Source organism: Aphelocoma coerulescens, chromosome 1 (genome assembly GCF_041296385.1).
Source record: "Aphelocoma coerulescens isolate FSJ_1873_10779 chromosome 1, UR_Acoe_1.0, whole genome shotgun sequence".
NCBI lineage: Eukaryota > Metazoa > Chordata > Aves > Passeriformes > Corvidae > Aphelocoma > Aphelocoma coerulescens.
In genome coordinates this window covers 30157816-30271705 of record NC_091013.1, presented here as the reverse complement: position 1 = coordinate 30271705, position 113890 = coordinate 30157816, and the positions used below count along the sequence as shown (strand labels likewise).

At 39.4% G+C, this 113890-nt stretch overlaps 4 protein-coding genes across 15 annotated transcripts; all 4 read left to right on the top strand.

Annotated features, from left to right (window-relative positions):
- Positions 1–2104: 2104 nt before the first annotated feature.
- IL1RL1 (interleukin 1 receptor like 1) lies at positions 2105–28105 on the top strand. 7 transcript variants are annotated; one of them, XM_069005517.1, is made up of 12 exons: positions 2144–2231; positions 5008–5097; positions 6001–6076; positions 8284–8485; positions 8756–8924; positions 9007–9169; positions 11322–11390; positions 13251–13383; positions 13476–13633; positions 17732–17875; positions 19852–20010; positions 22058–23768. In XM_069005517.1, exons 2-12 carry the CDS (start codon positions 5068–5070, stop codon positions 22402–22404), a joined length of 1650 nt encoding a protein of 549 aa, XP_068861618.1. In that variant the 5' UTR covers positions 2144–2231; positions 5008–5067; the 3' UTR covers positions 22405–23768. The 7 variants fall into 7 exon arrangements, 5 of the variants coding, with proteins under 5 accessions (XP_068861601.1, XP_068861618.1, XP_068861642.1 ...); XM_069005525.1 differs by lacking the exon at positions 2144–2231 and adding an exon at positions 4237–4302; XR_011148494.1 differs by lacking the exons at positions 5008–5097; positions 6001–6076 and adding an exon at positions 26443–28105 and having other exon boundaries at positions 2105–2231; positions 22058–22474.
- Positions 28106–30172: 2067 nt separating this feature from the next.
- On the top strand, positions 30173–50713 carry IL18R1 (interleukin 18 receptor 1). 5 transcript variants are annotated; one of them, XR_011148490.1, is made up of 13 exons: positions 30173–30763; positions 32900–33051; positions 33344–33466; positions 34495–34735; positions 40317–40494; positions 41409–41562; positions 42061–42123; positions 44228–44384; positions 44567–44700; positions 45581–45742; positions 47293–47451; positions 48570–48702; positions 49090–49176. XR_011148490.1 is itself a non-coding variant. In XM_069005478.1 (13 exons), the coding sequence occupies exons 3-13, from the start codon at positions 33418–33420 to the stop codon at positions 49418–49420; spliced, it is 1530 nt and encodes a 509-aa protein (XP_068861579.1). In that variant the 5' UTR covers positions 30175–30763; positions 32900–33051; positions 33344–33417; the 3' UTR covers positions 49421–49506. The 5 variants fall into 5 exon arrangements, 4 of the variants coding, with proteins under 4 accessions (XP_068861584.1, XP_068861579.1, XP_068861570.1 ...); XM_069005478.1 differs by lacking the exon at positions 48570–48702 and adding an exon at positions 49352–49506 and having other exon boundaries at positions 30175–30763; positions 49090–49253; XM_069005483.1 differs by having other exon boundaries at positions 30174–30763; positions 48570–49179.
- A 10353-nt stretch (positions 50714–61066) lies between these two features.
- On the top strand, positions 61067–75853 carry IL18RAP (interleukin 18 receptor accessory protein). The gene is made up of 10 exons (XM_069029065.1): positions 61067–61190; positions 62250–62517; positions 62656–62830; positions 64130–64304; positions 66870–66938; positions 67105–67225; positions 69650–69804; positions 71030–71167; positions 74678–74848; positions 75483–75853. Exons 1-10 carry the CDS (start codon positions 61067–61069, stop codon positions 75851–75853), a joined length of 1767 nt encoding a protein of 588 aa, XP_068885166.1.
- A 2316-nt stretch (positions 75854–78169) lies between these two features.
- SLC9A4 (solute carrier family 9 member A4) lies at positions 78170–113036 on the top strand. Of its 2 annotated transcripts, XM_069005442.1 has the most exons (12): positions 78170–78639; positions 80818–81281; positions 86513–86772; positions 89845–90062; positions 93600–93802; positions 94956–95042; positions 96236–96306; positions 98594–98755; positions 104512–104608; positions 106408–106539; positions 107253–107340; positions 110690–113036. In XM_069005442.1, exons 1-12 carry the CDS (start codon positions 78378–78380, stop codon positions 110986–110988), a joined length of 2343 nt encoding a protein of 780 aa, XP_068861543.1. In that variant the 5' UTR covers positions 78170–78377; the 3' UTR covers positions 110989–113036. The 2 variants fall into 2 exon arrangements, with proteins under 2 accessions (XP_068861543.1, XP_068861549.1); XM_069005448.1 differs by lacking the exon at positions 94956–95042.
- Positions 113037–113890: the final 854 nt, after the last annotated feature.

The window sequence follows — 113890 nt, the reverse complement described above, 5'->3', positions numbered from 1 at the left end:
CAATTCCACCAGAGTTCCCTGGGTTGGCCTCAATAAATGTAGATGGTGAAACCTTTCCTGTCAGGGTCACTTGTGTCCGAATGTTTCTGTACTGTGTCCACTGACAGTCTGTAAGGAGGATGCAAAAATTGTACCCAGCAAATATTTCCTGGCTAATAAAATTAGGTATTAGGCAAGCAGGGCTAATGTGCTACTAGGCTAAGCACTGCTTATTGGAGTAAAGTGAACTCTGATGTTGCTGAGTTTCTGTTTCCCTCTCTCTGCTTTTTATCTTTGGACTTTATCTTTTTTCATGTCATCATTTTTTCTCTTGCATGCTTGAACTCTTAAGATGTCAGTAACTTCATTCAATCTGGGTTTTCACTTTTTGTATCTTGTGTGGCTTTAGCTTGCATATTTTTCACAGCCTAGGAGTAATTTTGCCAACACAATTGAGTTAATTTCATACACTCATGCTGTGCCAAAACTAGTCTTTGAATCACCAATGGTTGAATCTCTGGATCATTGACTTCTAGTGCTGGCAAGGACCTGTGGGGCCATCAACATTCATTCATGATAACCAGTACTAAATTTTTTCTTAAACACTGAGTGGCAGCTGCACTAAGTTACCAGCAAATTTCCAGTGCTTCACTACCTTACCTTTTAAAAGATTTTTCTGCAGTCTTGCTTAACTATCCCCTGCTTCAGTTCAAACCCATTACCTCTTGATCTCTTTGCTTTGAGAAGACTCCCTTGCTTGCTGTAGTGCTATGCATACAGGCTGCCAAGGGAGCAATTAACTCCTCAAAAAAATCTCTTGATGTTTTTCTGTAAGCTCATTTTTCTCTATACTTATCAGTAGGACTTTGTTTTGGAAGATGGGCCCAAAGTTAGAAGGCATTCAGCATTGATTTTAGTTTCTTATGAAAGCTGCAGAATAGCTTTTGCTCAGCTGGCACTATCTTCTTTAGCCAGGAGCTCAGTTTTCCACCTGCACCATGATCTGGGAACAACCTGGGCATGGGGAACAGACTCCAGGATTAAGGGCTCTTCTGAGGTATGAGCACCTCCGATCTAAGTTTCAGTGGAGTTTATGATAGAATAACCTTTTATGTGTCCAGGCAATTGAAGTTAGCTTTATCTCAATATATTTAACCTTTCCCTAGATGACCCTGACATATTGTGGTTAGAGGATATTGAACACACCACTGAATGCAGATGGTTACACCAGAATTTTCGCCGCAGTCTCTCACATCAGGGAACGAGGAAGACCTTGATTCTGATGAAACCTCACAATCTTGAGCAGGGAGTAATTTGTGAGCTTTTGAAGGGGTCTGAACTGTTTCACCAAAACATTGTGGGATTTCATTGTTGCAGGTTGTTTGGCTTATTTTTTTAGCTCTTTTGCATTTTCTTTGTCATATGGGAAGTGCAACCCCCAGACCACTTTGAAGGAAGTGCTGCACCAAGAACTGGGGAGACCATGGGTGTGACATAGGTAAGATTTTGCATACTGGCATATAATTGCTACATCTTTTTAAACTGGAGTTGTTGCATGGTGACAGTAGAGTCCCAGGAATACTGGAAGGGACAAATGGTATTCACAACTCTGCCAGGGAAGGAAAATAAAAGTTTGAATGACCATAGAATAAAATCTTTCCCTCAGAGACTTAATTTAGCTGTTGGTGCAGATAACTGTTTTTTCAGCACCTTCTTTGATCAGCTTAGCTTCAGTGAAGCAGTTTCCTTCACTGAAAACTGTTCCTGATTCTCCAGAGACTTTTCAAGCTGTTCTCAGGGAGCTGCTGCTTGATTAGGCCAGGCAAAGCTGTTACTTGTTTTCAAGCAAAATATGTTTCAAAGTACCTTCTGCCATATGAGTATCTCTGTCTGCCCCAGGCAGAATATTTATTGCACTATAATTGTGCTAAAAAGGAACAATTTGCAATGAAAGGAAAACCTATGCGAGTGGTAAAAGATTGTTTTGGAACTATGAGATTAATTGGAACTATGAGATACTATCTCTGATAGGTACTTAAAGTAAATTGCTACAGTAATTTGCGTGTTCAGCTCTATTCAGTGGGAGGCGTCTCAGAATGAAGCTGTGTATCTTACTGCTACGGATATGAACTGTCCAAGCCAGATAAAAAGAGCTCACAGTAATATCTGGTACAAACTAAGCAGAGAAATCACTGCAAAAGACCCATCCACAGAGAACGGGCCACTCCTCTGCTTTTTGAATTTTCCGGATGGTAGGTCAAATTTTTATATTGTCATTTAACCAGAAATAATTGAAGTATTTGGTAAGAAAGTTTATTTCAGTTCACTTATGTGCTTCTTTATCTCAAGAAATAATATTAGATTGAAATAGTGGTTATGCTTCTATGATAGACAAATAGTGTTGGGACTAACACAAAAATTTAGCTTCTAGTGAAGTGTATTTAGAAATGGATTTTGCCATCAGTTTCCTGGCATATGGTTTTACTAATTAGTCAAAAACACAGAAAACCTTTACTGTGCAATTTATTTTTCAGAGTTTAGCATATTTATGTAGTTTTTTGCTTCAAAATATTTTTTAAGAATAATGTGTATATCACTTCTAGAATTTCAATGATTTAATACTGAACTTGCTAAATTTTACACCTACATCTGTAACTAGTGTAATTGTTAACTCTTGTGAATGTTAGTTCACAAGGGATAAGTTCAGTTTTACTGTTGCAATTTTAATAGGATGTTTTCAGTCAGAATGGATTTTTTTGTTTGCTAGAAGAATGAAAATCACTTTCAAAATGTGCATAGGTTGTATATATTAGTAAAAAAATCTCACAACACTGCTCTTTCATGGTATGTTTACATTGTAAAGTCTTAAGATTTTTAAGTAGAAAAATCTTAAGGTTTTTCTTTAGGTATTTCCAAGTTTTGTTAGTATGCAAGATAATGTTTGTCACTTATATAAGCAATATTATAAACATTTTGTTGGCAAATACATTTTTGGAAAGAAAATCAGAAATATGTTACTAACACAGTTGCCTTCAGAGAAGCAATGAGTTAACCCCCACAGACTGCTGCTTCTGAAACATACGTAGTGGGTTTCCCCTTCTCTCACCTTCCTTTGACACTGGACAATTAGGAACTGCATTTTGATATACTAGGGTAGTTATCCCAAATTTTTGATCTAGTGCTTTTTCAGCACCACACTAAAGTTTTCATTTACAGAGCTTAGGTTTACACTCATACCATGTAGTCATTCTAAGCTATAGGAAGAAGCTGTAAGGCACTATAGAACCAGTCCTTCTCTTGCTATTTTCTGTCTAGAACTGCAACTTCTGCTTCAGTTCATATTGAGGTAATTCAGTGTCTACTGCTGGAAAATGAAAACAGAATCACTTTGCTTTTTAAATTGCATGAGCTCTTTTGATTTTCAGGGAATATTCTGCTTTAATTAGAGCCCTGTATATTGTACATATTCATGCACACAGCCTCCAAACTCTACTTGAACTGCTGCCAGTACACAGCAACTTAAAAATTGAGAGAAAATCAATAGAGTGATCATCAAATTTGTTGGGGAGCATCTCAGCTCAAATATTTTACATTCTTCTGGTGCGGGCTGGCAGCCCAGTAGGTGTAAGGTCTCTCAAAGACATATTTTTTCAGTAAACAGAAGGCTAGCTGCAACAACTGGCAAGTGTGGGGATAGGAAATGATGAGTTTCTTACTCCTGAATCCTTCTGGTGCTTGTTAGAAAAGTTGGTGAAACCAAGTAACTGGCTGTCTCCCTTCCTGGACAAAGTTCTATCTCAAAAATAGTGAAAGCACATCTTCTTGCAACTTTCTGGTAAACACCAGCCTTCCATTTCTAGGGCTGCAATAGCACTGGCAATAAGGGATTTGCCAGTGTCTCCAACAGTGGTATTACTTGTGGCTAAATTAATAATAAACACACACAAATAAAATATCAAATGAGGAAATAACTCATTTCAGAAAGACTCCAAACTTAGTCTACGAAATGATTTTTCTTTAAAAATCAATCAGTTTATTTTTTGTCATCTTGCTGAGGTATCACTCACTTAAACAAAATAGCTCTAAAAATAGAAGGACAGTTAACATAACTGCTGGCATACCTTGTTGGTGGAAAATAAGTTCCTGGAACAAACCCAAACAGTTGGTGGGAAAAGGCTTCTAGTAGAGAAGGAATACTCTGGATATTTTTGCTCCCTGATAGTGTTAAAAATAACTTCTAGGAATAAGCCTCATACTCTAAATGGTGAACAAAGATGAATGCTTTGCTGTGCTGATGCTGTGAATTTCATTGCGTGCTGTTTTGTGAGTATCTTTCTCTCCTAAAGGGTCTGTCCAGCCCCAGGTCACTCATTAACCTTTTATGGGCCACCTTCTTCATTCCTTCCAGGGCAAAACTCCTGATGTTAGTGTTGAAAAGTACCCTTTCAAAATCTGTTCACTTGGCCTAAGGTTTCTGTAAAATTAAAGAATAGATTTGTGCTTGTATGTGGTGCTTTTCTCCAGCAATAATGAAAGCAAGTAGCTCCTCACACATAATATTTCTTGGAGCTCCTGACTCGGCTTTGCTGTGACATTAATGCTGAGATGCTGCTTTTTTTGGTCTAAACCTCATCTTTCCTGTGATTCATGAATATCCCTGCACAATACCTACAATTAAATTCTCACACTTTTCCAACACTAAGTTTTGTTATTGTTTTTTCAGAGTTTAAGTATAATCCCCTGAATATTATTAAACCTTCTAAAAGAAGAAACTTCCCATATCAGTATAAAGCCGATGATATTTCTGAAAGCTCAAAACTGAGTTTGCTCTGAATTTCAGACTTGGCAAAAGCATAGGACTTGATAAGGCTTTTCAACGTTTATTTAGTCTGAAAGCTTTTGGCACTGAAATAAAAATTCCTTGCAGTAAGTGTGACGACAGTACTTACACTGCTTGCCTGTTTTTCACTACTCCCCTTGTGCTCACTATCTGCAAGATAAAATGTAGTTCCCTTCTACTGCCTGTAGTACCCTGTGACGGCTGCTTACTCACACATGACAATTGAACCCACTGCTCTGTGATCTGCAATGAAGAACGTCATTCAAGGCTTTTTGTTGGTAAGTAGAATGCTTACAGCTATGTAGTATAGCTGGATTGCATGCCTGCTGTCTCCTGAGATATGCCTGGGTTAGGTCAACTTAATGCCCATGATCAAATGGTCAGCTTTTTTAATAAAGGGGTTTGCTGGAGAGGTTTTGGGCCACACCATGAGGTGTAAATTACAGCTGGTGCATATCAGTTACACACAAATGAAAACATCAGTGAGATACCGGATCTGCCCTACTGCTGTTATATGAGTACAAGATATGCTCCTTTACCTACCTTTCCAGTCCATCTCTTCAGTTCCCCTTCAGTTTAGCATTGTTTACAACACTTGCCTGGTTTTGCTCTTATTGCTAAATTCTTACCTAGAAAAGCTGTCACTAAAGATAACTCCCTGTTCACAAAAAGACAAAAAAAGTATAGTGCACCTAAGCAATTAATTGAATGTAACCTTAATTCAAAAATATTATATTATTTTCATGTATTTTATATGTATTTTTATATTTTTAATATTCAAAAATATTTTTAAACCCAGGATCTCTTCTTTTCTAAGTTGTGGTATAGTTTCTCTGTGCTTGACTGTGAAGAGAATGCCAATGTACATTTTTCTTCCTTAATAAAAAGCAAGCAAGCTAAAAGAGTCTTCTGCCTGAGGAGCACCACAGCAGAGTAATTCCCCGACTCCCACTAAACTGTCATAACTGTAGTTTCAGTGATGGTAGAACAAATAACATCACCTCAAACTGTAAAACCACTGCTATACACACACACACACACACACACTGTACAGAGCAGCTCACATGATGCACTTTATCACTGTATGATATAATTTTCTGTTCAATTTTCTGATGTACATTGATACAGCATTACTGATGCAGTCAGAGTATATTCTATGATATCAATATTTTTCTTCTTAGTTTAGAAATATGATAGGGCATATGGATTTGATCGTCCTATCTACCTTCCTCTCGGTTTCCATGACATCTGAGACATGTAAGTCACGTTTTAAAAATATTTTCTGGTAAGGTTTGTTCTGTAGAAATGCGTAGGCTGTTTCCAAATTGGTGGTTTTATTTTAAGCCTAAAATTAGTGAGTTCACCTCAAGCCAGAAATCACACCTTAAAAACTAGCTTTTAATGTGTTTTCTCTGCATATTAAAATGAATCAAGCACTATCCATTTCTATGACAGCAGGTCTAGGTTCTACTTCTGCCACTTGGCACCTCTGCAAGTAGAAAGAAAAGGGTCTTCTTGAAAGAATTTGAGAGTAGGTGGTGCTCCAGGTCCCAGCTGGGCACAAACTCCAAGAGCATGCTTCAATTACACTGAACAGTGCACATGCATATGTACCCTGCTGAATCAGGGGTGTAAATGGCTGCTGTGCTCCATAGAAATGCTCTTTAATGTCCCAAATTTGGGGCTGTTAATTGAAAAATGCAGTGCAACAATAATGTTTCCCCTGCACACAGGGGATGTTCAGAACAGTAAACTCTTTCTGGTGGGACAGCTCTACTGTCTCAGCTATATAATGCTGACCAGTGACACAGTGTTTCACAGCACTCATGTACTTCTCTAGCTGAGATGCTGTTTTGTCTGAAAAATTCTGTAAGATACGATCTCTAAATATTTCTCCATATTGTCAATTTTACCATATGAATGCTAAGATTCAAGCAAATTAGATTTATTAAGATGCCATATTCTGCTGAAGAATTTGAAGATGATTTTCACTGATATCATTGAGTTTAGATGAGGCCTTTCTTTTTCTATGTCTTCCCTCTCCACACTATTTTTCCCCAAAGAAAGCTGTATTTCCAATATGTTCCACCTTTGGTGAGGCAATGCTGCTTTTTCTGACCCCCCTGATATGTCCCACTGTCTTTGCAAGGCTTGTGGGTGGGAAAACTGTTAAAATGATGGGGTTGGGGTTACTCAAACCTCATGTGGCTAATTTAGGTGCCCAAATTAGTAAGTGAGATGATGCTTAATATCAATGGAGATGGATCACTTTAGGAAGAACCAGAGCAGAAGTGTTCATGTAGAGAGACTCACCTGATTTGTGCACCTACATGTCTAAAGCCAGCTGGTGGCAACTCTACCATAGAGTGTCATTTTTGACAGATACTGTCTATTTTGGTTCACTGTTTGGTTATTTAATCTCATTTTGATGCTCCTTTATCTACTGCAGTTCCTCTGCCAATCTCCATCTTTGTCCCGTCACCATCCTTGCTCATACTCTCATCTTTCTTTTCTCAGAATGCAATTTAACTTTCAGATTAGTGTTCATTTTCTGAAGCCAGTACAATATTCAGGTACCTGAGCACTTAAATATTTGTCAAAATTGCTTGATTCTAGTTTTTCTGGACCAATTTCAGTATTCAAAAGTAGAAGTATACTCAGTTAAAAAAATAATTAAAAAATTTATTGTCTCACTCCCAAATTTTCTTATGTGTGAGAATATCTAGTTTATTTTTCTAAGCTTCTTATTTGTCTCTTAATTATTTCTGGCATCTTTTCACCTTCCCATCTTCTTATCAGATTCTTCCTTTCAGGCTGTTACATTGTTTTCATTTTTTCCCACCCCATTTCCATGAACTTCAGAGAGAAGATGTTCCTTTGTGGTTTTATTTTATTCTTTTTTTTTCCCCTCAGGATCTAATCTACAGACTTCCTCCTATGTTTTTTTTTTCCCAAGAAAAGAAAAATCAATTTTCTTTTTCTGTATTAAAAAGGCAGAACAAAAGCACTTATCTATTGTATAAATAAGTATTCATTATACTGAAGTAAGGAAAGATAACTACATTAAAGCCAGTATTTTTCTTTGTGTTTTAATTCGTGTTTTGAATAAAAACAGCATTTTAGACAAATATTTACATAATAAGCTCATTGTAAGAAATCATTATTTTTTCAATTATATCCTCTTGCTTTTTTGTGTGTGTCTGCTTAGAATCTAGGGATTTGTTTGCTTGTTTGTTTGTGCCCCCCACATTGATTACTGTTTTTGGAAAAAAAATGGCTCCATAACTCAAGGTAAACAAAATTTTTATTGAAAAACAATCTAGTGAAAATAAGCTTGCTATGTATCGTCTCTGAAAGCCCAAGGAAGGTGGAGGCACATGACCGGCTTACTGATCCAGGAGTGCCAAGTTCTCTGTCTCAGCGGACAGATTTATCTGAGATGTTAATCTTTTGTTCATTTGCAGTTGATCCTATGGAAGGTGAGGCTTTAGTTATAAAATGTCCCAAATGGAGTTCATCTGTGAAAGTCACCTGGTATCGCATGGATACTAACAAAATAATTCCTGCAGAAGAGGAGGGATCACGAGTGTTTTCCATAGAACGATTTCTTTGGTTTCTGCCAACTTCTAGAGAGGATTCTGGAAACTACACTTGTGTAACACATTTGTAAGTGCTGCATGGAAAGTGGAAGGTGTAAGACTGGCAAGAATATATATTTTAATAATATATTTTAAATATTATTTGTGGAAAAGATGCCTTTTTTTCATAAGTTTTCACCCTGCGACTGCTATTTCTTATGGCAGATCATTAAAATTAATCTGTGACTGAAATACTATAATCATTCATATGTTTATAAAATTACTCATATTTATTATAAATATTAATATTTTCAATATAAAAATATAATCACTGACATACCTTATTCCATTTTTAAAGTTCAAGTAATCGCACAAAATCATACAACATGAGTGTGCAAGTGCATTCATACAAGCCAGGAGAATGTTTCCCAAGTCAGATTCGTTACCCAAATGACACTGGAAGAGGAAAAATTGTTTGTCCTACCATTGATAACTATAAGAATGCTACTATCATCCAGTGGTATAAGGTAAATAAAACCCTGATAGTACCAGTGTAGGCCAGAATACTGTGAAAAGCTCTTTGAAACCAAATAAATTTTTCTTTTCCAGGACTGCAAACCTCTTCAAGAACAGAGATACTTCGAGAAAGAAAAATATATTTATATTGAGAACCCAAGAAAGGAGGATGATGGTTACTATACTTGTCAATTTATTTATACCCATAAAGGAAATGTATTTAATGTATCAGCAACAAGAATTTTCATAAGTGAGGGTAAGACAGTAATTCTGCATCTTGCTAAGATAAAAAGACTAATGCCAGAGCAGAGGAAACTTCTTTTGTACATTAAGGAAAAAAGGAGTTTGGTTTGGTTTGTTTTATCATCTTACTTAAGGTTTAGATCAGCTTTATTAGATGAATTTTGTGGATGGCCATCCAAATAGAGCAAGATGGGGTAAAGTCAGACCTGGTCACATTCAGTTTTTTGTTTAAAAGATCCTAATGACTCTTGTTCTGGTTCTGTGGTTGGCAGAGTTCTCTGGTAGCACATTTCTGAAATGAAGGATCTCCTCAGTGAGATGCTACAATCCTCTGCTTTCTGTTTTGTTGAGGGCAGCACAATTTGTAGCTAGGGAGGATTGTCTGGTGGTCACTAGGTAAGTCGTGTTGATGGCCTACAACTTAATGCCTCTTGGTCCATCTCAACTATCTAACATTTATTTGATAGTAGGACTGAAAACACTTTTAGATTTGTCTTGAATGAGACAAAATGAACAAGATATATATAAGCCCAGTGATTACTATGTCTCTGTAATTTTGAACATGGCCAATATGACCGAGGTGTGTGGACTTTGGGTTGCCTCTGGGATGCAGTCTCCTCAGGGAGACTTTGTATTTGGATGGTGGGCTGGGGAAGGGCACCCAGTGATTGGCAGTATCAGATTGCATCAACTTGCAAAACTTCAAAATGCATCTTCAGGTCTGCAATCAGATCAGTAAAAAAAACATCAGAAAGACCTTTTCTTGGGCGGTGGTGGAGGGCTTGAGTTTGGCTTGAGTGGTTGTTTTGTTGTTGTTTAGTTAGTTAGTTAGTTAGTTTGGTTTTAAGAAGTAATGCTAGTTTACAGACTGAATATCAGGCTTTTTTACTCTGGGGAGGCACACAGCCTGTGGGCAGAATGCAGATTTGGAGTGTGGGAGCCTTGACTGCTGTTTTTGCTGCTGTGTCCAGATGTCAGTAGCAGAGTTTGTTCTGATTATTCTGAGCTGGACAGAAGAGAGATTTGAGCAGAGGCCTAGTTCAGTAGCTGGGAAATGTGCCTTTCCTCCTTTTCTACCTATTGCTCTACATGATCATGTTCTATGTGATACTATTCTGCCTAACAATTTTTGTTTGAATGTACTTCCATCAAAACTTCTCTAGCTGGTCTGGAATATTGTTCATCCTGGGTTGCAACAAAAATTTCTGGTTATTATTTGGCCCAAAGGCATTCAAATTTACAAAAGCCTTTGTTACATCCGGGCAGATCTTGAGCTTGAAGTTTATCTGACTTTCTTTGGAAGTCCTTGCAGAAAGAAGAGATTGCAACATAACATGTGAAATCTGGTCTGGGTCTGGCATGTCTGCTCCAGGTTTTGCTATATTCAAAGCACTTAATGACAACTTTGAGTTTTTATCTGACCTTAAAATTAGTATACTGATGAGTGGAGCTGTTATGTTTTGTTAATACTGGAGAACTATGATATACGTTCCTGTTGCCTTGCAGATCCACACTGATTCAGAGGACTTTCTGCCTCTGAATGCTGGCAGCTAAGAACTTGGCATAGTCAGATAGCCAGGAGGTTACTGGCTCTCTCCTGACTTCTATTTTATCATATCCAGTCAGTCTGGGAAGAAGGAACTGAAATGTGTTCCTGCAGATTTTTTAGGGAAATATGGGTTTCACAGAGATGCCTTGAGATGGAAAAGCTTAATGAGGAAAAGGTTAGTAAGCAATGTGTTTGGAGTTAGGATACTGCATAAAAGTACATATTAGCTATTTCATATAATGAATGTGAAAAATTTCTCAAATGTCTCTTAAAAAAACCGCCAAAACAGCTGAGAAAACACACAAGCCTATAGCAGCATTTGCTTCCCCCCCCCCACTCAGCAGCTAAAACAGTACTTCAAAAACTGATTTTTTTCCTTACTTTCGATGTACATAGGCAAAAATTAAATAAATGGGGAGAAAATACTGAAAATATTAACATGTACATACTCCCCAGAAATATTTGGTTGTAGGAATAAAGCCAGATGATCCCAATAGGTATGTGAAACACTGTTAGTTTGCAATTCTGTCTTGTGTACAGATTATAAACCTTATCTTACAAAATGCATTTTCACAACTTTCTAATATGTGTTTTTTTTCCTCTTAAATTTCTAAAGCAAAATACTCACCTCTACCACCTCAAATCATATTTCCAAAGAATGAAGATGTAATAGAAGCAGAGCTTGGTGAGTACAAATTTTAATTTGTTTTTAAATTAACATTTTGTAATGGTTTAGCCAACATGGGTATCTTCAAGAAGATGTAATGATGGAACTTTCCACACAGTTTTGCATCATAATATTTACCAGATTTAATTCACTCCAGGCCCAGGGGTGTGAATTTAGATATAACTGATGGGTTGTTTAGGTATTAAGTGAAGTTTAAGGAGATTTAAATAACCTGTTCTACTCTCACTGGGATAGACTAGGATTATTCACAGAGTGAATCATTACATCTCAGCTGAAAGGTGACAGCTTCCATCCACTTCAAAGAAGGCTGTAGCTAAATCCCTTGAAAGTGCTTGATGGTACTCCTAAGAGGGAAGGATGGATGGTTCTTGTGACTAGAGCTACTCCTTGTTACTTTCAGTCCCCATGTGGAACAGTGGCTGTGTCTCTTGAGGAATGAAGGAGAGCAAGGAACTGGTTGCTGGCCTTGAGGCTGAGGAGCACTGCCTGTCCCATATCTGTGTTGGCAAGCAGTGATCAGACCAGACTGCTTGGAAGATACTGGGAGGGCTGAAGGACAGGACCAAGCAGTGAACTTAGACGTAGACAGTTGGACAGCCCATGATGTAGAACTTGCTCCTGGCTTCCTTCTGTTTAGGGCTGTAGATGTTCTCAGGGATTCAGATTCATTCTGGGTGACTTACATCATCAGGACAAGGTGTTTCTGGGAGGAGTGAGAGTTGTCTGGGGTTTTTCTGTAGTCAGTGGAGAAAGGTGGAACTCTCCAGCAAGAAACTGAACCCATGTGAAATCTAAAGAGATAATCCAGGATGCCTGTCTCCCAGGGCAAGTGGGATGAAGCTGGGCCAGTGGTATAAAGGATTTTAACTACCACTCCGCTGTTTCTGTCCTACACCAAGACTGCTCTGGTAGCAGATACTGCAGGAATCCACAGCCCTCTCTGTGCCATGTGCTGGGCTCAGAGGCTTGCCGTGTTGACTCACATTCCCATTCATTTTTTCCTCTTTCCCCCAGTTGTTCTGTCACTCAGAAATGAGATGGTCTCTGCTCCAAGACAAGCTTTCTCTAGTAAGATGGTCAGTGCCTAGTGCTCTGTGGGCTCTGCCTATCACTCTGGCACTGCCTACATGGAGAAAATTCACTTTATTTAAAACCCACTTGCTGTACTGGTTCTATTGTCTCCTGTTTGCAAAATTGAAGAAATTTCTCCATGGTCCCTAATACCAATTCATAATCTAACCATAAGATTTGATATTATCTAAGACTTGCTTAGATGCAGACTTACATGGAAACAATTTAACATGTTTTAATTATACCTTCTTTCAGTGCGATGGTGACCCTTACTTTAGAATAAATATTTCCTAATGGGAAATATTTAATAAGTAATTTCCTGCTTTAGTTTTGCTTGGACTGGTTTCCTCTACTTTTGTCCAGCTTGAATAAAATCCAAGATAAGGCAGCACTAAAAGTCTTATGCAAGATAATATATATTGAAATTTAATTAGGTTATTTCTCTGTACATTTGTCAACCAGCATATTTTTTCTATGTTCCTCAATAGCTGATTACATGTGTCAAGCATCACAAGTAGAGGGTACGTTGCCTTCATAATAATAAATATAAATAATTACTTTTGTAATCCTTGGTGTGTTATTAGATCATTTGTTGAAAAATTCATTTTACTATTTCTTTTTGTCTCTTCTATGTACCATTTTGTCAGCAGTAGTTCAGAAAAAATATGTCAAAATTGTTATGACAAAACTCACAAGTTGTATGAAGATTTGTAGAAAGAGATGTTATGAGGAAAATAAAATCATGTTTTTAATCAAGGAATGTTTCTATCTCTGTATCTTGATTAGGTGCTGGTTTGTCTCTGAAATGTCAGGCCCGCCTGGGGATTAAGAAACAGCCACTGGCTGCTGTCAGATGGGATGTGGATAACATCCCAGTGAAAAGCCTTGTTTTTTATAGATTTCATGAAGAAACTCATTTGTAAGTGCATATAACACAGAATAATTTTTCTTCTAAGCAAACTGTACCTAGCCATTAAAACCAATGGTACCAGCTCTTTCTCTTTCTATTAGTTTTGAAGGGCGTGAGCAAGAATACTATGAAGAGACTACTTTGAATATAACTGAAGTAAAAAAAGAGGATCTGCAGTCAAATTTCACATGTATAGCATTGAACACAATGTACAACACAAGAGTCACGGTGACATTACGACTCAAAGTGCAACCTGCGGGTAGGACTTTTTCATTTTGATCCTTTACACTTTGCACTCAGTTTGAAATATGTTGGTGAGTTTATTTTATTATTTGTTTCAGACAGTAAAAAAGTTTCAGTTAATAAGAAGCAAAACCAGCCTGCTTCTTCCCTACGTGTTCAAGCCAGTTGCAAAATTCTTGTGGCTGAGTCCTTGGGGTAAATTCTGTTGGGGAGAAAGGGGGACGTTATTCAAAGAGTATCAGTGAGAGATTAAATACTCATGACTGTACAGCCCTGTGATAAGAATATCTTGTTTCTAGGATATTTCTCCATTGTGACAAATCAAACTATTTTTTTCTGGTGTAAAACCACGACAGAAAATAGGCAAACTTTAAAAACAAGTGTTTCAGCTGCTGGTTTGCCAGTTTGTTTGCCTTTCTTACTATACTGGATCCACTGCCGTGCCCTTTTTTTGACTGAATGTTGTGTGACTTACATCTTCAAAATCTCTCTTTATCTTCTATGAGTGCTGCTGTGTTCACTCTGTGCCATGCAGAGGTGTGAGTAGCACTTCAAAGGCATTTCCTTGGTTTTGTTTTTAAATTCCTGGTTCTAATAGTACTTGAAAGAGAAGGAAAATCCAGGGCAGTAAATGATAGGGACAGGGATAATCCTTTGCTCATATGGGAATTTTCTTTTCTAATAGGGATAGCCAGATCCCTAAGCATTGTTGCCAACACTCCTGAATCAGATTGCTATGGCAGAAAATGCTATTTTGCCTGTGAAGGCACAAGAAGAAGCTGTGATCAATGGTTTCCTTTTTCATCCCTTCAGATATGGTGAACCACCAGGAATTGTGGAATCATAGAATGGTTTGGGTTGGAAGGGACCTTAAAGATCATTTAGTCACAAACCCCCTGCCAAGGACAGGGGCACTTTTCACTACACCAGGTTGCTCAGAGCTCCATCCAACCTAGCTTCAAACACTGCCAGGGATGGGGCATCCACAGCTTCTGGACAACCTGTTCCAGCGCCTCACCACCCACACAGTAAAGAATCTCTTCCTAATATCTAACCTAAAACTACTCTCTTTTCTAGAGGACTTTGAAAAGAAATGTCAAGGCCTTTAATAGGGATTGGTTTTCTATAAGAGAGTGATGGGAAGAGTAAAATGAAGTGTACTGTGACCACAGGATGTGCACACATCCATGTCCTGCCATATTCTCGACTGCTCATGATGTTCTACAGGATCACGACTTCAAAGTCTAGACATATTTCCTTCCTGTAGCCTGGAGTAGAAGGGACATAGGTGAATTGTAACAGCAGAACAGCACCCAGCAGGAAGGTGGCAGGAAGTGTTTTGGTTGGATAGGCAAGTTTGAGTGTGGCTTCACTCAGGAAGCTGGAAGCACACCACCTCTGCACTGAAGTACCCGAGTGCGGGAGTGTACTTGCAACGAGAGGGAAGGAAACTGAGTAACAGCGTCTGCTCACTAGTTCAACAATACAAGTCCCTGACTGGCCCCATATTACAGACTAGATGAAGGAGACCATATAGCATATTCTGTATTCATCCCATGAATCATTGAATCTGATTTCTGTTATAGTCAAATCTTATTTTGTTTTTTATTCATAGGTCTTCAGTAAATGTTCATGAAAGCTCTTGACTGTGACCCTGCTTTCATTGCTGCCCTTTTTGTATGGATATCTGTGCCCTTGTCCTTGTTGCTGCTGTTGACAAGATGTCTGCATCTGCTCCTCAGCACTGTTGGTGTCAGCAATGCTATGTCCAGAAGTGGTGTGCTCTACTTTAGTTTTCTTCACTCACTCCTCACACAGCTGAGCAATATTTATGCTAAAGCAATGCCGCTTGTCTCTGAGAATAATAAAAATGCTATTAGGATTTTCTTGTGCCTCTCATCTTGTAAATGTGTAATGAAGATGTGCACACTCCTTCTTTTTTTGTGTTTTGTGTGTTTGTTTTTATAGGAAAAAATATTTTTTCCATTTTTTTTCCAAATATGGATTGCTCCTTAATGTTTCCCTCAGCACAACTTGTGTCTGCTAGTTACTATCTCGTTAATGTTTTTTTTACAGTCAAAGCAGAGATAAAATACAGCCCAAAGCATCAGCTCTAATTTTTGTCAAAGATGTTTAATGCTAAAGCTAAGCTTTTGGCTCATATTTGGTAGACTGATGTGGACAGGAACCCTAGACCCAGATCTCTGCCTTCACTCTGGAAGTGCATCCACCTTAGAAGCCAGAGAATATAGAAAAAACTGCTGCTCTTCTGGAATTTGTCAGGAAGTTGTTTTCTGACATGTTTTCCCTGGCCTTTCCAATATTATTCTTTGCGAGCTGTTAGTTCTGTATTCCCATTGCTCTTGAATATAAATAGAAGATGGCTTACTCATGAACTCAGCTGCTAAATGATGCAGTAAAGTCAAATGAAACAACAGGATCTATTCAACCTTGTTCAGGGGCTTGTGGCACTTGCCCCCATTAGCCGAATGTTCATGAGCGAACTAAATTAGCGAATGTTTAGCTAATTTATTCCAGAGAAATGAGAGGTTAAGCCAGCATTACTGGGAATCAAACCTGCTTGTCCAGGAAGCACCTCTGCGGGGCTCTTGTCTGACATGTTACAAACTGCATAGGCATGTCACTTCTTTTCCAGCCTTGGTCTAATCAGTGTAACCCCAAATAGAAACAGTGTTTTTTAGGTTTGTAATTGCAGAAGTTGGTGTTGGAACAGGTTTCTTTTCTAGATGTTTATAGACACTTCATGCAAGACACCAGTAATTGTAATGTTATGATGAGCACACTGTCGACAAATGCATCAGTAAGAAACAACCTCAAACTCTGATGCTTGGGTCATGCCCACTGGGTAGTGGAAGGGGTTTCCTTATTTTGTGTGTGTGTGTATTGACCAGGAAAATGGATCAAATAATAAAATTTGAAGGGGTCCCCAAGGATGAAGTTCCTTTGTAGGCATCATGTGACAGTGGTAAAAATATGGCCAAACTTTGCTTCAGAAGAAACTGGTTGTTTTCTTGCCCAACCTTATTGGAAGGTGTTTCCCCCGGTCTAGCTCTGGTGACGTAAGCTTCATCACAAAGTTTTTTTATTTCTTTCTCCCTTTAAATGCCAAAGAAATAAATGTAAAGAATGTGAAAATCATGTTAAATTTACCTTGCATCCTACCAGAGGAAAGGGAAAATGTACTTGTAAACTCCTCATTTATATACCTTTTCTGCAGAATTTCTCAGGCACACCTTCCACTAGACCAAATTTCTCAGCACCCCATCCAAGCTATTCTGGAACATTTACAGGGATGGGGCATCCACAATTTCTCTGGGCAGTCTGTTCCAGTGTTTTACCACTCTCAGTGTAAAAAATGTCATCCATATATCTAGACTTAATCTATCCTTGATAGGTCTTCATCTCTGAGGTAAAGGTGGTCAGATTCTAAAGCTCTTCCATGAGCTGGAACTAAGCTCATAAAACTAGTGGAACTAGTTCCATGAAACTGGAACTAAGGTGGGCAGCTCCTTTCTTTCCCAATTTTTCTTACTCATCGTTGCTATTATATGCTCCTTGGCCCTCTTGAAAGGAAAAAGCAGGAGAGAACACCATCTGACTTCAGCATAGTTTATTTTATTTTTGTGACCGGGACATGTTCTGTTCTCCTGTTTGTCTAGTGTCATCTTAGTTCTTATCTTACAGATTTTATTACTTGCACATGCTTTTTGTACCCTGTTTGTGCAATCATGCCAGAAGCCTCCACTTGTCCTTTTGTAGACAGATGATTTCCATGCGTAGGCTTAGATGTCTTACAAAATGGTTGTGTTATTACCAGTTTTAAAAAGTTACAAAATACTTAAACATCATTGTCAGCTGTAGTTTTTAGTGTAAGCAGCTCGGGATTCAATGAAGTGAATACTAATTATATACTGTATAATATGCTTCTAGTTTAGGGGTCTATGTGTTGGCTGTGCCAGATGGGGAAGGGAAAAGCTTTGTCATCTCTGTTTTGAGCTCCTGAAAGCTGAAATAGAAATAAAAGTATGAGGCTAAAGCTTCAGCACACAGGTTAACTTCTCTGTTGCTAACAATATATTCCTCTACTTTGCAGAGGTTCTTCCTACTGTCCTGCTGATTGCAGGATCTCTAGTTCTGCTAGGTGCAATAGCAATCTCAGTTATACTTTCCCAGTCTCTCCGAGCTGATATTGTCCTGTTGTATCGGGAGATATTCCAGTCCGACTCAGTCAAGGATGGTAAGTAATATTTGAGAAAGAAAGTTTAAAAAAAGGAAAATGACAAATCATAGAGAAAGCAATTTATTTGATACCTGCTTACTAACTTATGGCTCCTGTACCTGATTCCTCTCTTTCTTATGCCTTTAGTAAGGAGAAGTCATGCATAGCTCTGCAATTGCTTTACATTCCCTTGTTTCCTGGTTTCTGTAGTGCTGAATTGCATAAAAGAGGGATTCAGTCCTGGTTTTGTAGTTTTTTAAATGAAAAGATTTGCCAAAAAATTTGCCATAAAAAAAGCATTGAAAATCTGATTTACAGTGCTATTAACTGTACTTGCTATGTGTTTTCTAAAGCAAAGGAACAAACCTGCTGGCTGACATGTTAAAGGCACATGTTAGAGCAATACAGTTTTTATAGGCCAAAAAGAAAAATACCAATAGTGTGGAAGACATTTCTGGAGGAATACATCCCTCCTAACTTTATTGATGGAATTCAGACATCTAAATTTAATTGCAGTCAAGGTGCACGCATGCAATTTTTCATCATAGTCATGAAACCTGGAGATCTGTGGCTGGGTTCAGCTGTCTAACTGTAAGCAGTTGGTGCTGCCTTAGGGCTTAAGTGAGACCTGAACCCCTCTTCGGGGGCAGCTGAAGGGCAGGCAGTGCCTAATGACATGTTGAGGTACATATTTTTAAGGGACCAAATCCAGCTAAATGGACAATATTTAAATCTGAAGCTGACTCTTACCACACACATCTGCGTGGTAGATATCTACAGCTGATCTAGCTACTTCTCTTTAAAGGGGAAAGAAGTATGCTTTTTAGGGCAGTTTCCATTTAAGTATATTTTAGGATGAAATGAATCAGACTCTGGAAATGGACATTTCATTATTATTGCAGAATCACAAAATCACAGAATCAGTGAGGACCTCTGAGATAATCGAGTCCAACCTATGACCAAACACCACGTCAGCTAGACCATGGCACTCAGTGCCACAACCAGCCTTTCCTTAAACACCTCCAGGGATGGTGACTCCAACACCACCCTGGGCAGCCCCTTCCAATGCCTAATCATCTTTTCTATGAAGAAATTCTAATGTCCAACCTAAACCTCTCCTGGTACAATTTGGCATTATGTCCTTTTCTCCTGTCACTGGTTGTGACAGATAGGCAGAGTTTTACCTATTGGTCACAGCTGGTTGCCTGGGAGAAGAGGCTGACCCTCACCTGGCTACAGCCGCCTTTCAGGTGGTTATGGAGAGCAATAAGGTCAGCCCTGAGCCTCCTCTTCTCCAGACTAGATAACCCCAGCTCCCTCAGCTGCTCCTCATAGGATCTATTGTTAGGATGGTTTGAGCAACAACCTCAGCCCCAAAAGAAAGGATATGGCTATCTCCACGGGAAAGAAAAAAACATTTGGGATTAGAATAAAAATGCTGTAATGGAAAATTTAATTGAGAGACATGAAGCAAAGAATGAAATAAATATTTGACTTTGTGCTTGGTTCTAAGATTTTTTCCTAAGTAATGGGGTTTTCACTCAGGAGTATGATATGTTGTGGGAATGAAGAATCATTTCTTCAAGACAGAAGAATTTAAATGGAATATCTTGTCCTGAGAGACAAAGCCTGTTAATAGCATATTGTATCAGTGAAATAATAAATGCTGAGCTTCATTGCTGTATCATGCTAATACACATAAATCAACTGAAATCTTACTCCATATTCTTTGGGATACAGCCTTCACAATACAAAGGTCAGGTTCTCCAAAGCTACAAACACACAGGACAAAACAATTGAGCATGGAAAACACCAAATATACACAGTCTTTAGTTTTCAAACATGTACCGGATGATAGACATTATTCAGATTGGCCAGAACTTCTTCTTAGATCTCTATCAGTGATGAATATTTTTATTTCTCTCCTACTTTTTGCAATAGACAGCTCTAATTCATATAAGCACAACACTCCTTCCTCTTGTTTTGCCTTACAGATGGGAAGATATATGATGCGTATGTTATCTACCCCAAAAACCACACCAGTGAAGCTAATTTTGTGGAATATTTTGTTTACCAAATCATGCCAGATATTCTTGAAAATAAATGTGGATATAAACTGTGTATTTATGGGAGAGATATATATCCTGGAGAAGGTAAGTTTCAGATCTGATAATACACTGAATTACTTGTCAAGCTTGACCAAATTGTGATTCTAGTCCCTTTTAGGTGTATAGGAGGTCACTTTACATCCCTGACCTTCATGCTCATTTCCTCAGCAGCCATCTGTCTGCTCTTTCAGGCCAGGTGACACAAGGCAAAGCAAACTACAAGGAAGGGGCACAGACTTCTTATCATCTCGGCATATGCAGGAAATACGACCCTGAGTGTGACTCTTCTAAATATACACTTGCTCTTTGGAAAGTCTAACTCTGCACAGCCATTATCTGGGCAAAGCCACAACCAAACTGTGCATGAGTTGGCTTGGCTGTCTACAGGACAAGGAAGAGGAGAAACCCACAAACTGGGTTGAGGAAATATATTTGCTGTGATCACTTGGGAGTTCTCAACCTTTTGTGAGGGCATTAGAGTCACAGGAAGTTCAGCTTCCTTTCACTGACATGTTCTATTTTCCCTTCACACAATTTCCAGCATTAGTTCAGGAGAGAATTGGTATGCTTTATACCTGCTTTCTTGTCTTTCAGGATGAAATCATGTTATTTAATCTGGGCTGATTTCCATATAGACACCCTCCACACTGTTGCATATGATTGCTGTCATCTAGGTGCTATCTGCTTTCCTCCAGAGCTGACTTGTCTGTTTATCTTGTGCTCTGGTTCTTCTGTAGACCATATCTTTTCTCTCTGCCAGTGAGCAGGCATGAAGCCTAAGCTGGTGCATTTTCTGTTTCCCATTTCTGAAATCATCTGCATTGGGCCAGGTGTTATTCATCTGACCTGAGACTGAGGTCTTTGATGTCCTCCTGTTCTGGAAAGTTGTGAAAGAGCTGCCTGGCCTTGGGAAAAATTAAGGTAAAGAAAAGTTGCAAAAATTGTTGAGCCAGAGCATTCCCAGATCCAGCACAAGGAACTAACTGTAGCTCACAAAACTGTCAATGGCAAAAACTTACACCACTTGTAGTGGTCTGGCATGCCCCAGCAAAGGAGAAGAGGGTACATATGGAGCTGGCTGATGCACGTGCAAATCAGTTGGTTTGTTAAATAATTGTTGCATTGAATTTCCTCAGCTGGGCCCCCCCTTCTTTTCTTTCGGTCCAGCATCACATGTTCCCACCAAAACAACTCCAGCTTTCATTATACAGACCATCAGAACCTCTTATAACTGGGATGAGTGTTTCACTGGACAGACATTCATCTACACTCTACCTCCCATAGACATCCCAGCAGGTCATTGAGAAAAGCAGCTCCCAGAGGCTTGATGTGGAGAGTTCCAAGCTGGCCCAGAAGTTTCTTCCATAGCACACTGGCTCTTAAGCTTCTGATGTTCAGCACTTCCAACATCACAGTGACAGTGGCGTTTATCAGCTGTCCCTAATATGGCAGTGGGTAATGCAAACACCTTCAGCTGTGCTGACACGCAGATGCCCTGCAATTCTTGATCTACCCCTGCAGGGTGAAGACCAACATAATGCACAGATTAGCATATAAATTAGCACACGATAACTCAGGACAATTAACTGTAATTAACTCTAACCCCACCTGTAAATAAGCCTCTTAGAAGCAAGTCACCTAAAAGTCTCCTAATGGCTAGTTTTCATGAGTAAGTATTGTAAGATCATTTCTAAGGCATTAAACTTGGCACAACATGATTCCTTACATGGAGGTTGTTGATCAAACACAAATTTGATACAGTCAGATCTACTGAACTTGACCTAGGTCACTGGACTAGAATTTCCTAACAGTACTTAAAAGCAGTGAAAATAATAATTTTTCAGCCAAAGAAAACATTTGAAATGAAAGCTTTATGTTTTGGGCTTTTTGCTTTTCTCTCCCCCTGCCCCATCTCCTTTGGTTGGTTGGTGGTTTTTGTCTTTTGGAGCAGTTTAGGGGGTAAAGTCTTTTTCTAATAAATAAACTGTACCAGACTGAAATGAGATAGAAGTTATTTCTGGTTACAAAGCAAAGAAAATAGTTTCCAATCACAAAAGAATTTAAAAAGAAATAACACATTGTACATTGCTAGATGCAGCCAGTGCAATTGAGAAGAGGATGCAGAAGAGCAGACGGCTGATCATCCTGCTAACACACCAGCTGATTCATTCAAAAGAAGATGCTTACGATCAACACATTGCTTTATACAATGCCCTCATTCAAAATGACACAAAGGTGATCCTTCTGGAAATGGAGAAAATTGGGACTTATGGGAATCTTCAGGAATCTCTTAGGTTTATTATTAAGCAGCAAGGTACCATCAAATGGAAAGAGGAGCACACGGTGCACCCCCAGTCCCCCAATTCTAAGTTCTGGAAACAGGTGAGGTACCATATGCCACTGGCACACAGATCCTCACACTCGGCTAACACCAGGTGAACAGTCTTGGAAAACAGTGCTGAACTATTAGGATGGACTACAAGCCCACAACTGTTTTTCCTTTCAGAAGGTATGTGATTCTATGGTCTGGAAGTCTGGCTGTGTTTATTGAACTTTTTTTTCAGTCCTTCAGTTGAGTAATGGTAAGGCAAATTGATGGAAGAGGTCTAGGAAACTGAGGGAAGATTTTATAGTATGGTGTGAGATTTCTGTGAAGAAAAAATTCTAGATTTTGTGGAGAAAATGTCACAGGAAACCAAATGTACCTATACTATTTCTATATATAGTTATATATAACAGAAAGTTATGATTGTGAACAACTGAATGCCTTGCAGGTTTACTTCACCTTTATAATGCAGTTGATAAGATATAAATGCCTTCTGTATTATTTGACTAGAAAGTATAATGTGTATTTTGCAACTAGAAAGTATAATGCTATGCTTTTGTTAACTTTTTTCCCTGACACTTATTCCTTTTGATTCAATAGTGATACTCACAAGATGGAATTTTATTTTTCTTAGTATGGATGTCTCACTAAAGGCTCTTTTGAGACTGATATGAATACAGCATTAAAAAAATGCAGTTTTAAGGGAAATAAATGCACTAATATATATAAGTATTTTATATGCATTTTAAAATATTTTATATATCTATTAAATTGAATCTCTCACAAAGGGGAGATTTTACATCTTTCAGGTACAATAACCATGCTGTTACTCTAATTATTATCTTCAGGTAGAAATAACATTAAAATTTAGGATTTTGGTACACTGATAGCACTCCTTTAAGCTACTGAAAAAATTGTAGTGCTTTTTTATAACAAGAAATATCTACCTTTTTTCCATGCTTTGGCCTCATGTGAAAGTATGTGTATACATACTTTCTTCTGATAGGAAATAACCTTAGATGTAAAGGTCAGAGCCAAATCTCCTTCTAGTTCAGGGTAGTATGAACAAGATGTATTCTAGTACAGGTATCCCTGCAAACTTTAATCTTTTTAGCTTTTTAAACCCAGGAAATTCTTACTGTCAGAGAAGGCTTAGTTTTCAGCTTTAGACTTGCTACAGAACGGACTTAAAAAGTGAAAATTAGATGCAGAACACTTATTGTTACCCAGTCCAGGATTACAGAACAGGCAAGTTCTTTTCTTTTACTGCAAGTTTTTATTGAATATTGATCTTCAGACTTATGAAGAGCTATTTGGAATAGAAAAAATGTGCATAAAATATATGTATAGATATTTTTCAGCATTCAGTTAAAAGATCTATGGCAACCTAGACAATTTTTCACTAATGAGTTGTATTTTCAAGTGTTCATTCACTCATCACTCACTTCACCACAACTATAAAGCATTTAATGTTGCATTTTGTTATTGCCTCATTAGATTGTGTGCAGTGTTGGGCCCTGTTCCTAAAGATACCTCTGGATAAACCTTACTGTCCCTGGGGAGGCTCCACAAAATGGATTCATGCCATGAGACTTGGTTTATTCCTACGGTACCATTTCTTCCCACAGAGAGAATACTAACACTAAGGCATAGTAAAACCAGGAAAGCCTGTTGCTATAAACTATGAAGATTTTTCACATAAGCTTCTGAGCAAGACAGAATATTCACCTCCAAGATTATCACAGGATAAGTTTTTAATACGGTCCTGGACATGTAATGAACAAGAAAGGATGATAAGTGAGAATCTTGGAAATGAGAAGCCTGGGATGAATTTTAAACTGGAAAGGGATGAGGAGAAGGTACAGTGAGGAAGTGCATGGGATCAGCAATGAGCCAAATCACTCTGAAACATACTGATGTGTCATTGACTTCTGTAGTCAGTGTAGTTATTGTGGTGAAAAACAAACTCACTACATGGCTCTTGTGGTGATGCTACTTTTTTTCAAGTTTCATGCTCAGCGCAGAAAAAAAAAGAGGAAAATTGTAGGAACCCAAAGTGCAGAGAATATTTCTCTGCCTGTTTTGAAGGGTTTTTACCCCCTTGAACAATACTGTTTTGACCTTCGTCCATGGAAAAAATTGCCAACTATCCAGCAAGAACTAGAAAATACAATGGTGTGAATTAGGTGATAGACTACTATGTAAGATTGTCACAGGGTGAAAAATTTAGAGGTTTTGGGCTTCTCTTTGTAGTAAATAGATAAGAGCAAAAACATCAAAATGGAGGATTGTTGTTGTTCTCCAAACCTTCTTCTTCTTCTACTGCTCCATATTCTGCAGTAAAACTAATTTGGGAGGATTGGACAAAGAATTCCGCAGTTCCTGGCTGTGTTACTAAATAATTGGTAGGAAAGTGAAAATAATGTACGTTTTTAGTAACCATTGGTTAAATTATCTTTAAAAGGCTGTGTAAATCTTGATAATTAGGCTTTCTGCTGCATTCTCTGCTCTGTGCTGTGTCTGGGTCATGCTAGTGACTCTGTTTCTCTGATAAGACTTAATAAACAACTATCTAGCAGCAGTGAAGGCTGAAAGTCTCCATTTGTCTCTCGAACTAACTCCTGGCAAGGACTTTAAAACTCTCTCCCATCAGGAGAGATTTGATTTATGCCACAGGCTGTGGCAGAAAATAGTTCTTATTGTGGTTTGCCAGCAGTGAACAAAATGGCCTTGACAGAAAGAAAAGGGGCAAATTCTGAGAGTGACAAAGAACATTTACAGGACCAGGGGGTGAGTATGTGACCATAATAATGACTAAAAAATGCTGCAGTTGTCATAGTTTCTTTTGTTATTCCTTGGTATTTAGTAAAGAAATATGAGATATACATTAAAATGGATGTCTTTCTACAGATGTTATCATATTTGTAATGTTAGAGAGAAAGCACAAAAAGTACTGTGGAATACTTTTACAGCATCATTACAGTAACAGCACCACTGAGGCCACATCAGGAGTCCTGGGTTCAGTTCTGGGCTCCGCAACAGGAGAGAGACATGGATATTCTGCAGTGAGTACAACAAAGGGCCTTGAGTTTGGTGAAGGAATTGGAGCATCTTTCCTATGAAGAGAAGCAGAGAGAGCTGGGACTCTTTAGCCTGGTGAAGTCCCTCATCTGAAGGGAGGGTACAAAAAAGAGGGAGTCAGGCTCTTCTCAGTGATGGCCACTGACAGGACAAGAGGCAATGGGTGAAAACTTAAAAAAGGGAGGCTCCCTCTGAACATCAGAAAGGTTTTATTTTTATGGTGAGGGTGGCCCAGTACTGGCACAGGTTGCCCAGGGAAGTTGTGGAGTCTCCAGCCTTGGAGATACTAAAAAAATCTCCAGGGCTAGGTTCTGGCCAATCTTGGGCAGGGGGGTTGACTAGATAACTTCCAGAGGTGCCTTCAACTCTCAGTGATTCTATGATATGCAACTTACAAAGAACCTAGATTTTCAAAACCACTTTTTTGATTAAAATTGGGTATTTTTACACTAAGAAGTCTGCCTTCACAGAATAACAGAATGAGAGTCTACTCTGTGAAAAACAAAACAAAAACAAAACAAACAAACAAAAAAGTCTTCTTCCAACATAGAAATAAATAAACATAGAAATAATAACATAGGAATAAATATAGAAATCTTATAGAATATTCAGTTTGGATGCTTTAAGCTTAAACTAAACAGCACCAAGGCAATTTTGTTGCTTAATTATATTGTCCACAAAGAGTTTTAATGTTCTTCAGTTTCTGCCCTGTGCTTCTCTGGTTTTGGCACCCCAAGGTGGAGAGCAGATTTGCTTTAACTTCTTTAATAGAGCAGAGTCATCCCGCCCTCTCCTGGGTGAACAGGGACCCAGAGATTCTGACCAGCTAGAAATCCTATAGGTTTAAGATTTGATGTTCCTACAGCTCCCATGGTTGTGAAGCCCAAGAGACTGACCACTTACAGGAAGTTTTTAGAAATTTTTGGAAGTTTTCATAGTAAGCTATTATTTGTAGTATATGCAACATTAATTTCTTACTTTTCATTGGACAAAGTCTGTTTGAAAGATGATGTGTAAAATTGATAGTATATTCAATTGAATGTACAACTGTATGTTCCTGATTCTTTCAGGGGTTGAAAAACTACAGCTGTTGTTTTAGACACATATCATGCATGTCCAGCTGTGTTTTGGACAGTGGGAGGACACTGGATGCTGCATATCTTGTATTGAGCAAGGTCTTTGTCACAGTCTCTGTTAGATAGACAAATCCACAAAAGTGAGCAGAAAAACAGTGGGACTAAAGTCCCTGTGGGACCAACGCATTGTGACCAGCACACAGACCTCAGCTCACAACAAATCACTAGAGACATCCCTCAGGGAGTGATATCAGTACCAGGACTGTTTAGCATCCTTATTGATGACCTTGACAATGGGACAGACTGCACAACCAGTGGATTTTTAGACAGAAAATCAAACTGTGGAGGGATACTTGACCCACTGAAGCACAGGGCTGCTGTTTTGGACAGCAACAGGCTGAAGAAATGGACTGATGAGAAACTCACGAAGTTCAGTCCAAGGCATGTGCAAAGTGCTGCATCTGAGATGGAATAAACCCATTCAGCAAGGCAGCCTGGAGGTCAACCTAACACAAAATAACTTTGTGGAAATAGACTGGATGTCCTGGTTGACACGAAAGTGGACATGATTCAGCAGTGTATCCTTGTGACTAAGGCAACCAACTGCACCCTGCACCTTACTAATGAGAATGTAGCTGTGGAAGTGGTTATTCCCCAGAATGCAGCATTTGTGAAATCATCTCTGGGGCACTATATCAAGTTTTGGGCTCCCCAGTACAAGTGAGGTACTGACATATTGAAGTCCAGGGGAAGACCACCAAGAGGAAAGATCATACAGGGAGAGGACAAGAGGCCCTGTTTCCATCTACAAGAATCTAATGAAAAGACAGAGAGAATGGATGGAGCCAGACTCTTCTTAAAGGAGCACAGAGATAGGATAAAAAAGTAACTGGCACTAATTAGAACATGAGAAATTTGTATTATGTATTAAGAAAAACAATTTCACCATATGCATGGTCCAAAGCTGGAACATGTACCCAGAGAAGCTGTGGAATCCCCATCCTTGTAAGTGTTCGTGTCTCAGTTGTACGCACCCTGAAGGGGGGCTGGACCTGAGGACTCCCAGAGGTCCCTTCAAACCTGAATTACCCTGTGATACTGTGATATGGAGGAAAGTTTGAAAGTGTTCAACTTTGGTATTTTAATATTTATGAGAAACATATGAGGCTCTAACAGACACATTTTCAGTTTGTAACCTGCTTTTCTGATATCAGGGGAAGATAATGCTGAAAAACTATTGAATATAACTTAACCTCTGCTAAGAATTAATATAACTTGTATATAGAGATAATAGGAGTAGTTTAAGAAGGACTACTGCCAGCTAACAGCAAACAGGTTTAAACCATGGTTACAGGAGTTGGATGTGTTGCAATTTCTGACGGAAATAGTTTCAGTTTTTCATTTAGTACCTTGGTATAGTTTATGTCGGATGGAAAGGAAGCGAAAAACTGTGAAGTAACAGATCTTCCCTAACTGATTGATCAGGTTGTCAGAGCTTCATTCAACAGTCTGTTTTCCAGTATTAGTGCAAACTTTCATGTTCATTGTGGCATTTTCAAAATGAAAATCTAAGCTGTAGCTATTTTTAGTCAAGTTACATATCTATTACCAGACTAAAGTTTCTCTATTAAAATTGTATTAGTCAGAGAACTAAAAAGTGTGAAGTTTATTCTCCTTTCACATATATTCATGTATCACAGAGCTAGCTATGTCAGTTGAAAGGACCAATTGAACACAGCTCTTTCTGCAATGCAGATTAAAGTTCAAAAAACTTGTGAGTGTTTCAAAAGAGTATGAAAGCACATGAGAGAAAATGAGAGAAAAGCTCACGGAAAATATTGCTGTAAAAGACTAAGTAAAAAAAAAGAAGTTTCAAAACTGTCGCTATGAAGACTTAGTCTGTGAAAGTAAAAAGCTGATGACATTTTACTTTATGATTTTATTTGTTGGCTGCTAAATAGTTTCCAGACTGTCTTAAAAAATCATTATCATCTTTATGATATCTACTTTCTTTTTGGTTTTAAAATCAGGTACTAAGTCATAGAACCAAAAGCAGTGTAAAGTACCTTTTACACATTTTTAAAGTAGTTATAGTTACTTGTATCCTTAGCTTACTTTCCTGAAATTGTGCTGATTTATGTTATCCAAAGGTCTGATTGTTGTTATATACATATTGTTTCAATCTGTGATGAGGAAAAAAATGAGATGAGACAGTAAAACACTCCAGGGTTTCTTTGCTTCACCTCTGCAATGAAAATATGCAAGACAGCCAGCTCTGTGTAATCCCTCCCTCCTTTTTAGTGTAACCTGTTTGTTTTACGTCTAACGTGATCCCTCTTGTTGCAATTGGAACCTTTTGCATTAGGAGTTGTCCTGGGTAAAAAACCCAAAAGATAGCTGTCACCAAGCAAATTTCTGAAGATGAAAAGGGTGATATGAAAATAAAAGAATTCCTGAGGGAATGACTTTTTCCCACTGTTACCAAACTAACTTTATTTAGAAGTATAGTGAAGTATTGAACAGTACTCAGCAGATAAACTGTCCATGTAATTAACAAAGGCAAGCATTCATTTACTCAGGAACAGGACTCAAACAGGAAATATGCCTGTCAGAAACCCCTGGTGGAACCACAGTTCCAATGGATCAACGTTTGGCTAACAAGCCAACTCAACTAATGGCATGATGGCTTATTTAGAAGTGAATACATACACTCACTTTGCAGTAATGGAACTACAAAATGTTTCATGTCTTGAAAGTTTTCCTTATTCTCCCCATGAAGGGGATGGTAGCACAGAAAAAAATAGCACTCAAATGGGGACATTTCTCATAAAACCAATATAGAATCATGTCTTTTGCCTTGTCTATTTTCCTCCACACCATATTTTGTATTTTTTTTTTTGTGGGATGTATTTTTTTTCCTTTTTTTTTGTGTGTGTGTATGTCTTTTGAGGTCTTTGCAGAATATCAACCTTTCAGTTTTAGCTCTTTGCACGTCCTCATTCTCAAAGCAGGCAGCGAGGTGGGGAGGAAGCCGTAGCAGAGATAAAAGTTGGTATACTCAGCCCAATATACTCGTTCGTAGCACTCCGTCCTACCTCCACCACACTCCTTGGAAAAGAGTCCTACAATGGGCGTTCAGCAGAAAGGCGGAGGAGGAGGCGTTTCAGCTGAAGACAGCGGAAGACAGCGGAAGACAATCACCTCCTTATGGCTTTTCTTCCCCTGGAAGGTTGTGAGAGGGAAGGCACAGGCACACACCCACACCCACCCCCACCTCTCCGTCTCCTAAAAGTTGATCATCGCTCGCTCTGCTGGCGGGGCGCACCTCTGGGTTTCCGAGGGCTGGGTGGCAGCACAGCCCCCTCGCCAAGCCGGGCGAGCTGCCTTGCTGCCGCAGCCAGGTAGGGCAGGGGCGGGCAGCGGGCTGGGGGAGGCAAGGGCCGGGCGCGGGCAGCTCCTTCTCCCCTCCCTCGCAGCCGAGCGCCTGCCCCGGTCAGGGCATCCCTGCGGGAGTGCCCCGCGCCGCCCTCGCTGGCCGGGGAGCTCTCCGGGCCCCCCTGCCCCGGCCCTGCCCCGGCCCCGGCCCCGGCCCTGCCCGGCCCCGGCCCTGCCCCGGCCCCGGCCCTGCCCCGGCCCCGGCCCTGCCCCGGCCCCGGCCCTGCCCCGGCCCCGGCCCTGCCCCGGCCCCGGCCCTGCCCCGGCCCCGGCCCTGTCTCTCTCCCACCCAGCCGCGCTTCCCTGTCCGCGGCACTGCCCGGCACTCCCCAGAACCACCTGGCTCGGACACCTCTCTCCGGGATTCATTATATAATTTTTCCTCATTACAGAGCTGCCATAAACAGGTTAGCCCTGAAAATGGCTTATTTCAACACACAGTCCCTGTCGCCGTGTCTGGGCTGTCTGCAGCCCTTTCACTCACACCTGGGTGGCTTTGGAGGAGGATGGGCTCCTTCATCGCTGTTGTAGGTGGTAGGAGCAAAAGATTATGCCTAAAACATTTGTGTATCAGCTCTCAAATGTCTCATTTAGAAAAATTATTAATATTAAGGACTTGCCTTTACCTTTCCATCAATGCCAGCAGAAATGATTTTCTCACATCTCCCTCTTCTGTTTTCCTTCTTGCAATCATCAGTTCTCTTTTCCTTTTTTCAGAAGGTCTTTCAAACTGAAATATCTATGCATTCACTTGCTGAGAGAGACAACTCTCTGTTTCAGTGATGAATAAGATTCAGAAGAGTTGTAAGTTCAAGTTGCAGCTCTCTGGAGTTTGGAAGACTCCCTCTCCTTCCACTTTCCACCTGGCAAGACTTGCATAGTAAGTAAACAGCTTTGCTTGTCTTCTTTGAAATTAAGACAGGTTTTCATTTTTACCAAGAAATTGCAATCCTGGCAGAATGGTGCTTGGATCTAATCTGTCTAAGACAACTGTTTGTTAAATATTTTTGATTTCTTCATGAATGCTGAGCAAATTATGGCTCTGTGTAGTAATATTTAGAAAATACTTAAATTCCACAGGAATTCCTTAAAGAGGAAAGATTAGTGCTTTCTTCCCTTGACCCGAAGATGATTGTTAAAGCAGTCTCATGTTCAGAAGAATCTGTTGTGTTTTTTTAAAAAAGGAAGTCACAACCCTTCAGGACCAAATTGAGTTTTCCAAAAGTGTTGATCAAAATGAGTTACTTATCCAAAACACAGGATCAGTCACTTCTGTGTATCAGTCCCACTTAATTTCAAAATCTTCTGGTGATTCTAGAAAAGTGGGGAATAATTTTAAGGCTGCTTAAATATATACAATTTTCTAATTAATGAGATATTGGTAATGCACTTTACAGAATTTAAACTATCAGTTTGTTTAAAGTTTTTGTTGGTTTCACAGTGTCACAGGCATTTTTAAGAACCATATTTTATTATTAAAATTCCATCAGTGGTTTTAAACATGTATAAAATTTATAAAATGTGCTTAAAGCTATTGTCACTTTGATCCTTATAGACAATTGGTAATTTAACCAATTTTCATTGAAACTGTCATTTCCCTCTATTGCCTCAGCATTGTCCCTTTAATATTTCTGTACTCCTTTATTAGGCAGAGAATTTTTACTTTAAAATAACTCTCCATTTTTTCCAAAAATTAAAATTCTTATTCTGTTTCTCAAAGATTATCTTTGTATTATCTGACTTTCACTAAAAGCATTTTTCTTTCTTTTCATCTTCCCTCTCCCCTCCCCCCCCCAACTTTTCATTGAGGAGTACTCAAACTGTGTGGCTCAAATGTAAACACTTTTAGCCTACAGTGAACAATTTCAGACAAATTGATCAGGTTCAACAGCAATGAGAGAGTAAGATTAAGGTCCTGTGTCTTGCTTTTCATTAGTCGTGCATCTCAAACCTGGTCATTACTAAATAGCTTCCATTATACTGTGTGCATTCAAACAAACTTCCACTGTGTGCTGACGTGATATACCAAAAAAGAACTGGATTTAGAGTTAAAAATCTGGTGATAAATTATTTTATCTTTATGTAGTGGATCATAGTCTTGTAATCTCTAACAGCTGTATTTCTTCTGAATGTGATAGGATAAAAAAGGAAAAAAAGATTCGAGAAATTAAAGAGAGAGGCCCTCCTTTCCTTATGAAGTGTAGGAGTTTGAATCTCCATGTGTAACAAGGAACTGAAATTGCTTGTTCCAGTACTCAGCATCCAGCCTCTTTCAGCTTTCTAAATCTGGATTTGCCTACCAGGCTGTCTGAAAAAAGGGATGTGAAACACTTCCTCCATCTCCTTACAGTGCTTTATGGGATGATGACTTGTGAAGAGCTGAGAAGAAAGATAAGAGAGGCAGAGCAGCTACACAGTTTGGTGTCATTCTGGAATACTGTGGGAAATGCAGTAGCCTTCTGCCTCCAGACCCTTCAGGTCACAGGAACTTTCTGACTGTAAATCTCAGGGCAGTCTCTTACAACATTAAGTTTGTGCTTTCTCAAATTGCAACAGATTTACTTAATAAAAAAGAAATGGATTGCTAATGACATTTCTTTTGGCAGATCTCTTGGATCTCTGAAATACATCTTGTGTGTGCGTGTCTCATTTGTCCATCCATGCTTGAGTAACACTGAGAAAGGTTGTCTGTTTTAGGTTCAGAGGCTGAACTGAGTTGATTGTGTATCTAACCTGTCTGTTTTGTAAGCAAAACTGAGGCAGAGTCTCAGGAGTAGCTCTGTCTTTGGTTGTCAGTTAACCTGCTGTTCTGAGGAACCTCAGAAGGTGCTCCAAGCTGATCTTATTTAGTGGTGTTTTTCACTTGCCTTTGAAATCAGTTGACTACACATGAAGCAACTGAATATAGGCTGCTTCATGTCCTTCCCCCCAGTGGAAATGTTAGCACTCTTAGCTGGTGCTTATTGCCTCCACAGACCAAATTGTGAGAGAAATTACATGTCTTATTGTTTTCCAGCAGGCTCAAAGTTAGCCATCAACATATCCAATCTGCAGCATTGTGCTGTTCTCACCGAAGGCAAGGGAAGTTTCCACTGGCTGTTTCTACAAGGTCCAGTCTTGCAAAGTCGTTCTCTCTGTGGAGAAAAAAAAGCACTGTCCTATCCTGTGGTAGGTATCTACTGGCTTGGGATTTGAGTGCTTTTGTAATACTGCAAAATGCATGCATTAAAGAAGAAAATGGAAGAAGGAAATCCTGCAGTGCTTTCTGAATTTGAAGTGAAATTGCAAAGAAAAATCTAGATACATTACCTGATGTATGAAAATAGCTGTTATGATAAAAATATGTAACTTTCCATTTGGAAATCCCTCTTCAGCACCAGGCAACAGTTACAATGCTCACATGCTCCAAGGAACGTTTTACTGCACTTGTGATGAACTGTGAATCTGTTTTTTTTCTTAGGTTTTCAGAACAAACAAGAGAAATTCGGTTTCTTTTTTTTTTTTTTTTTGAGAAGTGAGAAGTAACTCAAGAAAATGACTCTGATGATTTTTTTTGTAATGTTTATAATGGAATCTGCCACTGGTAAGTAAAAGTCTTCAATTCAAAAACAGAACCTTCAAAATATGTGCCAGCATCTTGACAGTTGCTTGGAGTAGGACAAGTTTTGTGTTTTGCAGCCAAGAACAAAAACTTAAAGGTTTGGCAATTTCAGCCCAGCTTCAGGCTTGGGAAATTTGGTACCAAACGGCAAAATTATGAAATGAATAATCAAGGATGCTACCTGGAGAAACCTGATGATTTGTATGTAACTATGACTGTGTGAAGAGACATAGCAAGCAAGAGAAACAGTCTGCTTCTTTTTGTGCCATTCAGAAGTGTGGTCACAATAGTTGCTAAACAACAATAATCTCTGAGAACCTTAGGAGAAAGAGAGACTGAAGGCTGATTTTATTTTTGACTCTTAATGCTAGATCATGGTTCCTTTTCTGTACTTTTCATGACTGCTGTATGCAAAAGCAAATTTGAGAAATTTGTGCGGAAAGGCAGACTTAAAAACTAAATTTTAGACACATAATCTCGTTCCAAGGCAACTTTCCAAAGATATCTGAAGTTTTTCACAAATATATCTACATAATGATTCGGTTTTAATTAAGAAGATAAGGAAATACAAATGTTAATTTATAGGATCTGTGCTTTTATCTCCAACATATTTGTCAAGTCAAATCATATGTGAAGAACTTCTCCTTTCTCTTTCCATTTGTGGGAGCTGCTTTGCTGTAGAGTGAGGCCAGATTCTGCCCTTTCAGAAATTTATTCTGACTCTGTGGAACTCATGTGAAAGAATCATAGAGATAGGGAAATGTCTTTTTATTTTCAGCTGCCTTTTTCTTCTGGTGTTGCTTTGGTAAGATAGAATAAAGTTGTGGAAAACTGAGGTTTTCAGAAAATATTGCAGGAATAAATAAATAAATGCTGCCAGACCACTTTGCTGAAAGAATCTCTTTATAAGATACCAGCAGCACAGCAAATTACTTTAAAGTCAGGTTAATGTAATTTTCTGAAATAAGTACTTGGCTTCCTAACATATCTTTTTTCCCCTTTCTCTGAAGAAAAGCTGTGCCCCCTTCGTGCCTCCATTGATGTTCTAGAAGGGGAATATTTTTTCCTTTGTTATCTTGAGTCAAGGCACGAACGTTTTCAGGAAGAAGCATACACAATAAACTGGTACAAAGAAAGTGCTGGAAAGCAGCAACTGGTAAAGGAAACACACAGAATTGTTTCACAAATGAATTTTCTGGAGTTTTGGCCAGCTGAACTCAGTGACTCTGGGAATTACTCTGTCATTCACAGGTGGGTACACATCAGAATGTATAAATGTCTTGCCTGTGCACATGTCTATGATGAAGATAATTTGTCTTGTTTTGTATAGATAGTGGCATCCATATAAAGGGGGCACAGGGAACTGCATTAACTGCAGTGTCATTTGCCACTTCATTTCACAATAACTATCAAGGTGAACTTTTAATACTTACAAATATCTGTAAGGAGTTTCAGCCTTTTAAATGTTCTGTAAACCTTTTGATAAGGCAGGTAGCCTTTTTTCTTGCTTGTGATTAATTACCTAAGCAAAATGAGTGTCAGGCAGCCCTTCTGTCCCCTGACAAGAAAAAGGAAACATTTGCTTGTCTTCTTCCCCAGACTTGTTCTTGCTTGCTGTGTTGAGCAGATCTCATGCTATGAGGCTTGCCAAATCATCTAACTGTATAGTAAAGATTAAACATAGCATAGCTAAACTCTGCTTTCTGTTCAAACCTTTCCCTGCATGAAGCCATTCAAAGAACAAATTAAATAATTGGATTTGATTTCTTACTGCTGTAGAACATCATGGGTTAAAAGGAGAAATAAGGATGGGCCTCCATTATTTGGTGCCAGTCTTCACTGGAACACCTTAAAAGACTAAGGGACTAAATCAAAGGTTTGTTGCATGGAGTTCTTATGACTAACTTGCACTAAACCCATAATTCAGCATTTACAGTTGAAGCAACAATTCATTTGAAGCAGATTACTTTGCATGTAATGATTTGTGCTGTTCTCCAAGTAATAATTTTAAGGTTCTAGCCAGGTTTATAAAGGTTACGGGACGTGGATACTGAAAAATGCTCCCCACGTTTTTCCAGAAATATCGCAGGCTCAAGTGCGATACTTTACAGTTCGAAGCTAGACTTCAATTGTTAACTTCCAAGTTAACTTGGAAGCTGCAATCTCCTTGTTTTATTTTTCCATGCATCATTACTATTGTCTACTTACTGATATTATTTTAAAAAGTAGTGAGTCATGGTATATGAAATGCAAAGTATTTTTAATTGAAGGGTAAATACTGAGAAAAATGTATTCATCTATTTTAAATTCAAGAGAATTTTCATTAGGGATGATGAATATGGTAGTTTGTCTAGTTTGTTGTGTCGATCAGTTGTCTACATTGTCTCTTCACAAAAAGAGCTATTAAACCTAAAACTCACTCTAATACCACCTAATCAGTGGCACAAAATGCAGACTGACTAATTTTGTCACGGAGAAAGATAGGTGGAGATCATACCTGAATTGCCAGGCTACCGAAGGAGACTGCCACAAGGAGTCTAAAATACAGGACAGAAGAGAAGAGAGCTATGATAGCCCCAGCCTTAATTCACGATCATTGTGGTTTTCTGATTGTTTTACGGACTTGGAGTAATGACAGTAAATCCACAGTAAATCATAAGAATCTATAAAGTTATTATGAAAAAGTGTAAACCTCAAAACTGAAGGAAACAGCCTTGCATATAGAAGAACGAAATGACAGGAAAGGAACGGAAGTAAAACTATTAGAATGAGGTTTGTTAAAATAAGTTATTGTTGGAAAACATGAAAATATCAGAATCCTTTATGAAATGTCTTGATTTATTCATTTGCTTAAGAGAGAAACTGAGCAAAAAAGTCTTGATTACATCAGACCATTTGAAATTGAGAGTTTTGGTTTTCTCCTTTTTTGTCTTGTGTTCTAGGACTATGTTAGCTGCTACATTTTAAAAATCAGTTTTGAAGGAAAGTATTTTTGTTTTGAGGAAAAAATTACTTACTCTGAAACTCCTTGCCTTGCCTCGCCCTTCCTCTTGCCCTTCCCTTCTTCTTTTCTTTTCATTAGGCCCATATAAATACTAATTTTTCTGTTAGGATCAGAATGATGCCAGAAGCTTGCAATCCTCCTGTGAGAACTCTTCACACGTCTCACTGCTGGAAAAACAGGCATAATGGATTTTAATAGGATCTTTGGCTTAGTTTATATGATGGATTTCACTATTGGCAGGCAAATTAAATGAGTTACATTTCAGCAAATACAGAAGATTATTGCAAAAATTTTTTTCTGGAGAGACAGAGGATTTTAGTAGTCTCTGTAGGGAAAGATTGTGGGCTATTGTGGACTACTGAACTGTTTTAATATTTAATAAGAATGACTGAGTGGAATTAGTTTAATTTCAGAGTATTTATAGGAGGTTAAAGGGGTTACTTTTTAAAGAAGGTATGCTAAATATATTTTTATTTTTTAAGTTTTCAACTATTTAATTTAGGGATAGGTATTTATAAGCTGTATCGGAAATAATTTTTAGATTACTTATAACTGTTTAGGCAGTTTCAGGGAACAGTGTGACAGCTACATATACTGCAGATTTTCAAGAAAAGAAGACAACATGACAGATTTTGCAAACTAATTAAATGTAGGAATTTTTTTTCTGCTGTGTTACAACTGACAATATGCAAGAAGTAAGAGGCAAAGGTGATCTAACAATGTTTTTATGGTGTTTTAACCACTTATTTTTTACTTATAGAGGAATCAGAAAGTTTACAGTTAAACTAGAAGTGTCTTGCTGAGACATACATAGATAGCTGAAGTGTGCATATGTGTGTGTTGATGTGTTCACGTGTGTTAGTACACTAGACTTAGGATGTTAATTCAGGAATCAATGGACATCACCTCTAAGCATGAATGTGCCCATCTTCAGCAACATTCTTGCTGAAAAAATTCACATGTACTTGTAGTGAGTGTGGTAAGCAGAAAAAACTGTGTCACAGGTCTTTGGAAAGATTTTTAATTTGTATGGGTGTTTTTTAGAGCCTATATCCTGTGGTTGTCAAAGAGAAAAACAGAATATAAAAAAGCAGGTTGCTCTGTTTTGGTGACCTTGAAACTGAGGGAACTTACATGTTCCTGAAAAAAACCCAAAACTACAGAGAACCATGATAAATACATGATAAGTTTTAAAATCCTAATATTGTTCAATTTTTCAATATGCTTAGAACAGTTGAAAGCCATAGGAACATGCATTTGGAGTTAATACTGCAATTTGGAAAGCAGAGTGACAGTTTCTACAGTAGATTGAAATATTGAGATAACACTGGCTTGCTTCAGTGAAATAGCTAAGGGATGACTTAGAATTGGTTATGTATCCAGTAAACTTGGTTTATATTCTCTAAGGGCTTTCACTTCCCTGTATCATCTTTTGAGCCAAGCTAGATTTTGTTGTTCCTTCTTGGTGGGTTTGTTGGGGGGAGATTGAAAGTCTGTTAAACCAGAAATGGTTTGTTCCTGACAAAATATCACTAAAGACTCTCAACAAGTAAAAACCAGGATTAAAATATAACAATTTAGACACTAGCAGTTTAAAAAAATACACCTAAATGCCTTTTTTTTTAATATTTTGAAAACCATTCTATATGGCAGACAGTTAGAAATGATGCAAGACAAATTAATCTTTGTTTGCATAGGTATGGTTTTAATACCTTCCAGGGACATTCTCCTTGCCAGATTTTGGCTCATCAGGTAGAATATCTTGATCCACTTCGAGTGATTTCCCCAAATAGGATCACAGAAGAAACCCTCTGTGGAGTGACAGTGCTAAGGGGAACATGTGGCTTTACGGACCCTTTTCTTTCATCTGCTGAATTTAGAGAGTAAAATCATATGCATTTCGTGGCTAGATCTGTAAATTGCTTCTCTGACAGTATTCAGATTGGTAGAGTGATGCCTAAAGAAACACACAGACTCAGTGGAATTAATTTGATATAATGTTTATGTCTATACCTAAGCTTATCTTAGCTACCTTTACTGTCAGGGAGAGAGAGGCCTTTCTGGGCCATAGATTATCTTGTCCTAAACCAAACATAAAAAATAGGTCATATAAACTGCACTGTAACAGGTTGACTGCTGACTGTGGTCTCACTGCTGACTGTGATTAGTAGCTCTGATTTAAATGTGTAAATATGATACTGAAGAATAGGTGAGAAGGACTCCACCCACTGTGAATACCCATGCAAGCTTATCTCTGATGGAAAAGTTTTGGTATGGCTTTTCCTGTTTGTAACAGCATAGGTAGCTGATTTAGCAACCAAACCACAATGTTTTGGTTTAAAGAGTCAATTACGAGTAATAAACATCTCAAGTGAGTAAGGAGAACCTGTGTAGGTTGAAAAAGGGCTACAGTGCAAAGAGGGTGAGCAGAATACATAAATACATTTGTTTAGGGGGCTTAAAAAGCAGAAAAGAAGCAACCCAAGACTTGGTCTAAATTCATCATAAAAATGATGTCCTAATAGCTCTTCTGAGTCCTGTACACTCAAAAGGCATGTCAAGAATGGTATTTAAGCTGATGTACTCACCAGGGATGCTTCTCCATTCCAACTGTTCTGTCCTCTTGGCCTTTCTCATTGAAATAATTCTTGACCAGTTGCAGTTCTAGAAGCAATTTTTTTTTCTTTTCTTGGAGGCAGAAAGATTCAGACATATTTATGAAGATATGACTGACATTGGAGGGAAGTGCTCTGTGATTGCTGCTTTTTCTTTGTCAGGCCCTGCTTGTTCAGAAAACAAATGAGAGCTTTATGCACTCATTGCAAAATCTCACCCATTAGCTGTCAGAATCTCACCCGCTAACTGACAGCAACATATGGCTTTCTCTTAAGCTCTAACTTTGCCAAATTTAAGTCAAAAGTCCTCCAGCTTCCTTTCCCTTGGTAGTCATGTATTTGGATATATCAGTGAAATAACAGCTATAATCAGACTCTTTCAAGGAATATATGGATAGAACTTAGTAGATATCTAAATGACAATCATCAGCTCCCAGATACTCAAAAGAGGTATTTTTTGAGCATATTTGTGTGATCTTTTCTAGACACTGCATGGGATGTGATGCCTCTGCTGCAGAAGTGGTAGTTCCTGACTCTTCCAGGCAGCCTGGGGTGCTCAGCTACTGTAGATCTCTGAGCAGTTCAGACTCAAAGACAAAGAGATGCACCCTTTCCAAAATGCTTTGTTTTGCAGACATGCTTGAATCCATAAATGCTGCTGTGATTTATGAGACTTGTGGAGTTTAGAAATATTTCCAAAATATCAGTGACTATCTGCAGAGTATCAAACAATGATTAATATTGCTTTATAAACCGTATCAGAGTTGCCTATCTTATCACTTATTTTACAAATATATTTTTCAGTTATGGCTTTTAACCTTAGCAACACATAGGAAATTAAGCCTGAAGGATCTTTAGCTGATTCAAGGTCCAAGATTCTTTGATGCTCTCATGTAACTGTTCATGATGTCACAGACTGTTGCATCCTTGTTCAGGTCAATGTAGCATATATTGTCATGTTCCATAGATAGAATTGTATTGTCAAATGTTTTGTGGTAGTGCATTTAGTTTAGGTAACCTGTTTGGTTAAAGGAGATAACACTTATTTGGGAATGGGAAAGTATAAAGGGGAATAAAAATAATTAGGTCACTGTAGATGTACTTTTTGCCTACCAGATGTATTTGAGAATTTAGTTGTGTTTTGTAACTCACTAAGCTGCATAATTTTTAAAAGCTCCTAAAACTGATTTTGCTTTATCTTTTTTTTTCTTAGCAATGGAAAACAAAATTTAACAATTCAAAAATGGACCTTGAATGTACTTGAAAGAAATAAAAGTAGCTGTTTCAACAAAAATCATTTAACTACAGAAATGAAAAGTGCTGGAACTGGTCATTCACTGAAATGCAGTGATTTGTCCATCTATGAAAATGAGAGCATAACATGGTACAAGGTAATTACTGAAACAGTGTCACTCAAATCATTGCCTATAGAAACAAAACATCTGATTACAGGAAATATTAATTGCAAACAAATTTTTAGAGGCATCTACAAACATTGTAAAGCTTTAATTTCTCATGGGATTAGGGCAAAAAAACTTTAGACAGGTATGCAAAACAAAGTTTTTGTCTGCCCTCAGATTTATTAAAAAAATATACCTGTTTCAGAAATTATTAAACTCGTAGTTTGGAATGATAAAAGATTTGATATGCATGTCTGTTTGCTGATTTAGGTAGCAGTTGGTTTAGCCAGCTGCCACTTTGCTGATACAGATATTGTACTGATGCTAAATGAGGTGCCAAGATTTTTATTTTACAGTTGCAATGTACTTGTAAAGTAATGACAAACTTTTCAATTTTTCTGTTTCTGAACACTTTTTACATGTGTAACAGATCCAGTTCTGTTCATTTTTTGGCAAGTCATCACTTTGAGAAGTGCTCCTTATTCCTCTCAGGTCTTCTGGTTGGAGTAACAGACCCTGTTCACTCCAAGATCAATCAGTTTCTGGAAGAGATTTTGACTGATTTAGTAAAGGCATCTGGAGTAACCAGGCAAGAACGAACTACAGCCCTGTTTTCTTGTGTTTCAGGGCCTGGGATGATGGGACCATTGATGGATAGGGCCATAGGTCGTTATATTTTCCTCAGTTGCAATGTTCTCAACTTCTAATGGGTTAAATGTTCAGATGTTGCATTTAAGTGACCATGAGTGAAAATTGGGTCTGCACCTCTTTTGGGTCAGACACATGTCATTGAGATAGTGAAAAGGTGATGGTGACACTTGTGTCAAAAAAACCTTGTCATTTCTTTAATGTTTTGAATGCATGTTTGCTACAGAATAGTATTTTCTGGTTCTGTTTTATTTCAGGACTGCAAGAACTATGAACATGAAACAGAGAGGGAACTAAATTTTAGAACCCTAACAGTACAGCACTCTGGGATATATACCTGTAAAATTTTGATCAGTCATGAAGGAAGGATATACCACAGCACAAATACAATTAAACTTGTAGTAGAAGAAGGTAAGAAAGCTTTCTAAAATTTTGAAGCATACTTTTTGGTTCACTTTACTATGGAGATTTTTCATTGCACTTCTCATTTGATAAATATATACCAAGGGGAACAAGTCTGGTAATCTGAACTACATCAGAATAATTTGAGAAGTAAAAAAGCAGAAGTTAAGATGAAAAGAACCAATTTTGGAAGATGTATTTAATATGTTTTCCCTGCAGTTTTATTTTTTTTTCAAAATAGCTGCTCTGAGTAAGTTATTTAAACTTACTGAGAATTTTGCACAAGAGCCTTTCCAACCATTGCAAATTGTTCTCTGTACTTATATGTATGGGAAAAAATTCACCAAGACATACTGGATTTTAAACTACTCAGTAATGCCAGAATCCAGATATTCTGTGAATTAAATTGAATGTTTGTGATTCATTTTAGATATAGAGCAAGTATGTAACTTCTACTATGGAAGAACGTAAGTAAGGTATACTTCAATAGCCATACTTCTGTTTTAGATGCACCAGAGGCTGTAACTTTGGAGATAGTTGGACATCATGAAGAAATTGAAACAGAAATAGGTATGAAATAACACAAAAATGTTTGTGTAGCTACTCTACCTACAGGCTTTTGTTCTGATTTCTTTATGGTTGATGGTCTGGGTAAGTATAACCAAACTAAGAGTTGTCTGTGCATCATCCTGTATCTGATCTAACCTCACATCTGGTAATGTTTTGCCTAGTGTATTACATGATTGATATACAAGTACCCTAAATGTACCCTTTCAGAGAGGCAGAAGCTGAGGTTGCTGCTAAAACCTGCAAGAGAAAGTGGTGGTGGTGGTAAAACATCTCTCCATGGCTTTCTTTTGTAGATAGCAAACCCCATGAAGCAATATGTAAAAGAGGTATGGTTCACTCAGTGAACAGCAGTAATGAGTAATCACCTGATACCTGATGTGGTTGAAAATGTTATTCTCAGGGAAGTGAGAAGTGTGAGGTGTGACGGTCCTGGCAATGTGTGCATCAAGATCTGTATTGTTGAGAGACCTTATCTGTGCTTCTAGCTGGAAGTAGGTTAGATAAAATGATCTGCAGGCTTCACACAGTCTTGGGCAGGATCCAGGAGTTTGCGATTGAGGCTATAAATAATTTTTAAAAACAGAAATTTACCTGTCTTTTTCCTCTCCTGTTCCTGAGGGCTTCTCTCTTCTGGGGAGCTAATCCTTCCTTTCCAAAGCTTATCTCCTCTGTGGCTCATACCTGTATCTCATTTGCTCATCTAGGACCTCAGATATTAATTTTGCTTCCTTCCTGCCAATACTGCTTGCTAAGTCCTTTTCCCAATGGTAGTACCCCAATCCTATGGTTCCTCATGCCTTCCAAACTCCCAGTACACCCTTCCTGCACATTTCTGCCTTGTTACTGTGCTTCTCCCAACCCTTAGAAGTTAGAAGGGTCTGGCATCAAGTACATATGAGCTACCTGTCTTCCATCCCTTATCTGCCTTGATAAGATCATTTGATAAGGTCATTGAACTACCTGCTGAGTGATGAGACAGATGGCGTGGTGGAGAGGGAAGGGAATTTAGGATGAGCCAGGTCCATGACCTTTAACATCTCTCATTGTTTAGGATGGCGTTCTATAATATTTGCCTCCAAATAGGTGTTGTATATGCTGAAAATGCTAGAGTTGCAAGGTCAATGATACTGGAAGGTTAGGTCTGTGCAACTGTAATTTGGATTTCTAGGGCCTGAATCTGTGATGGCCAGATTTTCAGCTGGATCTTGCTTTGAAGGTTCTAGAAGTCTCCGACAAATCTTGAGAAGTCAGTTTTATGTGCTTTTAGAGAATAGCTGTGCAGACCTTGCTTACTGGAAAGTATTTGTGCATGATGGCCTGAACAAAGACTAACATGCATTTTCCTGGCTTAATAAAGGGCATTCTGGATGTATTCCCTGGAAATGATACTGGAATAGCCTAGATGGTTGCAGCTAAATCCAGGTCAGGCTTCCAGGCAGAGTTTAAAAAATCTCACACTCCAGAGCTGCAGTCTTCTGCCCTTATTTTTTCCAAGTGTCCAGTTGTCCTTTTAGTTTTGCAGTGTAAATGACTTGTTCATGTATTCAAGAATTTCCAGTTGTGATACTGAGATGATAATTTTCTCTGTGCATGTTCAGCCTGGGCTTTGGTTTTATTTGGTAATCATATATAGTTTACCTGTTATAATTAATTAATTGTTGTAATTCCCCTTACCAGTTACTTACTTTTACCTGGCCCTGGAGCACTGGTGATAGGTTGTCCTCTTATCTTCTCAGCCTGTGGAGCACTGTCTAGTTTATAGAATCATAGAATATCTGAAGTAGAAGGAACCCATAAGCATCATCAAGTCCAATTCCCTTTAGTTCTCTAAAGCCTGAAATTCTCAGGCCTATTTAAACTCACCTGGCTGTGATGATTTGTCTGAAAGAAAGCAATGAATGACTGTCACTTTGCAACAGTGCATGATTGCTGAAGACACCACCAGTGCAGGTGTAACACCTGTAAAACATTGAGAAGGGGCTATGAAATCCTGAAAGGTGCACAGCTCATAGGATATGTTGCCTGGAAAGCTGACATTTTCTTGCACTGTGTACATGAATACTACTTCTCACTAGATCTTCTTGTGTTACGCTTTTTTTTGTAGGTAAAGAAGAGATACTCAATTGCACAGGTTTCTTGGGTTATTATATGCAAGAAGATGTCAGCCTCTACTGGTTAATTAACCAAACGTTTCCAGAACAATGCACAGGTATCCCTGAGAATGAACCTTCAATATGTGAAGAAGAGTTCAAAAAATTACAGTAGGTTTCCTGAAAATGCTGCATTTAGTATGTGATAATGTCCTACACTTTGTGGAACTGCAACTTCAGTAAAACCACAATCTGAGAGTTTTCTTTAGAACCTTTCCCCTCAAAATCTGCCTCTCAGGTGGTTGTAGGTTTCTGTACAGATGGGGTTGCTAACACCATTCCTTATGTTGCAGGTTGGGAAACAAGTTCTATGTCACAAGGCTACTACGGATTAAAAAAGTAAGAGATGAGGACATGCATCATAATTTCACCTGCATGTTGCAAGCTGATGAAAGCACACAGATAAAAATAGTAAAATTGAAGAAAGGTATGGCCTAATCTAGAAAGAATTTATTAATTTTTATTAAGTAATTTTATTAATTATTAATCATGCCAGCCTTCTCAATCCTGAGGGCAGGGTACTCATTTCAAAACACCATTCCAAATATGTCTGTCTGCTTATGAAGGCCCTCATCCATCTGGTGCTGGACATAACCCCTGGGTGATTCCTCCTGCTCTCAGACAGGGGCAGAAGTAATCCAAAGCAAAAGAAATGCTGACTACAATGAGCATGTCTTGATAGTGCCTTCATAAAAAAATTCACAAAGATTAAAGTGTTAAAAATCTGCATTTGGAACTAAAAACCCAAAGATGATAATAATAATAATAATAATAATAATAATAATAATAATAATAATAATAATAATAGTAAAGAAAAAGAAAAGCCTGAAAGAGACTGGAGAAAAAAAAATACAAAAATATCTCAGCCAAACAGATTAAAGGGAACATTAAGGACTTATGGATGGGACTGAGAGAGGGGTGAAAGGTAGACAATAACAGGAAATAATAAAGAACCTTAAGGAAACTCATCACAAAAGTGAGTGACCATCAGTTTGGGATGCTGCACATCTATGAGGATCTGTAGTGTCAGTCTTGAGCTCACATAGCCTGCACACACATAAATGAAATGTATGTGATTGTGTGCAGGATGGTTTCTCCAGTTTTTAGAGCAATCCATGTTGTGTAGTTCCTCTTTATCTCAGGACTAGTGGCATGTATATGTGCTTGAAGCATTAGCAGGAAAGGATTCCCATCAACATTGTGGTTTTTTTGAGATGATTTTTAGCTGCCATCAGTATTGGATACAGTAATCTTGTCATATAATACTCTTTGTTAAGGCTATAATTTGCTGCTTTTCTGTTTTGCAGGGAAGACCCAAGACCTGCCTGTGCACATATTTACCACTGGAATGGTCCTTGCTCTGCTATTTCCATTTGTTGTTGTAGCTGTGGTGTTTTTGTTTGTGATGTTTAGGGTCGACTTTGTTCTATTTTACAGAGATACATGCAGAAGAGATGATACTGCTGGAGGTATGATTTTGCTAATGCTGACATTGAAATAAGTGTATTGATTAAAAAATAATTTCTGTTAGGTTCTATGAAAAAAACATCTTTGACGAAGATAATTTTTTTATCTTAAATTCAGGAGCGGTGAGAAGAAACAATATATAAAAGAGAATTTGATGGTCAGGTGCTAAAGTGTGTTTTTTATATACATGTGGCAATGACAGCACATAAACAGTGAAGAAGCTTCCTATGGAACACGCAGTGGAGAGGATGTCAGCTGTTCAGATGAGCTCTGTTCTGACATGTTCTTCATCACAAAAGTTGATAGGGGTGGAGAAGTTTGCAGTTGTCTATTTGTGATGAAGATGAACACTCTGGAGCTGTCAGATGGATAGACTGACACAATTTTTTTTCACCTCACTGATGCCCTTCAGTGAGGTGAAGGTTAAAATGTTCCCTTGACTGTAGAGGCCATTGCATGTTTATAGGTTTGTCACTACATGCACTTAAGGAGAGCTGGAGTGCACACTACCAGTATCTTAACAGGCACCAGCTCTGTGGCCTTCACAGCAAGCAAGCCTGACAATTACTCAATTTTAGGAATTATTTTTCTGAAAATTGCAGTGACAAACTTGCTGTATATATGGGTCTGATTTTCTTGGCCTTTCTTTGTCTCTAAATCAGCTTGAATATAACTTGAATAAACGGCAGTGGTTGGAGATTTTTCAGTAATGGTTGGATGTCCTTTATGCCTGCCAGTGTTATTTATCTAGTTGTTGATGTCAGCTATCACAGTGTACACTGACTTACAGGGACAATCTCTGAGAACCTGGACTAGGCCACCCTGGAGGAACTGCCTGTTGGATACTAGGCAATGGATTGCCTACTCCTAGAGCTCTTGAAGGTGTAGGGTTTCATGGACTTTGTGTTCTCTCTTATGTGGTAAAGTATTCAGAAAGGGAAACAAAGGAGTACAGTTTAAGAAGAAAAGCCACGTGTGCTGGTGTATCAATCCTGATAGTTGCTCTGGGGCAGTGCGGTGGACCTGGCCTCTGGATTGGTCTTTGATTTCCCAAACCATGACCAGACAAGGCATACTCTCATAACAAAAAGAATTAACTGTTTTTTTCTCTCTTTTGCCGGTACCCATTCTACTTGATACTCTTAGACAAAGTGTAAAATAAATGTGGAAATCTGTGATATCACTTAAATAGCAATTTTATCAGGTTACAGACACATTTTTTGCTTCCCTTCATATCTTGAGCTTCACAGGTGTGACATTAATTGGTTAAATTAATCTGATTTTATTTAAAAAGCACTTTAATGTAGAAAGGTAATGTTCTCAAGTATTTGCCAAATGCAATCAGAATCTTTATATCAAAATTAAATTTCTTCAGGACATTTTTTGAATCTGATGAAGGGTGTTTGAAGACTTTTCAGAGTCTTCAGAAGAAAGAGCAGGAGTTCCTAGATGCTTTGCTACTGAGACACTAAGTTTGAAAACTAGAATAATGAATCAGATACTGAATTTCTAATGGTTGATAACAAGACAACAATTGGTGATTTCTTTTCAGATGGAAAAGAATATGATGCATTTGTGTCTTACCTGAAAGACTGTGCTTCTCCCATTGAAGAGGAGAGAGAATTTGCTTTGAAGATATTGCCCATGATATTAGAAGAAAACTTCGGGTACAAGTTATGTATATTTGAGAGGGATGTATTCCCTGGAGGAGGTGAGTGTATTGAATATTCTTGTCATTGAATAGGCTCATCAAGTTCACAAAAAGGTAAAAGTCTATAATTAGAAGGAATTCTGTCATGTGTTGTGCATTGAAAGGGTACAGTTTTCATTTAATCTGGACTATGTGCATGCAAAGTTTGCTTGCAAACATTTTACATGTTTTATAGTTATATTTATTAATTCACATACACACACATGCACACATATATCACTAATTACAAAGAACCAAGATGAAAGGACGAAAGAGCAAGCATCGAGAAGGTTAAGGTGAGGACACAGAAGGTGTCAGATATTTCACAGTTACAGTGCTTTTGCTCTGCTTTTGCTGAGGGCCAGTTAATGTACTCACATTTACTGCTCAGAGCAGCTGGTGTTTCTGGTACTAATTATTCTTAGGTAACTTGTACGTTTGCTATATCTTCAGTGTGGTGGTTGAAACCATATTCGGAATGAAATGCTAACCTATGACAGGGTGCCATAACAAAATAGAAATAAGAAATGGAATTTTGTTTGCCCTATGGATGTATCTGACATCTGCTTTTTGCAAATGCTTGGATAAAAGGTACTACAAGTTTCCACTTAGTCCAAAGATCTAGTTGAGGAATAGAATTTCATTGTTCAAACCACAGAACAATAAGATCAGTCACCATCCTTCATTAAACAGGATCTTGTCTCCTTATATCCATTCCTGACAAATTTTTCTAACCTGAGAGGTGCCACAGCTCTTGCAAGCCTTTTTTTTTTAACCTATTCTCTTTCTTTAAGTATTAAAAAAGTGTTTACTTACATCTTTCAATAGTTTTAGCTTATTTCCTTTTCTCTGGCCTGATCCATTGTGAACATGGAAAATAGACGATTTCCTTCTTTTTACACGATCCTTTGGTGTGTAATACCCTTGTCAGCCTCTTTTTACCCTCAGTTTTCTCTTCATTAGGTTAGTTCTGCAGTTTGGTTTGCCTTTCTCTACAAGTCATGTTGTCCAGATCTCTGATTTATGCAGACTTTGTCCCATAGTGCTAAAACAAGCACTGGAAGCTGTGCATGAAAATTCAATTTGATGTTTAAAGGGTATCACCATTCACTTTCATTCACCATTTTTCATGCCAAAAGTCATCAATGTGAAACACAGTTGGAACTCCTTCTGCCATCACATGCTGGCCTTCTTCACCTTGGATTACTGGAAATAGATTTGGATGTTTGATGTCATAAAGGAAGGTGCAACCTGAGGGTTACAGAATACATGGTGAGAGGTTGCTGTTTGTGCCTTTCTGTGGAATCACTCCAATGGTATCTATTAGGAAAGAGCAAAGAGATGTCTGGTTGGGGGGAAGTTAAATTTTGCTGTCACCTTCTATCCATGTGACTACTGCCAGACAGCTGTCTATGGTAGATGGAGATTATTAAGTAGGTTTATATCTGCTCTAGAGAATAAGCTTTGACCAATACTGAGTTAATTTTCAGAGACTCTTAATCTTTTATACACATTAATCTCTTCATAAGGGCAAGATGCTTAAATGTTGTCACTTTATAAGAGGGACATTTCTGGTACATATGTGAATTTAAAAGATAAGTTGATTCATTGCCTATCTTTTCAATTGAATTTAACGATAAATTTATCTTTAATTTGCAGCATTTGTTGATGATATCCATTCATTCATTGACAAAAGCAGAAGATTAATCATTATACTGAGCCAGAACTACATTTCTGACAGAGCCATATACGAACTTGAGAGTGGACTGCATAAAGCCCTAGTTGAAAGAAAAACTAAGATCATATTAATTGAATATATGCCTGTAAGTGACTACAATTTCTTGCCAGAATCACTGTCACTTTTACCATCAAAGAAGGTGGTGAAGTGGAAAAAAGATAAATCTCTTCCTGTGAATTCCAGATTTTGGAAAAACCTTCGGTACCTGATGCCGGCAAAGCCTATCAAGATAAAGACCAAAGGGCACTGTAATAATCTTGGCTTAGGCTCAGAAGCTGCTCAACCACAGACTGAGGGCTGTGACTTTAACACAGTTGTATAACAATTCTGGAGACAGAAGAAGTAGCAGAAAACTGTATGTCTTGCTAACTAATAGAACCAAATAAACTAATATTTTGGGAAATAGTGTTGATTAAGAGGCCAGCTCTGAGATCTGAGAAGAACACAGAAGTTGCTGCAGTGGCCAGGATGATGTCAACCCCAATCATTAAATCTTATTCCAGAGAAGGTTTCCTCAGCAATCTACATAAGGAGCAGAAGTTTCATTCTGCTTAGGACTTACCATGTGGCATGAAGCACAATGAAAAATATTTTTATTTCACAGTTTTCAGTAATGTAGAATGCTACTTGTTTTACTTGCATATACTTTTTGAGGCTCTTCAACAAATAAACCAGTACTTACAATCTCCTATTGTTAGTTAGATGCTCTTTGTTTTGTATTTTGATGTTTTCTAAGGATTCTAAATGTAAGTAGACCCAAATAGCTCCTGTGTTAAAGAGCTTGGCATGCAGGCTTTGGGCAATATCAAGCAGAAAAAAAACCCGAACCAAGAGAGAAAAGGGAGGTTAGAAAGAGTAGGGCAGTTTTGGATGGTTTAACAATGCCCTCTATGAGAATCAGCTACTTTAAATTGAAATTGAATTTGCCATGGATGCCCCCTCACCTCAGCTTGGAGAGACAATGTGACTGCCTATATGTGCTACGCCTCATGAAGCCTGTGACACCGTACAGAATTTGACTGCCCTGAGATTTTACAGAATAACAGAGGATTATACATAAGGAAGGTTGAAAGCTAAATGGTATTAACTCCAAAGTTCTTTGAATGCCAGCAAAGCAGACACACTTTGAATGATTCAACATCTGTAAAAGGAGAAGTATTTTTGCACAGAAGGGTATCATGACACCATCACTTAATCTCTGTAGGTGATCCTTGCTGCCTGTGATGCAGTGGAAGGGGGAGACAAGGGAAATTAAGGATGTGCATACTCATACTAATGCCAGATGTTGTTCTTATTGCTCTTATACCCTGAATTACTGACATTAATCAGGGCTTGAAAGTGCCTGCTTTCTGTTTGCCAGTCCATAGAGAAAAGAAACTGCTAATATTACTTTTATAGACTGTAGTTGTGATGATTTGCCTGATCATGTATATGTCAATGTATAAATGAAGTCACATGATTGTTTGAGGTAATGGGTCATTTCAATGATTTTTATTGTGGGTTTTGTTCACTTTTGCACTTAATAAAACTTTTAATTTCCCCTTCTCCATGTCTGTGGCTTCCATTTTTGCTGCAGTTAGACAGAAGTAATATTGTGAATGTGTGTTTTAAGGTCACTTATAGAATCATGGACATATGTCTTGGCAAAAGCTGATTTAGTATAAAAGTGAAAGGCTGAAAAAGTTCATTGGCAAGGTTCACTCTACTACTTACTAGATGGCTAAAGCAAACAGACAAAAATCAGACTAAAACCTAAAATCAATCAATCTAACCCCAAAGTCAACCCAAAAATTATCTGTGGGAGGGGGAGTGGGGGGAACAAAAGAGTTAGGGTAGGAAAAGGTAAGGATAAAAAAAGCAGTAAGGAAGACTTTCCCATTTAGGCACAAGGTTCAGAGCCACAGCTAAACTGAGCCACAGTCTTGACCAATAGTTTAGGCCTAAAGATTTAGCAGCACTTAATTGATAAGTTAAACAATTTAACAAAAGATTAATATAGAATTGACTACAGCATGACAGTAGCTCATTTACAGGCCTAGCTTACAAATTTAAATACTTTAGGAGAACACTGTTCATAGTACATTTGCTGCAGAATATTCACACACTCATCCACACAGACCTAGAGAAATATATATAAAGTATACCTGTGAAAAATGCCCCTTGAATTCAGTGATGTGCTCACATCAGATGCCTTTGCATCTTCTCAATGAACAAAGAGTTGAGCTTCGAGCAGTGGGGGTGTCAGCCCAGGATCTGCTGTCATCTGGTGATCCTCCAAATATAGCAGGCTTGAGAGTTCACTGGCTCTGAGAAGGAGGTTGCTGGTTGCAGCTCAGTGTGGTCCGGGAGAACTCAAAGGGTCCTACTTAGGACTGCTGTTTATAGCATTGAAGAGAGTAGGCTTTAGTCATAGTAATTTTCCATCCTGGCCACAATTTGGGTTGGAAGCTTTCTTCAAGAGAGCTCAATTCAGGTGCTGTTCAAGGCTGAGGCCTATTTCTCAGCTCACAGTGTGACCTGAGGGGTGGGGGGGAGAGATGCACCACCACAAGTAAGTGTCAAAAATCAAGCTTAGGGTCTGAAGAAAAAATGGAAGAAAAGCAAGCGTGGTCAGACCACAAGCAATGAATATCTCATTTGTAGTTTAGGAAGATTAAAACAAAGCCAAATCCAAAAAAAGCTAGTGAGACATGTAATTTCCCTGAGGAGGACACAGATAGGATCAGCAAGGAGACAGCTGTTGCAAGCCACCAGTCTTGAAATTTCTTGTCTCTCTTGCTATGTACTAGAACATAGTAACTGGCTGTGAGAACATGGTCTGTATCTGCATTATTTTAGTGTTGCTGGTTGACCGAATTCTACCAGACACAACACAGGCTAGAAGGAAAACAGTGTCAAAGAAATCTTGTCTGTTGATAATTGTAACATAAATGTAGGAAAAATAAGAACTATTGTATATAGTATCATTACTATAGGGTAGTGAATAAGGGCCTATACCTGCATAAGGTTTGTCAATTAGAGGGTTTTTTCCTACTATAAGTAATTCTGTTCCTTCATGACCATCTGCATTCTTTACAGAGATTAGAGAGGTAGAACTTGTAAAACAGGAGTAAATTCCCCCTCCGAACCAGCTGTGTCACTCCAAATCAAAGCATAAGGACAAATCCTATCAATTCCACCACTTTCCAGATTGTAATGAATGCAGGAGATTTGCAGAAGGGCTGGAGGATGGAGGGAACCTTAAGGTTGCTGGTTATGTTGCAGAGCAACTGAAGATGCCTGCAGAAGCAAGTTGTCATCAATGTGTTTACTGAACTGGAAGTTAAACATAGCTGTTGCAGTCAGCATGAAAAAGGAGAGCTCCATTAAGGATGGTCCAACAAATTCTGGGCACAGAACTACTGTGTGTGAAGGACAAGGTTAGTATTCACTGTACATCTCAGACCTTAAGGGACTACATAGTTGATTTATGCAGAATGGTCCAGAATTTTATGTGTCACAACCAGAATTTGGTAGATTGATTCCTTGGGTCATTAAAAATTGTTAGAAAGTAGAGATTAACAGTTATAAAGGTAGATGTGTGAATGTGGCCTGGAAGGTTACTCTAGAGCTGTGGTTATATATTGAAGTTGTCCTTTTTTATCTTGATTTCTCAGAGGAAGTAAAAAAAAAAAGTTGCTTTCTTTTTGGAGATGACTACAGTCTGGCTTACAGACTTTAAGAATGTTTGAAATATTTCCTTTCCTAATGAGATGCTTGTGATGTATTTAAAAAGCATTCAGTGTTTTGAAAAAGAAAATGTGATTGCATTTTTGGGAAATAATTTTCCAAACTAGAAGTAGATTGGCTGTCTGGGTGAAGCAGCAGCTACCAAGCTTTCTGCACTATCCACAACTTGCAGCTTCCTGTAGTTCAGCAATTCAAATTTTCTGAATTTCTGCGAAAGCAGCTGCAAATAAGGCACAATACTATCTTTTTTTTTTTTTGCTTTCTTTTGTCAGCTATATATAAAAACAAGTCATCACAGGGTTTTGTCTTCTATTGCATTGTTTGATCTCCCATCTGGCCTCCATGGGTGATAGTGTGTACATCAGCAAGATGTACCACAGTCCAATGTAATATATTTGTTGCTTGTAACCTATCAAATACAAAAATAATAAAGTTCAGTACACTGATGCCGTAAGGTATTTCTGAAAGATAATCAAATAGATTTATGGGTTATTGCTCTGTTGCTTTTGATCACTACCATAACTAAGCCAATTTCAGTTGTGTGCTGGAGATGTCATTCCACTATATGGCTACAAAACTGTTTGCTATTCATTGAAGGGAAATTGTAGCTGTTTAAGGGGTTTTGACTATGGTGAAGGAATGCTGTTCCATAAGAGGTTCCAAAACTACTTGTAATGCTGTAGAAATTTGACTTTTTAGAAACAGTTAGGAAAATTCAGAAGTGACCATGTCTAGTCTTGAAGAGCTGGCAGTATATACTAGGAATTATCTGAATATCACTAGCAAAGGGATTTCTTGAGGACATAATCACAAGACCTCATTTATGGATTCAGGCTTTTCTGGAGACTTGAAAGTAAATATCTCTCAGCTGTGATAGCAATGTCTCTATTTGTGCATAGTGGCTTAATAAGCAGTACATTAAGCATATTTATTTATGTAATACATAAGGAAGAGACTGTCTTTAAGGACTAGCAACAAAAATTCATCTACAAGGAAGGAACTCATAAACTGGAGATGAAAACTTGTGACACTCAGGAGTGTCTCCAGCTTCCAGCATGATGAAGGAAAGACAAATACTAATGAATTGCTTCCAGTGAAGCAAGACCTTGAGACCTGTGAGGCAGAGCCATGAGGATCACCAGGGGAACCGTGAAAAGGGATCCTAGAAGAGTTTAAATTGCCTAAGTTGGTAAAATGAACAGGGAAAGGAATAGGAGCATTATTACCAAATGCATACAGGTAAAGAAAAGCACTAGAAAGAAGAGTTCTTCAAGTTAAGAAATGATATCCATTCAAGGATGTGTCCTAGAATAAATGTTCAATGGGCATTCAAGCCATTAAAGCCATTATAACGGTAAGGTCTCCTGTGAGAGTAATGCAGAAACTACTCTGACGTACTTTTAAGCTGAAGTAAAGTAAGTTTCTGAAAGAAAACTGAAAATTCATCAGTGGCCATCCGTGTCAGGTTTATGTTTCTTGGCTTGCAGTAAGCAGTCTGGACTACCAAGGAAGGCAAGAAGGAATTTTTATGGAATTTGAGGTGCTAGACAATCTTTTCTAATTAACTGCTAATGATTGTGAGAGTGAAAAGTTTTTAAAGGCTTGCATGGTGAGAATTTGCTTTGCTCTTTCTCTGTTGGCATGTGGCTATTCAGTTACTAGTACATTCAAAGTACCTCTGTGGCTCTAGACATGTTAGTCCGTGATGCCCAAGGCAGAAGGCACTGTAGTACAGCAAATTTGTGCTAAGTAACACCATCTTCCTTTATTTCACAGAGAATCACCTACAAGCTCCACAAGCCACCCATGACTGTATGTAATTTCACTGAGTGCTTAAACCAGTACAAAATGGACAGAGGTTCATGTTTAGATATTGTTCAGACACCTCCTGTAACAGCAGAACCAACACCACTGACCCGGTGTAGAAGATAATCAGGGTGGAAAATTTCTTACCTGCTAGGTGTTAAGCATAGCTGGGCAGAGGAGGAGGTGATGTGTAAATGTGTCAAGCCAGAGTAGTGCCAGAATAGTACGAGAATAGAAAAAAAAGTTATCCTCCCAGTACTATAAGACTACACTGCATACACCCTGAGATGATACATTTTTCTCACTTGAGCAGAAGTGAGATGGACAAGGTAAGATAAAGCCTCCAAACTTGATTTTCCACAGGCGTGGGGAGGTACAGTTTTCTGGAGCTATAGCATAACATTTGGTAAATTTTAGCAGAGTGGGAGGGTTAGAAGAGTAAGGGGGAGGAGAGGGTGGGGAGAGAGAGGAAGCAGGGAGGATATTTTGGAGTGGTCCTTTACCCTCTTCTTTATACACTTTTTCTAGAAGCCAAGGATAAATATGAACCTTGGAAGTGCAAGTGTGTGAGGCTGCTTTTTTAGCATCTATATTACTTTTACAGAAGACAAAGGGGTGAATTGGAGCAGAGGCTTAGCCAAATATTTGGTACTATGTACAAGATTTTCACCCAGTGTGGTTACCAGTATACCACTCAGACTTCTGGTAGCATGGCTTTCAAAACTCTATGTGACTGGTGCTCCTGTTGTATTTCTAAGAAGTATTTCTCATGTAACAGTTGGACTGTTGTGCTTAATTTTTTGATTGTGGTAAACCTTATTACTTGGACACTACAACAAATTGTGCTTAAAATGAATGAAGTATATTTTTTGTCTTTAAGATGCATCTCTGTGAAAGAACCATTTGTTTCTGATAATCTGAGCTTTAAGCAGAAGGGCCTTGATTTCAGCTGTGTTGCACTCTTTAATTCCTTTAAGTGAAGTGGGAACAATAGTGCATTTTTTTCTAGTCAGGACACCTTCAAAAGCCTAATTCTTTATACTGACATCTCCAGAGATACATTGAAGCCTTTTGTAACTTATAAACCAAACGTGTATTTTGTATTGGGGCAAAACATTGAATACATTTTAGGAGACAATCACCAAACTTGATCATCAGTGGGCTTTGGTCTGCAATAAGCAGAGAGATAAAAACATGGTGAAAGCCTAGAATACAAATCCTCTATCTCCAAGTGCTCAGACCCCAACAGGATCAAGCATTAATACTGGTCATTGCATAAAGGAATATGTACATAAACAGAGGCAACATTGAAATCCCCCATTACGCAACAAACAGCCTTTTTTACCTTCTTGTGGAAATAGAGTGATTGACCCAATATGCAGTAAAGATACAGCACTTTACATAAGAAAAGAAAAACAAGTTCTACTGTTCTTGAAATAAGTCTGGTGCAAACTGATAGACATATATTTACATAGCCTCTACTGGAATAGGGATCATTTGGATCTGAATTGATGGCAAAGTGCTCTGAGATGCTTTTATGTAGTTTGGGTCACTGTGCAGTCTGTCTTTTACAAGTTTTGCACCCAAGCAGGAAGCCAGAAAGAGGGGCTGGACTGGGTGGGACTGTATGCTAAAGTGCTCTGCCTTCAGGTCCAAGAGGCAGGCCACAGGTGGCTCAGATTCATCAAGGCTTCTCTTCCCTCTCTGCCAAGGCTGTGTTTGGGTAACTAATGAGACTGAACTTGAAGGACACAGGAGGTAACAGTGCCCCTTTACAGCACCCACTTGCAGTGGGTGTGGAAGGCAGCTGGGGACATTAATGGTAAGGAGAACTCACCTCTTACAGTCAATATTATTCTGTATTGGAATAATCTTGTAGATTTCAGATATTACAGATTTTTGTGAACTGTCTAAGAGCTGCATATGGGAAAAAAAAAAGGGAAACATTACCCTTCTTAAATGAAGCAAACTAAAAAATCCAACACGTTTTTGCACACAATGCAAATAGAAGACTTTAGAACCCAAGAGGCTTTGATCTTTTACTAGGAGGTGTTTCCCATGTTCTTTTTACAAGAAAGTGACCCGGAAATTTTCAACCTAATGCAACTGAACTGAGAAAGGAAGGGATGATGACAGTGAGGTAGAGGAAATTCCTGTAAAGGAAACAGACTCAATGCAGTGCACAGCTAGAACTAACCACAATTCTTATCATGTTGTGTAGGATGTGCAAGTAAGATTTTGAGATAATTTTTTTTAACTATATGTTTTATCTTCATATTTTAGATCTCCCTACCCCATCTGCTTGAAGGTGAGTTAATTCTACTGCCTTTGAATGTGCATTTTAAAGTAAATTGGTTTTAACTGCTTGGTCAGGCAAACAGTAGTGTCTTAGTAAGTAGCTTCATTAGATATTCTTTTCTATTTCATAGACATGGTAAAGTTTTTTCATCTCCTATGTGGCTATTTTAAGATTCTAAGATTACTAATTCTAAGGTTACTAATCTTAGTCCTAGAATCAGATTATGCTTGCCTTTTCATTGATAAGTCGAATACAAGGCACAGAAATTGATATCTTTGATAGTAAAGTGATTTCCATCAGAATCAGGACTGTTCGATGGAATGATTGTGGCATGCCACTCTTTACTAGACTTCAGAGATATCATGAAATTTGGCACAGCTCTCAAGAAACTGATTTTGATTTCTTTTGCTTATATTTTATGTAAATAACTGGAGAAGAAGAGGCTGAAGGGAGACCTCATCACAGTGTACAACTTCCTCGTGAGGGGAAGAGAAGGGCCAGGCACTGATCTCTTCACTGCGGTGACCAGTGATACGACCCGAGGTAACGGCCTGAAATTGTGTCAGGGGAGGTTCAGGCTGGATATAAAAAAAAGTTTCTTTGCCCAGGGGGTGGTTGGGCACTGGAACAGGCTCCCCGGGGACACGGTCACAGCACCAAGCCTGACAGAGTTCAGAAAGGGCTGGGATTTGGACTCGATGATCCTTATGGGTCCCTTCCAACTCACCTTATTCTGTGATACTGTGAAAACTCTATGAAACAGAAATGTATTGTTTTCTTCTAAGAGTCCTTTAGGAGTTGAAACATAGGCAATATAATACAATTCCTATGTTTCTATCCCAATTTTTTAGCACAGGGAATTATGTGAAGACCACACTAACTTCCTTTGTATATACGATACTTTCCAACTAAGTGGCATCCTAAGTCCCTAGACTAAGGATATGGTAATATGGCTGTGTACGTAGCAGGAGAATGTAGAAAGACATTTGATAATAAGTTGCTGAGAGTAGAATACTTTCTTTTCTGGTAGATACTGACAAAGATAAAATGAGTCCTTGAGTAAACCAAGTCACCAAATCCCCTGAGTCCATCTGCAGTGCAAATACACCTGAATGGTGATTGCTGTCTGCTTCTGCTGTGAATTTCCCTGTTCCTGTCAAGCACACTTGTAAGATGATTCTTAATTTCACATCCTACCATACTTTTTAAACACTATAAAAATGCAAAGATTACAAGATTCTCTAATGAAAGCATTATCCGATAGCAAAAAAAAAAAAAAAAAAAAAAAAAAAAAAAAAAAAAGGCAGTGGTGTATTTTCCCATGCCTAGCTAAAGACAACAGAAAAATTATAAAGATTGCTAACCAGTGCTGTAACATTCACTAGTCAACTCTTTCCCTTTGGCACTTCTTTCCCATTTGTGGTGACCTTTTTCAGCTTAGAGGGTATTGTTTATATGGCAGTAAATTGGAGAACAAAGAGATTATACATCACTGGCACTATTAAATGCTTTGTGAATGGTCACTTGTTGTAGTTTCACTACATGTGGCCTGTATGTCCCCAGTGACACACAAATGGGAAGCCAGGAAGTAAACGCTTCCACTGCTTATCTTGTGCCAGGTCAGGCACTCTTCAAATAGCTTCTGATGGCTTAACAGCTTAATGAGTCACCAGAAAGTACCAGGGCTGTCACAGGAGAGAGACTGGACCATTTGCCTGTGGTCAAGGGAGAGTGGAGTGTGGAGGACAGATCAATAGTTCATAAAATCATAGAAAAAGCTGAGTTAGAAGGGACCCATCAGAATCACTGAGTCCAACTCCTGGCCCTGCACAGGACACCCCAAGAATCACACCACATGCCTGAGTGTTGTCCAAACCCTTGAACTCTGTCAGGCTTGGTGCTGTGACCACTTCCCTGGGGAGCCTGTTCTAGTGCCCAACCATCCTCTGGGTGAAGAACAATTGATACCCAATTGAACTGCCCCTGACACAGCTTCATGCTGTCTCCTCGAGTCGTGTCACTGGTCACCAGAGTGAAGAGATCAGTTCTTGCCCCTCTGCTTTAGTCAACAGCGACCTATTCCATCATCTCACCTGCTCAAGGGGCTACAGCAATGAACCACACAAAAGGGCCTTGGGTCCTGATTGCTACGGGCACCAGCATGCCTTTGCCATGTGGGCTGTCGGATGACATAACTCAGAACATCATTCTTGGTTTTATACAGAATTAGCATGCCTAGAGATGCAGCCTTAATGAACGCCTTGAGCAAGGTCTTCACAGGTGTCATAAATCCAGATTTGAGAGTCAGGATCCATTGATCTTTTTGCAGTGGATAAAAAAGTTGGATAAACTTATAGAGGGCTTTTCCCAGTTCTGGTAGCAAACTCACTTTATTCAGACATACATACAGGCTTGGAGTTTCAGGATGATTTTAAAAGATGTGTGGGGGGATGACAGCTGGCAGCCAACCTGTAACAAAGCACCAGGATGGGGTCAGACAAATAAGTTAACTTACTTCCTGTGAGCTCTGGGCATAAAAATAGATCATTCCATTCACTTGCAAGGAGTAGAGACATTCTGAAGAGAATGGTGACTAAGAGTTCTCCCCGCTACCCAAAACTGCTGCCTGGAAAAGTGCAGCGTGGGAGTTCTCATCACCTCTCTCTCTAGCTCAGTGTGCACTGGATGCTCTGTTGATGCTAACCAGTATCAGTACTGTCTGATTTGCATGAGGTGCCAACAGACAAGAGACTAGCCTTTGCCCAACCTTTTCTGCTTTTCCCTTGGGCTGACTCAATGCCTCTGACAGCATTGTAAATGCAGAGTCACTCTGTAGCCAAAGGAAAGAAAAAAACCCCTTGAGGGCTCGGTTGCTCAATGCACAGCTGCGCAAATTGAACATCAGCAAAGTAGATGCCCTTTGCTCCTGAACCAGGCACTCCAGATGTCAGTCATAGGCATTGGATATGTCCTTACTAAATACCCAAATTCAGCCATGGCTGTTGAGTATGCCCACTGCACAGCCTGCAGCTGAGAAGGCTGTGGCATGCAGATCAGACTTCTTAGTAGAAGAGGGAAGACATAACAATATGGTTTGGGGTTTCACCTTGTTCAGGGTACTGTTATATAGGGCTCTGGATGCAGCTGAGTGCTTTGAGGACCTGCCCCAAATCCCCTGGGTGTTCCCAGTCTCAGTTTACAGAGGGAACACCACAGGTCCCTTATGATCCTCTGGGTGTTACCCTGCTAAGCAGGGCTCTGCCAGGGTTGTTCAAGCAGTGCAGAACAGCATCGTGGTGCAAAAGTGAGGCCTGATTCTGCACACCCCGGTAAGCCATGGAGGAGGAGAAGGGGTTTTTAGGTTGCTCTGCTGGCCCTGGTAGACATCCTAATGTATGTCCATTTTGGCTGGTAGCAAAGCCTGGTAGGAGCACATATCTTGGGTGAAAGCGAGAACCAAAGACCTGTGCCCACACAGGACATGCTTTGAGGGTTTTACTCCTGCATAGTCCTCCAGTCTCATGGGCTCAATGCTGTTTGCAGCTGCAGCACATCTTCAGATTTAGTTTAATCCCAAAGGAATCCAATCAGCTCACTCTGGGACAGTTGACCTTCAATCTACAGTGGAGTTCCATGGAGTTTTGGTACCATTTATGCCTGTCTCAGCCTTTTGCTCATAATCATTATTAGCTGAAGGCTGATATTATTTGGTATCTTACCTCTCATCTTGCTCCTATCAAAGGAGGAAGGATCTGCATTTCCACTCCAGAGGTGGAGTTCTGCATTGCTGTAAGTATGACTTGGAAATCCATCTGTAAGAAATTCTATGAAACGTGCATTTAGAGAGATTGTTGCATAGTCTTGAGTATTATCCATCCTGTATTTCTGTGAAATAGTGTGAGCAGGAAAAGTGCTGCAAACCCCATTTTTAAAAAACACAATATGCAGGAAATAGTGTTTGCAAAGTTTTATAGAGGTACATAATGAAATATGCAATGATCTATTTTATTTGGACTCTTATTTACAAAAAAAACCTCCTGTTTTTCTCTTTTACAGAAAGCTGGATGATTAATAAAGAAAATGTCTTAGAGTATCAACCAAAATTGATAAAGGAAATCATGCTCACTTTGTGCTGGATACTAACATTTTTTGTCAGTGGGGTAGAAGTTAGAGAGATTAACTTGCCAGGTAAGAGGCTGCTCCACTGAGGTTTGGTGTTTGTGGTGTTTTCTGAAAACTTAAAAAAGGAGATCTTAATTTTTCCTTGCTTTTGTGAGTTTTTCCTGTACCTAGCCATACTTGTGTCAGACAAATAGCCTTTCTGCAAGCTTTTGAAGTATTGATTATACTGTCTACCATAAATTTGACTCAAAAATCAGTTCCCCAATGAAAAGGACAAATGTAAAGAAAAATTTCTGAGAACTAGATGGGACAAATGAATTGCTTCTGTGACTTAGGTCTCCAGAATCTGGTCCAGGGAGGCAGGGACTGGGGAGAAGGAAGACAAAAGCAGAATGAGACTGATCTATCAAAGTCTTTCACACACACAATATATCTGGAGGAGCTTGATGCAGTTTAGTTTGCTGAGAGAAAATGAAACTGTAAAGAGTTTCCCAGGTGAGCAGGTGAGGAATAGATGTCATGCCCTCCCTTCTGCTGGAGTGAAATCCTGCCATACTTTCAAGGGTCACAACCCCCTGAGTGGCAGGAGGGGCATTAGGATGGCTGACCACACCTTTCAAAATTAAAAAATGTGTTTAACTTTAGGGAAAGTTGCTGAAACCTGGGAGGATGAATATTTAAAAGCAGTGAGACAATGATGTTTGTCAATCTTACCATAAACAGGGCATGTGGTGGGCAGGATCTGCTTCTTCAGGCTTATGTCAGTCCCTTGTCCATTAATATGAGATTGAGAAGAGCTGTGTCTGCTTTTCTACAGAGTTGAGGTTTAACAGGTTAGCACCACGCAAAAGTCTACACATCACAAAACCCTTCACATTAATCTTTTGAGATAAGGTCTAGCAAACCCTTGGAAACCTTTGAATAAATTTTCAAGAACATTGACAAATTGCATATTTAAGAAAACCTGTTTTCTGTTAGTCCATCTTCTGATCACATAAAGGGATATTTAACTAAAGAAAGGTAAAGTTCTATTTTTGTTGTGTTCCTAATTTTTATTTTTAATTTTTTCACCATGACTCTGCATTCTTTCAGATGGTACTGATATCTTACTCTCCTGCTTTTCAGGATGTTCCCATGTTGAACCTCAAATATGGTATCGTGCAATTAATGGTGAGGAGTTCGTTCTACGGTGTGCTTTACCAGAGAGAGATGCTACCAGCATTTATAACAACCCACTTCTAAATCAACATAAAGTGGAATGGTTCTGGCATCAGAAGGATAAAGAGACACTGAAGGCTATCAAGGAAAGCTCAAATCTGGCTTTCCAAGGGGATGCGCTTTGGTTTAAACCAATAAGGGACAGTGCTTCTGGAGTGTACATCTGTAGGATGTGGTAAGTAATGGAGCAAAAGGGTAAGTAATGGATTAATGGAGCAAAAAGTTTCTACTTCTATAGGAGAGTTATTAGTTTGGTTTGTGTATTAAATGTTTAACTTCTTTTTCTTTTCTTTTTTTTTTTTTCATCACTCAGGGGAAAAATCCCATGTCTCAAAATTGTTTTGGATGTTCAAACAAAGAAGGCAGCAAAATGTTCAGGTTATGACACAAACATGCTATATCTACTTGCTGGCATTGGGAATTCAATAACCTGTCCTGGGACAAAATGTTACAGCCACATTAAAAAGCCAGATGTAAAATGGTACAAGGTAAGAGTCAGTCTATTGAGTGTAGAAAACAGCTGAGTGAAGGTGGAGCTTCAGGTCTAGCTAATGTCCATGTGCCATAGTACTTGAACTCTTCTTTGGCAGGCAATGCAGCCTAAGAAATTCAACCAAAGAGCAGAATCTTGAATTAATACATATTAAGTATTTAAGGAAGAGTTTTGAAGAAATTTACCACATCCAAAATATTCTGTGAAACAGAATCCAAGAAATGGTTTCTCTTCAGCTAAGAAATTGAAATAATTGAGAGTTAAAATAGGTTCTTTGCAAAACAGACATGATTGAAAAGTAACGTTTTAAGATTTGTTTTGACATTTCAAATTTTGAAACTATCAAATATACCAAAGAAAAACTGGCTTTGTTAGGTGAAAAATTATTTTAAGATGAATGTTTCAAACTGTTCTATCCAAGACTCCTGTTTTAATGAAAGACTATTCCGCTGAACCACTACTGACTTAGTGTTTGTAAAGAGGGTAATATAACATATAAACCTGTATAAATGAGCGAAGGAAGATGACTAAAATTTGCAATTGTGCATTTTCCTACCTGGTATTATTTACATTATTTTTTTCTTTCAAGCAGAATTATGATCTAGTTGAAGTTACTTTGCATTTGCTTTCAAATTTTAAATGAGGTATATCTTTACCTACATCATGATCTGAAGCCCGCTGAAGTTAAGGAGCTTCTTCCTGTTTGCATTAGTGGATTTTTTCATGAACTTCATTTAAGGAAAATTCTTCTGGTCTCAGTGGAATATGAATATATTAAGCTGAAAAATAGGGGTGCTTTTCAAAAACAGACAATTTTCATGCTTCTAAAAGTAGTGACAGTGTTCTCAATCTCAGACAATACAAACTCATGATTTACTTCTCATAATATAACTTGAAAATGCTTTCAAAACAATTTCTTTGCATAATAAAAAATACCCAGTCCATCAAAAAATTGATCCTTTTTGTTGCTCTTTAGTAATAGGAGTTAAATTTAGATTATCTTCATGATTTCACAGTTTCATATCAACTGTAAATTTTAAATAATTTTTAAAAAGTCAAGGGTATTCGCATCTTTTTTAGCATAACTGAAAAATGTTCTCAGACTCCTAATACATCCTTTTTTGGGCTTCAGTGGAAAGACTTTGGTTTAGCCCTACTGACATGAAAATGTTGTCCAAATACATTAAAATGTAATTTAATAACAGCAACAACAGCAAGATAAAAAAAGACTTTAATCTTTTCCTTTTCCTTTTCCTTTTCCTTTTCCTTTTCCTTTTCCTTTTCCTTTCATTAGGATGGTCACCAGGTAAAACACAGGAAAAGCAGACCAAGCCTAAAGCTTAAGCAGAATGAAATCTACTTGAATCCAACCTATGACAAAGATGCTGGAATATATGTGTGTGATTACACTCTGCCTGACAACACTACCAACTGGACAGTGAGAACAGCAGTAACAGTAGAAGTCATTGGTGAGTTATATAATAACTCAGAATAAAATACCTGAAGTAAAGTATATTTTCTTTATTATGTTTATTTATGTGATTTTTTCAGGCTCTTGTTCTGAAAAACCCATAAACTGAATTAGCTACAGGATCATTACAATCCTCTTCCAAGTATTCTGAAGACATCTAGGGACACTGACTAGAACATCCAATAGTAATAGCAGTAATAGCATGCAGCATACAACACTAATTTTCAAAATCTAATTGTGCCTTGGATTTATTGTAGTTCTTAACATTGGGGATCAAATCCACAAAAGATTTAGATCTCTTGATCTGGGAGTAGAATTCATGAAACTCCAACTGGTGCCAATGTTCTCCATGTACAGTGTGAGGAGTATTAGGAACATATTTGCATACTAGGAAGAAGGATTGCAAATCCTGCACTGGAAATATGGGCAAAAGCAGCGTATCTCAATCCTACACATCTCCCTGAAGTAGAGGATTATGTGAAATTATGAGTTAGGTAAAATACTGTTCCTTGTGGCATGGGTGAAACCTTCACTTTCTCCATTTGACAGTGACAGGGAAGATGATATTGGTGGGATCTCTACCTCTCTTGCATGTAATTTTTTAGCAGCAGAGTAAATAGGAGAGCTGTGAGCAATCTAACAAACAAGCCATTTGTTGTTGCACATGCTCTTTGGGGGAGAACATCACTGCCTGCATGACCTGTTCTCTCGGGCTTTGCATGCATTACTGAAGAAAACTGGCTAGAACTCTATGGCACAGTGATATGACATGGTCTTATATTCTCCTACAAACCACGGTGACTTTTCCTCTAATATTTACTGTCTCCAGTTGTCCTTCAGGCAAAATCCAGACTGCCTTGGCAGAGTGTTTTGGGACATCAATGCAGTGCAAGGGAGCATGCTAGCAACATGGGGGAGACTGCTTGATCTGCTAAAGGAGTGATGTGGCAATGCTTTTCTCCAGATATCTACGGTTGAGTGCTGTTAAGACTTTGTAGTCACCCCAGTCAATCACAGGTCCCATAGGAGGAGTATATATCTACTCTATATCCTGAACTCTATAGATGCAGTCCAGCTGTTTCTGTATGAAAACAGCACAGGACTAGTCCTCAGCATCCTGGTGGAAAGTGGGACACTGTGAAAGGGAGGACAAGATTTAGGGGACCAAAGAAAGGTGTCAAATGAGGCAACCTGATTCTGTGCTCTAGTGAAGAAATACACCTTTGAAATTCCATGGTCTCATGAGGATAGAATTTCTCTGAAATAGATGATCCTTTTTTTTTTCCCCCAGGTGTTTTAAGCATTTGGTTCTAATAATTCAAGGGACAATGTATCCATCCCGTCAGGACAGGAAAGCATGTCTCACCAACCTGTGAGAGCTCTGTGGTGGCTTAAAATACCTGATGCTCTTTGACTCTTCCTTCTAATATTCTTCTATGGAATATTCCCACAATATTCTCCAGGCAGGCTTGGACTAGCTCTGCTTTTATTCTGATCTGACCGAACCTGAGCTGATACATTGTCCTTCTCAGTTCTTTTCCCTCACTTCATAGCACAGTGAGAAAAACACATAAAAGGTGCCATATGCATATATACTACCCCAGAGCCATGCAGACTGAGGGGAAACCTCCTTGCAGTTACAACTTCCTCACCAGGGCAAGAGGACGGGCAGGCACTGATCTCATCACTGTGGTGACCAGTGACAGGACCTGAGGGAATGGCCTGAAGTTGTGTCCGGGGAGGTTTATGTTGGATAATAAAAAGAGGTTCTTCACCCAGAGGGTGGTCAGGCACTGGAAGAGGCTCGCGTCACAGCACCAAGCCTGACAGAGTTCAAGAAGTGTTTGAACAACACTCTCAGGCACATGGTGTGACTCTTGGGTATGGTTCTGTGCAGGACCAGGAGTTGGACATTGATGATCTTGTGGGTCCCTTCCAACTCAGCTTATTCTGTGATACATTTCTCTGCTGTGGCTTGGTAAAAAAAAAAAAAAAAAAATTAAGCGTTATATGGCACCATTTCCTGCAGTATGGGACTTTCCTAGAACCTCAGAGCTGTGGGTTTTATGGTATAACCCGTGGGTGTCATTATCTGTGCCCTTTGGCAGCCTGAGTTTTGAGAACAGCATGGCTATTTTGGTGCAAGTATCTGTGCTTGTGAATGAGGTGTGTGTGCGCTGTTTGTGCTTACTGGGCATGGAAAGAGGCTTGGCAGGGAACTGGTATGAGGATTGCACCCTTCAGGGGGTTTTGCAAGGGGAGTTCCTAATTTTTGAATCCTAAATAATCTTAAATGCAGGCTAGATGCTGAGCTTCTCAGCTCATGAAAGAGGACAATGCCTCAGAGTAAATGAGATAGCAGGTGTTTAAGTAGCTGCACAAATTTTGTTGTTGAAACTCCCTTATCTGTGCGCACTCATATACCTCAAGAACTGTAAAACATCCTCTTGGATTAGGTGTCTAAATTCCACCTAAAACTTGAAAAATCAAATTGTAAGCTGTTCTCTTTGGTCCTCTGCACTGATAATAACTTTATACTTAATGATATTCTTGTTGATTGCAGCAAAAAACACTATTCATCCACCAAACCTTTTGTATCCCAATGGTGTTGTGATCCTCGAAGCAGAGCTTGGTAAGTTTCAATTCCTCACCTAAAAGCAAATGAAAATATTTAAACGAGGTATTGATAAATAATGATAGATCTTGATAAAGCAAACCAGCTTTGCTTTCTAAGCTATTTAAGTGAATAATATTCTGGTGACCTGCAGGCATGGTTTTTCTGTGTTAATTTGTTCCAGGCAAGCCACTTGAATTGGAATGCCGTGTACAGTTTGGGTTTGAAACAGTTTCTCCAATGAGAGTAACATGGAAACGAAGCGACGAGGAGAATATAAATGAGAAACTGAATCAGGAAACAAGGTGAGAAAACCTACCCCTCGCCCCCTTCCTGCCCCAGTAACCTAGTTACTACCACCGCAAACACTGTAAAAGTCCTTCTATAACAATTTTACTGAATGCATTTAATTGAAAGAAACTTAGAAGGCTCTTTTCTTTCACCTAGTAATGTGTATGTCCACAAGCATGTGACAGGCATGTGACCTTCACATACAGAAGCACATATTGATGGCCATAAAATCAAGAACTCAAACTCTCCACAATCTTAGCTCTTCTTCTTCAAGCTTTAGCTCAGAGACAGCTTCAACATGAAGGGTTCCTGGTTGCCTGTCCCTGCATCCATTGTTTTCAAGTGTTCTTGCTTTCAAGTGTTCTTGAAAGCACGATCTCTGTTGTGCCTTGCTAGCAATTCACACAATCTCTCTTTGGAAGCTGTCTCTGAGTGGGGAATAAATCAGATCAGCAAAACAATACTGTGGACATTGAAAGGAGCTTGTGTACCTCAGACACTGGGGTGTGTTTACAGCCTAGATCTGAGGACTTGCAGCACTGAGTTTCAGGACACTGAATTTTGGGACCTTTCCTCTGGTGAGAATTAACCAGGCCCTGCAGAGAAGAAACATGTAGGGGAAAGGTTTCCTGTGACCTGGGGACAACCCCTGTAGTCACTATACTTCCCTTTCCTTCCTGTTCTCATTCACTTATGCAGTGTTCAACTTGGGCAAGCAACAGAGTGGAGGCAACACAGGCAAGTGCATCTTTTACTACACAGCCCTGACTCAGCTGTATGGGTAAATTTTCTGTCTACTGGGGGAAGCAAAAGCTCTGCTGTCACTGCTAAAATCAAGTTCATAGTAGGAGTCATATGGGAAAAAAAAAAGATGATATCACACACATGCACACACTCATGAGGTAGACTGGAAATTGGATTTTCCTAACTTTAGGATGTTTAGATTTGGAATATTCTTCTTAACAAGGTTTTAGCTTTTTTCATGGCTGTTCTGGTTTCGCCAAATTTAGAAATATATACTCTGAGAGAAGGCACAACCACCCCTCCCCCCACCAGGTTCAGGAAAAAATAAATTTTCCTCAAAGGAAAGTGAAAGAGATAAAAGCAATTTATTTAACAAACACATGGGAAAAGGATAATAATGCTAAATAATAAAATCTCTCGCTGTGGAGAAAAAAACCTGGAAAAGTGTTCGAGTCCTTCCTTTGGTATCCTCGGAGCTGGGGCTTGGCCCAGGGCCAGGCCCTCTGTGCCCAGTGGAAAGTCCTCCCGATGTGCTCTGATATTGAAACAGTCCAGTAGAAAAGGGAGAAAATCCAAAATTCCAGGGAAGGAAAAATTCAACTCTCAGTCTATCTCCGGAGAAAAAGCAGCTGAACCCCTGGCCAAAAAACTGTCCTCGGAAACAGCAAGCTGAGTGCTTCCTCCCTCCCCTGCCACAGCTGGGAAAACCAATTGCTATCTGTGTGTGTCCTTGAACAAGCTGCAAACTGCTTTGAAGAAGTTTTGCTCAGTTTTTCCTTCCCCCTCTCAGGCTCAGTTTAGAGGCATAGAAAGGCACAGAAATTAATTTCTGGGCATAGGCAGGAACATGGGATACACATCATAAGGTCACCCCAAGACAATGCCTAGAGTTTCTGTTTATTTTTTAAAAATACGAATAAATGAAACATCCCCAACAGACTTTGGTTGAATCCTTGCCCTTGCTTACTCCTCCACATCTTGAGGTAACGAGGAAGGGCTGCGGGATACTGTCATTTTGCAGTGGCCTGATGTGAGATGCCTTCTAAGATGACCCAGAGAGGCTTGTACTTGTGGCTTTCGAAGAGGAGCACTGAAACTCAGAAACTCTGGGTATTCTGGAGTGATTGCAGACACAGATCTGTTACCCATATCCTCCACTCAACCCTGAAGAGATTCCTCCGTTTCCTCTTCATTTCTTATACTTCTGTCCCTTATATATATCTTTTTCTGTTTGCCTATCCTGTCCTTGGGCTTTCTACCCCTGTGCAAGAGGCTGTGCTGCTCAGTCTTTTTGCCCAGCTAGTTCTCTCTTGGGGCTCCTTTTTGAAGTTTCATTTCTCTGCATTTCTTCTGGGTGAATATTTTACATCTTAGAAAACCGCAAGTAATCTTATAGATGTAAAGGGGACTATATATTGAAAACTAGGAAAGTGGTAAATATTTTGCTGAATAGATGAACTAGGAATGAACCTTTCAGTCTTCAGGCCTATCAAAGTATTTTCTTACAGTGTTAGTATTTTCTTACCATGTATAAACCAAATGGAGGTTCCAAACCAGAATATTGCATCACTATTAAAAGTTCAAGATCAATGTTAAGAAGTTGCAAGCTCCTCTATTTTTGTGTGTAAGACATTGGGAGATTGTGGGAATGAACAGCAAAGGTATCATGCAAATACACATTTTTTTCTCTCTAGTGTCTATCCAAAAGGTTTGAAGGGGAGCACACTTCTTCATGTTGCAACTTTGAAAGAAGTTACTGAAAAGGACCTCAGAAGCAACTTCACATGCTTTGCTGAGAATTCAGTGGGAAATGCCACCGCTGTGATCCAGCTGAAAAGAAAGCAGAGAGGTAAAGCTATCAATTGGTGACTATTTGCCCCTGAAGACACATTTTGATTTACTGCTACTAATTAATTCCCCATTCACACGGGCTTTTAGCCAGTTGCAGAAGTTTCTTGAACCTGGGTGGGAAAAGTTTGGTTTGTCAGATATCTTGACAGCCTCAGTATTTTGAGGATTACTCAGAAGGACAGGACTATCTGGGGACTTACTGCAGGGGGGTGAGTCAAGTGGAAGATGGAGAGAAACTGGAAGGAAGAAGAGGAGAGTAGCATCTCTGAACATTAACAGGCAGTCTACTAAACTGAAGCAGAGAGGCTGCTGAAAGCAGCAGTATTCCCTGATTTTCACAGGACATTTCTGTTTGTTTTCCCAGTCCTTAGCATGTATGTATCACAGTATCCCGCAGTAGTAGGGAGGAGAAGAGAGATCCAGCAGGCAGGAATTGTGCAGCAAGATTGATTCATTTAATCATTTTACAACTCTTTTATAGACTTTTTTCTTCTTAGTCTAATTGGACAAAGGATCAGCCACCCCTTGGGGTGATTGGCTAAAATCCTAAAACATCCTTTGTCAAAATATTTTTCTACTGTACCATAAACAAAGCTCTGCAAGGTTGCAGGTGTTCATAGTTTATAGAACTCTAGAAATATCTTCCGTGAGAGAGAAAAGTATCTCACGGGGCTGGAAAGAAGCAAGAGGAATTCTTGCTACCAGCATATTTGTATCCACATGCATGTTTCTAAGAAGTTACCATAACCGATATGAATGTGGCTGCCTTTCAAGCCTTTCAAGGCCCAAACCAGAATCAGTGTGGAAATTAAAATGCTGAACCATAGTTCACAGTGGAGATTCATCACTGTAGTGGCACAGGAAGCTGCCAGCAGGGCACTGTGTGCAGCTATGTCTGTTCTGATGTAGCTTTTCCATCTCAGGCAATTACTATTTTCAGCATTGCTGAGTGTACCAGAGACTGTTTCCTCTGTGCCTTCTGTCACAGTTTGGCTTTTCATACCAGCAAAGAGATACCATGCAAAAAAGGTCATTGATGGTAGACTGAAATTCTATGTTAAGGTTTGTGGCTACATGAAATCTTGACTTCCCTAAATTTTGTCAGTGGGATAAGGAAAAAGACTGTGAGATGGTTTGTCCCCATTTCTGGACCAAGTTTTTTATCTAAATGTCAATATTGTTTTGGAAACCTGAGTTATGATAGACTCTTTTCTTTTCTGCAGTGTTGTTCCTGTATGTACTATGCAGTGCCATTTCTACTCTATTTGCATTTGTTTTGTGCACTGCCTTTATTTACCAGCACTGGATTGAAATAGTGCTGATGTATCGAAATTATCTGGTCCACAACAAAAATACAGAAGGTAAGAAACCTTGTGTAATATTAATTTTCTCCAGTTTTTCTGCTGCTTTTTGCCATGTGGGATAATCTGGTATGAATTACTCATTTAATTAAGTTCTCTTAATTACCCTGCTCTCTTTGAGCCAATACAAGGACTGTTAAACCTTACAAGATGCTCAGTGAATGCAGATGGAAAAAAAGAAAGATCGTGTGAAAGAAATATCTAACACCAACTGAAATGTCAGTTAGACTTTTACCCTAATTTACCCATAGAAGATTAGGGTACCCATTAGAGCAGGAAGTTGAATGTTGACAGTCCATTTGCAGGAAATAATTTAGCATCTCCAACGTTTCAAAATCGTTCTCTGAAAAAGTTCAACAAAACCTTTGGACAAGAATGAAACAACCTTGCATAACAAGGTGAAGGACTCCAGAGTCTATTGGTATTTTTCACTTGAAGCCAAAAAGTTTCTCAGAAGAATAAAAAAAAAGAGAGAAATAAGACGATAAAGGGCACCAACTGAGAAGTGAATATTTGGGAAATATTCATATTTCCTTTCTAAAACTTTGGAAACAACTTGACATTTGCACCTGAGTGATTAACTTTTGATTTTTCGAGTCTCCGTAGTAGCATCGCCCCATCATCTCAGCTAAAAGAGGCCTTTGAAACAGCACAGTGTAAAAATGTATCAGGAATCACTATGACTACTTCAAAGAACTTAATGTACAATTTTCTTACATGGGTTGAAAGAATTCTGATAGTTCGTGCCTGAGAAAATTTTTCTAAAAATTTTTGCATCTTGATGCAGTTTGAGATAGAGGTGTCTGAGTCTGTTTTTGTGTTTGCATACGTACCTTACACCTGAGTGTGAAACAACTATATCTAGATACCTGTAAGTACATACAATTAGAAAATTAACTGCCCTTTAGGAAAACATTTTTGTGAGCCCTAAAGCATTTGGCAAAAGCAATTTGGAACATCACTCAAAATTTCCGCTCTATTTGGTAAAAAAGTGATTTAAGGACCTGTGGAAAGTCCCCTAGAGCACACCCTGCATGTCAGTAGGACAGAGACAGACCTGCTAAGGCTTGTGTGTTGAAGACACTGTTGGGTTCCACTGTGGCAGTCCCTGTCCCCTGCCTGTACACTCTCGTGTATGCACAAAGCACCATTTGCAGCGTGCAGACCAGATAGTTTTCTGTCCAAGGAAAATGTGTTCTCACCTGCAGGATCACGTCCTTCTCATGTCATGTGGATGCATATCAAATCACCTGAGGTCTGAGAGCAGCAAAGCAGCAGTTATGACTTGATTTTGCTGTTTCTTCATTTCTATCATTTCTTCTCTCATGTCCTCAGCACAGAGCAGAGAACTGAAGAATCCTACAAGATTAGAAGGTACCCCTGGGCACCTGCTCAAAGCAGAGCCAACCTAGACCATGTTGTGCAGGGCCTTGTGAACAGAGAAACCAGAACCCCTCTGGGGTTAATTGGCCTCCTTAGCCAATTAAGATACATATCTTAAAATTCCTGCCTTCTCCCATAAGGGGAAAAAATAATGCAGGAGATTTGATACTAACATTTATAGACCACATATGCCATCAATTTGCTTAAGTCAGGTATTCTTCATTTCCTACACTTTCAGCATCTTAAATACAGTACCAAATGTTCCTCAGATTGTAATTGTCCTGTACAGTTATGTGAAAAAAAGGCTTAATGGTGCTTATTTTGTATTTGATTTTTAACTTGCTACTGTAATAGTAATGTTACAAAGGCGTGTTAGTGGTTGTTGTCTAATAAGATTGCAGTGACCTCTGTGGGTGAAATAAGGAATCCTGGCTTGTAGTGCAATTTATAGTCACTTAAAATCCATTCTCAAAGGAGCTTCAATTTAGGGTATAGATGAATTGAAGTTCAGCTAAACCAATCTAGTGAATTTCTGTTCCACCTTTAATTCCCACATTAGTCCTGTGTGCCCGCTGCTGGTGATTCACTCTTGTGGGCCTAAATGGGCTCAACCTGGCAGAAAAACAACTCAGCAAGACAATGGGTAGCCAGCAAAGTGAATCATCTTCCTCTATTATCACAAGACCTGCAGCACCAGTAGAAGGATGTGATTGAAAGTGTGTGTCCAGGAGTAGAGGGGAGGAGCAGAGGTGCAACGTGTTGTCTGATCATTTTCTTGGCCTCCAAACCCAATCTGCACACCTCTGTTTTGTTTTGATGACATACTTTCTGCTGCGTGCTGGTTCTGTATTCGAGCATTCAGCCCCAGCTCATCCATGTTAGTTTTCTGAATTTGCTTTACCTATGGGCTCTTCTAGATCCTGTGGGAAGTTGGTGACTCTAGCTCATGTCTGTGATCCTAATCTTACATCTAGGGATAGAAATCAGGAGGTTAACACCAAGGCATGTGGGTCATGATACTCAACACTTAGGTGTCTGCTGGAGGTAGGCATCTCAGTTCCCAAGCAGTGAAGATGCAGTCCATGTGGTGAAATCTAGAGAGCTTCTCAGCTCACCCTGCAGCAGCACCCTGCAGTGGGACTCTGCTCTACACAGGAGAATTTCTTTCTGGTTTCTATTGCTGTGATACAATTCAGCTAATTGAACATAGGTGTCTGATATAATTTGGGCTGCCTGAGGATGTCCTGCCATTCCAAAAGTCTTGAGTCTCCAATACTTCACCTGTCAAATCTGGCAGTCTTAGGACACCTTAAATGGCCTCAAGTAACTGGGAAACTGGACTGGGTCCACTATGCCTTTTGCTTTTACCAGAAACTCTTTTCTTTTCTGTTCCTTCTCCCTCAAGTGTAGTTCAAATTTTATTCAACAAATAGATACAATTTGCTTTTGCCTTGTAGTTAAGAATGGGCCTAACCCAGGACATGGGTACCAGGGTGATCATAGCCAAGAAAAATTCTTTACCTGTGTTTCATTTGCACACAAACATTCTTTCAATGAGACTTAAAGTTCAATAACTGGTCAGTGCTTGGTGTCTGAGCTGATATTTTGATCAGTTAGCCATTGCTCCATACACAAGTCTCTCTGTTTACAAACATAACAATGTATGGAAACAGCATATATTTTGCAAGGAGCTAATATTTAAGAACATTTTTCCTTTAAGAGTCATTATATTTTAAAAGAAGATTGACCATTGACAAGACTTTTTTTTGAATCAGCATTTGGGCAAATGAGAGAAAAGACTGGGAATCATTCCCTACCACATGGCTTTTGCCTGGAAGGGACCAGATCTTTAAACTGCCTTGCACTAAACATGAGTACCTTCCTTGTTTGCTTTGGTAGCATATGTCTACAAAATCTGCAAGACAATGAGGAGCAAGGTTGTCTTTGGTGATTGGATAGCTGTAATCCAATAACAGGTTATAATTTTAGGTTTGTAATGTGCCTACTTAGATAGATATAAATGGAAACCGAGCATTAACAAAGAAGCTGAATGCTTCAGCCAGACTTGTTAATGTATAGAATTTATTTATTTATTTATTTATTTATTTATTTATTTATTTATTTTAGATGGCAAGGAATTTGATGCCTTTGTGTCCTATGCAAAAATAAACTCTTCTGAAAGTGACTCTGCTTTAATTAGTGAGGAAAAATTTGCCCTGGAGCTTCTTCCAGATATGCTAGAAAATAAATATGGATACAAGTTATGTATTCTTGAAAGAGATATTCTTCCGGGAGGAGGTAAGGTCCCTGGGGATGGTAGAAAATCTTCAGTTTTTTATAAAATTGCATTTCAATTTCAAAAAAACCCTTATGCACCAGAGCAACAAATTGTATAATTTGGTAGTGGAATTTATGTTCAAATCTCATAACGTTTTGATCTTTGTACTTGGTCCCTGTGGCTGAGGCATACATACTTTGGAGTGAGATCACTGGGAGCCACTAGGCTGAGATGAAATTCCTTGTACAAAAATTTCTTTGCAAGCAAACTCTGTTCTCTGGAAAGAAGGCCTCAAATACTTCAGTAGTTACTTTCTAAGTGACTTTGATCAGTGCCACCTACAGTAAGTAGAAAGCCCTGTGTATCTGTTCCTGGGAGAGATAAAGACAAGTCCAAGTGTCCCTTGAGACTCTGTTTAAGTGTGTTGAGGTCTCAGCTGTGCCCTTCATGTCCTGAGCAGAAAGTTGTGTTCTTCAGTTGTATAAGAACAGCCATGGTACCCTCTGATAGCAAACACGTTTCTAGAGGTTATATGAGTGCTCAACATTCCTAATCTTGGCTTTCCTTATTTCTGGGTTTTAACTGTTGATAAAGGAACTGATAAGATAAAAAATCCATTGTAGAATGCAGTAACTCTCACCATTTTCTCTCCAGCATACACAGATGAAGTTGTAACAGCTATTAAACAAAGCAGACGGGTAATCATTGTTTTGAGCCCAGCCTATGTCAGTGGACCAAGCATCTTTGAACTGCAGGCAGCAGTGAACTGTGCATTGGAAGATAAAAGAATCAAACTAGTATTAATAAAGTTCCAGGATTTCCAAGAGCCAGAGAATCTGCCTCCAGTAGTGAAGAAAGCACTTCGGATTTTACCAGTTGTTACCTGGAAGTCTTCCATTTCTGCTGCTCCACACAAGAAGTTCTGGAAATATATGCATTACCACATGCCAATGAAAACTACTAAGAGGCTGGGAAGTTTCAGCCTGAAGGGCTTATCCCAAAGGTTATTCAGGCTGGTATATTGATAGGAGAAATTTCACAGGGGGATGACATCAGGATCAGAAATGGTAACATGATTGTCAAAGACCTTTTCTATATCGTCCGACCACTGTCAACTGTCACTACAGCCAGCAATAGCTCCCTCCAAAACAGTCAGGAGGACTGAAGTGTGACAGTGCACAGCAAAACTGTACCACTTCACACAACTCTAAATGTGCGCTATCTCTCATAAATTACTATTTAATTACAATTTTTATTATATTTATTATACCATTTTGTTCTGATTTTGGGACATACAATGTTTTTTGCACTGTATTTCTTTCTGAAATATTTTTACACTTATTTTCTAGAAAAATATTTAAAAAAGGGAAATCAAGAGGAAGCTTGCAGTTTAATTTCTGATGCAGTCCAGTGGGACAAAGCCAAAGTTTTCAAATGAGTTACCTCCTCTGGTGTGAGCACCAAGAAAATACAGTGGGAGACTACTACAACTGGGTATGCCAAAGGGATTCAGAAAAGAGGGACCACTGTGTAGGCTTATGCCAGGCATCTCCATCCTTTCTTCAGTGAGAGGAAGAATTCTACCACTTTTGAAACAATTCACACTCAGGGACACCTGCACCTGATCATTGCTGATCCTGTCTGCTGCTGGTCACTCAATGCCCACTGAACCTGTTGGCATTATAGGTGTGTTGCAGGTGTAAATCAGAGCCCTGGTTGTCACAGCTAGTAGACTTCCAGGGACTCCAAAGTCTTTCCCTTGTAGTCCTTTGGCTGCCAACTCTCCAGAGTTCTTATCACTTGCTGTCAAACCATCTTGCAGCCTGTGTGTGTATGTCTGCATCTGAGTGAAATGCAATGGTCCGTATTAAGCAATCTGAGTAGTGTAGCCGCTGCTCTGCTGTTCTGCTCACTTCATTCCTCCTTCGAGTTAACAACTTCTTGTTTTATAATGCTAATTGAATATCTCATTTGCCAGATTCCTTGTTGGAAAGTGATTTCAAGAAACACTGATGTTAACAGGATCAGTATACTGAAAAAAGAACTCTTTTGCAAGCAGGCTGAGCATTATCTACCTGATGCTATATTGGGTTCAAAGCTTTTGTGGGAGGACTGACGGTGCTGTGAGGCTGATGGAAGATAGCTCTTCATGTAGAAGCAGAACATCAAAGGCCATCACTGAGTGTACCACAGAAAATGTTGACATTGCAGCTGCACCTGTATTGGAGATTCGGTTCAGATCATCACAATTTTGATGCAAATTTCCCAGCTGTCACTACATATTGCCTTTTGTTTTGCATTATAGAGCATCACAGTTGCACACACTGGATCCCTTCAACAGAAAGTCAAGTGGAAGATACTCTCCATCCATGAAGGGACACTCAGTCTGTGAGATCAGTTGGTCTGAAGGAATCCCCTCCCAAGCACACACAGTGTGGTTGCAGGGTTCTCAGAACTAGTTGTTTCAGGGTATCACATCTATTCTCACCATCTGCACTATCTGCACTGTCTTCTAACACAATCAAATCATTACTGAATTTGAGTATTTTGAATAATTTGTCAGTAAATTAAATACACTCAGTTCTAATGTAAGTAACACAGGCTTTAGAAGCTTCTAATCAACAGCACTATGTTTGTATACCCTGTTATCCTTAATATCCTAACCTTTTAAAAAAATGATCCTGAAAAGCAGTTGGATGAGTATAATGTGTCTGCCCAGTAAATACCTTACTGGTATGAGCAAAATAAATTCCAAATACAGGAAAACTCAAGATCCAGTTTTAGCTAGGTGGTGTGACTCAGACCTTCCTCTTTACGTTGTTGCTACCTGCTGAATTACATACACGTTTAAGAGAGGGAGGCCCTCTCCAAACGAGGCTGTAATTTGCGCAGTCCCCCACCAGATGTCCCTACCGCGAGCCCTGCACAGTCTATTTACACACCGACCAGTTTTGTTACCAGGTGCTACAGGACCAGTGAGTAGTGCCAAGTGTGGTGCCCGAGGTGCCAGTTGAGCAGGGGAGGCAGCCAGGGAGCGAGGGACAGAGAGGCAGGCACGAAGCAGGTTTTTCTGTCTGCCCAGGCTGCCACCACCTCTCCCAGCTGATGCTGTTCCCTCGTGCTCCGCTTGCTGCCTGAACGGTGAGCATCGAAAGTTTTTTGTTTTGTTTTGTTTGGGTTTTTGGTTTTGTTGGTTTGTTTTGGTTTTTTTTTTTTTTTTTTGGAAAGTGGAAAAATCAGAGAGGCTGGATAAATAATGCAGTGGGAAAGGATTTTTTATTCCTCAACTGGGTGATGCTGTGGCCAAGGATTTTCTGGGTCAGAGGAACCTGCACAACCAGTATCTTCATGCAGCTCCAGATCCGTTTGTAACACAAGGAATGGGACAGGCACGTTAGGACTATATAATGACCTCTAACAGGCAAATGAAAGAGCCCTGAGAAAGAAGCGGCTGTGGCTATGGGCAGCGTGAATCAGCAGAAGGGACAGTAGCACACCTTCGTGCACCCACTATATGCTAAATCTGTAATAAAGTCGTCACAGCCCAATATGGGCTCTACCATGCTTGCACATGCAAAGCTTTCCAACCTGCTTCTGTTGCTGTTGAGTGTGGTATCCTGCTCTGCTTCTGCTTATGTGGATGAGCCCAGCTTGGGAAAGAGGTCCTTGCCTCACTATGAACCTGATTCCAGTGGTGCTGTTGGCTCCTCACAAGACACAAGGCTACATGTTTTCACGCTGGACTATGACTATGTGCAAATTCCCTATGAAGTTACCCTTTGGATCCTCCTTGCCTCTTTTGCAAAAATAGGTAAGTAGAAAATGGGGTCTCGGGTCCTCCTATCTTGGAAAGAAGTCAAAAAAGTACAATGTAACCAAGTAACTTTCATTCATTTTGTAGCTGGGATTGATTTTACAGTGTCTGTTCTCAAAAGAACAACTGTGTTCATTACCATGGCAATACCAAAATTCCACCTTAAAATGATTCCATCCTACTTAAGTTAACGTATGACCTCTAACCTTCACGTCTCTTGGGTTGTGAGTAGTAAGTAGCAACAGATCTCCCTGACACAGTGCTGTCCACTCATTTTTCTAGTCCTTATACATCACAAGATGCTGGAATTTGCAACCTGACACAGCTGCAGAAATCAGTTACACCAGACTGAGAGTTCAAGTGTATTGAATTTTGAGGAGAAAGTGTAAAGAATTCTTCCTTTGTGTGAATAAGAGGAAACATTTCCCTCTGAGTCTTTGTTTTACATATTTGCTCTTTCAAGTTTGTGTGAAAAGTAATACCAGAGGAGAGAGACTGAGAGTCTCTGAGGGTGTGGATCATCAGAGATGCAGGCTAAGTACCTTTTGAATACATACCAATGCATCTAGCTTCTATTAGAGCTCCATGTGGGTATCTGAATGGGGAAAGACAATTCATGGAGCAGTAATTACAGTAAGGACTGCAATTAACATGGCAAAAAAGCTCATCATACCTTACACATTTTCATAACTGGACTTAAATTATTTTGACCATTCAAAAGTAATGCAGCAATATCAAATAAACGAAGAAGATGGTAATAATGCGAAGAGTTGCACACATAAAATCTCCCTTTTCTTTTGATCTTTCTGTAGGATTTTCAAACATTTCTTTAGAACAGACTCATAGGTGAGACTGATGTTTTTCTGGAGGTGGCCTGAAGATAAACGTTTTTCATGTCATAGTCACCCAGCTGACAAAAATCTTTACGACTAACCATAATTTGCCAGTTTCATTATAGCTGATGCCCTCAAACCAGTTCCAAAAAATGTCTTCACTGATAACATAACAGTCAAAATTTTCACAAATAAAATTTGTTATGGCATCAGGAGAGTGTGTTAACAGTAAACATATCGACCAAGTTCTTTATTTCTCATCCATAAAAGCATAGGACTCGACATATGGCACATCTACACAATATTCTTGTTTTGAACAAGAAATAGATACTTTAGAAGAGCTGTGCGATGCCTCCCAGATGGACCTGTTACTGTGAGTTTTCAAATAATATTATTTCTGATGAAAAGTGTAGAGCTGTTAATTTCAAATATAATTAGATGAAAGAGTTAGTCAGAACAATCTGGTTACCCAGGGAAGAAGATTTCCAAACTGTTAAAGTTTTCAGTGTTTTATTCAGGTATGATCTTCTTTCTGGATTTCAAGATTTAAGGGTGGAAAAAAGTTCCAAGATATTAAAAGGCAGAACAATCCCCTTATTCTGTCAGAAGCTTTGAAAATGATTTTTTAAATTAAAAGGCGAATGAGTGGATTTATAATATTAACATACTTCTTGATTAAAAAAAATATAAAAATAGTGTCCTAAAAAACCATTGAAAATTTCATAAAAATATTTTTATATTCCTTTGTGTTTGAAGACTGATAATTCAAGGATCACAGAAATACAGTCATGGCAGAACCTTCTAGAGCTGCAAGATGAAATCTGAACTAGCTTCAAGCATGGGGTCACTGACATTGGATTTAAAGGTTTCTTAGTCTTCCTCATTCTTATTCTTTCAAATTTAAAAAAAATCCTGACATTTGTTGTACAGGCACCTCTCACTCACGGTATGATCACACAGTTCCTTGTATAGTGACTAGATGAGCCAGTAGCAGGTGGGAAGTCAGGATTCTTGGAGAATATTTTCCTTCCAAATTGTGGAGGATCTTTTCAAAGAGGTTTCTGCCTTTCCAAAAGTGAAGCTTAAGCTCAGACATGCTTGCTCAGAAATCAGGAGCTGGGCAGCAGGAAAAGAAGAAATTCAGGGTCAAACTCTTGCCCTGCTTTAGTGATAGAAGTGTGGGAATGTTTAGTTTTGAAAGGAAGAGCACTGCCCTTTTTTACCTTCATAATCCTTAGAGCAAAACCTGCCTGGCTGAAGACAAAGTGTTCAAATGGAGGCAAGACAATTGTGTGACATCAGGTAATTTAAACTTGAATAATCTCCGAATGTTTTATTCAAGGTTTCCATATCTATCACCGATTACCAAGACTTATGCCTGAAAGCTGCATCCTGATTGCCATTGGAGCACTAGTAGGAGCAATCATCTTTGCTTCCCATCACAAATCTCCACCAGTGATGAACACTAGTATTTACTTCCTGTATCTCCTTCCCCCTATTGTCCTGGAGGAGGGTTATTTCATGCCAACTCGACCATTTTTTGAAAACTTTGGATCCATTCTTTGGTGGTCTGTTCTGGGAGCTCTGCTAAACTCCTTTGGTATTGGCCTCTCCCTCTATGGAGTCTGCCAGATCGAAGCCTTCGGCCTGACTGACCTGAACCTGCTGCAGAACCTGCTCTTTGGGAGCATGATTTCAGCAGTGGATCCCGTGGCAGCTCTGGTAGTTTTTGAAGAAGCCTCCGTTAATGAGCAGCTTTACATGATGATCTTTGGAGAGTCATTGCTAAATGATGGCATAACTGTGGTGAGTTTCTTTCCACTCCTTGTTTTCCTCTCTTTGTACTCTTGTGGCTTGCAGGGTTACTGGGCACAGGGCAAGAACAGCTCAAAGGAGATCCTAATACATTATTTATTTTATGAATACTCCACTCAATTACACACAAGGGATTTTAATGTATGCAAAAATTACATCTTCTATTATCACTTTCAAAAGCATGTATTTTAGAGCTGCCAGAAGAGGGAAACATACGTATGAGATGTGCACTTGCATTCACTGAAATGAATGGATAAACTACAGCTGATTTTCCTGGTAGGATCGGTGTAGGACCTTGGAATGTTCTTGACATTGTACAAGCAAATAAATGAAAAATTGTACTGCTTAAAGACTGAAGGCAGCAAGGGTAGAAATACAGGAGACTCTGCTTTCTCACATACCTGAGAGAGTCCTCTGGAAAAAAATAAAAGGCAAGCCAGATGTAGACAGCCTCTAGAGGCTACACTCTGTCCTCCAGCCCTTTCTAGAAATTTCACCAGAGACCTTAGTCAGGAATTCAAAATGCCACTAATAACTTCACACAACTGTATCTATCAGTAAAAAAATTGACATCTGACAAATGTTTGCCTTTTTTAGCTGTCTTGTCATAAATATCCAGAAACAATGTTTCATGAATAAGAGAGATTTTGTTTGGTTGATTGGATTTTTGTTGTTGTTTGTTGTTGTTTTTTTCTTTTTAAAAGGTAAAGAGTTTTACAGAGCTCCTTTTGCTAATATTTTCCCCCCTATCTCATTAGTTCTGCTAAAATTGGAGCAACCTGAAATTCTAGCTGTAAGCATAGGTGACAAGAACATTTAAAACATATGTTTTTCAAGGAAGAAATTTCAAGCAGGACGTTTATTGCTCAGAAACCAACAGGACTGCTCATGTGGTACAAGTTAATGGCAGGTTCAGGAGTTTCACTAGATAAGATCTTTACAGAATTTAAATCACAGGAATCTAAACCACGTAAAAACTGTTCAGATACTGCTATACATGAGGTACAGCCCAACTCGGACTTGTAAAATCTGTACAGAGTTCACTGCTGAAAGGCTTCATGGGAGAGGTGCAGTTTATGAGTATCGAGAGAAGAAAAAGGAACAAACTAACTTCTTGCAGCCACAGCCTATTGATCATAAATCCTTCTTCTTGGCGATCAGAGATAGAGGGCTGATGTAGAACTAAGGGACAAGTGTAATTTAATTTTCATGCAAACTACATGGGTGCTACAGTTGTAACAGAAAAATCCCCACTGCATCTATTACTTACACTTGTCTTTTTGGTTTCCTCAAAAACGGACCTCAAAAATGTAATACCTCTTTTTCATGAGATGAAAGGGATGTGTTGGGTCCACCACTGAGAGTTCCCATTGCCCCACACACTCTCATCTTTGGGGCTCATCTCAGAGCAGCTGTGTTGCCATCAGTTTGTCAGCTCCTGCTATTGCATCTCTGCATCAACCACCACTCATCCCCTTTCTGGGCATTTGAGTTTTCAAAATCTCTACCTGGCTTCACGGTTAAGAACACTGAAGTATTTGTCACCTGAATGGAGCCCAGTAGGTGACTTTCCCCTCTCTGATATCACTTATTTTTTTTCAAGACTTTAAAACTATTTATCTCAGGTGTCTTCTCTTACCATTTCCTTCTCTTTCTCAACAGTTTCATTTACTCTAAGTGTTTAAAAAAGATAGTATCACCAAGATATATTAAGCATACATATCTTTTTATTGTTTTAATACAAATATCCCCTGGTTCTCTCCAGCCAGCTTATCAGCTTGAACATTTTTTCCCCAGCAGGAAAAACTGGTATGAGTTTTGTTGAACTTGTGTGTTACATTTGAGGAAACAATAGCTCTGTCTTCTATATTTAGTTTAATATCCTGGTATATTAAAAAAAAATTGCAAAATAACAGACTGTAGAATTAGAATTATAATCTAGAAGTTAGGACTTTGCCTTGAGGGGCTGGGAGAAAAATGGGTAATTTACCCTTTTTACACATTGGTACCTTTTCCCCTCAGTAGGGCCATATCCGTGGATGGAACAAGAGGGGTCCAAATCCTGTTAATTGCTTCTTTCCCCACTTACTTCTGAGTGGACTGCTAGCATCAGAATAGTTCAGACAGCAACAGGTCTGGACCTAGGATTCATCATACATTAGTGGAGTTTCAAAGCCCTGTTCAAAAAAGTGTAGTAAATCCAGTGCAGATCTTATTCAAATCTGAACTCAGGTAGAATACCCTGATTTTGCTGTGAAGTGCTTCAAGTATCTGAAGCTCTGCTCCCACATATACACAGATAATTTTGTTTCTAAACAGGAGCTGAGAACCTGTATGCACCAGGAAATGGAATATTCCCTTACTGCTTAGTCTCTGAGGCTTGATTTTAGAAATACTGAGAACACCTATATATCATGGTGTATTCAAAATGAGTGGCTGAGACTATATTCTCTAATGGAACACTCTCTTCTTTGTATGCAGCAGAACAGTTAAATCTAATACATGTTGAAGACCTAAGTAAAATTATTTTTTTTATTTGAGGAGACTTGAAACTTCCTCTTTGATGTCACTGAGAAAGAATTTGACCACTGATTTGGGTGCCAGGAAGGATGATGGAGATATTCTCTGCTCCCACTGTAAAAGCTGTTCCACTGTGCTAACAGTAAAACTAACTACAGTGGTCAGAAATAATTATCAGGATGGTAAGAAAGAATTATCAAGACAGTCTGTGTTGCTGGTTAAGGCAGTCAGTTGAGAATCTTTTCTTCCAGTGCTTCTGATGTGGGTGGTATGTGCAGTAATTGTACAGAGACACCTGGAGCATGGAGCAGCCCCTGCGGAGTCCCCTGTGGCAACAGTGTCATGCTCTCTCTTCCTCTCCCTGGCTCCAAGAGCTGCCCAGTGGTACAAAATCCTCTCCAAACAACCCAAAGCATGACGTTCTCAGACTTGCTACATGACACCACTATCAATCCATCCCTTCTTTTTGTGTGAGCAAAAGCCTCCTAATCTGATTCAGGCTTTCCTAATATGAAAAGAATTCTAGTATTCCTTTTACTGACATAAACACTGCAATGTAACTTAGCTGAGCCTTACTTATATGACACAGTGCATGTTGTGGTACAGAACAATTTACTCCCACAAAGCATGTTACAAAAGAAAAAAGGAAATTATGTCATATTTCCATAGCTTCCATTTTGATGCCAAGTCAGTTAAATCATATAGACACTTTAGGAACTAAAAAAGAGAAAAGAATTTCTTGTTAAGTCATTTGCTGAGAATAACTTTCTTTCTTCATAAGTCAGCAATAGATTCATTTATAAAGAATGACAAGTCTTAGGAAGAGGTCAAAGTCTACAAGAAAGGGAAACAGAGAGAAAACAGGCTCTGAAATTAAAAGCTATAAGGTAGGTAGGGTGAGGTTTGCTTACTGTGGAGACATGAACCCTCTTTTCCTTATCTGCTACTGAAGAGCCAAATTTCATACACCGGCATTAGGAAAAAGTAGTTCTGGGTATTTTCTTAAATGAAATATTTTGTTTGGCTTTGTCTGTCTCCCAGAACTATTAGCAGTGAGCCTCCTGAAGAACAGACTGTGTGACAGCTCAAGGTTATATGTCCCCAGCAGCAATTTAAGATTAGATAGTAGCTGAGCAGTAATTATTATCCTAATGAGCTTGACTCTTCTACCTGCAAATACCTGCTTTAGTCTTCTTAATAACCTTCTGGAATTAACTAGATGAAGAAGAAAGACCAAAGAAAACCATAAAATGCAAATTACTTTGGTCTATTTATTGTTTTTGAACTAATGCTTTAATGCAACATCTTTGGAGAGCTAGTGTCTTTAGATGTTTATCAAATTCTCTTTGAAACTGAAAGGTCACTTTCATGTGTTACACATGCACTGTAAACAGATCTGACAGGACTTAATATTAACTGATTGTCAGCAACCTCTAAGGTCTTTTTAATACTACACCACTCATTACTCTGGAAATTTTCTATTAATTTCTAAAAGATGAATGAAAGTGAAATATGCTTAAAATTTTTCATTAACAGTTTCTGCAGAATAGAAATTATTGATAATAGAAATATGGTAAAGTTTTCTGCTCTAAAGACATTTTCTTTAAAGACCAAATTATAGAATACATTATATAAAATTTTAATTTGAATTCAATTCAATCTTCTAATCTAATATTTTCTTTTAATTTTCATAATTTCAAGATGTCTAGTCAAAATGTGTATAAGTGCAGGGTCTTTAGAACATTTAGAGTGTCACAGTATTTGGTTCTTAGTTTGAGATTGTTTTCTGGGGAGGTGATTAAGTGGCATCAAGCTCCAAATATATGATGATAGAGAAGCTTTATTTATCTGTCTAGAGACCATATGAAACTGAGGCTACCCCCTTCCCTTCCCTTCCCTTCCCTTCCCTTCCCTTCCCTTCCCTTCCCTTCCCTTCCCTTCCCTTCCCTTCCCTTCCCTTCCCTTCCCTTCCCTTCCCTTCCCTTCCCTTCCCTTCCCTTCCCTTCCCTTCCCTTCCCTTCCCTTCCCTTCCCTTCCCTTCCCTTCCCTTCCCTTCCCTTCCCTTCCCTTCCCTTCCCTTCCCTTCCCTTCCCTTCCCTTCCCTTCCCTTCCCTTCCCTTCCCTTCCCTTCCCTTCCCTTCCCTTCCCTTCCCATGTATCAAGTGCTATTGCAAAACATGTAACATTTGTGAGTCCATTCAATGAAGTTTGTCCAGTCTACTGATCCTATAGACAACCTAAATGGGATTTAAATCAAATAGGTGATTCTTAGTCCCTGCCCTGCCCCATCCTGAGTCAGAAGGAGAATGTGGAGGGTAGAGCCTGGGGCTTTTAAGGTACATGGCTGGGCTTTTAACTTCTGATACAAAGACCAAAAATTAAATTTACCTTCAGAAAACAAACAAACAAAAAAAGAGTATTTTTTTATTATTCAGTGGCATGTGGTCCCATAGTAATTTACTTCTATTCCACAGCCATTTACCCTTCTTTTTTTTTTTCTCTTTTTCAGGACACTTAACAGACCCTTACTTCTGGGACTTGTTAAGAACAATCTGAGATTTCAATTGTTACTTTGCTGATATGTCTAAAGCAATTTCAGGCATACAAAGACACAGACACACACAGTGTTTCACCTACGAAATGAGTAAACCTGCCAGGTTCAGAAGCACGCCTGACTGCTCTGTCCTTCTTTTCACATGTAGGTTTTATATAACATCTTCATCGCCTTCACCCAGATGCACAGTTATGAAGAAATTGAGTCCATCGATATCTTTGCTGGCTTTGCTCGCTTCTTCGTGGTGGGGCTGGGTGGAGTCTTGTTTGGCATCGTATTTGGATTTGTCTCAGCATTCATGACTCGTTTCACCCACAATGTCTCTTCAATCGAACCCCTGCTGGTCTTCATGTTCAGCTACCTGTCATACTTGTCTGCTGAAACCCTTTACATCTCTGGCATTTTGGCGTGAGTATTCCTTTCGGCTTTTTGGATGATCTCTTGGAGGAAGTGGCATTGCTTTTTGGTGGTCTGCTCAAGGCTGGTACAACACAGTCTCTGTCTTAGAGAGGGAGTGAACAGCTTCTTAGATATCTGTAAAATGCAGTGGTAACTAGGAAAAGCAAACCCACAGTCAGTGTAGGCACAGGTATGCTACCAAGGAGCGTTGGTGAAAGTACTGCCAGTTGTGGGTAAAGTGGCCAGTGCTGCCACCATCTGTCTGTGATCTCTGATAAGATCAACAGCAGAAGAGAATGATTTGATAATACAGCAGTTTATCTGCATTTATTTCTAAGCAGTTTCACAATCAGATTATAAGAGAGACGTAAGAGTATGAAAAACGTAAGAAAGGACACCTGAATTCTTTGTGAACTTCAGCTCTAACACAATTTAATGGAACTACATTGCATTTGAACAGCATCACTGAGATTGAAACGGGGCAAAACCAGGCGAAAGAGAACATCACCTACCCTTGCATACTTACAGCCATGTATATGAATATTGACAATCATATTTTTTTATGGTCAGGATAGCTTGATAATGCTGTAATGCTGGGGACATGTTCCTCAAAGTATGTGATGGTGTCGGTATCTGATGCAGAAAGAAAGCTGGCAGGTTCTTGACTGGAGTAAATTCAGAGAGGATGAGAATTGTGGGAAGGAAAGAGGATGGCTGCAGGAAAGGAGCTGGAAGAGGAAAGAAGGAATAGGGATGGAAGTGAGAGGCTTAAGGAGAAAACTGCTGTCAGGTGAGTTTCAAGGATACCACACCAAACAGCCCATCTGCAGGGTAAAGCATAAAGAGATGGGAACCTCATGTTGCTAAATGTCCCAGATGGTGCTGCTGGCTGCCGTAGGCTCAGCGCACAGCTGGTGGGTAGCAGCAGCTTTGCATGGCCTGTACTGGCTCTGAGCTTTCATGATGGGTCTTGGAGGACCTCATATTCCAGAAAATGTTTCCCTTTATAGAGGAAAAACCAGTTTAAACTTAACAAGTACAAGCATATGGCTGCTGATGACCAGACAGCTGCATGTACTCACCTCAACTTGTGAAGCTCTGATTTCACAGAATCACAGAATGGTTTGGGTTGGAATGGACATTTAAAGGCCACCTAGTCCAATGCCCTGGCAATGTGCAGGGACACCTTCAGCTAGATCAGGTTGTTCAGAGCCCTGTCCAAACTGGCCTTGAATGTTTTCACAGGTGGGACATCTGCCTCCATTCTGGGCAACACGTACCAGTGCTTCACCACTCTCATTGTAAAAAAGTTTTTCCTTATATCTAGTCTAAATCTACCTAAATCTTTTAGTTTAAAACCATTATCCCCTGTCATTTTGTAATAGGTGTGACTAAAAAGTTTGTCCCCATCTTTCTTATAGGCTTCTTTTAAATGTCAAAAGATTGAAATAAGGTGTTCCTGAAACCTTCTCTTCTCCAGGCTGAAGAAGCCCAGGTTGTTCAGGTTCAGAGCAGAATTGCCTTTGTAAAAACAAAGCAGGATGGCCCTGGGAAGCAGTATTTGAATATTTAAACATTAAATAAGTAGTTAGACAGGATATAGATTATCTTGAACAATTAGACAAAGCAGATGAGTTTTGTGCTATGTTTTGTATATCCAACACGTATGCTCAGATTGAGGTGACTGGCAACTTTCTTTGAGCAGGATTAGATCTACTATGCAGTGAGCACTAATACCATATAGACCCTCTCCTACCTGCACTGCCCAAAATACTGCTTCCCTGCCTGTTCCTTGCACTAGACTACATAGCTCTTTATTTCTTTCACTTCTTATTTTTGTTAGAGTTCTGAAATTATTAGTAATATAAGAATGTTAATATAATTGGGATTTATTATTCTTACTGCTTCATTAAGGAAATTATTGCTTGTTTTAGAGATAGGATCTTATTGTCACCTTTCTGAATTATTGAGGATTCATTCATTTTTCACTTGGATCATGAAAGTCTATTATGCATGTGTATCTGAAAGTCAACAGTATTAATCATTAATGCCTAATGGCCTTGTCTTGGAGTGTCCTTGGACATGCTAAATGACTCAGCTCCACCAGGATACCCTTGAGATTTCTTCAGCGGAAATTAAATGAGCAGAAACTCGAGAAAGGTTGTTTAATAAAGAGTCATAATTCTCTGAATTCACAAGTTTGGAAAAATATCATTACAAGAAGCCCCGAAAGACTAAAATCGTATCAGTAGAAACTAGATAGGTGATGGAATATGTTACTAGCATAGCACTCAATCTGTGTATTACCTATGGAAATGCAAAGGGGAAAAGGGAATCCCCTTCAATAGGGCTGATCAAAGACTGCTCCTCCATGTGATTGTCACCAGCATCTGTGCTGGGTGGCTGCTGATGCCTCTGAAGCAGGCTCTAGTCTTCATTAGCAGTGAAGAAGTGGAAAACATCCCTTTGCTTCTATAGGCACATTCCCCATGGCCATGGTAACTAAAGGGAGAAGGACGCCTTTGTAGGTTAATTGAACTTTCTCCTGCTGTGGTTGGAGAGTCCTGAAGCTTGCCCTGGCACTGCTGATATGCCAGCCAGCTGCCGGGGAGCCATGGGAGCTTTGGCCCTGGCATGGGACTACCATGATCTGCTGCTACCACCTCAAGGGAGAATATCACTAAGAGGCAGGTTATGTCTCTCTAACTGATCCACATGTAGGCTGGTACAAAACCAACCTGCCTGCTGTTTGAGACAAATATTTGGTGCTTGGTGGCTCCATGTTAAGCATTCAGGATAAAATGGACTTTGAACTGGAATGTGATGCCCTCCATTCCTTGTCAGGAAGGTTGATTAGTTTTCTTTCTTTATCCTGTATGTAAAACAGATTTGTAAACCTGAATGAAGATGCTTTTCTATCCTATGAAATAGCTGAAGTTACTGAAAAAAAAAAAAAATGCTCCTTGTTATGATGAAGGTCAGAATCTGGTGATGGAGAGTGCTGGTAATGATGGCTGATGTTGTCCTTAACTGAAAAGAAGAAGGAGTTGTGGCTGATCTCTGATGTTTTGCTTGATACAGGATGACAGCATGTGCAGTGACAATGAAAAAATATGTGGAGGAGAATGTTTCCCAGAATTCTTATACCACAATAAAATATTTCATGAAGATGCTAAGCAGCATCAGTGAAACCCTGATTTTCGTGTTCATGGGAGTGTCTACAGTGGGGAAAAACCATGAATGGAACTGGGCCTTCATTTGCTTCACTCTACTCTTCTGCCTCATTTGGCGGACACTGAGTAAGTCAGCTTTTGCAGACAACCTTCTCTGCACCTCTGAGAAAAACTCTTTGTACAAAGTTGTGTTAAAAAAGTCTGTGGGGAGAGGCACAACTTTTTTAACAACAAATTTACTAGGTTTATATTAGTGACATGAAAATTTCATGAATCTACACACAGAAAAAAGGGGAAAAAAGCCCCACACAAACCTGAATGCCAGTCTCTAAGCACAGACTTTACGTTCAAGTGAAAATTGAATTTTTTAAGCAAAATTAAAATATTATCATGGTTATGCATGTTTAGGTGAAAATGGAATTTGTTAAGCAAAATTAAAATATTATCATGGTTATGCTTATAGAGATGTTTATATCTTAATTTACTATATGCCCTTGGGTAAGTGAGCCTCATAATGATTTCATCACACACTATCATTAACTTAATAATTAGATAATGTATATCATCAAACTTCTAGTACTGTAACACTACAGGTCCTGGGCTGGGAATGCTAGAGATATAAAAAAAGAGGGAAGGTGAAAATTAGCACTGATAGATAACTGAAGAGGGACTTATACCACATGTAAGCCAACCACACTATGCTACTGCTCCTCACAAGTCAAGTCTGAAGTTTTAAACTGCTAAAAAATAGTGCCCGTGTGAAATGACTCAATTTTGCACGTGCTATGTCCCATTCCTGCAAAGGTCTCCTACTCCGGACCTTTGAGACTGGGATTCCTCTAGCATGGGCAAGGTGGTTTATAGATAATGTCAGGTGAGTTGTGGCACACAGTTTCTCATCTTCTCCTAATGTCCAGGGTGGGTTGAAAGTAATATTGAAAAGGGAGAAGCAATAAGGAGGCTGGTGGTTGGTGTTCTGGAGGTGGCAGCAGTCCTCGTACACTTCTCCTAAGAGCTGCTCTTGTGCCTTTTAACTGGTTCACTGCAACAGTGGAAGCAGAGAGGCAACACATTCCCAGCTTCTCCCTCAGCTACTGGTACTGTCCTGCTAAACTTTCTAGACAACACTAGAAAAGAAGGAATGGCCTGCTGGGTCAGACTAACCCTCTAGTGCTGTCTTCAAGAGACCGTGCAGGAGATGCTAATTTTTGTAAGGGTAATTTATAATTTTAAAGAAAATGAGAAACCCAAATATTCTATCAAGTGGCCTTGGAGGAGATATTCTGAAGACTGAAATTTAAGCTAACAACATTGGCTAAGTTAGCACTTTAGTTCCTCCATGATTCATTTTTAGTCAAAGGACTATAATGTGGGGAAGAATTCTACACTGAGCACCTGTCACCACCTCCTTTAGCCACCAGCCTCTGTCTATAATTCCTTTAGAGCCAGAGCTGGTGGCTAATGGCACCCCATGGGGCTCAGAACAGAGAACAATATATTTTTAGTCTTCCTTAATGAGCTGGAGGAAGGAATGAAGTGCACACCAAGCAACTTTGTGGCTGACAGAAAACTGCAGGGAGTAGTTAATGTTCTGGATGGCTTCCATTCAAAAAGACCTGGACAGGCTGAGAAATGGACTTACAGAAGGCTCATGAAGTTCAAGAAGAGCACATGCAAGGACTTGTGTGTTGGAGTAACTTCATACACCCGTATAGGCTTGGAGTCTTGTAAACAGCTCTGCAGAAAAGTCCTGGTCTGATAGATAGCAATTTGAACACAAGCCAGAATTATGTCCTTATGACAAAGAAGTCAGCCATGTCCTGGGCTACATTAGCAAGTGTGTAGCCAGAAGGGTCAGCAAAATGTTTCTTACCCACTCTTCAGCACTGGTGGAAATGTGTGCTGTCTTCAGCGTGCTCTCTCCAGTTCTGGGCTCTCCAGCATACAAAGAACAGGATTGTTCTGGATCAAGTGCAATAGAGGCCACCAACCTGGTCAGAGGCTGGAGAACTGGATGTATAAGGAATTTTTGAGAGCGCTGAGTCTGCAGCCTGGGGAAGATCTGGCACAAGATCTGATTAGCTCTGCTTTGAATAGGGACTAGAATAGATGAGTAGATGAACTCCAAAGTTATTTTCCAGCCTACAGTACTGATTCAAACATTTGGGACCAGACGAGTGTTGGCATCAAACATCTGAGATTAAGGTCCTGTTTCTTAAATCTCTTAGACTGCTTGTCCCTCAGTCAAAAAGAATACCAAAGCAGGAAGAAGGTGATGGCTTGACCCACAAAGCCAATATACCTTTCAAGACCTTTGACTTTTAAGTCTGGGAACCCTGGAGGAAGACATTGAACAGAAGAAAATGAGAAAAGGGGAAACCTGTGAAGCTTTGAGTATGTGCATCTGAACAACTTTACTATACAGGGAAGGCACAAGTACCAAGCAGTACAAGTGATATGATTCCTGTAGGTTTACAGCAAAAAGAAAGTAATTACATATTTTCTTGCTATATCTGGACCAAGCGTGGCCTGTAAATTTTTAAAGGCTTGCTTTCCATTTTGAAATGTCCTTTCAATCAAGGGAGAATCAGTGCTCTCCTGATGTAAAAGCTGTTTTCCAGCCACATGTCCATGCTTCTCTCAGACACCAAGGGGAGTGCTAGAGCTTTTCAGAGGATGGCCAAAATATTTTCTGCTAAATTTGTGTTTTAAAATGATTACATCATTTTCTCTGAAGCTTGAATAAAGTAAAGAGAATTGGCCTGAGGGTGATACCTCACATATGCCATTTCAGTCTGAGTACCTGATGTCTAGCATAGTTATAAGTAGCCAAAAAAGCTCTTGTGCAAAGGGGTATTCATCAACCTACATAACAGGATACTGCTACTGGCTTTACCTCTAATAATCTGAATGTATCAGTGACAGCTGTGTAAAATAACACCAGTAATTATCAGCATTTGTCAGCTTCTATGTCAGTAATTTAACGGTTTCCACATAAATCATAGGATACATATTTCTTATGGAAGATGAAGAAGATTGAGTAAGTCAAAGGAATAGCTAAAAGTGCCCTAGAAAGAAAAGTTGCAGTCCTTAGACAGCTTCAGACTCTCTTATTAATTTTAGATTTTATTAAAACTGAAATGAAATTTGAGAAATAAACAAAGAATTAGAGACACAATAAGCCCGAGGATTAAAAATTAAAATGCTATTACTCTTTGTCTTTCAGTGAATCTGTCCACAGGAGTTGTTGGTAAAGCTAAAGTGTTGTTCAAACACTTTAGGCAGATACTGTGCAGAAGGCAGGAAACATTGCAAGGGAAGGCACAGGAAAAACTCTCAACCAGTCATTTTTCTTGTCTCCAGAACATTTTGGAGAAAACTATGGAACATAAATATAGGAAGTAAATATTTTCCCCTAATCTCTCTTCTAAACTGCATTAATGAATTTAAATCCTGAAGCCATTAGTAACCATGGTATTTTATAGGAGATATTTCACACAAGCCAAGTTCAGCAGTTGGTCAAAGAGGAGCTGCAAGAAACCAAAACTGAAAAAAACATGGGCTGTCAACAGCTCCCCAAGCCAAGACATTGTTTTTCTTTTATTATTTAATATTTTCTTTTTCTTCTTGATTAATAATAGCTGTGGATTTTTCCCTTCCTAGGTGTCTTTGCTCTCTTCTACATCAGTAACAAGTTCCGGACATATCCCTTCACCTTCAAAGACCAACTCATTATTTCTTACAGTGGCCTCCGAGGAGCCAGCAGCTTCTCTCTTGCATTCTTGCTTCCAGTGAATCTCTTCCCCAGAAAAAACTTATTCATCACTGCAACTCTTGTGGTTATATATTTCACTGTGTTCATCCAAGTACGTATATTTCTTAATGGAGAACCTTCATGTAATCGAGGTGACTGAAAGCTTCCTAGTTAAATTGTGTTGAATTTACTCTTAGGCTAGGACAAGTTATTGCATTTTAGGGCCAGATTTAGCACTGCACTGTGTAATTAAACTTATTAGGGCTTTTAGGTATTATAAAAATTCTGTATTGAAAACATGTATCTTCGAAAATATTCAGGGGAGAGGGCACTTGGTGTCCAAAATTGCTTATGTTCATTCCCCATGCATTTCCCAGTGCTTCCAATTTGGTAAGTATTTTAACTTTACATTTCAGCGCTGATTCATCCTTTATTAGTGATGTATCTCCAACTGACCAGAAAGCAGTATGCCTGTTCTATGACAGATTTTGAATTTTATACCTTTATCTTTGTCTATCTTGGAGACCAAACACAAATATTTTGAAATCCTTTGTAAAAGCATATTAAAAAAAACCCCAAGTGAATAAGTCACATTTGTAAGTATAGGTGTCTACTTTAGATATTTGGGTTATTCCACCTTGCTTACTGCTGTAGCTGGAAGAACTGGAACTTCTAGAGAATGTGCATCCCATATATTGTATTTTCCAGTACCAAGGTCTCAGATCACCTAGGGTGCCAGTGGGGCACTATGCACTTATGATAAGAAAGGCACTTAGGTTCCACCAGAGTGTTTCAGAAAAAAGCAATTTGTTTCTATTTTGCCTTTTAAAATGGTTTTCTGTAGCAGTGCAGTAAAGAAAGAAGAAAATCTGAAAGCTGTTTCTAAGTGAAAAACCCCTGGAATATTTAATACTGGAAATGTTGAAGTAAATGGATTCATTTACCAAAATGAAAAAAAAAAAGAGATTGCAAGACCTCAGAAAAATAGTATTTTCTTTTAAGTGAGTCCTCTTTTGAAGATGATTGCCAATGAGTCAGTTACTTTACATAATTAGAATATGCCAATAAATATAATCTCACTGAAAAAACCCTTTTAAAAAAAAGTTTTTGATTTTTAATTCTCTTCTCTTGCTCTCCATACAAGTAATAGTTCATTTCTGTGCTAAGACACAGCTTTCCTAATTGATTAAAATTATCCCCTTTCACTTTCTTTCTATTTTTGCCTAAAAGATGATTAACAATTCAACTCATTATTCCAAATGCAGGGAATTACAATTGGACCATTGGTCAGATATCTGGATGTTAAAAAGACAAACAAAAAGGAATCTATCAATGAAGAAATTCATGTGCGAGTAAGTTTTTTATATCAGTAGCTGGTATCCCAAAAAGAGAACAGGTATTTCAAAAGAGCAAGGCACTTGGAAGCCTGGCATTCAGTGGATTTGGACACTCAATACTTTTAAGAATATATGGAGGTAACCCTAGGGGTAATTTTCTAAAATATTGCATCTTATTTATATTCATATTTACTATCATATTATACTATCACTTCACAAGTGTTGCGGCATAGTAAGTCTCATATTTATTGGTACTTTGACCATGGGAGGATAGAAACAGAAATGAAATGTTTACAAAATGCACTCACCATCCTTCTTAGCTGGATTAGTCAGAAACATTTTTGCCAACTTTTGACCATTTCTAGACATACTGAAACCTTAAAAGTCTTTAATCAAGATTTATTGAACTGAGTTGAACCATTGGACTGTGAACTTAGTTTCAAGTTATTCTGAGCAGTGATCTTTTCTCCTCTCAAAAATTTACTTCAGTTCTCAAATTACTATTATATAAAATAACAGAAAGTTGCTCTATCTGATTTAATATAGAAATAGAAAAGGTATGTACATTCTTTCATTTCACAATAGGGGATACGTTTGAAATTAACAGAAACGCTGTGCCTTCAAATGAAACACACAGAGACATTGGCAAAATTAGAGTATCTCAACTGATTTTGAATTTAAAGTGAATTTAATTCTTACTATTTGAACATTTACACTTAACCTTGCATTTAAAAGCACTCCTTATGGGAATATGTCTGTAAAAATTGGCCTTTTTCTGTCTCTATAATGCTAGAAATGCACAAAAAAATGACTGAAAGTAATCATAGTTAGCAGTGACCAGTCTCACATCATTCTGCAAATTCCTCAGACACCTTACCAGTCAAGGTGAAGGTGTTGGTACCTGGCCCTGTGCCTCTCCCAGGAAGGTCACACATGCAGAGGGGAAACCTGGTTGACAGAACCAAGAATTTATTTTTTGGGTTCAGCAGACAAAAAGGACCAGGCAATTTTTTGCCTCCATCAAAAAAAGCCAAGCTGCCACAGTGGGAGCTTTGCCTTGATTTTTAGAGAAATGTAGGTTCTTTCAGAATTAACTTACATGCTCCAATAAAAAAATAAATCTCAAAATCATGTCAGCAAGTGTGTATATGTGGTAACATTCTTTTTTCACAATGGCCACTTAAAATTTTTCAATTTTTTTTCTATAGTTGATGGATCACTTGAAGGCTGGTATTGAAGACATATGTGGACATTGGAGTCATTATCAGCTGAGAGATAAGTAAGTATCTCTTACTGCAGTCTAATATAATAAAATAATTTTCTATCATGTAAAATATAGTAGGTAAATAGAATAGAAAATTAAAATGCTGGGGTCATGTGCCATATCTCTTTTTAAAAAGGTCAACTCCTGAGTAACCATGAACTCTTGAGAGTCCAGTGCTCATACATTGCCTGCTAAATTGAATCTGCACAAGCAGAAAATAAGCCTTCAGAAAGAAAAACATAGCATGGGAACTCATGCTGCAGACAGCAGCCTGTGTACGTAGCTTTGGTATAAATCTAGGATCCTGGGCAATGCTTCTTTAACTCTGTATTTAGAACATAAGCTACATATGGTGTCAATGCCATACTGACTTTTGCTGTGAGCCGAGCCTCCATAGCAAATAGGATCCCTTGCTGGTGAGTAGAGATTCAGTAATAATTAGTCACCTGTCCTTACAGGTCTTTGCATTCAGTAGTATCTAAAATAAGAACGCTGAAGGGATTGTTTGAATTTAAACATCCAGTAGCATAAGCAGATACTCTTGAGCTAGTGTTCACTCAGAAGCGCAGGGCCTGCCTTGTCTCTTCCATAAGCAGGATGAAGTGTTTTTGTGACGCTTTGTGGCTCTTCCAAGCACTGTCCAGAAGAGATGGATCTGCTGTTCTCTCTACCTTTTCCCTAAGGCAGTCCTGTGGACATGTGTGGTGTGGCCACCACCACAGCATGTGAAGGGAAGTAGGGGAAAGACCGATTTTTCTTTCCCCCAAACATCTTATTATGATACTGTGGGCTAAAAGTTATCCCTCGTTATCCTAGCTATGCCCAGACTTCTGTGCTGGAATCCTGTCTGACCTTTCAGTACTGGACTCCAGTAACGCAGACAAAGGTGTCTGCTGGGACACATGGCAAGTCCTTTCATGACTGGATTTCTCCCTACGGAAACCAGGAATTAACAGTGGGAAGAGGATGACTAGTTTGCACCCAATTCTTGTCCCATTGGGGAGTAACAATATAATGTACTAGGGCATACCCCGAAACTAAAATGCCTTCTTGGCTCTGACAGTCCAGAGATAGCTTTAGGACATCCATCTTCTGGGACCACGCCACACTGTGTGGTCAATAAACTGAATAAATCTCTGTTGGAGCAGTAAATCCATTGAAATAGCTGCATTTACACATACCCATAAGTAAATGCTATCTCTTTGTCTCCCATCTACCTGATTGCTCTGAAAAGAGAATTTTGCCCAAACTAGCCATAAGTGTAGTATTTTGGTTCACAGACAGATTTAAAAAACACACTGTGTCTGAAGACATTTAATGTAAGAAGATTATATTAAAAATAATCCCTAAACCTGTCTATGCAACTTTAAAGTTGTGTATCAGAAATAATTACCTAAGTGATGACGATCCAGGAGGCTTTCTGTTACACAGAAAAACATTAAGAGCTCTAATCCCCGTGCAAACATTTGTGTCCCTACGTCTGCTACTAATGAATAAAAAATGGCATTTGCTAAGGAAAAAAAGATACAAATGCTGTAGTACTTTTCCCAGCACTGTGGAGGACCTTACCTTGCTGTGGTAAACTGTTCCTTTGAAAGAAGCAGAACTGTTGCTCTGCTGAAAATCTACTGTTGTTCTGCTAAATGTCTGCCAGAAAGCACGTACCTGTTCCAAGACACACACACACATTCACATTCAAATTATGCCACACATTAGCAATATTTTACAATCTGCAGCATGCAAGTACATAGTATTTTGGGGTCCTTTCAATTTCTCTGTTATTCAGAGTACAAAGAAATGTATTTTCTCTGCTCTAATTGTCAGGATTCAAAATTATCACCAATGTAATGGGCCCTAACTACTGTAACTGCTGGGCCACTTAGAGCCTCATTGGTGACTGGCTGAATAGGCCAGGATTACAGTAAGAGCAGCTGCTGCTGTTATGCCCTACTATAATACAACATTTGTACAAAAGCGTGGAGACTGCCCATATTCTTTTCTGACAAATGTGGCAGTGTAATATGCAAACATACATGCAGCCCTCTTTTTTGCTCTGATTGCAGCTTGTTTCTTTCTTTTGTCTAGCGGGCTCTGCAATCTCTGCGGACCAGTAGACTATGCCAAATATCCCCCTAAAAGTCCCTGCTCACCAGGCCTTCAGGAGTCCACAGGTGCCTCTAATTTGTATTCAGCTTCCACCACTGAATTGTAGATGTGTGCATTTGAATGAAGATCAGCTTGTACTACAGAAATGAAAACATATTTCCTTTTTTACCCTTTGATTTTGGTATCTCTTTTGCAGATTTAAGAAGTTTGACAATAAGTATTTGAAGAAAATTTTAATTCGGGAACACCAGCCCAAATCCAGCCTTGTGTCATTGTACAAAAAGATGGAGATAAAACTGGCCATTGAGATGGCTGAGAGTGGCATGAAAATTTCAAAATCATCCACTACTTCTTTACAGTGAGTACCAACCTCCCAACCCTTTGCAGAGTAGGGGTAGGAAGGAATGGGACAAAAATGAGGAAGTACCCAAGGTACTCCATGACTTCAACTGAAATATAAGCAAAAAGAAGACACTTATGAAAAGAGCAGGTGCAATTTGGTGTTTGTCATATTTGCACTTTGCTCAGAGAGTGAAAATTAAATCCATGGACATTTTCTCTGTTTCTTTTCGATGATGGGCACTCCTGAAGAGGAACCATGAGTCAGGTACAGAAGCCACTCCGGTTGCTTTAAATCACAGTAGTGACCCAAGACAGATGTACTTACCGTTTACCTGGCCAGTGGGTTTCGTTAATCCCTGCCAGGTGCTGAGAGACCTGCAGGATGGCCTAGCATACTGCTCCTGACTCCATTATCCCAATGATGAATTTTTTCTGAGAGCAGATTTCTTTGTAGCATTTGCAATTTTTGCAACTCCAGTTTGCAATCCTGTAACCATCTTGCCATATTTTGGTATTTCCCAAACAAACAATTTTGTCCAATTAAACACTGAGAGCAGCCTGCCAAGAAGGACTTGAGGATGCTTCTGGTGGAAATGCTGGACATGAACTGTCAACCTGCACTTGCAGCCCAGAAAGACAAACCATATCCTGCATCAAAAGTAGCATGGCCAGCAGGTTGAGGGAGGGGATTCTCTCCTGCTACTCTGCCCTTGTGAGACTCTAGAGTGCTGTGTCCAGCTTTGGGATCCTCAGTACAGGAAAGACATGGACCTGTTGGACGGGGTCCAGAGGAGTGCCACAAAGATGATCAGCAGGCTGAAGCGCCTCTCTTATGAGACAATGCTGAGACAGTTTGGGCTGTTTAACATGGAGAAGAGAAAGCTCTGGGAAAACTTGATTGCAACTTTTCCATACTTAAAGAGGGCTTACAAGAAAGATGGGGACAGGCCTTTTAGTAGGCTTTGTAGCAGCAGGACTAGGAGAAGGTAGATTCAGACTAGGTACAAGAACTTTCTTAGGACGAGGGTGGTGAAACTCTGGAACAGGTTGCTCTGGGAGGTGGTAGATGCCTCATCCTGGGAAACATTCAAGGTTGGATGTGATGGGGTTTTGAACAACCTGACAAGAGTTGAGGATGTCCCTGCTCATTGTGGGGGGTTTGGAACCAAATGCAAGCCATTCTACGATTCTATCAAACAGTAATGCAACTTGGTATCAGACTGACCAGGGGACAAAACTGGTGGGATCTCCAGAGGGAACTGAGGGAACTACCCTCTAGGAGAAGAGTCTGCACAAATCTTCCCTCCTGCACACCATAACTGACATGCATGTATTTATCCTCACCTTGCAACACACTATCCAGAGTACAGGTACTGCTGAAGGCACTTGCCTCCAGAAATTCTTTCCCAGGCTCTTGCTGCCCACTGTGGCTGTTGTTGCCTGCTCTTTCCTGTTGCATCCTTAAACCATTCTCCATTTTGCAGCAGCCTCTGGGAGGGTCCAGCATATTATTTTTTTTGAATGATGATCTCTACCAGTAACAGAAAATCCAAATACCAACTGGATATTAAAGTAAAATATCTCTTAAAACTTTGGCTTAATTATGTCAAGATCAATATGCTTTCTTGTACTGATGTCAGCATGCAGTGTAAGACCCAACCCTTTTCTCTCTAAATTATTCTTTGCTGAATGGATGATATTAAAAAAGACTGCATGTATGTCAGGCTCCTTTCTGTCTGCTGTAATCCCTTAACCGTTCTGAGCCAAGAGAAAATGTGCAAGGTTGTTAGACAATCCATGGCAATCAAACCACATCCCTCTTCTTTTCCCAAGGGAGAGAGAAAATAAGACAAATTGCTCCAGCAGAGTTCAGAAATTCTCCCCTGAGCTGAGAATTTAGATTGAAAAATATTCTTTAATAAACAGCTGATATGATGGACTAATTTTTGCCGTCTCTACTCTGGCTATAATTGAATTTTACTGTGCATCATCCTCTGATGAGAAAGCCTTTTTAAAAATGAAGTGTCAACTTCAAAAAAGCAGCCTGTGGCTCAAAACCATTCTGATCTTGCAGGCTGTGAGAGTTCTAGGAAAATACACGTTTTCCCACCTCTGTTCATTGATAAGTGTCTGCTGTTGAGCCCTGCAGGAGACAAGATATTGAGCTAGTTGTTGGACCTTTGGTCTGAGCCAATACAGCAGTTCCTGTTGCCATTCCTCACAGAAATTAAATGAACCCATGTAAAAGGTTTCTAAGTGTATTTATAAATTGTCTGATTGATATAATTGAGATGGTGTGTACCCAAAGTCCCTGTCTTCAGTGGGGATACAAAACTCTGGCCATGAACAAGAGGAGATTTGAAATAAAATTCCTGTGTATGGTAAGTAAAGCACTATTAGCAGTACCAGAGTAGTGAGAAAACTCTCACTCACACTTCTGATCAGTTTTGCAGCCTTTATGCACACAAGGAGATTTACTTTATAAGAATCAAAGCAGATCTCCAATGCTGTGGATTAGCAGAATTGCATTCATGCTGGTGTGATTCCTGCAGGTGGAGTGGGTGTCCACTTCACAGTATTTCCAATGCAGAGTGAAAAAATTTGCCCATGGATTGTGCAACAAAGAATCCACATTTGAATGAAAGCAGAGCATTCGGTTATAATGTTTTGAAAAATATAAGCCTTATAAATAAGGATGGAAATGGCAAAAGCAGAGTCTAGGAGATATTATCAAAACTGTGGGTTTATGGCTGTTTTTTGTAGGAAATTGTAGCAAATATGACCATTAGAGAGAAAGATGGTTTGATACTGAGTTTACTTAATGTTGGCTTCATATTGGTGCAATATTGACTTTAGTAAATCTTAGAACATATCAATACAGTACAGATCAGAACCAAGTGTTGTGTTGTCATTTGTGGTGGTACAGTTATGAGAGAGCTGTGCCCAATAATGTTATTCCTTTGCAGGACTAGTGAAGATGAATGGAGAGTTTACAAAATTCAAAATTTTAGACATAATATGAAAAATACTATTACACAGATTGTGCAAGCATCAATGCATCAAGTATCAGCTATCTCCATATCTAAGGAAGAAAGAAATCCTGCCATAGCTATCGTTACAGAGAGACAGTTTTCATGCTGTATTATAATTTTTTTCATCACAAATATATGTCCTGTGCTATTCTTTGTTGTAACATGTTGGAAGATTCAATAAGAACAAAGAAATTGTTTCAATAAGGATTACTTCACGTGTTCAGTAACATACCGAACATGGTTGGGGTTTTTTGAAAGTCCTTTCTTAAGGTATTGCAAAATGTAAAAGCAATCTATTCCTTATTACCATATATATGCATTGTTATCAGTTGGGTAGGTTCATATCCAATCCCATGAAAGGAATGACTGTTTTCTATTTGTGCTCCAGAACAATATAGATTATCTTCATGCTATTTGTTCTCTTGTTACCCCAGCTCAACTGAAACTCAAGGAGTTTTATTTATTCTATTTAATTCACTTCAAGAGTGAAATAATAAGCCTTTAAATGACTTAGAACTGACTACTTGTGTGCTGGCATGTGGAGAAAGTCAGGTATGCAGCTGGAAAAGTAAAAGAGAATCTGATGTCTCCCCAGTGGAGTCAAGCTTTTCCCTGTTTAGATCCTTTCCCGTATTTATCCCCAACTGTAAGGGATAAAGACCCTGTGGACGCAATCAGTGAAGCACAAAGCAGGGAGGCAGTTGTTCCCTGTGATGTCAAAGCCACCTGCAGCAACTATTCCAGTTCCATTTGCATTACACAAATGAGCCAAGCCTGTATTTTAGAGACCAATACTTGTTGACAGTCCCCAGGGTTTGTGTTTGTGTGTACTTTCCCAGGTATACCTAGGGTCTCCCTGTTGTCCAAAGGGACATCAGATGGGAGCTGCTGACAGCAGGGAGTCTGGATTCCTTGCTGTGGAAGGCAGGCTACATGGGCTGAACCCCAGTCTGAGACACACCACACCCAGTTGGAGTAAAGGTGCAGTACACCCAAGCCTTATGTACATGCCTGGATCCTCTCAGTGTTACCTCTGGGAACTGAAAGCAAATGAAAAAGGAACAAACCAACCCATGCACCCACCCAGCCAGCCAGCCTGGAATTGGGCAGTGCTGAAGGTCTTTTTTCCCTAATGGTAACTAAATAACTTTGTTGTTACTACAATTGTTGAGAATTGATGAATATCAATTAAATATTTGTTGGGAAATATTTGTTAGGGACAAGATAAGATTTCTCATCAAATCCAGAAAGGCTGTCCTTTTCTGTCACACTGACTTGCCAGCAGCTCAGTGGCAGACTCATGGGTCTCTCATGCTTCAGTGAGGTCCTTAACCTGTTGCTTATCCCAGTCCTAGTTCTGATACTACATCTTATTCTGTTGTTAATGTCTCTCTGGTTTTACTTCACAAAAAAATAAAAATTCAGATCTCAGTTTTAGTCTGATGGCAGAATGAAAACACATCCTGAAACCTGGAAACATATTAGGAATTAACTCTTATATTCCAGGGGCTTTGGACAGGGCCAGGGCACCAGGGATCACTGTCTACTTGATGGTAGAGGCAGTAAAATATAGAATCGAGGCAGTTCAGGTTGGTCCTAAAAGTTTTCAAGATGTTCATGTTAGATTATAGAACAAAACAGTGGTAATATTGTTAAACTAGATGTAATTGCAAATTCCAGCCTTTTTCCCATGTTTACATCATAATCTCAGTTTATCTTGAATCCATCTTCCTTTGCCATTAAAAGTTTTTAATTTATTTTAGAGGAAGTATGAGATAGATGCACACAAATCTTTGGCAATACTGTACATTGATCATCATCAATTCTTTAACTGCACAATTTACAGACATCACTTTAGGACATCAGCTGAAAACAAACACTTGCAATCACTTTTTTTTTTTTAAAGAGGCAAGAAAACAACATGGAGAATGGAAAAAATCAGAAACAACTAGATTAACCCAGACTGATTCATCCTGGATGATCACTATCTGTTTGCCTTTCTTTCCCTGGGAATTCATCTGAACACTACTTCTCACAGTGATTGACTGATGCAGTGAAACCCGATAACATTTCACCGAAGCCCTCCTCCACTGTTTTGCTAGTGAAAAAGCCAGGCAGCTGCAAGTGACTGTGGGCTTGTCAAAGCTTTTTAAAAACACAATCTTTTAGGTACTTCTTTCATTTCAAATGGAGAAACACTTTTAGTAGCAAGGAAACTCTATATGTGCTCCTCACGACAGGGCAGGTCTCTCAGGCTTCACAATTGGCATACTCTTTCATTCTTAAGGATTTTCTTCACTTTCTCAGAGGAGTAAAAATCCCAAAGGAGTAAAAAGTAAGATGACAAGGCCCAGACTGCTAGACCATGCTGAGGTCTTTATTCAGACAGAGGAGGGAACTTTCAGTGCTTTCCTGAGCTGGCTATGGCCTAATCTAATCCTTAAATAGGAACTTCTTTTTGGAGAAAGAAGTTCCTATTTAAGAAAGAAGAGTTTCTGCTGCCAGCTGTATGACAGCTTAGGGCCCAATTTGACTACCCACTGTATGGATAAAACGAATGAAAGAGCAAAATTTGAACCTTTTTTTGTTCATCTTTGGATGATTTCCAGGTGTTGCTGGTCACTGAAAGGCTCTTCATAGCCTTCTGTTCTAGCACTAAAAATAGACTGTGCATTATTTAATGGTATTAGTATTTAATCAGCTTATTAATATCATATTTAATTTTCCCTTTTATTTACAGGAGCAGCAGGAACCAGCGTGCGCACAGGCTGTCCCCCGCAGAGGTGGAGTCCATGAGAGATGTCCTGGCACACAACCTGTACCAAGTGCGACAAAGGGTGTGTGAGCCGCCGGCTGTCGCGCTCTGTTTGCGGACCCGCAGCTCTTGTTTGCCCTCCCCGTACCGGGGCACCTGCTGGGAGCTGGGAGCCCGCAGCCGCTCCCAGCCGACCGGGGAGGGCAAGCAGGGAAGAACCCCGGGCTTGGGCACTGATCTGGGTGGAATAAATGAAAGCTGTTTTTTTTTTTTTTTTTTCATCGGCTTTTCACCCTGACGGCAGCGAGAAAAGTCGGGAAAATCTATGAGTGAGCTGTAGAGGTCAGGCTTCCCTCACTGCACAGCTGTCCGGATGAGAAGCCGCCTTCTCTTGGCTCCCCGGGCTCCCGGGAGGGCAGCCTGGCTGTGGGAGGCAGGGCTGGCAGGGCTCTGGCAGCAGCGAAACTCCGCTGCGGGGGCGGGCGGACCAGCGCCGGCAAACACTGCGCAGCCCTGCGTGGGAGCGGCATTTACCCGCGCCACAGGAGGAAAAAAACGAAGGAAAAAATTTCCACGTCCTCCGAAGCTTCATTTTACACATTTAAGTGTTTTGTTTTTTGTTTGTTTGTTTTTTTTTTTTTTTTTTTTCGCTGTAAAAATGGTGTGATAATACCTCAGCAGGGATTTGTTTTGCAGAAATTCGCACTGACCCTGACGCAGCCCAGGGTATGGTATCTACTTAATCCAGTCTCGGGCACTGAATAGACAATTGAGTGCTCGCCCACAGCAATGAGTGGTAGAGGATGTATTAGAGTAACCTTGAAATTATGCTGATAAACAGGGCTAACTCATGTAACACACGTGTACTAGAAAATGGTAGGGCCTGCTCATTTAAATGTGGCATTATTAATATGTTATTCATTCCTAACGTTGTTTGATTTGCCATGGCTAATTATCCTCATGATATTAATTTCTTATCTTACCAGCGACAATTTGCATATATAGTTAGCTTACTGAAATGAACTCTCCCTCTTCAAAATCAATTACACTAATGGCTATTTTTGCCAGTCATTTCCTGTGTAGTATTGACAATGCTGTGCTTTTGGAAATGAAAGATTGGAAGAAAAATAAGGCCACTTCTAATACTTTTTTTCAGCTCTGAAAAGCTCTGGCTTAGCAGACCAGCTTTACAAGCAGCCTTGCAGATGAGACTAAGATCAGATTCTACTTTTTAAGACCATTTATAAATTTCAGTGAATTTTTCTCTTTAAGGCAGATAATGATTTCCTTCATTTCACTAGATATATGCAATAAACTAAAAAGCTTGTCTTAAATGATGCTCAGTTTTAGGGTAATATTAATTTGTAGTTTGTCCAAGTATGGAAAAGTAGCTCAGCTGTGCATCTCATTCTGGAGATACATTCTTTGTTCCTGAGTGCGTCTGAGGCTTGCTCCATGCTCAGTAGCATTAGTACCAAAGCTCAGAGCTGAGTTCACCAGTTATCTCTTTCTTGAGACCTGCATCATATCTGTAGCTCCCAAATGTGTGATGAGAAAAGAGATGACATGCCCAGAGATGATAATAACCTTCTTAGGCAGGTGTATTTTATATACCTGCTCTATGAGCAGGAAAGAGGCTATCAAAAATGGCATCAAAATGCAGCCCTTGAGGTCTGAGACTTAGAGCTGTGTTCATGCTTCCTTGCATCTTGCTCTGGCAATGAGGTTTGTGCATGGCTGTATTTTGCCATGAGATACCAGAGAGATCTGTGGTGAGCTGGTGACCGAGCTGAGGCAGATGTCCACTTGGCCCTGTGGTTGACCAGACTGATTAACATTGCAAATGCAACAAAAATGAGCTGGGTGCATTTTCTGTTTCAGGCACCAGCATACAACCGGCACAATCTACCTACTAACACAAGTGAGAAACAAGCACAAGAAATCCTCATCCGTCGGGAACACAGCCTGAGGCAAAGTTGCAGGAAGGGAAACAGCTTGCCTTGGGGTAGACCGGTACCTGTTATCTATCTACTATTTATGTAAAATTGCCTCTGCTTCTCTGCAAGTATGGAAAGACACCCATTTTTACGTGCTCTTTGCTATAATTAAAATGGATATTTCCCCTGGTATGCTCATGCAGCACCTAAGAAGAAAGAGCTTCACTTAGCATGTGAACAGCAAAGTTTTCATGTCTGATCTCTATACATTGGTCAGAAATCAGCTACTCTGGCTGCGTGTAGTAAAATAATGTAACTTGCATTGATTTTGCATGTGCAAAGTATAGTGTAATCAAAAAAGGCCTGATGCAAAGTGTCTGGCACGTAGACGATTTGGGCTCTCAATCAGTGAGAGATTTGTCTGACCAAAGGTAGGCATTGAACAGCACAGACATTTACAGCTGAGATAACCACAGCTAAGGAAGAGAAATAAGTTCTTTTTGGATACATTATTTGTATTTAAATTTTTCACCTGAAATAAGAAAGGTGAATCTTAGAAGAACATGTTTTTCTCCACTGACAGTAAAAAAACCCTATGACTATTATATCAGACAGACATTCTCACTGGAGCTGACATTGAGTTCAACCGTCCAAATTAACCATTGATCATACTTCTCAAAATCTGGCTGTAAATGTGCAGCATATTACCATCCCTCTTTACTGTTTCACCAAGTAAGTGCCAAGTGGAGGCAACCACGGGCACTGAACACACTTCTGTCTCCTACACAGGTTAACACCAGGGAAGTACGCTACCTCTCCTTGCCTCAGGGTCCACGCCAGTCCACTAGAAGGAAAGCCAGGCATGTTACTTTTACAGGTAATGGAAGCACTTTACTCTGTATCCTACTCCAGCAGCAAAAGAAACTTGGCCAGTTGTTTGGTGGATTTAACAGTACTACGTGAGTACTCCCATGGAAGTCCACGGCCTCTTTAAATGAGCTACACCCTTCTCTCCTTTCTGTTTTATCTGTGTTGTTTATATGGTCATTACTGCAGCAGTTTCTGTTTTGTTCCAGCACCTCCTACTTTTCTCTTTTTCCCTCCTGAACAAACATTCCTGTAATCCCTGCAGTTCCACCTGGCCAAGCCCAAGAGCACAGATTATGTGTTCCCCGCAACCCCACAGACAAAACTGTATGCAAAATTATTGTGAGTTGCTGAACCTGTAGCCCAGTCCAGGTGAGACTGATGGAGCTCCATGCCCCCAGGTCCTGCAGGTACCAAGACTGAGCAGGTATTCCCAATGGGCAGCCCCACACCAAAATTCAGTGCACGTGTACACACAGCTAGACACAGAGAGCAGCACAGACATGGCACAGTGCTCACACAAATGCAAACAGCACTGATGGCATCATCCTTGTCCCCTCTCTGGCTGATGAGGCTGACAGACTGTTAGTGAAAAATTATAAATACATACATACTATCTGAATCCCCAGCAACTGGCCTGACATACATGCTTCTCTCAGTAGCTGGCGCTGGACCTTCCATCTGCACATTTGGTGGCACTTGGGCATGTAAGCCCCTGGGGACACAGCCCCATAACAGCTGCAGGTACTCAGCCCTACACATATGCACACACATGCACACAGAGACATGGTCTTCCACTCCATATATTGTAGGACCCTCCAGTAGCTGGCCTTGGGCAGCCAGTCTTCCCTGGAGCAGCTTCCTGGATCCCCTGGTCTCCTCTTGCCTCACACACAGGACCACACACATGCAAACCTCTCTTTGGTACCCAGTCCAGATTATGGCCTTACTAGTAGCCAACCACAGATCCCATGGTCTCTTCAGTCACTGCTCTGGACCTTGTGTTTCTTCCAGTAGTCAGCTTACAGAACTTCTGCCCTCCTCAGTCTTTGTTCCAAACTCATGGTTGCTCCAATAGGCAGTTCCCAAGCCTCTTATCCTACTTAATGGCGACTCTGGCTTGATGATTGCCAGCAATTTTGCACTGACAGATGCATCCCAGTCCCTCCAGTTGCTGGCACTCAGCCCTCCACACACACAAGCACACAGTATGGGGAGCTGCTAATAGAGGAACACAGTCAGAAGTACAGTCAAAGGAAAAAAACAGGATAAACTGTGTGGATCAAACTGGACACATGTACTGACTGGCCCTTTTTATCCTCCTTTTCCTTTATTTTCCTGCACTAGTTTCTCCCTGGACTTCCCAAGATTCTTCCTTTCACTGTCTTTGGTTCTTGCCTTAAATACTCCATCCTAAGTCCTGTATGGGCACCCACACATGATGACAGCAAAATGGAAACCAATAGGATCTACTCAGAGGGGAAAATAAATGTTACTCAAGGGGATTTTTGTTGTCCTTTTCGTCAGGGCATCATCACAGGAGATATGTGTCTTTCTAAAAGATTTAAAGTGTTCCACACAGCAGTCTCAGACCTAAAATCACTGCAGACACTTTCAAGGGACCAAATGCTGCTATAGGAGGTAGGCATATTATTTTAGTGAGGAGAGAGCTAAATCCTGAAGCAATGAATGGAGGTACTTTTTTACTATTAGATAGGCCTGAATTTGAGCCCTGCCTTGTGATCTATGCAAATAAGTAGACTTTTTGGTTCAGCTTCTGGTCCCATCTTAGGGCCATTGTGTAGCATTAACACCATTTTAGGGCAGGAGGAAAAAGCCACCCTAAAGTCCTCTCATAAACTCTTGGGATGAGATGAATTGCCCTTGGAAACTAAAAAGAGAAGTACTCAATATGAAGGGAATTAGAGTGACAACCTCATATATGCACATATGCATTTGCAGAGATAAATGTCATCTCTTCTGTCTATGCCTGGGAGACCTTCTGGAAAAAGCATCCTCCAGCAAGTTTGGTTTAGCTCTTATATATAGCATGTGCAGAAAGTTTAGTAACTAAGAGGCCAGAAATGACCACAATTAGATCCTTAAGTCACCTATCAGCTCTTTTTGCCACTCATATAAATGAATTGTCCAGGGAGGTTGTTGTTGCCCAGCCAAGTTATGGACTCCCCATCCCTGGAGCTGCTCATTAGCAAGCTGGATGGAGCTGAGAACCTGGTCTAGTGGAAGGTTTCCTGTTCATGGAAGGGGGCCGGGAAGTAAGGGATCTTAAGGGTCCCTTCCAACCCTAACCAGTCTATGATTCTATGAATTATTTATTTGGCAATATATATCATTCATACTTTGAAGAAGTAATGCTCCCAAAGGGCTAGGTAGAAGCCCTTGAAATCTGAGAAATCCTATCCTGCTTAGGGTGTAGTATGTCCACGTGGCATATGAGCAGCAGTGCTTTACTGTGCCAACTGTGAAATAAATATTAACTTACAATAATTTAATAATTATGGATCTGCAATAATTTGTTAAATTTTGACTCAGTGACAATATGCAATACATGTGCACTTTAACTGTAGCAGGATTTGGACTAATTTTATTGTTCATAGACTTTTGTGCTTATATCCCAGAACCTCCTACTTAGATTGTTAGTTGTTTCTTACATCAACTACTTTGCTACTGTGTAGTTAGACTAAAAGTGGCTTTAAGAAAAGTGAAAAGGTATATTCTATAAACTCAACAGGATGAGAATGCCAGTTATTGGCTTATTGCAGGCAAATTTTCACAAGGTACTTGTGGCAAAGCAAGCTGGTAGGAGCAGATCTGAGACATCTAAAGTAATCAAAGCACCCCTGGTTTCAGATGAAACCCTTCTCTTCCCTCTTCTTAGTCACAGGCCACTGGTAAACTTGATTTTTAATGGACTAGAGTTTTCTTCTTTGTCACTGTGGGTTTCAAAATGCTTTATACCTTGGTATGAGGTATACTTGTGACATTTGAGGAAAATTCAAATTACATAAAGGAACACTGTTGCATTTCACTCTTGCCCTTCACCCTTGCAGTGAAGGCACAGGACAGGTCTGTGAGACACCAAAAGGAAGCTGAATGTGCTTATCCTCTGGGGTTTCAGAGCTGAGGTAAGATAAATAAAATCTTTTAAACATCAGCTTTGAGATGAAAATTAAAAATTAGGGATATTTTTAGTTCTTGACTTCTGCCTTATTCTATAGTAATTATTTAAAATGCTTCAGTTCCAGGGTATTGTATTTAATACCCTTTATCTGTCCTTGCCAATACCATGGCATTTCTCTTTTCTCTAAAAAATGTGTTATTTGTCTATTTTTCTTTAGATCAGCATAGAAGTGGCTCTGATGCTGCGTTCCCATTAGTGTCGAGATCCCGGCCCCGACTACGGCCACTGGAAGCCAAGCACCGCCAAGAACTGATTCCAATGGCACACTTGGATAGAGGAGCAGCTCCATCCAATCTGCCAGGTCAAAGAGGAAACTCAAGTGGCCGTCATCGCTTCACCAGAGCAGACAATCTAGCTCCAATGCCAAAGGCTCGGTTCGCTGTAAGAGAAGTAGAAGAGTATGAGTCAGAAGAAGAGACAGAAACAATGGCACCAGCCAGGCCATTAGTTATATGAGGAGCAGAGAAGATCAGTGTTTGCATCTCTAGGGTCCCTCGTACACTCCTTCAAAAGAAATAACAAAGCTCTTATACAGCCCAAAGTATGATTTTCCTCTGGGGACCAGTGTACTTGTTCTCATATCACTTTCAAGAGCTGTATTAAGGTACTTAGTGGCTCAGAGAAGACTCAAATTCTTCTGTGCTTATATCAAGCTTTCTTTCCAATGAAACACTGCAGGAAAGAGGAGAACATGATATTTGTAGGGGTTTGGACGTGGATTTAAACAGCAGTAGTTGGGTGCATGCAATGCTATGGGTGGAAGCTGACACTGCCTTTGTTTCATACTATGGTCTGCATCCAGAGGAAAGACATATATAAAGGCATCCTTGACATGTGAATGCACAGATTGATTACTTCAACTTGCTTTTGACCTCAGAGTAGCTGCAATTCCAGGAAATAGTTAAAAACAGAAAGGCATTTTTCAGGGCATGTAAATGTCACTGAAGGTGCCTAAGCAAGACCTTAAGTCAAAAGGATTTTTGGTAGACATCTTCAGCACTTGAGAACCTCTTGGTAGCTTAGGTTTTGGCTGTGCAAAAGTGCCTAAAGTCAGCTACTGTGATGGTCCATGACTCCTGCTACTTAAATCAATTTCAACATGTAGGCTCCTATCTCTCACCTACGGTTGTTTTGGATAGATAAAGGAGGTATCCTTGTATGTACAAATCCAGAGGAGTTTTCAGGCAGGAGTGCTGTCAGGATTTTATTTGTAAGCATGGGATAGCAAGAACATTCACAATATTCCTGTGATTCAGCAAGTGGGAAACTTCCTTTTAAAGTATGTAACTTCTCCATTCCCCACTCCCACCTTGTATGCTCAAATGCATGCACCATTCTTCATGCTACAACCGGAAGTTGCAGATAGGAAGCAAGAAACTGGCATTAAAGGCAAAGGGACCCTAATCCTGTAGCCTGCTAGCTAGCAGGAAAGAGAGGCCCTATATTTTTCTCCCAGCTTTTTGTGGTGTGTCTGCCTATATGTTGTACAGAGAAACTTTTCCTTTAAAAAAGCGGAAATAACCAGAGGGATGTGCACTACAGCCCTTGACCTCCCAACCTTTCTACAAAGCTCCCTTCCAAGTGGCTCTCTGTGCCCATGCTCCACTCTCAATGGTGGGTCTCCCTAGCAGCAGGAGAAGCAAGAAGTATGGTCTTGAGTAATTTTACCTAAGTCTTAGACACCTAGTTCCTCTTATGAAGTTATTTTCTGCAGAATGGAAGCAGCATTGCCACTGTCTTCTGTGTCATGGCACTGTAGTTGAGCTGGAGTCCATAAGTCCATAAACCCACCAGTACAGCTGCACTAAAGTCAAAGCTATGGTTAAGAAATGCACCAAGTTCAGTCGTGTTTTTGTCAAGTTTCCTTCTGTCTCCTCTACTCAGACCTTAGCTGCCCAACTCAAGTATCTGTAAGTGATACTCTAAGAGTCAGAGAGGCAAGAGTTAGAGTTAGCAGTGCTACCTGCATGTTTCTCTTTTTTATATTGCTGGTAAGCACTTGTATGTCCTGGTCCATAAAAGAACTTATTTCTGTAAATTATCATTTCACATTTCTTACAAAGGGTTTCTGATTCAAGACAGGTAGAATATAAACTAACAAATTTGAAAAGCACCACCAGAGGAAAAACACCCTACAAGCTCTTTTCCCCATTTCCTCATGTCTGCAGGTTTTATGCTAAGTAAGTTATAATGAATCATCTGTATTGAAACTGTACAAAGCTTTATGAAACTTGAGTTCTGTTTGTATTTCCTTATTGTGCCAGAGAAATTATACGACTTCCTTTTATTAAAACAGTGGTATGTTATTAAAACAGGGTAGGATTTTGCTTCTGTACCGATACTGAATTAACAATGAAATACAGTTCTGTACCTGAAAATCAACAAATAAACCCAGCTCCACCAAAGGAGGAAGTGCTCCACAGCTTTTTAAACAAAAGCCCTGTGCCAGATCTCGGTCCTATAGCAAATTATATTGACATATCATAAATCTAAATTAAAACATGGTATTAAGGGAAAGAATTATCATACAAAATCAGGTCTTAAATTGCACTGTAAGCCACATAGTTGCCACATGATATTTAATTGAGGGCAAAGTTAGTACACTTATGTTGTGGTCTTAGGCCACAGAGGTGCATGGAGTGGTGTGTCAGAGGTGTGAAACCTGCTTCTTCATTGCAGAGTTGTGGGGGAGTAGGATCTCCAAAACTGGCTGGTGGGTGATATGAACTGCTGGCAATCCTTGGAGATAGAGAGAATGTGGAAATTTGAAAGGAAGGTGAAGAAGAGATAGTGTCTCATCTTCCAAAGGAGGCTCAGGAGAGACAGCTTTAACAGAGGAATTACTGTGAGCTGCAAATTCAGCATTTCATCTTTAAGGAGATTTAATCAATGAATTGTCTGGGGCAACTGGACAGAGACAAACTCTGTGAGATGAGGATTAATGGGATGTCTGGAGTGGCATGGGAAGGGACTAGACATACATCGTGAAAAAGAGGAGTCTGTGCAGTTTGGTCAGTGTATGTTTGACAGACATGCTCAAAATTGACTCCTAAATTCCTTAAATATTGTAGAAGTCATAGAGCATTATATAATTACCCACCAGAAGTAGGGAGCAAAACATTTAGTTTCTATTATGATTTTATATTAGGACTAGAGAAAAATAATAAAATACTAAGAGCATTAGTGCACAGATGGAGTCAAATCTCCCTCCTTTGCTTCATTCCTAATCTTCTCATTGATGAAATCAGCAACCCAGAACTTCAGAGAGTGTAAAACTGTGGAGCAGCTAGAAGTTAATAGTGCTCTCAGATTTTGCAGTCTGGCACCTAAACTTGTAAAGTCTATTTTTAGTTTTCTT

Bases quoted from the DNA above. Each gene is read 5' to 3' on its own strand.
- IL18R1 (XM_069005469.1), top strand. From the start codon at position 33,418: ATGACTCTGATGATTTTTTTTGTAATGTTTATAATGGAATCTGCCACT. The intron at 41,563-42,060 runs GTAAGAAAGCTT...CTTCTGTTTTAG, and splicing joins TAAACTTGTAGTAGAAGAAG to ATGCACCAGAGGCTGTAACT. The intron at 44,701-45,580 runs GTATGGCCTAAT...TCTGTTTTGCAG, and splicing joins AATAGTAAAATTGAAGAAAG to GGAAGACCCAAGACCTGCCT.
- IL18RAP (XM_069029065.1), top strand. From the start codon at position 61,067: ATGATTAATAAAGAAAATGTCTTAGAGTATCAACCAAAATTGATAAAG. The intron at 61,191-62,249 runs GTAAGAGGCTGC...CCTGCTTTTCAG, and splicing joins TAGAGAGATTAACTTGCCAG to GATGTTCCCATGTTGAACCT. The intron at 74,849-75,482 runs GTAAGGTCCCTG...TTTTCTCTCCAG, and splicing joins AGATATTCTTCCGGGAGGAG to CATACACAGATGAAGTTGTA.
- IL1RL1 (XM_069005500.1), top strand. From the start codon at position 2,105: ATGAACTGTCCAAGCCAGATAAAAAGAGCTCACAGTAATATCTGGTAC. The intron at 8,486-8,755 runs GTAAGTGCTGCA...CCATTTTTAAAG, and splicing joins TACACTTGTGTAACACATTT to TTCAAGTAATCGCACAAAAT. The intron at 11,391-13,250 runs GTGAGTACAAAT...TATCTTGATTAG, and splicing joins TGTAATAGAAGCAGAGCTTG to GTGCTGGTTTGTCTCTGAAA.
- SLC9A4 (XM_069005442.1), top strand. From the start codon at position 78,378: ATGGGCTCTACCATGCTTGCACATGCAAAGCTTTCCAACCTGCTTCTG. The intron at 81,282-86,512 runs GTGAGTTTCTTT...TTTCACATGTAG, and splicing joins TAAATGATGGCATAACTGTG to GTTTTATATAACATCTTCAT. The intron at 104,609-106,407 runs GTGTGTGAGCCG...TTTCTGTTTCAG, and splicing joins TGTACCAAGTGCGACAAAGG to GCACCAGCATACAACCGGCA.